Here is a 142,364-nt window from a genome sequence, read left to right on the forward strand (position 1 = left end):
GTGTTGTGAAGGCCAATACTATAATGGGGTTCAAAAGGGAGCTAGATAGATTCATGGAGGATAGATCCATCAATGGCTACTAGCCAGGATGGGCAGGAATGGTGTCCCTAGCCTCTGTTTGCCAGAAGCTGGCATTAGGTGGCAGGGCATGGATCACTTGATTACCTGTTCTATTCATTCCTTCTGGGGCACCTGCCATTGGCCACTGTCGGAAGACAGGATACTGGGCTTGATGGACCTTTGGTCTGACCCAGTATGGCCGTTCTTATGACCAACGTCCACTGTGGAAAGAGTCAAGCTCTTCAGAAGCTCTGGGTGGCTTGAAAGCTTGTCTCTCTCACCAGCAGAAGTTGGTCCAATAACAGATATTCCCTCACCCTCCTTGTGTCTCAAATATCCTGGGATTCTCATGGCTATAACGCTGCAACCGTCTTTAAAATTAGTCATGCATCATCACCAGAGGGCTGTGTAAGGGGGTCTCTCACAGCCCTCCCCTACTATGAGTTAGTCCTCGGAACCAGGGAGCAACACAGTACTGAACAGACGAGAGACACAAGATTTGTGGCCTTCAGCCCCAGCCTGCCTGCTGCCATGCTTAGGGTCTGTCTACAGTGCCATCAGGGGGTGTGATTGCACCTTTAATCCAGCTAGTCAGTGACCGAGAGCATGATGGCTGTGTGGAAGCCCAGCTGGGACCCTGGGTAACTGCTCGGGTGGCCAGCCCATGCTGATGTCCATGTTGCTGCCGCTTTATTGCTCTTGGTACTTGCAAGATGTACTCCTGGATGCATCAGGCATGTGCCGCATCACAGACCCAATTGCAATGTAGACATACCCTAAGATTTAGACTAAGCTGTGCCCTAGCTGACTGCAGCCAGTTTCTTGGCAGCTCACACATTTGACCTAGTGGCACAGACTGGTCCTCTCTCAACCACTCAGTCTCCTCTCCATACTGAACTTGGGTTCTTTCTCTCTGGAAGACTCTTGCACCAAGGAACCACAAATAGCATTCAGTAAGAAGGAGCTTGTCCTCCCAGATCCCTGTCATGCAGAGAGATCACTGTGCTTATAGGAGGCAGTGTGGCCCACTAGATAGAGCACTGGGCTGGAACCCAAGAGACCTGCATCCTAGTCTTGTCTTTCACACTGGCCTGCTGGGTGAGTTTGGGCAAGTCATTTTTCTCTGCGCCTCAGTTTCTCTATCTGTAAAATGGGGAAATGATACTGATTTCCTTTGTAAAATGCTTTGGGATCTACGGATGAAAAGTGCTAGATAAGAACCAGGTATTATTGGCCCCATTGTATAAATAGGAAAGCCGAGAGGGATAGCTCAGTGGTTTGAGCATTGGCCTGCTAAACCCAGGGTTGTGAGTTCAATCCTTGAGGGGGCCATTTAAGGATCTGGGGCAAAAATTGGGGATTGGTCCTGCTTTGAGCAGGGGGTTGGACTAGATGATCTCCTGAGGTCCCTTCCAATCCTGATATTCTATGATTCTATGTGGAATTCTTGTGATATTTGGTGTTCTTCTTACAGCCTTAGCTCCTGGAGTCATGTGATTATGTGAGAATCTCACTTTTTTTCTTTTCTCTTCTTTTCCTTTTCTTTTATGAAAGCTAAGTTTATAGCCCACATGGCAGAGGAGAAAAGCTTGGAAATGTGACCTGGTGGCTCAGAAAGCTGACAGCAACTGAAAAAAGCCTCAGCAGTGGACCAAAAAGAAAAAAAGGAAGTCCCACAGCCAGCCAATAAGAGCCAGCCTCTTTCCCAGCTCCCAGCACAGAGGGCGTGGAGTCAGAGCACTGCTGCGCTGTGGTTATACTCGGCTGCCCACCATCCCGTAGGGGCCTCGGACAGCCTACACACAAAATGAAACACCCTGAGGGTTGCTCTAACTTACATCAGGAGCTGGCTGGGACCTGAGGACCAGGAGGCACAAAGGTATCCTCGCTTTATTTTGCCCCGTATCTCCCTGCCCCTCTGCTGAGGGTGTGTCAGGCCCCCCTTCTGTTGCCAGTCAGCGGCGGCTATAAGTCTGTCACACAGCTAACGAGGGAGTTTTTAGCAGTTTGTGCTCTTAGCGCTGGAGATCCCTAGTTCAGGCCCTGGTGTGTCGGCCAACATGACCGCCATCATGAATGCAACCCGTTGCCAGTGGAGATTCAGGTCCTGAGGGAGGCCTGATTGCCCTGGGTTGGTTACTGCGATGAATGCATGCAGCTTCTGCGGTGTGAGCCGCTCCCCTGGGGGGCTGCTTCCGATCCCCACAGGGCAGCTGACTCTCGGCCCCTGCGCAGAGCTTCCTGGGCAGTTTCTAGACAGCAGAGAGATGTGCTACACACCCAGCCCCCATATTTGAGGTGCAGAGTTTGCCATCTTGGAGTTCTGCTGCCCCCCCCCCCCCCACCGTCTGTTTCATGTCAGACGTTCTCAGTATTTTGGGTGGCTCAGAGCTGTTCCGAAGCCCCTCTTCATGTGTCACCCTGGCCCCTCTGTCATGGTCCTGCTTTGAGCAAGAGGTGGGACTGGATTAGATGGGGTAAGATCCAAGTTACCCGGGAAAGAATTTTCTGTAGTATCTGGCTGATGAATCTTGCCCATATGCTCAGGGTTTAGCTGATCGCCATATTTGGGGTCGGGAAGGAATTTTCCTCCAGGGCAGATTGGAAGGCCCTGGAGGTTTTTCGCCTTCCTCTGTAGCATGGGGCACGGGTCACTTGCTGGAGGATTCTCTGCTCCTTGAGGTCTTCAAACTACAATTTGAGGACTTCAATAGCACAGATATAGGTGTGAGGTCTTTTTTAGGAGTGGTGGGTGAAATTCTGTGGCCTGCATTGTGCAGGAGGTCAGACTAGATGATCATAATGGTCCCTTCTGACCTAATATCTATGAACCTCTTGAGGTCTCTTCCAACCCTGATATTCTATGTGAGAGGTCATGTCTAATGCAGTGTCCATATGACATCCTCACCAGGCATCCCAGGGACCCCCATGTGTCCTTGGAGAGGCTGAGTTCCTCAAAGGTCACACAACCCCCACTCAGTAACCGTGGCATGCACTAGCCTGCCCTAGAGGACCGAAGAATGAAAGCCATGCTGCCAACTTTCATGATTTCATCGTGAGTCCGGTGGGTCTTTAAAGGTTCTCATGAATTTCTGATTTCATCTTCCAGTTTGGTGAAGGTCTGCCCTTATCCAAAATGGCTGCCCTCTCTCATTGCGTTCGAATGCCTGGCAGTGGCTAGGGTGACCAGATGTCCCAATTTTATAGGGACAGTCCCGATTATTTGGGGCTTTGTCTTTATATAGGTGCCTATTACCCCCCCCACCCCATGTCCCAGTTTTTTCACAGTAGCTGTCTGGTCACCCTAGCAGCGGCAGTTCTGGCTTTGGACTTTCTTGAACCGCTCTTGCGATAGAACAGTCCAAAAAGGGTGAACTGACCTGAAAAAATGCAGTCATTTACCTGAGAAAATCCTGACCTTCAATCATACCCTGTGATTTCAGTGTAGACCTACCCAGGGGGATGCTACATCACTGCTTCCTGGTCCCATCACACACGGCTCCCTGTGTCACGCACAGGACATGGACATGTAGCAGACAGCTGCGAGAGCATGATCTGGGGTTCCACCTGGGGTCAGTTTGTCACCTATAAGGCTTGCACAAGGCCTGAGTTCAGGCAGTTTTATCTTTCTCTGGTGGAGGTTTCTTCACGTTCATTCCTAAACAGAGGTTCTCTAAAAGGACATTCCCACTCTAATGTGCGGGCGATGAGGCTGGTGCATTAGCAGATGGCTTCTCCCCAACCTCGTGGGCTGGATTTTCCAAGAGAGCTTAGCACCAACTCGCATTATTCTCAGTGGGGCTCTCAACAGGAGCTGGGCGCTTTGGAAATGCAGCAGGTGCACTCTGGCCCTCGGGGCAAGAAGACACGAACATCAGGGCCCAATTACGCAGCCCTGGAGTCCCACTTTCAACCCCAGATCTTTAATGAGAGGCTTGCGGCCTGTAATCACTGTAAACTTCCTCCCACAGGACAACATGGGGATTTCCTTATTCACTTACTTTCCTCCCTCCCTGCCCACAGCATCCCCATTGTCCTCTGCTGCCAGAGCAGAGTTTCCCTCTGCTTTAGCTGGGGCTAGGAATGTGATAGCAAATGGCTTTTCTGCCATGGCCATGTCAAAATCCAGTCGCTTCTTCCTTCAGGACAGCTGTGAGATCGGCCGGTCCTCTGTCCACATGGGTAAAACTCTCGTCCAGGCCCCTTGTCATCTCACATCTTCACTACTGCGGCCTCACCCCCTTCCCAGCCTGTCTAAATAGCTCCTTGCTGCTGCTTTGGGCTTGCTGCTTTGGCTATATTCCCCCCTCTCTGTGTGTCCCTCTCCCCCCACCCCCTCCGCCACATCAAATGCTAGCTACTCATCTTCGCTTTTAAGGCTCATCATGGCCTATCACCACCCTCCCTGTTATCTCATACACACTACAGAGATGCTCACGCCTGCCGCCGCTCCTCCAGCCCCCATTGCTCAAATTGTCCAGCCAGCACTCCATGCTTCCTCCCCTGGCGCCCCACGGCGGGAGCGCTCCATAAACCTCTGCTAGTCACCTGCCTCTTAACGCTCCCCTCTGCTGGGATGCAGACAAAGAACTCGACGACAGGGTGGCAGCTGGTGTGCGGAGAGCGCGGCTTGTCAGGCCGCGCAGAGTGGCCTCGTTATTACCTTGCGCCTGCCGCCCGTCTGTGTGTTGTAGTCTCTTGTCATGTACCTACGTACATTGTGAGCTCTTCAGAGAAGGGGCCGTCCTTGTTCTGTTTGTACAGCACCTGGCACAATGGTGCCCTGCTCCCTTACACTACCATAATACCAATAATAAATAATACGGCCACACTGGCCTCTCGCATTCCGGAGACAGGCTAGCAGTAGTTTTAATTAAGTCCTATTATTTATCTATCAAAACTATAGGCTCTGACTCCATGGGTGCTCCAGGGCTGGAGCACCCACGGGGAAAGAATGGTGGGTGCTGAGCACCCACTGGCAGCCCCCCATTAGTTCTCCCACCTGCCGGCAGGCCCCATGAATCAGCATCCCCCCTCCCTGCTTGTGCCTCCCACGAGGCAAGGGGGGACAGGGCACGCTCAGGGAGGACTGGGTGGGACTGGGCGGGAAAGGAAGGGGGAGAGCAGAGGCAGGGCAGGGGTGGGGCCTTGGGGGAAGGGGTGGATCGAGGTGGGGCCTGGGGCAGAGCCGGGGGTCAAAGCACCCCCCGGCACTTTGGAAATTCGGCATCTGTGATCAAAACCCCACATTTCATTGTCAAGAGATGGTCCCACTGCTCTGGGCTTCACCTGTCTGTCTCGTTGTCTGTATTTTCCTTGGGACATGATCCCGATGTTCTGGGGTAGATCCAGCCAGCAATGGTAAATGATCATGCTAAGATGGTGGTACCCAAATGTTCTAACGCTGTTCTGTATGGGCTTGTTGGTCCATTCTAACGTTAGTTATACTTTTCCTTCCTCATCCAAGTGTCTGCTCACATCTCTCTGTTCATCCATTTGCCGCTGGATGATAATCAGGGTGCTTTACTATCCTGAGGCATATTTGAAATTCCTCAGACGCAAACGGGGGATCATTATCTGACGTGATCTGGTCAGATGACCTAGAAATGGCAAACATTATGCAATGCGTCACAGGGCCTGGCCAAAGGAGTGTTCTTCGTATGGCCACCTCGTATTAAGCATTAATCACAACTTACTCTTTTCTGCAAAATGAACGTGCAGTCTTTGCCAGAACCCAGTGAAAGCTTTGGCAGACTGGCTAGAAATCCAGAGATATTTTCTCCTTTGATTTGTGCCCTTAGATGGAACTTGGATCTTTCTGCTACAAGGTTAGTTTTGGACATCTCCTGCTTTTTAAGAACCTCTTCCAAGACTTTCTACTGGAAGTCACCTAGTCCCAGTGGAAAACCTAAACGCCGCAAATGCTAGTTGGCCCCACAACATTAGAAAAATGATCTTTTTTTATCAATACCCTTCACAACATTTGCATAAAAATACACTTTGAACCCGCAGACATAAAATCCCCCTTGTTCTTCCTTTTAGTGCAACTGGAAGCAGTCCCATATTTCCATAGTTGGCCTTCTAGCTTTTCTGTTTGTTTTGGGTTTTTTTAACCGGGAGGCAGGTTTCTTGCTCTTTCGCAGTCTTGGAGCTCCTCCCTGGGAGGAAGGCTGGCCTGGGGTTAGTGCGCTAGCCTGGGCCTTTGGAGAGCTGGTTCAATTCCCTGCTCTGCCACAGCTGCCCTGCATGACCTCGGACAAGTCATGGAAGGTACATGCACATGGCAGCTGAGAGGTCTGATTCCCAGAATGGGTAGCACATGGGCTAGCATCTAAAAACCACAGTCTAGTGGCATGGGCTAGCTGCCTGCTGAGTACATTCCCAGGGGTCAGTGCGGACTGAACTTGGGTGGCTAGCCCAAGGTCGCACCACAGCCACGTTGCTATACTTAGGTGCTAGCATATGTGTCTACCTGTGCTGGGAATTACATCTTCCAGCAGCTGTCTACCTTGAGTCCCTCTGAGCTTTAGTTCCTCGTCTGTCCAACTGGGCTAACAGCATTGTCTGCCTAACAGGCGTGTGTGAGGATAAATACATTTAAAACTTTGATACTCTCAGCTATTCTGAGGGCCAGAGAAGTACCAAAAGATTGTTTCCGCCAACCCATCCTTCCTCCTCACAAAGCTTATTGTACTTGCTGTCCACAAAGAGCAAACAGGTCTTCTAAATCAGTGGTTTTCAACCCGGTTTCATCTGCAGACCCCCTAAAAACTTTCACATGGAGATGCAAGTCCCTTTGGAAATCTTAGACATAGTCTGTAGACCCCTAGGGGTGCCTGGACCACCGGTTGAAAAGCACTGTTGTAAATCCAAATGACCTTTCATTTAGGTTTATGAGACCAGCTGAACAAGAAAGAACAAAAGCCAACTCCCCCGAGAGAGCACAGTGGGTATCCCTGCTGAATCCTGGGAACATAATGGTGGCTGAGCTGCGTGAGCTCCACTGTTTAAAGGTTCGGGACACAAAAGTGAAAGGCAGTGCAGTTTCATAGCTACACAGGTCACAGTGGGTGTTTACGCCCTGGTATTTTTGAGACTCTTGCTTGAACTACACCTAATTAATCGAAGACAAATCTAGTTGGGTAAACTTTCTGGTCTCTGCTAATTGTGCATGCTGATTTTAGGACTGTAGGGGCTGGAATTGGTCCAGGCAGGGGCTCACAGTTACTCCACAGCCTTGCAAATGCAGACAGTGCATTGCTATTGGGTAATACAAGGGGGGATGGGGGGGAGAGAGAGACCAGAAAATTCCACGGGTAGCACCGCTAACCAGCTTCTTCTGTGGCATAGGGCACAGGTGTGGCCTTGAATGTTGTTGGCATCTCTTCAAACCCAGCTCTGCCTCCAAACCTAGGCCCTGACCATACTCCCCTAACACGGAATAGTCTCTGAGTCTGTGCCTAGCCCTGCTGATGTCAGAGGAACTCTTAATAGTGCTCCCAAACATAGAACCATAGAGGATCAGGGTTGGAAGGGACCTCAGGAGGTCATCTAGTCCAACCCCCTGCTCAAAGCAGGACCAATCCCCAACTAAATCGTCCCAGCCAGGGCTGAGGTGTTTAAGGATGGAGATTCCACCACCTCCCTAGGGAACCCATTCCAGTGTTTCACCACCCTCCTAGTGAAATAGTGTTTCCTAATATCCAACCTAAACCTCCCCCACTGCAACTTGAGACCATTGCTCCTTGTTCTGTCATCTGCCACGACTGAGACCAGCCGAGCTCCATCCTCTTTGGACCCCCCTTCAGGTAGTTGAAGGCTGCTATCAAATCCCCCCTCACTCTTCTCTACTGCAGACTAAACAATCCCAGTTCCTTCAGCCTCTCCTCCTAAGTCATGTGCCCCAGCCCCCTAATCATTTCCCCGTTGCCCTTGGGTGGACTCTCTCCAGCATGAATAAGGGGGCCCCAATCTGGCTCCGGTGAATTAAACACAAGTGTGCAGGTGAGGCCATGAGCCCCTCTCCTGCATCTCCTCTGTTCGCAGGCACTTCCAGCCAAGCTGCTTGGGGGCCTGATTTGGAAAGGGCCCAGGCGGTGCTGGGGGAAGTCATCCCCAGATCGCAGGCGGTGTTTACAGGCCGCCCTCCTGGGAGTTCTGCCCGGGCGGACGGTCCCACTCTCGGGCTGCGCCGGGTCCCTTGGCAAAGGGGGAGCTGCAGCTACTTTCCCCCGCGGCAAGGACAGAGGGTGATGCCGGCACAGCCCGTGCCTGGCGCTTCAGCCGAGCCCGAGGGCAAGACTCCGCGGTTGGACGCGCTAAATCTCTGCCCCGGCAAAGCCAGCCCCGCAGCGAGGGGTGAGGCCCGGGTGGGGCTGGGGTGCGGCGGGGCTGGAGGGGGGGGGCGAGCCTGCAGCTCGTGCAGGAACCTGGCTGTGGGGCGGGAGGGGGGGGCTGAGGCTGGGGCACACCCCTGCCCTGCAGTCCCTGCTTCCTCTTCGCCCCTCCGGGCGCCGGGGCCGCCGCCCCCCGAGCCCCCGGCCGCCGCCCCCCGAGAGCCCCCTGTCCGGCCGCTGCCCCCCGAGAGCCCCCTGCCCGGCCGCCGCTAGCTCTTTAAAATGTTGCCGGGCGAGAGCGCGGCGCGGGTGGCCATGTGATTGCCGGGGCGGCTGCAGGCGGCGAGCGGAGCCCGGCTGGTGAGCGCCGCGGCTGCGCCCCAGCCCGGGCGGCCGAGGGCAAGGAGCCGGCTGCAGGCGCGGGGTGCCGGGGGGCGGGATGGACGAGACCCCCGTAGCCCCGGCGGCCGCTCGGACGGGCTGAGTCCGCCGCTGCCCCGTCGGGGGCCGGCCGGCTGCACGGTCGGGAGCCGCGGGGCGAGGAGCGCACGGGCGTCCGGGGCGCAGCCACTTCGGAGCCGGGCCGGCGCGGCTGGGAGGCGCCCGCTGCTCCGGGGGGGCAGGGACCTGCCTAGGTGAGGGGGGGGGTCCACAGGTGGGAGTTGGTGGCCGGCGTGGTGGGCAGTTGCGGGAGGGGTGGACAAGTGAGAGGAGGTGGGCTGGGGGGGGTGTACAGGTGGGGAAGGAATGGCCAGAAAGGGGGTGGCCAGGTGATGGGGGGAGTGGGCTGCTGGGGGAGGGGTGGCCAGGTGGGGGAGGGGTGGACAAGTGGGAGGGGGGTGTACAGGTAGGGGAGGGGTGGCCAGGTGACGGGGGGGGAGTGGGCTGCTGAGGAGGGGTGGATAAGTGGGAGAGGGGTGGACAGGTGGGGGAGGTGTGCCCAGGTGAGAGAAGGTAGGCTGGATGGGGGGGGGTGGACAAGTGGGAGAGGGGGTGTACAGGTAGGGGAGGGGTGGCCAGGTGACGGGGGGGGAGTGGGCTGCTGAGGAGGGGTGGATAAGTGGGAGAGGGGTGGACAGGTGGGGGAGGTGTGCCCAGGTGAGAGAAGGTAGGCTGGATGGGGGGGGGTGGACAAGTGGGAGAGGGGGTGGCTGGCTGGAGGGTGGGTGGGTGTACAGGTTGGGGAGGGGTGGTCAGCAAGGAGGTGGCCAGTTGGGGGATGGGCCGGCGAGGGAGGTGGCCAGCAAGGGGGCGGACAGGTGGGGGTTGCTGTCCTCACAGCTGCTCTCCAGTTGGTGGATAGGCATAATGCCAGTGCTGGGGGTAACTGTCTTCCCCATGTGTTTGCAGGTGACCAACGAGCCCTGTCACCAGCGGGGACCAGGGCACTATGGCACAGTCCGTCTCTGCCTTCCAGGCTGCCTACATCACCATCGAAGTGCTGATTGCCTTGGTGTCTGTGCCAGGGAACGTCCTGGTGATCTGGGCTGTCAAGAAGAACCAGGCTCTGCAGGATGCCACCTTCAGCTTCATCGTCTCGCTGGCTGTGGCTGACGTGGCAGTGGGCACCCTGGTCATCCCACTTGCCATCGTTATCAACGTTGGGCCGCGGATGGAGTTCTACACCTGCCTGTCGGTGGCCTGCCCCGTCCTCATCCTCACCGAAAGCTCCATCCTGGCTCTGCTGGCCATCGCGGTGGATCGCTACCTGCGTGTGAAGATCCCCCTAAGGTAGGAAAGCCCCTGGGCACAGGAGAGCCTCTGCTGCCACCTTTCAGAGTCACCTTGGGACACAGCCAGGACGCTGCTGCTAACAGCATGAAGACAGGTCCATCTGTAATCCTGGCTGAGATCAGGCATACCCCAGCTCCCTCTGCAGTAGAAGGGCCACTCTCATGTCTCCAACCCCCTCGTGTCTCCATCCCGCTTAGCAGGCTGGATGGCCAGGGGGGTCTGTCCGTCCATCGTGCGGTACATGCCTGCCACGTTGACAGGCCAGCCCGTAGCGCTCGTGACAGCAGTGAATGTGTCCAGCTCCACAAGGGGGGCTGGTAGTGCCCGGCTGCCCTAGAGAAGAGCCCCAGAAGCTGTACCTGACACAGAGCTGCTTGCCCTACTCTGGCTTGCCCACACACTTAACACTTTGCTTCAACACTTCCTCCTGGGAGGTGTTCCTTTAGAATGTGCCTGCGAAATGCGCTCCTTTGCCATGTGCCTTGCGCCATGTGGCTGTGTAACCCCCCCACACACTCCCAGGCCAGCACAGAACAAGGAAGTTGTTCTTGCCCTGGAGTTGTTCTTGCCCTGGAGTTGAGCACCACTAGAGAGAGGATTAAGGGCAGTGGCGTGCTTCAGACAGCAGGAATGTGAAGACAGCCCTGGTGTGACTCCTGACTCAGAGCGGGGCATGGAAGCCAAGTGTCTGATTATAATGGCTCTGGGGCATTCAAAGCAGGCAGTGGTCTGGTGCCCGTACTATGCGGGGACTCCTGAGGGTCCAGTGCTGGTGCAGCCTTGGGGCAGAGAAAGAGCCAGTGTTCAAATCAGTGCTTGCCACCTGCCCCCCTCTCCGTCCTGGGGCAGAACTACCTGCCCAGAGGAAGGGCTGCCTAGGGAGATGCTCCAGAAGTTAGGAAATTCTGGAATCCTTATCCTCCTTGCTATTATGTTTGTTGACAAAGCCAAGCCCATAGAATGTGAGTCTAATTGCCATCACATTGTGCCCCGGCAGAATGCGGGGTATAAATCAGGGAATGCCCTTTATTTGAACTCTGCAGTGCTGATAGGAAATGTTTAACCCCTTCACTTCTCCGCTGCTGCCCTGGTGCTCCTGGGCTGCCAGGTTCGGTGGCCTTTTCACGGCAGAGACCCTGAAACCCATGGTGGGCCCTGGGTATGCCTGGCGGTGGGGCGGGGGTGGGGGGAAGGGAGCTGCAAGGTTGCTGGATGTGGCAGGGCTGGAGCTGCGTGGCTTCTAGATGCATATGTACTGCAGGGAGCTCTCTGAGGTTCCTGCTTTGGTTGCTTCTGCTCCTACTGGCTGGAGTCCCTGGCTGGCTCCCCTCGGCAGTTTTTTCCCAGGGCTCCATGGCAGAAGGAGAGGGGCGGCACCCCCAGACCATGCTGCACGTAGTGATCGTGGGGGTCCCTGAGGAAGGAATAAAACAAACTAGAGAGCGTCTGTGATGAACTGCTCTGCACAGCTACCCTGGGTTCTCAACCCAGCTTCCAGGGCACATCTCTCAACTCCTAGATTCATCATACTGACCCTCCTGAGGGAGTGTCTCTACATTATAATCTTCCACAAACATCTCTCTGCATCTTCCCTCTTAAAGAGAAACCAGTTAGCTTTTAAATACATACATATATAAATAAACAGCTAACAACCATCTTATAACATGGACGTTAAATACTCAACCCATGTCCAGCACGTTTCCAAACCCAATGTGTCAACTGTCTAGAGAGGAGAGGTTACCAGCACATCTCTCTGGAGTGACTCTTTACCACTCACTTTCCCTTTCCCTTTCTCCAGCCATGGCCAATATTTTCATTCAACCTCAAATCGGCATTTCTGTGAAAGGTACAAAATAGTCATGGCTACATTACAAACAAAATTAATGTCTCCTTTCAAACCAGAGTATTTACAGGAGAACAGGAAATAGCCATTTCAGGGACAGCAGCTGCCTTTACTGGATGCTGGAGCTTTGCAGACAAAGCCCGTGGCACAATTATTGCATCCAGCTGGGCAACAAGGAGCAACAGCCCTTTTTGCAAGAGGTGCACCTGCAATTTTTGGAGCCAGGAGCCACCTGTAGCACAAGGACAGTCCTGGGGATCCATCGCTCGCTGGGTTGCTGTGATAGCTGCTCAGTCACACGGAGGATCCGAGGCTGAGGCGAGGTTTTTCTCCAGGCAGGTTAGCAAGTCCTCTGAGTCTTTCAGGACGTTTTTATCTCCCTCTCTGGATCTGCCTTTCAATAGTTGTTCTCTTGTTCCTTGCCAGTTTCTCCTTTGTCTATTGATGATTAAGGATTAGTCAGTTTAGAAAGGCCAGAGTCCACATCAACTGTCAATGTGTTGGAACTTTCTGGGATTACTCCTAGATCCCTTTGATTAAAATGTGTCCCCCTTGTCTGTCTGGACTACATAAACCCTTGGAGGCAGCTGTTCTTTAATGGTACCCCTTTGGCCCCAAATATGAGACGTGTGATTCCTCAGGCACGCTCTGTCACCTGAGTTAAGAGATGGGGAGATCCCGGCCCTTTTGTCAAAATACTTCTGCTTCCAATTCTGATTTTCTTTCATCTTCTGCACAGTTTCATTGTCCTGAGATTTCAGCACGTTATCTGTGATTGGTACATTAGATCTGATCCTCCTCCCCTTTACCAACTGAGCTGGAGAAAAGCCATTCTCCAGGGGCGTACGTTGGTAAACCACTAACGCTTTATACAAATCACCCCCACTGTCAAAAATCTTTTTTCAAAGGGTCCGTTAGTGTCCGTATTGGCCTTTCCACAAGCCCATTCGATTGGGGGTAATTTGGGCTTGATGTTTTGTGATGAAAATCCCAGTCTATGGCAAATTGCCTAAATCTGCACTGGCAAATTGTGACCCATTAACACTAAAGATTTCATCTGCCATTCCATGCATGGAGAAGATTCCCTTCATGCCGGCTATCACTGATTTGCTATTAGTACTGTGCAGTGTGCAAATTTCTGGATACAGGGAATAAGAAGCTGTAGCTATTAAAGAATCCTTTGATTGCCAGGTAAATAAGTCTGGGCCAATCTTCTCATAAGGCCTTTGTGGAAGCCGGTGAGGTCTCAGCAGCTCTGCCTGTTGGCATGGCTTGAATTTCAAGCATGAAAAGCAGTTTCCTACCACATTAGTAACGTCGTGGTTGATCCGCGGCCAATACAGCACCTCTCGTGCTCGTTGTTTGCACTTTTCAATTCCTAAATGACCCTCGTGGATCTTCTGTGGCATTTCTTTTCGGAGGCTCATTGGAATGACAGCCTTACTGCCCGTGAAAATCGCCCCATCTATCACAGCCAGCTCATGCCTGCAGTTCCAATGGTCTCTTACACTTGGGCAGCAGCTGCTTCTTTCTACAGGCCACCTTTAATGATCACTTCTTTAAGGATCCCCAATGATTCATCTTTCTCTGTTTTTCCTCTTATTAGTTGCGGTTTCCTTCTCATTCGGCACTTGTGACAGCAAGTAATGGTCTTGGGGTTCGTTAACCAACAAAGCGGTGAATGAGGAAGGAATAAAACTTTTAATAAAACAAACCAGAGAGCGTCTGTGGTGAACCGCTCTACTCAGCTCGGCTGGGTTCCTTGCCCCCGCCCCCCCCCCCCCCCAACACACACACACACTCTTGCTGGGCACAGCTCTAAACTCCTAGATTCATCATACTGTCCCTTATAAGGGAGCGTCTCTAAATTATAAACTTCCGCAAACCTATCTCTACCCTGCATGGACCTGCTGTGGCCACAACCCAGCTGAACAGCCAGAGTTTGTTTTGTCGGACTGTCTAGACAGGGTGTCCTGGCAGGGCTACTGTCCTTCCTGCAAGCAATCCACCACCCCCACCCCCCATCTCTTGCGGTGAGCATGATGGCCTGATTAGCCCAGACTGGCCTTCTCCTTTAAGAATATTCTATTTATCTCACAGGGGAAAAAAAATCCGTGCCAGTTTGGCCAGGAGTTAAGAATTTAAACACAGCAGCTGGGGAATGCACAGTTGAAATTCCAGCACCAGGCTTGTCCCTGCAGCCTGCCCATCTCCTATCTACCAACGTAAGGCAGTATGCATGCACCCCTCCCACCTGAGAGCTGTACCACCCCCCCTCCACCAAATGGAGCTCTGACTGCTCTTTTGGATCCATGATGATATGACCATTGCTATTCTGTGTTATTATTCATTTCTATTGTGGTAGCACTTAGGAACCCCAGTCATGAATCAAGAGTCCATTGTGCAAGGCACCGCACAAATACGGAACTAAAAGACCATCTCTCCCAGCCCAGGAGTGCCGGAAGGATAGTTGTTCAGAGCTCTCTAGGCCTTCTCAAGAGGGTGAATTGAGGGGCCGGAGCCTGCAGGAATCTCACAACTGCATGGGCACAGTTAGTGAGACAACAAGGGGGTACGGTTAGCCGGGCTCCGGACTGAGAACTGCCTGGTGGTTCCCTTGTTTTACATACTAAACCTGACATTTTTAACAAGTGTGTTGCTGTGGGAATTTCTTTGCTTTTATGTGTATTTGCCACAGTAAACTAGTAGCAAAGGAGGTTGCATCGCTAGGCAGCTTGCTAATGTAGCAGTTAAGGCTGCAGGGATACAATATCGTAGTTCAAGGCTGGGACAGACAATGTTTGTGAAGGATTTTTCCGAGCTATAACCAGTATAATTTTATACCTGGTTTATCACTGTGTAACCACCACCACCCCCGCCCCCCGGCCCCATGTGTTAAAATTACTCCAAAATTTTAGTTTTAGTTTTTAGTTTCCTGGGTCTGGAGCTTGCAGCTTTAAGCACCGCGTCACTGCACCGTTGATCAGGATGACACTGAGGCCAGGTCGACCCAGCTACGGCGCTCAGAGTGGGGTGTGATAAATCCACACACCTGAGCAACCCCGTGCAGACAGGATGCGGTCGACAGAAGAATTCTGCTGCCTCTCGGGGCGGTGGAAGAACTCTGCTGACGGGAGAGCCCTTCCCGTCGCCGCAGTGAGCGGCTGCGGCTGCCCAGCTTGACAAAGGAGTTGATCACCACACCTGGGTGCTCGACATCGCTGCAGATCAGGCTGCTTGGGAGAAGTATGGTGATAAAGTGCCGGACCGTGTCCCTGCCCTGCGTAGCCTGGCTCAGACAGCATTCCAGGGATGAGCGGGCTATGACTGGCTGATGGGATAAGGCAGAGGAATAGGTGCCTTCTAAAGGGGTGGTGAGTCAGGAAGGGCCGTTTGGAGACATCCAGGGCGTAAGCCCCATGCCTGTGTGCCCCAGCTGGTGTTCTGGGAAACCCCAGGGCGGGCTGCTAGCCCAGGGTCCTGTATCTGGCAGTTCAGGCACCAAGACACGAGGGAGCAGAGAACCAGGCTGTGATAGGATTCTGGAATCTGTCAGCAACCACAACAGGGCTTTACACAGAGAGAGAGCGAGAGAGACACGCTGCCACCCTGTCACACTGCAGAAGGGGCTCAGCTCTGACCTCTGCACCAGCCGCTTCTCGCCTCTTTCACCTCCATCCCATTGCGTTGGGGGGGACTCGGGACTGACCGCTCAGAGGCAGTGCAAGCAGGCGTGGTCTTCCAGGTGGTCTTCCATGGTCTTCCAGGTGGGGTTTATCAGCCCCCTGGTAAGGCTGTCTGCCAGCATGCGCATGGCACAGGGGGCTGATAAACCAGCCCCCACTGGATCATGCTGTTAGCCACAGTCATGCTGTTGGCTGTGCTGGAAGGATGGCCAAGTGGCATGGGAGCTGGTCTGGGAACGTGGGGACCTGGGTTCAATTCTTTGCTATGCCACAGCCTTCCTGGGTGACCTTGGGAAAGTCACTTAGTTTCTCTCTCTGCCTCACTTCCCCATCTCTACAGTGGGGATAATAGCACCTAATATTGTTCCATGCATGTACATGGTACAGACTGGGTGGGGCTCAGATACTACAGTAGTAGGGGGGCATATAAGCAGAGGTGGATTTACAGTAAAACCCATTCTGCCCTGGCACAGGGCCCCCCAATGACAGGGGGCCCCAATGACAGGGGGCCCCAAAGCCGGGCAGCTGCAGGGGCAGAAGCTTGGTCCTGGGGCTGCTGCTGCAGGCTCTGCACCCACCGGCAGCCAAGCTGCCCCTTCCCCATCTTGTCCCCCGAGTGTGCCGTGTTCCCACCCCTCCCAGCAGTTCCCCCGCCACCAAATAGCTGTTTGCCGGTGCTCTGGGAGGGAGTGGAAGAAGCGGGGCCGCAGTGCACTTGCGGGAGGAGGTGGAGAAGAGGCAGGGGTGCGGCCTTGGGGAAGGGGGTGGAATCGGGGCAGGGTGGAGCAAAGGCAGGGCCCCCGCACTCCCCCTACTCAGACAGGGTGCTGGGTTGGGGCAGGGGGCTAGGAGCACCCCTGCAACCCCAGCCCACACCCCCATCCCCTGCCCTGACTCCTGCACCCCCCTCAAACACCCCCTGCCCACCCTGACTCCTGCAACCCCCCCACATCCTCACCTGCACCCCTCGCACCAAATGGGAGCTGCCCCAGGTAAGTGCTCCACACCCCAACCTCCTGCCCCAGCCCTGAGCCCCCTCCCACACCTTAACTCCTGGCCAGATCCTGCACTCCAATGTGTTTTTCATTTTTATTTATTTTTTTTTTTTAACGAAACCCTCTTATCCAAAGCACTTTACAATCATTCGCTAACGGTACAAACCATATTTGGAAAGATCATTAAATGGTCTGCCGAGACCCTCCGATTTTCAAGTGGTCTGTGGACAAATAAGTTAAACTACAAAAACAATCAAGGTACCTCCCTTTATTTTAATTTACTTCCTACTACTTATAGGAGGAGGATGAAGAAAAAAATAATGAAAACAGGGGCTGGGGGAAGATAAGAGCGAATGTTCTTTTTCTTGGCTGGGCCCCGCGGAGGGGCCCCATAAATGAAGCTGAGCACAGGGCCCCACTAACTCTAAATCAGCCGCTGAAGATAAGTTAAGCAGAGTAGCCCTGAGGAAGGGAAGTTCCCGACATGGACCACAGTCACTGACCGCCCAAAGCAGGACAGTCGCATGGTGGACACTGGTGACAAGGTGGGGCTCTGACAAGTAGCTGCCACCTTGTCTGATGAAGGGCAATAAGGCCAGCCCTTTCGGCTGTTCTGTTTGCTCTTAAATTGTCCCAGAGCCCTGTCTCCGATCAGCAGCTCCCACAGCGAGCACTGACTCTGTGTTTGCTGGCAGGGCAGGTGCGCCGGTAGCAGATGGGGGAATGCTTGTCTGATGGCGGAATGCTTGTGGGGGAGGTTTAGATTGGATATTAGGAAAGACTTTTTCACTAAGAGGGTGGTGAAACACTGGAATGCGTTACCTAGGGAGGTGGTAGAATCTCCTTCCTTAGAGGTTTTTAAGGTCAGGCTTGACAAAGCCCTGGCTGGGATGATTTAACTGGGAATTGGTCCTGCTTCGAGCAGGGGGTTGGACTAGATGACCTTCTGGGGTCCCTTCCAACCCTGATATTCTATGATTCTATGATGCTGCGGGCTCCCTGTGAGTGGAGCAGGAGCAATGCGTCCTTGGCCAGCACCTCAGCTCCATCTTTGTGCAAGCGGCCATGCGGGTCTTCAGCCCAAATCAGCATCTGCCTGAGTTCTGGGGCTTCTGTCTCAGGATCCTGCTTGTTTTTCAGACCCCAGAGTGGTGGGGTCACTTGGCTTCAGGAGGGCTCTTCACAGTCAGTCATTTACTGGCCACGGGGAAGTTCTGCTCCAGTAGGGACCACTGGCCAGATGAGAGGACAATGTGAGTGGACTGAATTTGGCCCCACGTTTGAACCGTTTGACTTGACCTCCTCAGGCCTCTGTTATCCGCACCTGCAAAATGGGGCTAACGCCCGGCTAGCTCACAGGGTATGTCACAAAGGCTCCTCCGATGGAAGCCCCACGGCAGGTCAGCATATGATTGCTACCCACGATGACCAATATTGTGTGTTCCGCAGTCTAGTGCTCGCCCACCAGGGCAAGCAGGCTTTGCAGTTACCGCTAGGCAGGCTGGTGCACTAGGAAACGCTTTGTTTTGCATCCTAGCAAGAGACTCCTGATTAAAGCTAAGGCTCCTGCTTCAGCTCTGGGTCCCGTCCCCCCATCCCCACCCCTTCCCCCACAGTGCACTTTCCCAGAAACCTGCATGATCAAATTAAGTCCAGTTGCAGAGCAGCATTCGTGAGGGAACCCAGAGTGCTGAGTGCTTTCCTTGCCTGGCTCCCGTTTTTTTGCTGTGTAAGAAGCCACATGTGAAGTGATCCAAAGCAGCTGAGGCATCTGGTTAACATTTGGAACGTCCTGAGCCTCGTGGCTGCAAGACAAACGGGGGATACTCACGGCACGGACGCGCTCTGGGCTGCTGCCAGAGGTGACCCAAGGAGCTGGGAGGCAGATAGAGCAGCAGCAGCTTGGCTGCCCGGCTTCTGCCTCTGCTTGGCTGGGTGCATATCTCACTCTGAAGTTCGCATTCACAGATCCAAGGCCAAATCAGCGCGGAGAAGAACTCTTTGCTCGGGAATGGAATGCACGGTTCAGAACAAGGGACTAACCTTCCTTTGTGCTTTTTAAGCACTCACCCGACCGTGATTTTCAATACAGCTCAGGGCAAGGTTCCCAAGCATAGCCAGGGTCAGATGTTCCAAAGAACTCAGCACCCAGTGTACACCCAGCATGCTGAGCTCTTGGCAAGCTCGTCCTGCTTGTAGAGGTGTCTGACTGAGAACAGGCCATCTTGGAAAGTGACTGCCAAGCCATGCTAGTGAGTGCCTGGTTTGGGGAGAGCATGGTGACCCTTTGGACGATGCGTTTAGGCTCTAATGCACAGGACGCTGAGATGCCAGCAGGTCCAGGTGACGTTTCACTTTGGTTTTTTTGTGGCAAATAGGAGATTTAGGCTTTTTAGTGACCTTCCTACATTCATCGAGGTTAAGGCCAGAAGGGACCATTATGATAATCCAGCCGCAGCTCCTGTCTAACACCAGCCCTAGGACTCCCCTGAATGAATGTACCTGGTTTTGTCTAAAGCTACATCACCAATTGTTCTGCATCTACCTTCCTAGTGAAAGAGCGGGTAAACTGCTTAAATACCTGACCCTGTCAGTTAATAAATAAATACATGTCAACAGGCAGAAGAAAAGAAAAATAAAACGGACTGTAAGTGGCTTTCTTTGATGTCCATGCAGAGAGACGGTTGTAGGCTCTTTCGGGCAGTGGCTATCATCACAATACAATAAAGTAATAAGAATCTGAGCACAGCTGGACTGGGTTGGGTCGAGCTGCAGCACCCTGTATATCCCTGTTTCTGAGAACAGCGTATGGGGCATCACCACTGAAAACTGATAGGTACCAAGCCAGGCACCTTCCTCCACTGGGTCACCTCAGAAATAAGGGTGGGGCAGCTGCACTGGGCTCTCTCTCTCTCATGTGCGTGTGTACACACACACACACCCTACCTCTGTTCTTGCTGCTCTTTCAGCAGCTTCCCACAACGATCTCGTCTCCGAATCCTTCATTCCTTTTTAAAAAACCTCTGCTTTCAATCCTGACTCTCAGCGTCCCCGCTTGCAGGCCAGATTGAATTAAATCAAGGCCCTTTAAATCAGTGATTTAAATCACGACTTAAATCACCGAGTGGAAAGCCTCAATTTAAATTGTGTGTGTTAATCAACTTCCCCATTTGTACGTCAGTTACATTCTAAGGAACGGTGCCTTTTTATTGCTTGGCGTAACCATTTAAAATGTGTTGATTTACAGCTAAATAAAGCCTTCACACTAGATTTAGTTCATCTTTTTTGCTTCCGAGGAGGGAACGCGGTAACTATATTCATTTATTTAAGCAATTATATAACTTAATATTTTCATATTCTTATTAATTGTACATTTTTAGTATGGCAGAAAATGGCAAATGATACATTGCTTATTTGCTGCTGTTTTGCAATATTTCTAAAGCGTGATCTCAAAAGCTAGATGTTTTGCCTCTGATTCTTTATATAGAAAAGCAGCCTTTAATGCAGAGTTTTTGCTAGAGGCTCACGGATTCAGCATATTCAAAGGAAGTATTTTTTTTTCACACAACGCACAGTGAACCTGTGGATCTCCTTGCCAGAGGATGTTGGAAGGCCAAGACTATGGCAGGGTTCAAAAAAGAACTTGATAAATTCATGGAGGACAGGTCCATCAATGACTATTAGCCAGGATGGGCAGGCATGGTGTCCCTAGCCTCTGTTTGCCAGAAGCTGGAAAAGGGTGACAGGGGATGGATCACTTGATGATGACCTGTTCTGTTCATTCCCTCTGAAGCACCTGGCATTGGCCGTTATCAGAAGACAGGATACTGGACTAGATAGACCATTGGTCTGACCCAGTAGGGCCATTCTTATGTTCTCATATTTATTTTTTTATTTAAATATTGTAATAGATTATAATTAGTTTAGCCCTGTTGTATTAATTCAAATGGAATATATGGGCTAAAAGTGTTAACATAACCCATCCGCTGTCCAACAATAGACAGTGTTAAATAAGGCTTGGCATATGGCGACCTCCACCTGCTCAGTACCATGGCAAACACACCATGAAAACTCCATTTAACCTTCTAATAAAGAGACAGAAAAGGAGGAAAAACAGTTAAAGCCTTTGCAATGTAAATGATTACATCAGGCTTTCATTCTAACAGCATCCCTTGTTTCCTTTTGGGGGAGAGAGTGTTTTGGAAAACGCTTCTCGTCTGACAGTCTTTTAGCTGGAATCCAAGATGATGGTAATTGTCCTTTTGGGGGGAAAAAGGAGACCTTGAGATAGGCTAGAGCAGCTGTTGCTGATGCTGTGGTTAAAATCCGGTCCTGACACCCTAGAAAAGAGCCTTCTATGCAGATGATCTAATATCAGTTTTATCTAACTCAAACATTTTCCTAAAATTAGTTTCTGAAGAAATGAGGACTTTGGGAAAGTGCCTGGATTTATCATAAATGATGCCAAATCTGACATGCTCGCTGTACACTTGCCAGACTCTGAAAAGTCACTCCTCCAGAAAACATTTGAGTACAAACGGGTAACAAATTCTATAAGGTACCTGCAAATTCAAATCTCAAACAACCTAGAAGAGCTCTAAGATGAAATGTCAAACCACTCCATCAGCCAGTGAACCAAGCTCTGCGGGCTGGGGGCAACATGCAATTTCCTGGTTGGGAAGAATAGCCACAGTCAAAATGAATATTCTGCTAAGGATCTCTGTCTTGTTTCCAAATCTTTCTGTGATTATCCCAGATAAAACCCTAGCAGAAATACAGAAGCGCTTGTTTAGAATTTATATGGAATTAAAAAAGACCAAGAGTGAGCGCAGATACTTTGTACAGACCCAGTAAACTGGGTGGACTAACTGCTTCAAATATTCTGTGGTGCTCGCAAGCCAACCCACTCAAAGCAGAAGTGGACTGGGGGCACGGTAACCCAGCCCAACAGTGGGTCCTGTTGAACAAGAAAATTGCTACAGTATAAAACATCACTAGGCTACCATGGATTAATAAAAAAATCACGCCTGCCAGAAATTTACACAAATCCTTTAGCAAAGGCTTCTCTAGGGGTTTGGGATAGAACTAGAGATAAGATCAGTTCTTTCCCCTCACCAGCGACACCCATTGCACATAATCCAGCTCTTAACCCAAATGGCAAACCAGAGAGCTTTAAAGACTGGGACAGCCATGGAATACACACGGTTGTCCAGCTATTCGGTAAAGAAACTTTTCTAACTTTAACTTTAGCTGGCCCGCTGGCACTGGTGTGATCACTGCTGGAGAACTGTATCTAGTTCTGGTGCCCGTAATTCAAGAAGGATGTTGATAAATTGGAGAGGGGTCAGAGAAGAGCCACAAGAATGATTGAAGGATTAGAGTGATAGCCTCAAAGAGCTCAATTTATTCATCTTAACAAAGAAAAGGTTAAAGGGAGTCTTGATCACAGTCTACAAGTGTTTACATGGGGAACAAATTTTATAATGGGCTCTTCAGCCTAGCAGAGGAAGGTCTAACATGATCCAATGGCTGGAAGTTGAAGCTAGACAAATTCAGAGTGGAAATAAGGCGTACATCTTTAACGGTGAGAAAAACCACTGGAACAGTTTATCAAAGTTTGTGGTGGATTCTCCATCACTGATCATTTTTAAATCTAAGATTGGATGTTTTTCTCAAAGCTCTGCTCTAGGAATCATATCGGGGAAGTTTTCTGGCCTGTGCTCAGACTAGATGATCACAATTGTCCCTCCTGATCTTAATATCTATGGATCTATGAACATATGGGCCGAAAGTGTTAGCATAACCAAGTCACTCTCCAACATTAAATAGTGTTAAACAAGGTTTGGGGTTTGGTATACAGAGATGCTCGGTACCATGGCAAACACACCATGAAACGGCCTTTTCACCTTTTATTAAAATCACAGAAAAGAAGGAAAAACAGTTAACGTCTTTGCAATGTAAAGTATTAAATAAAGCTTTCATTCGACCAATGTCCCTTGTTCCCTTTAGCTGGAGAGAGATTTTAGAGGGAAGACCCTCCCTTGTTTGACAGTCTCTTAGCTGGTATCCAAGATGATATAATTGCTGTTTGCGGGCAAAGAGAAGAAGTGAGTTGAGCTGGGCTGGAGCTGTTCTTAAAATCCGATTCCATCTCATCTCAGGTGGTGGTTGGGATCAAGCCGGAGGTGGTAGAGGGGCAGTGTCCTCTGAGTCCCTCTATCTAGCCTGGTTTGTCAGGACATTTCTCAAGATCAGATTAACAAAGGCCTGGGTCTCGGGAAAGAGTGCGGGCAGCAGCGGTGATGGTGAAGTTTTTGTTCTAATAGCCTTCGTCTGTTCCTCCCTCCCGTCCTTCTCTCTGTTCTTCAGTAAAATTCCTTTCTTTAAAGACCCACAAAGGGGAACGGTGGGTGAAATAGCCCATTCTCTTGTTATTTTGTCCACAATTAGGCCTACTGTCTGACACATCAATTTTGATTAATTAACTTCCGGATTCACCGCACCTGATATTTGTTCAGCCCTGGAATTATATCTGGAGGCCTTCTCTTGCTGATGTTCTCTTGCACCTGTCGATAACGTTCTTTATTGAAAATAACGTGACCTACTTTCCACGGTAAATTCCTAAGCAGGCAAAAATTACAGACCGCTTGTCACATCTTTTATACGAATGTCAGATTTCATTAGAACAGATTTACTCATTTAAATAACAATCCAAAATCTGATTTAAATAAAAAAAATCCAATTTAATTTCCTTCTTTTTTTTTTCAAAAAAATCATTGATTTTTATCCTGCCCGCTTGCTTGCCGGTCCTAGCACTGCTGAGTGCAATGGCTCAGCTCCTGCCTCCCACGTCCGCCCAACCTTCTCCTCACAGCAGTGGAATGAGGAGCTCAGCTGGTCTGCACCTGAAAATGGAGCTTCCCTCCCTTGTCTGTGCAAGCTGCACCCAGGAGACGCCAGGTCTGGAAATATCACAGGAAAAGCCTTTTGCAGGCTCCTTGTGCAGGCACCACAAAAGGATTTTAACGAAATGTCTTTGATCTCCGAGCAGGCTCAGCTTGCTGCTGGTTTTAGGGATTTGTGAGGCTTCTTATTTGCTCTGACTTGATACCCACCACCCCTCTCTCTTTCAGAGATTCCTCCCCTATGCACGCTGCCATCTCCACAGCAGGAACCTGCGCGAAACCACCCAATATTGTCTGAAAGTGTGAGGTGTAATTCTGTAAGGGGGAGGTAGGCAGAGTGGCCTGGAGGGTGGAGGCCACGGCTGGAAGCCCCAGACTAGGATTCTGGCCCTGCTTTCGGGCGAGTCACTTCCTCTGTCTGAGTCTTCATTGCCTGTCAAATGGGGTGGTTGATGATGCTCAGTGTGTGTCACGTGTGAGAGGAGGAATGGTCCAGTGGTTGGGTGCCAGCCTAGTTTTTGGGAGAGCTGGGCTTAATTCCCTGCTCTGCCACAGGTGGCTTTATAACCTTGGGCAAGTCCTTTAGTTTCTCTGGGCCTCAGTTCCCCATCTGTACAATGGGGATAATAGCACTGTCCTGCCTTCTGGAGGGTGGGGTGTGAGGGTTAAAATGATAATGACTGAACTGCCCAGATCCTGTTATTATGATAAAGGGGGCCAGAGAGATACCATGTGATGTGAGTTTGCTGGAGGAATCTTGCAGGAAAGTCATGATGTTCCTAAAGGTGGGAGATGGGGGGCGGCGGGTAATGTGTCTCCTTCCGCTCCCACACTGTGCCTCGCGCGCCCCAGCAGCATGGAAGCAAAGGTCACTTCAGGAGCCCCATCTGTACCAAGCAGAACAGAGCAGGGACTTTCCCCTGCCCCAACTGCAATGCATAGGACTGCTGACACGCAGGCCTGGGCTTCCTGTCCTGCAGCCACGCTCTTGAGTCATTGTGCTAACTACTGGGAAGACGGAACAAGTTCAAAGGGGCCGGAAATGAATGAAAGGGAGCATCTGGCAGGAACAGAACCCCGCCGAGGGCCACTTCCACCTATAGGGTCCCATATCCAGGATGCTGGTAGAGATATCAACAGAGAGAATCGGCGGGTGGGACTGGCTCCCTCCTCTGGGTCTTTACCAAAGTCTTAACTTCCCTGCAAGATCCTTGGGGGGAAATCACACAGTGGAGGCAAGCTGTGAAGGCCTGTATGCAGAGAGCCTGCATCTTTGATCTGAGAAACTGCTTCAGGCCGGATGCTTTTATGGCACAACGCCCCAAAGGCAGAGCTCTGAGGCCAGCCAGCTGCCTTAAAGTTGCCCTCCAGGTGAGCACCCAAAGTTGCTGCTGGCCTCTGCCACCTGTTGCACAGTGAGCCTGGATCTGGAGGGGTCAGTGCCCACCAGGGCTGTGACCCATCTGACCCAGCAGGCTGCTGGGGGACGGACTTTCATAAACAACACCAGCAATGGCAATCAGCCTGGGAGGGAGGAGCGGATTAGTGTTGTCTCGCTTGTTGGAAGATGTTAGGGCTCAGTAGAGACCTGGGAAACCGCTGGAGTGCTGGGATGGTATTAGGGAGTAGAGTCACGGGCAGGCATTGTTTCTTCGCTTAATAGAGAAGTGTCATCCCTCCCCCTCCCCTTCAGCCTGTTGGGAATAAATAAGCCTTGCAGCTGCATAAGAAATGTCGTGGTCCGAAAAAATACCCTTTGTGTAAAAAAAGTGTGATCTCCCCCTCCCGTCTTTCCCAGCTACACAAGCGAGCCCTGGGTCATGGCCCCTTCCTCCCGCCCCTGAGAGCCGCTGATTCAGGGAATTTGTAGCGACAAATCACGGGAAAGAAATGTATTTTCAAGGTAAAAATGCCTAACATGCGTAATGCTGTGAACAACAGAAAGGGGTGGGTCTACTAATAGCATGGGTGTTTCTATTACTTAACGGGGGGGTTGCGGGTGTTGTAACAGATTTAGGCATTTACATACTAACTTAAATTTAAAAGGAGCGTGCTGTAATTAATCCAGTGCTTACTGGACAATTGGGTCGAGGGGAACAAGTATCGCAATAAAGAAGCCGGCGCTCAAATCCGCCTCTGGGTCAACCTGCTCCTTTGTCTTCTAACATCACCATTGGGCTCCCCGACCCATCTGTATCGAGCTGTTATCTCTTGTCTGACATTCGGCGCTTAATTCATGCCTGGCTCGCTCGGGCTACGTCCCAGTACCCTGGCTCGGCAGGTCAGAGCCCCGGCCCCTCTGGGCCTGGCAGGTCAGAGCCCCGGCCCCTCTGGGCTTGCAGCATCGGTTATGAATGTAAAAAAATTGCTTGAGCCCCAGCACCTCTTTCATTACAAATTAAGCCCTGCTGATCCTGTATGTTCCTTGGGGTAAAGATCGTCTTTTGGTTCTGTGTTTGTACAGCCCCTAGCACCGTAGGCCCTGGTCCGTGGCTGGGGCTCCTCGGTGAAACTGCAATGCAAATAGTAAATCGTCATCACCAGCTCTAGATTGGCAAAAAGCTTTCTGAACACTGCTGGCGAGCGAATCCCACCCTTCACTCAGCACAGGCCAGTAGAGGTAGTTGAAATGTTTTGGGCGAATAGGAAATTCACCTGGAAATGCAGTTCTGGGGTGACCGAAATTATCTGCAAGCATGGCGGATAGGTTCAGCCCAGTAAAAATGAGGACTTTGAAACAGTTCATTCTGATATTTTTTTAAACAAATCGTTTGGCCTTTTTGGCTTTCAAAAGGTTGTTTCAAAACAAGGTTTGAAAACGCTCTCTTTGACCCAAACAGAAGCTTCTTGATGGTTTGGTTCTGGCACCAAGAAAATGGAAATTGGCGGGATTTTTCAGTATAACCACGGGACCAAAACCTCAGTGAGTCCCTCAACTCCTGTGTCCACAGCAGCCCCGTAGGACCAGCACGTGCCGGCCTTTATTAATGCTGAGTACTATCTTCCCCTGCAAGTGGTCCTATTGGTCTTGCTGGGGCTACTCATGGAGGAAGCTGCTCCCCGGCAGAACCTGGTGAATCCTGAGTGAACAGCAAACAAAGCCGCATAGCCAGCACTGCAGGGTGAAGAACCATTACCCCTCCAGCTCTGGAAAGCCTGAAGGATTTTACTGTTGTCCTACAGGGCCGTCTGTGTATTGGCACTTACAAACCTTGTGCCCCTTTAAATTCTTTCATACCCACTTTACTTTGCTGCTAGCCCCTGTGAGAGACAAGGCCCTGGCCAAAGGGCTCAGGAATCTGGTCTGATCGGGTCTTCCCACCTCCCCCTAAGACTTGCAGTCTGCAGGGATATGCTTGGTGGGGTGGCAGGGTCTGTGAACTACCAGGGACTGGTAACCCTGTTTACAGGGAGAATAAAGCTCCTGCTCTGTGATGAGTGCAAACCTGAGATCTAAATGGTCTGGGTGGGCTTCTGCTAGTAAGACCTGCCATGAGCCCTCTTCTGGATGGCTTCATAGAATCATAGAGTATCAGGGTTGGAAGGGACCTGACGAGGTCATCTAGTCCAACCCCCTGCTCAAAGCAGGACCAATCCCCAACTAAATCATCCCAGGCAGGGCTTTGTCAAGCCAGGCCTTAAAAACCTCTAAGGAAGGAGATTCCACCACCTCCCTAGGGAACCTATTCCCTGTACTTCACCACCCTCCTAGTGAAAAAGTTTTTCCTAATATCCAACCTAAACCTCCCACACTGCAACTTGAGACCATTGCTCCTTGTTCTTTCAAAAGAGAGGAAAGCCAGAGGCAGGGCTTCGCATCCCTCCTTGCTAACATGCAGAATGTCTTTCTGAAAGTTCTGCTTCATCTTAGCCGTGAGCTCTGGGTTGGATGCAAGAATCCCTGTGGATGGTTCTCTGGCCTGTGCTGTGCAGGAGCTCAGACTGGGTGGTCATGTTGATCCCTTTTTGGTCTGAACATCTCTTGAAATGGACAGAAAATTCAAAATGGCTTTAAGGGAACACTTTTTCACATAGTGCATCGTTATCCAGTGGAACTCTCTCCCCCAGGATGTCATGGAGGCTTAGCTTGGTTTAAAAAAGAAATAGACATGTATAGGGGAGGCAGAGTGGCCTAGTAGATAGTGTACTAGAGTGGGACTCAGAAGACCTGAGTTGGATTGCTGGGTCTGCCACTGGCCTGCTGGGTGACTTCAGGCAAGTCACTTATAACTGCCTTGTGCCTCAATTTCCCCCAGCTGTAAAATGGGGATAATGATATGGACGTCCTTTGTAAATCACTTTGAGATCTATGGGGGGGGGGAATTAAAATACTCTATTATTATAATGAGAACATCTCCAATCACACTAGCTAAGGGGAACATAACATATGGGGCGTGAGCCTTATAAACCAATCACTATGTAACAGAAATTGGAGGAACTTTCCCTTGAGGGCAGGTGATTCCATAATCGCCCACTGGGGGCTTTCTTGCGCCTTCCTTTGCAATGTCTAGCACTGGCCATTGTTGGAGATGAGACACTGGACCAGATGGGACTCCCTGCTCTGATGTGACAGGTCAATCTTATAGCATGAGAAAGGGTAACTAGGAGCTCCTGGCTGACTTTTCCCACACCACTCTTTGCATATATTAGTACTTTTATTATTTGTATTCAAGTAGCACTTAGCAGCCCTAGTCCCGGATCAGGACCCCACTGTGCTTGACGCTGTACAAACACAGAACAAAACCAGCCCCTCCTTCTGAGAGGTTACAATCCAAGTATAAAACAAGAGACAACAGGTGGACACGGACGGACGGGGGAGCCCAAGGAAGAAAATGAGAGAATATTGGTCAGCATGACAGGCCATGGTCTCAGCACACCAGCGGGCTTGCCCTTGCCCATAGTTCATGCAGGCTTCATGACCAAGGGGAGTTTTTGGGCAGGAGTCCAAGCAGGATGAGGAGGTTGTTCTGTATATTGAAGCTGCGTGTGGTGAAGGCTAAGGCTATATTTACTCCTGAGCAGAGGCCGTGCAACATGCAGAGTCAGAGGGAGGCCCCCAGGGGATGCTGCATGGAGGGGAAGCCAAGACGCTACAGTGGGTTTTAACGTGGGACAGAGCAGCCCGGGGCCGGTGGTTGAAAAGGCAAAGCGCTGCACATCATTGTTGCTCTGTGAACGTCTCCCCTGGGTGCTTGTTCTCCTAACAGCCAGAGCACGCGGAAGAAGAAAAGACGCATTTGTAGGGAGTCAGACGGGTTCATTCTCCAGAGCCCTGACACACAAACCATTTCCTTCCGGCCTGAAAGTTTGCATCTCACAAGGAGTTTTAGGCTGTGGTTTGGGGCGGGGAGAGAGGGTGAGTGGCAAGGCTTTTGCCATCTAGCCTGTGGTGTAGTGGCGGGGGTGGGGGGGACAGTTCACGGTCGCCTCAAGCGATTTCATGCGATCGCCTCAAGCGAGGCTGAAAATTCGCTTGGAGGTGCGAACTGGACAGCCGCTCCGCGGGGAAGAGAAAGGTGTAAATGCCTGCCCGGCTCAGTGAAGGGAGCATGGGGGGGTTGGTGAGACAGGCGCTACGTGACGGATACAAGGGTGGCTACGGAGGAACAGCTCTATGTATGGTAACGCCAGCACCTTTCAGAGGCGTTAGGCTAAGCCTTCCAAGATAAAACAGCTGAGCTAAACCAGGGGCATAAATCTTCCTGATAAGCCCTGTCACGGGCTACAGGGAGGCTTCTGGCCTCCGAGAGCCAGAAGTAGGGAGAATTCCAGACATCCTTCTGACAAGACACCCATAATAGCTAAGGCGTGGGAAAGATTCTAGCCAACCAGTCTGTGGCTTTGGGCCAGCAGACCCTATTTGCCTTCAAGGGCAATAAAATATGTGGAGTTGCTTCTGAGCAGTAGTTCCCATGGAGCTCAGGTGAATGAAGAGCGGCCCTGCGACCCCCAAAATCCGGGATAGGCAGGAGAGAGCTGCAGGAGCTGGGGTGGGGTTGATGAGGCTGGAGCTCCCCTTCCTCCCCACCCCTTTTGAGGTGTTATCTGAGACAACCAGGGGAGATTCTGTAGCCTGCGACGTGCAGGTCAGACTAGATGATCATGATGGTTCCTTCCAGCCTTCAAGTCTATGAGCCTGTGGCAAACTGAGTAGGGTGTGATCAGAGGGCAACGTTGCCGGGAGATGGAAGCAGCACTGAAAACCTCACGTGTTCAAAAATCATGAGTTAGGATCCCCCAGAATAATGAGATTTAAACAACGAATAATTCTCTGGTTTTCGTTGCTTCCCTTCTGGGTTTTGAAGCTTTAGGAGTCATGTTTTCCAGCTTTTCTCTGCAACTATGAAGGCCAGAAACTGTTGGGGTGTTGTTTTTTCTTTTTTCACATGATAGCTGAGATTCCCCACAATAACATGACTCCAGAAGGTGGGGCTCTAAGAAAAATACCAAATATTGTCAGAGTCGCGATACATTTGCACAAGTTAACAAGGCTGTATCTAGTTTAGCGTGAGAGAAGGGTCAGTCCAGATATGTGAAGAAAACCGTTTCTTCCATGTTTTCTCCCTCTTTTTTAAAGAAATCATTTTTTTTAAAGATGACTACTGTAGTCTGAGGTAATTCTCGCCCCCACAACCATACTCAGAAAACGAGAACCCCTCAGCTCTCCAAACACGTAGAGAAGGTTAAAAACTTTCTGCAGCCTCAACCTTAACTGGGATTTTGGTCAAATGCCCTGGCCTGGGAGGTGTGTCACCCAGGACAATGGTCAGATGCACACAAGATGAGGCCTAAAGACCAAGGAGGAGATGTGTATTGGTGCAGGTGACAGCAGAACAGGCTGGGTGCATGGTTGGTGTGGCCACAATACTGCTGATGCCTGCCCCTTTGGGTTAAGGTGTAACCTCATAGTTGAGGCCAGAAGGGACCATTCTGATCTCCTGTATCACACAAGCCAGAGAAGCTTGCCCAGGGACTCCTGCATCCAGCCCATGGCTTGTGGTTGGGCTACAGCAGAGCACATGGAAAGAGACATCTAATTTAAGACAGCCCTGGGGGCACTTGGCGGGAGGAGTTTCACTGCAAGTCCACTGACGGCAAAGGTGGCTGGTTCTCCCGTAGCTGCTCCAGTACTGCACACTCTGTGAGCACTATGGGACAACCCCAGAACTGTATTTTCACTGAGATGGTAAAGAGGTGCTGAGCCTGGGATTTTTAGCTGAGGCAGGGAAGCCACTGCAGACCCACAGCACAGACTCTATTGGTGTGAACTTGTGTCTTCTCCTCTTGCTACTACGCCATTGTATGGGCACCCAGCCTGGGGAAATCCAGGACAAGAGTGCCTTTTTCTGATTTACCTTAATCCCCTTTGGTCTTAGTCTAGACATGAGAAAGCTGAGGGGCGACATGATAACAGTCTTCGAATATAGAAAGGTTCTTAGAAAGAGGACAGTGATCAGTGGTTCACCATGGCCACCAAGCGTAGACCTGAAGGAATCAGCTTAGTTTATAGAAAGAGAGATTTGGCTGGATTTTTAGGAAAAACTTTCTAACTCTCAGGGTAGTTCAGGGCTGGATCAGGTGACTTAGGGAGGTTGTGGAAACCCCATCACTGGAGGTTTTAAAGAACTGGTTGGACAAACACCTTTCAGGGCTGATCTAGGTTTACTTGGCCCTGGGGGATGGGCTAGATGACCTCTCAAGGGCCCTTCCAGCTCCCCATTTCTTTGATTCTATAAGTGTGTCCACACAGGGACCTATTCCGCAAGAGCTATAGCACTGTAAATCCACAGCCTGCCTTATTCTGGAGTAACTTTCCTGTAAGATAGTCACCATCACATGGTGATTTTCCAACACCCCTCTGCCAGTGATGAGCTTGAAGACCAGTGGCGCTCTCACCCCAATTAGCTGTATGTGCATCGACCAGTCTGAGGCTGTGCAAATGGTGGGCATTGGAATGGGCTGTAGCAGGGGAAGAAACTGCCTTCTGCTTTGCTTGACAATCTGAGTGTTGCTTTATTTGTGTCCTGGCCCGCTAGTGCTTTGCACTATGAGTTCTACTGCAGATATTCCAAGTGGTTCACCAAAGCCTGAGATCCGGGCATCAGACCAGCCACGCCATGAACGGGAAGTGTTCTTACAAGCAGGGTAATGCCGTGCTGAGCCCCCGGGTGGATCATCAGCCTTATGGATTGAACCTGGGACTTCTGGGTCTTCAAGCATGAGCTTCCACTGCTTGCGGTAAAAAGGCCCGGCTCTGTCAACCAAGAATGTATCAGGATCATTGATATCTGTAAGTGGCCCAGCCAGCACTAGAGGGGGACAGAGCATCACACTGATGGGGGTGGGTTACACTGACACCCGATATGTATTGCTCCCTGTGATGACAATGCTAAGTGACATCACATCCTGTTGCCAGTGACCAAAAAGCACCATGAACAAGGTCAAAGCCAGCCTGACGGCAGGTGTCAGGACAGTCATTCTTTAGTAGCACTTCCCTTGTGTAACAGCAATTACTCCTGGTCTTTGTAGGGCTGCCCTAGGGGCATGTGCCATTCTAGCTCCTGTTCCGATACACAGCACAAGCTTCTCCTTAGGTAGAAAGAGGCTTATGAATCCGCCTTGAAAAACCATGGATTCAAATAATGGGGGGGAATTCCCCAGGTGGAACTAGTTCTAGGACTCCTGCAGACCCATAAAGTTCTTTGTGAAGTTTGGGAAAGCACAGACACCCAGAGGCCTGGCCATCCTTGCTAGAGAGGTTTGAGACCTGGGTTTGACATGAGGGACGATTCAACCTGGCAGATGCAAGCGATGGTAACGCACCAGAGGAGGAAGCTGTAATGTCCAAAGAGACTGAGGGCAGAGAGGCCGAAGCCAATTAGACGTGAGTTTGCAACGTGATATGGCAGCAAAAGAGACTTGTGGGTTTTTTGCAACACACGTGCAGAAGGATCACGTCATGGAGCGAGGGATTAGGGGGTGCTAGTCTCCCCATGGCCCTGAGGAGGCCAAGCCTACAATCCTGCAGTCTGTTCGGAGCACCTCTGCACCAGGAAGAGAAAGTTCAAGTGGAAGGAGTTCAGAAAGCAGTGACCAAAATCATTAGTGTCACAATTTCCAGGAGGGCTTGACTCCCAAAGGTAGTGGACAAATTTTCAAAGAGCTGGGCACATAGAATCATAGAAATGTAGGGCAGGAAGGGCCCTCAAGAGATCATCCAGTCCAGCGCCCTGTGCTGAGGCAGGACCAAGTAAACCTAGACCATCCCTGCCAGGTGTTTGTCCAGCCTGGTCTTAAAAACCTCCAGTGCCAGGGGTTCCACAACCTCCCTTGGAAACCTGTTCTACCTCTTAACTATCCTTAGAGTTAGTTTTCCCTAATATCTAACCTAAATCTCCCTGGCTGTAGATTAAACCCATTACTTCTTATCCTACCTCCAGTGGATGTGTTGGGTGCTGAGTGTGTGGAAATCTGTCTGGGCGATCTTTGGCTCCAAGAGAACAAGTGGGTTGAGTTAGGAAGAGAATTAAAATTAGTAAGTGTGGGTGGCTTGGCTGAGGGGCCCCCTCCCATTTTCACGGCGCAGAGAGCGGGTGAGCTGGGCATGGATGCAAGGGGAATTGGAATAACTGTTGTGACAAAAAGAACAGGAGTACTTGTGGCACCTTAGAGATTAACAAATTTATTTGAGCATAAGCTTTTGTGAGCTACAGCTCACTTCATCGGATGCATGCAGTGGAAAATACAGTGGGGAGATTTTATATACACAGAGAGCATGAAACAATGGGTGTTACCATACACGCTGTAATGAGAGTGATCAGGTAAGGTGAAAAGAAAAGGAGTACTTGTGGCACCTTAGAGACTAACCAATTTATTTGAGCATGAGCTTTCGTGAGCTACAGCTCACTTCATCAGATGTTTACCGGTAAGGTGAGCTATAACCAGCAGGAGAGTGTGTGTGTGCAGGGGGATCCTGCGCTTATTGGCAGCTTTGCTCGCTCAGAGGTTCACGGCAGCCCTCAGTTTGGCCACTTTTGATAGTGGCTCAAACCTGCTGTTCACTCAGCTAACCTCATCATGCCAGCATGGGGAAAAGGAAGGAGAACAATCCCCGCAGACTCTGCTGGTCCACCTAGTGGGTTGGGGGAAAGGCCAGGGACCTTCCCCTCTGGTGGAACCCACAGTCCAGGTCAACTCCTCCTGTATCCAACAGGGAGTTGGAGAGACGGGGGGAACCCGGGCCCACCCTCTACTCCGGGTTCCAGCCCAGGGCCCTGTGGATCACAGCGGTCTATAGTGCTTCGTGTAACACCTGTGTGATAGCTACAACTCCCTGGGTTACTTCCCCATGGCCTCCTCCCAACACCTTCTGTATCCTCACCACAGGAGCTTCCTCCTGATGCCAGATAGTGTTTGTACTCCTCAGTCCTCCAGCAGCACACCCTCTCACTCTCAGCTCCTTGCATGCCCCTCCCTGACTGAAGTGAGATCCTTTTTAAACCAGGTGCCCTAATTAGCCTGCCTTAATTGATTCTAGTAGCTTCTTAAGTGTCTCCAGGTGTCCTAATTAGCCTGGCTGCCTTAACTGGTTCCAGCAAGTTCCTAATTGTTCTGGAACTGCCCCTGTTACCTTACCCAGGGAAAAGGGACCTGCTTAACCTGGGGCTAATATATCTGCCTTCTATCACGCTCCTGTACCCTGTTGTTCATTAGTTGTCCCCTGTAATTCTTTGTTTTTTCCAGGTCCTGTGGACCCCCCTCTTAGGCTGGGGGGGATCCTTTAGCAGTGGGCGGGCTTTGCCCACCCACTTTCTGGATCCCAATAAGATCACTCTCCTGTAGCCATCTGGCCCGACCCTTTCACACTGTGTATATCTGAAGGGTGGAACCATCAAGAGAAGTTGGTTAGGGTGGCACAAGGGTTCAGCTAAGAATGAGGGGGCGACATTAAGAAAGGGAACTGTATGTCGAATATGAGGGAAGTCTTCCTTGCAGTGAGCTGTAGCTTGCTGGGAACTCCCCATGGGTACAGCTGGAAGCCTAGACACTGAGGGTATTGACATGTAGTCTGGACAGAGCCCCAGATACCGTGCAAATGCAATTGGGAGCAATTCTGCTCAGCCAATTGAATAAACTACTGAATGGTTCTTTCACTGCTTCTTTCCCATTTTTAGTATATGGGTAAAATTGTCAAGAGTGCCCAATGGCCAGATTTGTAAAGGTTTGAAATCAGGGGGAGTTAGGCACCTAAAAACTTTTTAAAATCTGGCCTTAAGCACCTAAATCTCATTTCCAAAAGTGACTTGGGCATTTAGGGCCTTAATTTCCCTGGAAATCAATGGGACTTAAGATCCTATGTTAATTATGTGCTTTTGAAAAATGTTCCTGATACCATTATTAGACTCTAACACCATTCTTACTGGCATGTGAGCAAAGGCGGGGGAGACTGATTTCCCATGCTGTTTGAAAAGAGGAAAGTGATGAAAACTGGAGGAGTTAGATCCCTCCAGAAATCGCATAGAGCTGTATTTCTCCTGCGGTGCAGAGCAAAACCTGCAAAAAAAGAAAGAAAGAAAGCTGCTATGATGAATCCAATTATAAGCCAGGCTGGTATCTAGTTATAGTTCCTGGAGCTTTAGTTGCATGTGTCTGAAAAGGCTGGCTGTACTTCTAAGGAAGATCTCCTTTTTCCAGAGCTGGGGGGCTCTTGTAGAACCTGCTTGCTCTGTCAGTGGGCCTTCCCCCAGAGTAATTTCAGTCTCTTCTCTTGCTGCCCACTGGTGCAGAATTATATTTTTAGCAACCAAGGGTGCCCGGAGGTCACCTTTATTCCCAGGAAATAGGTAGAATCCATTGAAAACTCCATTGTCACCGAGGACAAAGAATAAAAGATCAGGAGATGGATCAAAGTCCAGTATCTGGTTAAGCTGCAGCCAGAAATTTTTGAGTCCCTCCAGGTCACATTTTTAAATGCTCCAACTCCAGAGTTTTCAGGTTTCAGCATGTTAGGTGCTTAATCCAGCCACACGTGTCACAACTGGAGACGAGCGATTCTCAGACCCTGGCCCTCAGTGTTTCAAAGCCACGGATGGGCCATTCAGGCACCTACCTCCCCAACCCTTTCCATCTTCTGGTGCCCGGGATTTTTAGTCTTCAAGGTGGATAGTGATTTGTGAGCCAGGTGCAGTTTGACGTCAGGGAGACCCGGATATTATTTGTATTGCAGTAATGTCCAGGAGCCAGAGTCCTGGACCGGGACACCGCTAGGCGGGATGCTGCTCAAACAGAACAAAAAGACAGCCCCTGTCCCAACGCACTGACAATTGACGTAAGTACAACCCCTGATGTTTGGGTCCATCCTCAAAGGCTCCAGGTACCAATGTAATTTCTGCAAATCCTGGGAACAAACAAGTTGTGTAGATACCTGGATTGTGAGAGCTCAGTGGGAACTGGGATAATCCACTGTCCCCCGCTAGCCACTGTTGTCAGTTTGCCTGCGTGTGTGTTCTCTCCGTGTGCTGTCTCAGCTCTGAGCAGGAAGCTGGCTCAGCAATCTCGAGGGAACTGCCCAGAAAGACCTGACTTGGTTTGGTGGCAAAGGCACCAGCCCCAGGTTCATCGCCCTCAGCACACAGGGCTAACATCCCATAGACTCTACAGGGCCATGAGTTCGAGTGTGCAGTGCCAAGGACAAGCATAGTTAGCAGCGGGACTTTCTGCTACCCCCTAGGCTGGACAAAGGTGCCCCTCCTAGGATTTCTCCTTTAGACATTGATACATACTGCACTCCTGACATGGGTAGTTACCAACCGCTTGTACCCGCTGGTTCAAACAAAACATCCCCGTTCATCCTGTCCTCCTGTCTTTGTCTTTGCTTGAGGTCGGTACCATTTCCTGGGATTGTGTTTATGCCATATCTCTGTACTGGGGCGTACCTGTACTTGCCTTCTGGGATGTGTTTACATGAATACCCTGTGCCTCATACTTCTTGGGAGGGCCTGTGTTTTAGCAACACCAGCTGTGCTTTTGCAAAATTCATGTACTGGACAGGGAATTTGCAAACAAGTGCCTGCTTTCTGACAGGGCCTGACTTCTGCTCGGAGCATGGCTTTTGCTAACTTTGATTCAGGCCTCAGGCTTGCACCTGGCCCAGTGCTCCAGACTCTCTCTTTCTCTCTATTACAGCCACGTCCTTGTCTCCTAGGGTACGTCAACACTGCAGTGTAAACCAAGGGTTCAAACTCAGGCTCAAGCCTAACCCCTCTTCTGTTTACACACAAATCACGCTAACCCAGGGCTCAGACCAGGGTTCCAAGACCTCACCACGCTGAGGGGTCCAAGCCTGAGTCAAGCCAGACCCAGGGTTCAAGCCCTGTTGCTTTGCAGTGTAGACACAATCCCACTGGACTTGTGCTCCAGGAATCAGACAAAAGTATCCCACAATCCCCCAGGCCCGCTTTCTTCGTCCTCTGAACTGTCATGTTTTCCCACACTGCACCACGAACGAAGGGCGAGAGCAGCCACGTTTTGGGAGGGAGCTAGGAAATCTGGGGTACTCGGAAGTTTGACTCGGACCCACATAATGCAGTATAGATACTGGAGCCCCACGTCGGGACCCAGGGTTCAATGATTTTCAACCTGGGGTTACAAATGCGTGTAGATGCTCTGCTAACTCGAGTTCTACACCCCTGGGCTTACACTGCAGTGTAGACAGACCCTCTGAGCTTCCCCATGTTAGGCTCACTGTGAGCACACTGTGCTCGGTGGGTGGCACCAGGGAAAAGAAGCTGATTGTATCTCAGTTCAGGAGGCAGGGACGGGACTTGAGGATGAGAGGAGACTCCGAAGCAGAGTTGAGTGAATAATGTAATTTTCAGTACAAGAACTGTTTTGATTCAAACTGAAACCTTGTTATTATTATTTTTCATCAAATCAAAGAGATTTTGTTTCAAATTGACCTGAACATTTTGGGTCGGTTAGCAACAAATATTTTTCAGGTTTTCAATTTGTTCAGAATTGACCAAAACATTTTGGTTGGCTCAAAACAATTTTATGGTCAAGATTTTGGTTAAGATTCAGCCATTTTCAGGTGTGTTTCACCCTCCTTTTGTATTTGGTTTTTGAAAACAAAATAGCTGAAACAAAACGTTGAAAATAAAAAAAAAATCCAATTTTTTTTCAGCCAAAATGATATGCCAAATTCTATGTGACTTCACAAGTAATTTTGGAGCCCTGAAAAAATGCATTTTTCTGGAGAAAAATCTATTCACCCAAATAATGCATCCAACTCTGCTCCGGAGAGTTCAGAAGAAAACTTATTTAGACAGTGTCAGGGTTCCTTCCCCACTCTGAACTCTAGGGCACAGATGTGGAGACCCGCATGAAAGACCCCCTAAGCTTATTCTTACCAGCTTAGGCTAAAAACTTCCCCAAGGTACAAACTTTGCCTTGGCCTTGAACCCTATGCTGCCACCACCAAGCGTGTTAAATAAAGAACAGGGAAAGAGCCCACTTGGAGATGTCTTCCCCCAAAATATCTCCCCAAGCCCTACACCCCCTTTCCTGGGGAAGGCTTGATAAGAATCCTCACCAATTTGTACAGGTGAACACAAACCCAAACCCTTGGATCTTAAGAGCAATGTAAAATCAATCAGGTTCTTAAAAGAAGAATTTTAATTAAAGAAAAGGTGAAGGAATCACCTCTGTAAAATCAGGATGGAAAATACTTTACAGGGTATTCAGATTCAAAACACAGAGGATCCCCCTCTGGGCAAAACTTTAAAGTTACAGAAAACGGGAATAAACCTCCCTCTTAGCACAGGGGAAATTCACATAAAACAAAAGATAAACTAATCCACCTTGCCTGGCTTACTGGTTGCAATTTTGGAGACTTGGATTAGGATGGGTTGGAGAAGATGGATTTCTGTCTGGCCTCTCTCAGTCCCAAGAGAGAACAAACATGTAAACAAAGAGCACAAACAAAAGCCTTTCCCCCCACCAAGATTTGAAAGTATCTTGTTCCCTTATTGGTCCTTTGGGTCAGGTTCCAGCCAGGTTAGCTGAGCTTCTTAACGCTTTCCAGGTAACAGGATGTTGCCTCTGGCCAGGAGGGATTTTATAGCACTGTATACAGAAAGGTGGTTATCCTTCCCTTTATTTATGACAGACAGTGTTTGCTCTGAATCAGCATTCAAAGCCCTTTGACAGGACAAGTGTCTTGGGGCCCCAGGTTTGTCTACATGGGTATGGTATTGCCAGTAAATTTCCCTATATAAACAAGCCCTAAGTGTGGCTAGCGCAATCCAGTCAGGCGTTCCCTAGCTCGTGTTCATTAAGCCAGAGATCAAAGCTAGCTCTGGGCAGCAGGGGGCTTCCCTCGGCAGGGCAGGCGGAGATCTGGATTACACGGCACATTCTGCTCTCGGAGGGCGCACAGCTGCCGCTCCGCAGCCATAGGTCGTTGGTTGACAATCACATACACAATCAGGTCACTTCAATAAGCCACAGATCCACCAAGACAGTCAGAAAGGGATTAACCTGGGCTTTAATCAGCGTGTCTGCTGCAGTATCCCTATTGCAAGTGCCTGGATTTCCCATGGCATCAGCAACCCTCCCTGTGATGGAAGCAGGGCGATGGGAGGGGGGGTCCATAAGCCCCCCTCTTCCCCCAGTAGGGCAGGTAACAGGGCACTTCATCCCAGCAATAAGGAGGGGGAAGGGCCCTGAATCTTGCTCATTCGCCAGAGGGGTATAAAGGGGCTTCCTGGCATTTGCGGGAGTGTCGATTCCTGGACTTTTAGGACTAAAATTCCAAGAGGAGACACAGGAGCTGGGCGAGTGAATCGTGCAGCAGGGCACACTGATTGCACATTGGTACACGACTGTCATGGCTCTAGAGCCCTGTGCACGAGGTGCTCACAGTGGCCGCAGCCTGTGTGAAGCATCAACAAGGGTTGCAGGATGACAGCGTAACGCAGACGGTGTGCTCAGACGAGAGAGAGCAGACGGGGTTGTGGAAACGAGGCAATTTGCATCACCAGGCGCAGCTTGCCCCCTTGACCTGAGCCACGTACCCACTGACAGAGCGGCTCAGAGCAGTGACTCACCTTACCCAGACTCCTCTTGCTGACAGTGGCTGATCCCACCAGCTGCAGAGGGCGGCGTCAGAAACTCTGCTGAAGCAATTATGGATAAAGTCCACCTAGGGTCATTCTCCTCCTGAGGCCCGCTAGCGGCAGGGGCAGAGGGGAGGCTTACGCCCTTCTGCACATTCAGGGGCATGTGAGTCATTAACAATCTCTCTTTGCACAGTGCTCTGCTCCCCATTCCCCTCAGGTTGGTCAGTGGGGGAAGATTTGATTGGAAAGATTTTCATTGTTTTTGTGGCAGGTGAAGATGCCATCTGATGTGCTGAGATACCACTGAGCCCACCTGCTCTGCCATTCCAGAAGGGGAGGAGGGGTGTCCAGTACCAGGTGACTTGGACCCGTGTCTTTGCAGGGCTGTGGCAGCCATTGCTCGTCGGCTTGTCTCAAGCATCCACAGGAAGACTAAGCTCTTTTACAGACCATTGTCTCTGCTAATGGCCCATTAGCACTGTGTGGCTTTCTCACTGAGTCAACAGTGTGCCCTTGTTGCCAAGAAGGCTAACAGCATTTTGGGCTGTATAAGTAGGGGCATTGCCAGCAGATTGAGGGATGTGATTGTTCCCCTCTATTCGGCATTGGTGAGGCCTCATCTGGAGTACAGTGTCCAGTTTTGGGCCCCACACTACAAGAAGGATGTGGAAAAATTGGAAAGCGTCCAGCAGAGGGCAACAAAACTGATTAGGGGACTGGAACACATGAGTTATGAGGAGAGGCTGAGGGAACTGGGGTTGTTTAGTCTGCGGAAGAGAAGAATGAGGGGGGATTTGATAGCTGCTTTCAACTACCTGAAAGGGGGTTCCAAAGAGGATGGCTCTAGACTGTTCTCAGTGGTAGCAGATGACAAAATAAGGAGCAATGGTCTCAAGTTGCAGTGGGGGAGGTTTAGGTTGGATATTAAGAAACACTGTTTCACTAGGAGGGTGGTGAAGCACTGGAATGCGTTACCTAGGGAGGTGGTGGAATCTCCATCCTGAGAGGTTTTTAAGGTCAGGCTTGACACAGCCCTGGCTGGGATGATTTAATTGGGGATCGGTCCTGCTTTGAGCAAGGGGTGGGACTAGATGACCTCCTGAGGTCCCTTCCAACCTTGATATTCTATGATTCTAAGATTGTTGTAGCTGAAGGGCTGGTTAAGGGTGACACCCAAAGTAACCCATTTGAAATACAGATATCTGGCCAATATTCCTCACTTCAGATACAGAAGTGATACAGGCATACAAACTGGATAATCGCATTCAGTAAATCAGAACCTGTCCAATGATATCTTACATGAGCCACCTTGCATAAAGTTCATCTCAGTTTTGTCATATCCATATCATAAGCATATTCCCATAAAGAATATGGAGTGTAACATCAGTTGTGTCTGAAATTTCTGCCGGTTTCTAAGGTTGAAAAGTCACCCGCAAACAACCACCCCTAAATCCAGGCGAACAGAGAGAGCCATTCCGAAAGAAAGCTGCTCTCAGCATCGCAGCAGGATGGGAATCTGACCTAAGCAGCCCCGTTATAAGAGAAGCATCTCGCTCTCAGCGAGCCACTTGCATGCACGTATTCAGCTGAAAATGAATGTATGTTGGGAGAGAGCCTGAAATGCCATCATCTCTCCTGGTCCACGCTCCCAGCTCTGTGTGCGTACGTCACGAGGAGTGAGTGAGGCGAGAAGAGGCTTTTCCCTGCTCAGATGGACTCTAGGCCCAATTTCTGGGTGGCGTGAGTGCTCCCCACACGTAGGGGGAAGGGGGTGGGGTATGAGATGGAAACTCCCCCCCCCACCCCCCCACTGTGAAGGCCAGGAAGGAGTTAATAGACAGACCAGTTACCCACCAGCTGTGACTCAGGGGCAAATTAGCAGCAGATGGCATAAAGCAGCTTAGACTGAGATGTGAGGCTGCCAGAGAGGCTGAGCGTGGCCTTGAGGAGGCAGAAGTCCAGTGTGGGAGTAATGGAGGCTACAGCCCTGTGATACGCCACAAACAGGAAGGGTAGGAGCAGCCCAGGGAAGGGGTGAGGGAGTATAAGGCGCAGTCCTTAGCTGCCCAACACAGAGTCCTTGGGCTGGGACCCAGGGGAGAGGGCAGACCTGGGTTCTCCGCATGATGGGAAACACAAGCCTCTCCCCTAAAAGAGGCAGAGACTGGCATGTCTGAGAGGGGGGTCCAATGGCGTGACATAAAGGCCATTAGACTTTGGGTTTTTCTGTTTCCCGGGAAGGGACGGAACTGAAAAGTGACCCGCTGGGACGGGAGGATGCGTCTGACAGCTGGGAGTGGTAGACCAGACGTACCCCTGCAATGCCACATCCTGGCATGTGGGCGCACTCTGGCCATGAGGACAAACCGAAACTCCCATCTGTGTGGGGTTAAGGCCCACTGAATTCAATGGGAGCTGGCTCAGGCCCTTAAAGAGGAGTTGGAGGGGGAGAGTGTTCCTGTTTTTAGTTCGAGCCCCACGGAGACCTCGAAAAGGGAGTTTGCAAAGACAGGATGTCCCTGAGGTGTGTTTGGAAACAGCTGCCACGCTGAGCCCCGGTCCCGATTTCAAAGCTCGAGATGCCGACCCTGCTCGGTAGCGAGGAGGAGCCGAGAGCTAGAGGTGGAATGGAGATTTTCTCAGGAGCACAGGGTCCAGGGTCACCTGTCTGGCAGAGTTCAGAGATGAGAGGTGGATCGGGCATCACTGAATCATTATGCTCCTGATTATGCTGTTTGCAGCAAGAGTCACGTTCTCTGCTTTGACCTGTGAATCCAAATCAGTCCGTCCCAGGGAACAAGCCCTCGTTGTCAGCCTGGTGCGTGATCCGCGAGGACCGAGGGATCATGAAAATTCATTTTTCTGTGCTTATGACAATGCACCGCAAGGTTCGGAGGAAGCTGTAAGACGCCTCAGACAGGAATAGTGTCAGCACCGGAATGGTCGCTCTGGGCCATGGTTTCCAAAGCGCTCAGCAAGTTTGGTGCAGAGCTCACGTGGCAAATCCAGCCCCACACTAAGCGACGGACAGTTGTGAAGCCCTGGTGCTCCTATAAAGAAATGAAGCCACCAAACCCGCAGCCACTGTGTGTGTGACGATTGTTGGGAGGGGAGGTAATGGGCTTTGCAGGGACAAAAGGACAGCGAGGGGGTCACTGTAATTTTGCAGGCGGGAGACACCGGCTCCTAAGAGTTTGTTGAGTAAAACCAGCTGGAAGCTCCTTGGAATTTGGGAAGAGATTGTCCAAGTTCCCACAAGTCTTGTTGTCGGAGTTACTGGGGCGGGGAAAAGGGAAAAGTGATGCAAGAAAACAGGAGGAGTCAGGGACAGCCAAAAGCAGAAAGTCCAAGCCACCAAGCCCCTGTTCAAGGGCCTAGAGTCTGGGGCCAGCTTGCCCTGGTAGTTAATCAGATGCAGAAGGAAACAGGTGTTTCCTACAGAGAGCAGGGCCCTCCTTTGGGAGGGAGAACAGGAAGCAGGAGTAGTCGCGTGGCCCCTGGGATAGGCTGCCAGGGGGGTGGCAGGGGGAACCTGCTGGGGAAAAGGGCCTTCAGAGCTACAGCCGTGGGCTTAGCTAAAAGAGCTGGGAACAGGAAGGGCTCGGCAGAGCCCAGGAGTTGGTGCAAAGGGCATGTAGTAGGGGTGCTCAGAAAGTGGGGTGACTTTCACGTTGTTGTCATGTTTAAGAAGGGCTTGGCGTGCCCAGCGTTGAAGGCCGGCTTGCAAGGAGCCTCGCTGGCAGTGGAAGAGTATCTATGATTTTGCAGCTGTTGAACAGTGTCTATCAGGGAGGGAGAGCAGAACCAGCTCAAACCCTTTACAAGGAGCTGGAGACTCCCAGGAAAGCAGTGTTGTGTTTGCGTCTCGCTGACTCATCTCTTACGTAACACTTGCCGTGGTGTTTGCCCCCAATGGAAGCCGCGGACACCCCACGACTGTGCTTGTGTGACCTCCGTCCTGGGGCACAGACTGTCCAGCTGCAGAGCCCTTAAGTCTGTCCCATTGACTCCTGACAGAGGAGACTCAGGCACAGTGGGACCACTCATACAAGGAACTGCTCCCCGGCGTAAGTCAGAGTGGCCCAGTCAGACCCAGAAAGGGGACAAATCCCAGAGAAACCCAATGTGAGCCGTACTTTGTCAATGAGACTGGGTTATAAATAGCTCATCGGGCATACTGTGAGATGATAATACCTTGCCACAGCGCTTCCCATCCATAGATCTCCCAAGTGCTCTACAAAGGCGGTCAGTATCATTATCCCCGTTTTACAGATTGGGAAACTGAGGCACAGAGATGGGAAGTAACTTGCCCAAGGGCACCCTGCAGGTCAGTGGCAGAGCTGGGACATTTCTGAAAGCATTAGCCTGCTTTTGTTATGTTATTAATAATACACAATATTTTCTGCACCTAAGGAAATCTAGGCAGAAATGTAATTTAACATACTCTGCACTGAACTGGCATTTCTCATTAATTTTAATGTTGAAATCAGCCTGTTTTAATAGGTATTAAACAGCAGCCCCCAGAACACTAACCTGCAGAGAGATTGGGTCATTCATGCCGGCAGAGTCTGAAGCTTTCTCTGTCGAACCGTTCAGGGTTTTGAAGTCCGATGTAGTTTTAGTTAACATGCTACCCTGAAATCGTTGACTACATGAGTCATCGCCTGAACTCCCAGGCAAGGTCCACTTCCAGAGAGTTCATTCTGCACCAAAGCAGAGAGGAAATTTTTCATTGACTAGTAAATTAACTGGAAAATGCATTTTTCGGCACACAGAAACTATTTGTGAACTGGGGTTGAATCTGGCAAATAGTTTCAGCAAAACAAATACATATAAAGTCGAAATGTTTTTTTTCAGTTTTTCATTTAGAACCATTTCGTTTCTGCCACTTCAAACGTTTTGATTTTTTGCTTCAAAACAGCATTTCATTTCAAATTTTCATTTTATTTTATTTTATTTTTATAGAAATACATAGAAACTCACATAGAAAGGTGGAAAAACACCTGGAAAAATGGCCCAAAATAAATCAAAAAATGAAAAGGAGAAAAAAAAATGTTTTGGGTTACACAATATGTTTTGTTTGAGTTGAAATGAAATTTTTCTTCCCCCTCCCCTCTCCCCCGAATTTGGTTATAAAAAATAAACCAGCTTTGGTTTTATTTTCAGAGTTTGTGATTCGGCACTGGAACTGAGAAATCAACGATTCTCTCAGCTCTGTTCTGCACTCCTGACGTCTGTTAACCCTAAGGGGCAGTAAACTTGTAAGCACAAGTGATTCAAAGTAATCAGCCTGTATATACACATACAAAGCAGAGGGCTTGGATCCCTGCTCTGTTCTGGTCGACACCGGTTTTTATGCCTCCCTCATCCCCGCAGCTTCTGAGCATCTTGCCGAGTTTAGGTGCAAAGCGCAGCTCACCCATAACTGTGCAGCCCACAAGAGCTCTTTCCCAGTAACTTTATACTTTATTTTCATACTTTGTTCTATGTGGCATAATAATTTGGCCTGAGCATCCATGAAAGAAGTTTTCAGGGCTCTTTGTTTGAAGGAAGATTGGGAAAGGAGCTGCTGGCAGCTGTTCACGTTGGGCCGTATCCTGGTCCTGAATCCCATTAGGACTGGGTGTGGGCCTGTAGCACAATGGGGGAAAGCAAAGGCCACAGCAGGCCACTGAGGCCTTTGGGACAATCTGTGCTGTGGGGGCACCCCACGGGACAGCGCAATGTGGGTATAAAGTGCTCCACGTCCACAGTTCCCACTCACGGGGGGCAGCATGGGACACGCACTCTGCACATGGCACACCAGCTGAAAGGAAGGTAGCCCAGGGGTTAGGGGGCTAGCCTGGTCTACGGAGACGTGGGTTCAAGTCCCTGCTCTGCCACAGGCTCTCTGTGTGACCTGGGGCAAGTCACTTAGCCTCTCTGGACCTGGATCCCCAGGGACATTGTGTGGGTAAATACATCACATGGAGGTGCCCAGATCCTGTGGTGATAAGTCCCAAGTATAGTGAGCAGGAGAGAATCAGGCCTGTGGTGTTTTCCAAGAGCCCTCCCTTGCTGGGCCAAATTGACCCTTTGGAATCAGTTGGCAGAATGAAACACTCCTGGGTGTGGAGAAGAAACCAGCCACTGTCTCCTCTGAGCAACCCTTGGAGACTGGGGAAAGGCAGGTGATGCCAGAAACCATAGATCAATCTGTGACTTCAGTTCAAGTGAAGTGTTGTTAACCCGAGTGCCCGGAGAGCTTAAATGAGCCTGGACACATGTATAGAGCCCTTTCCATCAGCACAGTGCCACGCATCCATGAATCAGTCCTGCAGCCAAGGCAGCTGGCCAAGAGAGCAGGATCCCCTGGGGTTTTGCCAGCTCCTCCTCTGACGAATTATAGTTTTAAAAGTCTTAATGCAGCTCACCTGTAAAATAAGGGTGAGGTGAAACCACCACCTGCCTGAGCATGTGAGGAACGAACCCATTGCAGTCACTTCTCTTTAGACATTAGATAATGGGAATTCGAGAAGCATCTTGTTTCTTTCAAAAGCGGTTTGACACCTTGTACGGGTCCCCTGCAGCATCACGACTCACCTAGGCTAATGTCAGACAGGGACGGAATCAGTTAAAAGATTAATGCAGCTGTTTAATTATTAAAGGTGTGAAATATGGTAGAACAAAGGCGGTTTCGTGTGGCTGTTAATTACCAGGAGGAACCGACAATGACCCAGGTCATAGAGAGCTGGGAGGGTTCACAACTAGGGCTGGCCGAAGAGCCAAAGTTTTGTTTTGCGACAAATTTTGAAATTTGTTTTGTCCCTTGTCAGAATGCAGAGAGAGACCTCTCCTGCTTGAATATCCATTAGCCCAGTGGGATGGGGGAGACCCGGGTTCCAGTCCCTATTCCACATAACTGAAGCAGGCAGTGTAGGGACTTGAACCTGTGTTCCCTATCCCAGGGGAGTGTTGTGTCCACTGGGATATTCTGGACATCCCGACTTCCTTTTCCCAACAAAATTTCCATCAAAACCAACATGTTCCCGTGAAACAGTTTGGTTTTGATGAAACAGGATTTCCCAACAGGGTAGAAGTTTTGTTGGAAAATTTTAAACTAGCTCTGTTAGCAACTGCTGCAGAAGAGGAAGACTGAGGCAGAAGGAAACTCACTGAGATTAGGATGCTGGTGAGTGATGTTATGCTTATAAGAAGCACATGGGATCATTTTCAGGGGAAAAGGCAACACGCTGCATTTATTGGAGATACAGCAATTAGCATATGCATTCAATCACACACACTGTCCCGCCAGTTGATGTTACAGTTACCAGTCCAGAGTCCAGAGCAATCTATTGCCCAGCTAGGTTGATCACGGGTAGGGAGGAGCCGGGTTCAGTTGGTCATGACATGATGCTCCGGGGAAATCTTGGCAGGACGAACCCAAAGTTTCATGGCAAGGCACCCTGTTTATATAGTGATCTTCCTCCTTTGGGACCAATGAGTTTTGCACCATCATGTTGTAAACAACTGCCGTTTGACGAGTGCTTGTTTTCTTAAATTGTTTTTCTCATCCTTTATTTTGTTCCTTCATCAGTCTCTCGGGGAGTTACCCCATGCTGGTTTTATTCACAGCTATCTTGTCCCAATTGATAGGTGCCTCCCTCATTTTTAGAGTAGCCAATCTACCCTCCTTTGACATCTCAGTGGGGCGTGTTGCAAAATCCTGGCGTCTTTAAGTCGTCTGTCCTTGGTTCCTCCCTAGAACATCTGGTCCGGTGATGGCCTTCACACTTATCTTCTAACATACACATTCCTCATGCACACACAAAACAGGATTGATTTACATAGAACATTTAAACAGGAACATTAAATTGCAATGGAGAAGAAAACAATCCTGGCATTCTTTTACTTATTTCAAAATGCTAATTTTAAACCTACAAGAAAGCGGTGATCCTAAAGGTCTATTACTGCCTTGAAATCAGCTTCAGACACAAGATTCTGGCTGATGCATCTTTACCAATGGCACACGAGGCCATTCCTTTCTGCTTTCAGAAAGGGTGGCTGGCAGAATATGGTCAAATCACTCAATACATTTAATACATGCTACATCATTAGTCTTTATCCTTCATTCTAAAGTCTACAAAACATAGAAAACATAAAATCCTAGTACTACAGTGAGCACTAACAAATGCAAAGTGGCTGAAAGTTAGAAATATAACCGGCTGGCTCAACCACAGCACTGCAGGGATGGCCCTGGCATTATGCCCAGAGCAGCAGGAATGGAGTGTGGGTTATGAGAGCAAAAGCAAAAGGCAAAGGATATTGTCGCACGCTCAATGGACTGACTCCGACAGGGGCCGCTAGAGGAGAAGTGCCCGCTGTGCCAGTCCAGCCACTAGGGGGTGCCCCAGCAGTGAGCACACTCTGTCGATGCGGCTTATGGAATGGAACCGAAACTCTGCCCTGAGACGTGGAGACAGCCAGAGTGGCTGTATGAGGAAATATAAGGGACAAATGGACAGATCTTGCTGTAAGGCAGCGGTTCTCAAACTTCATTGCACGGCCACCCTCTTCTGACAACAAAAATTACTACGGCTCCGGCAGAGGGAGGTGGGGGCGACAGAAGCCTGAGCCCACCTGAGCCCCACCACCCTGGGCAGGGGGGGCCAAAGCCGAAGCCCAAGGACTTCATCCCCGGCCGGGGGGCCTGTAACCTGGGCCCTTCCGCCCCCAGCCAGTTTAACCCCAGCCCTGGTGACCTCACCAGAATGGGGTCGCAACCCACTTTGGGGTTGCGACCCACAGTTTGAGAACTGCTGATCGAAGGTACACGAGTGTGAACCGAGAGCGGTGGAGTTACTCCTGCTTCACACCAGTATAACTTAGGATCATAGGAATTGCCATAACGGATCAGAGCAACGTATACCGCCTCCAGCTGTGGCCAGGGGAAGGTGCAAGATGAGAACCCCCTAGTGGGCAATTATGGAATAACCTGCCCACAGGGGAAGCGTCTGCCTAATGAAACTTTGCTGTCTGCCTAGAAGCTTGAAGGATTATAGCTTTTCCAGGCTTTATTTTTTTTTAATCTGTCTCTTCAATGCCCAAAGAGCAAATCACGTGTCTGTCACTCGAGGTGACCTTTAGTTCAAATTAAGGAAAACCACAGAGAAAGAAAGAACCAGTATAATGTCTTATGGTTGAGAGAGAGGGAGAGAGAGCACAGGGTGATTCACTCTGTAACAATCTGCATCTGAAATGAGCCACAGAATAGCAAAAGAATTTCTCTGCTTTCAAAGGTGCAGTTCACAGGAAGCAGGATGACAGCCACTCTTGTCTGTTGTGTAGATACGTCAGGTAAAAAGACAAATACTGTAACCTTTGAAATCTGATCAGTAAGAAGGAGGAATCCCAGTGGAGAAACATCAAGGCCACTAGACAGGCAGGGAGTGAAAGGCCTGAGCTTTCACCACAGAGGATGCTTGGGGAACCATCGCCCCCAGGGTGACTCATTAGAGGTAGCAAAGAGCAAGCTGTGTTGGAGTGAGAGAGACGATGGGCCAATCTGAGAGATTAAAGAGCACTAAATCCCCAGGAGTGAATGGCATCTCCAGCGGGAATGACAGCCAGCACAGCTGAGCTGCTACCAACAGTAGCAATTTATCCCTGAAAACAGCTGTTGTCTTTCCCCCGGGGTATCCTGTTGGGGTGACATTTCATCGGATAAATTGGAGGGGAGCAAGGTGGAGAGGATGTGGGTGGGGAGGGGTGCACAGTAGTTGAGGAAGGATGATCGGGAGACCCGCCCTGTACACCCAGGCTGGTTTCTAAGGTACATGGGCTTTTAACTGAATTGAAGTCTTCTTATCACCCGGCCCACTCCCCTCTCTGTGCTCAGAGATGAGCATCACTTGGACCGGAGTTCCAAAGAAGGAAGCTAGCTGGTCGGAAACAAGTGTGCTAATTGTGCAGAGCATCCTCGTTGGGTGCTGGCAGGGAGGGTGACTCCCCCGAGCTGTTCCTGGCCAGCCCCGGGCTCTCACACAAGACACCTGATCACAAGAAAGAACGATTGACAAAGTCCAGAACAATCACAAAGAGCCACACAGCACTCGGGGTCCCTTCCTAAACAGCTGTGAGCCAAATGCACCACGCTAGCCAGCCAGCCCGTCCACCCCCCTCCTTAGCCTGCTTGGGGGCACGTAGCCGTGTTCAGATACGAGTGCCAGCTTTGAACTGACAGCATCCTGGTTAAAAACAAAATCATCGGCACTGAGCTGAAATGCACTCGTAGGAGGTGAAAATCTCCCTTGCGCAGAGACGGTCCACGCATCACTTATGTGTGTGGCTACAGTTTTGGCACAGGACAGCACACGGGCAATAATAAATCACAGATTTATTGGGGCCCGAGCCTGAGCCCTGCTGCCCAAGGCTGAGTTATTGGAATTCTCAAGAAGTCACAGAGTTCTTGTAAAATCACAGAATCCGTGACAGGTTCGTTGCCTTACTTATGTGCCATTTTAGTGGAGGGGACCATAGTGGTGGGCTTTGAGTGGCTTTGGGTGCTGGCCATCGGCATGGGAGTGGGTTTCTCCTTAGAGGTGTACGAAATTGCAACATGTAGGGTGAAATCCTGACTCCATTGAAATCAATGGGACTTTTGCCTTTGGGGTCAGGATCCTTAGTAGTGATGCGAGATGCAGACATCTTGCTGCATCTGTCCTGCCTCCCACCAGCTCTTCCTCTTCGCTTTTCTCTCCCTTAGTTTTTGTTTCCCAGGGAGGGCAGGGAGTGAGCTGTGGAACAAGAGCCCCAATTCCCTCTGCTAACAGAACTGGGGCATGCTGCACTGCTGCACCCAGCGCCGGTTTCTTTGTAGCTGGCTGGCACTTTTGATTATTTTAATGAAAATCTTTATGCAAATAGGAGCAGGAGAAGGAGGTGGAAAATTCCCACAGTCCGTGAATCCGTGCTCATTGACATGCCTTGCATTCACCGGTTTGAGAAGCCTCCCTGGCTGCTGCTGCTGTCTATTCTTAGTATAACCAAAGCCATCTTCCCCAACCGCATCTCCTGCTGTCAGGCGAAGTTGACTTCCTAGCTGTAAACTGCAAGGTCCAGACAGACGTGTGCTCAGCTACCAAGGGAAGGAGCCTGGTGTGACACCCTGACTGGAACAGAAAGATACACAGGGCAAATATGTAGCTTGCCTGCACAGTAATGCCACTGTCAGTCTGGAGCAAATGGTGCACCTGACCCCGCTGCTGTCTAAGGTACTCGGCTGTCATTTTGTCCAAGCACCTCACGGTCTTCAATGGATTGACCCTCACCACACCGGCATGAGGCCGGGCAGTGCTGTTATCCCTGACGGACACATGGCAGCCGAGCTTTAGGGAGGCTAAGTGACATGCCCAGGGCCACACAGGAAGTCTGGCAGAGTAGGGACTTGAACACAGGCCTTCCAAATCTTAAGCTAGTGCCCTTGCCGCTGGGCAATCTGGCCCGACTACTGGAGACCTCATCTTATCCGTGATCGAGCAGAAAGAGGAAAGGCCTGAGAAGGGCAGCAAAACTTACTAGTGAATGTGACAGGAGGAGAGATGGAAGAAAGAGAGCGTTTAGTGTGGGTGGAATTCTCTCCATGCAGAGGGCCAGCAAAAGCCCCCCGCAACGCCCTTCACTAATGCGCAGGCCTTGGCTCAGGGGTGAATTTCACCCGTGTGACTCCAAATCTTGTACAAAGAGAGCCTTTCTTTGGCATTACCAGAGCAGATGCGGGCTGTTTTGGCCACGGATTGTGATGGTGGGTTGAGTGGGAGCTTTGAAGTCATCCTGGGTAAATGAGCGTAGCAGCTACAGAGGTGGTGAAGGAAAAGTGTCCTGCAGGGCTCCCAGCTGGATGCAGCTTCGGAGAGGATTCTCACTGTTGTTTGCATTCTTCTTTGGCGCCTGCGCTGGGGAGAGAATATTTGCCCGCGTCAACATCTGCTTTTCCTTCAAGGAGAAACTGTGACTATTTTGTGGGCTGAGCGTTTAAACCAGGAAGATGCTAGTGAGTCACGTAAGACGAATTCTTGTGGTTTGATTCATCTTGATCTGTTGGGTGATCTGGAGCAAAACCTTCCCCAGGCAGAATAGTCCATTGTACCTACCCCTATTGACCCAGCCCTTGCCCTGCCCTGGTGTGACTCACCACCCAAAGCACAGGGCAGAGGAGAAGCGCCTTGTGTCTAAGGCTGGCATGGACCAGAGTGAATGGGGCTTCGAGGGCACTCTTGCCATGCCAGCCCTGCTTCACCAGCCTGAGGAATGTCCTTGTCTGGCCCACATATGGGGGGCTATCACAGTTCTAGTGCTCAGAGACTGGGCATGATGGGCCAGTCCCCATATCCTTTCCCCATGCTGGTTACCTGTGCAGACCCAATCTGCCCCGATGACAGCTCTCTCTGAGCGGACGCCTCGCTGCCAGAGAGCAGTGCCATAGTGAGACGGAGGAGAGCTGTCCTGGCTCTGTGGCGACTCACCTGTGTCCCTGGGAGTCCCAGCCCTGCCCTGTGCGCTCTCCAGAGCGGACACTTCAGAACCATTTGGGCACTGGTTTTATTTCCGTGGTGTTCGTTTTCTGCTCCGATACCAGCCTGACCGGTGCTGGAGGATCTGCCCGAGGACTTGCTCGCTGCCTTCGGTTTGGATCAACATTGCCAGTGAATGAGTGGCAGCGTTCAGAGGCAGGTGCCCAGCTGTGCCAGGGGCCGTCGCCTGCTTTCCTCTCTCCTCGGCATGGTGGCAGCCTTGGGAGTGCTTCCACAGCAGAAGGGGTTGAGAATCGGCAGCCCTATTGTCTCCCACGGCGCCTCTTCTCCGTCACTATCTGGACACCTCCGTGGCCCTCCCCCTCTTCCTGCTGCTTCTCCCCACATGTTCCCTTCCCACTGTCCAGAAGCAGCAGTGGGAGGAGCAGCCCTAGCAGGCTTAGGACTGGTCTACACGGGGAAATGCCCTGGCATTACTCTTGCAGGATAACTAGACAGCTATGGTTATACTTGTATTGCTCCCCCTGGGGTCACTCTTACTCTATAGCTGTATTATTATACCCATGTAGTAATGCTGTGCCATTTCTACCTGTAGACCAGCCCTGCTTCAGGTCTTCTTCTGCCTGCAGCCCTGGCAGCCCTGTGAGCATCACAGGGAAACGTGTGCGACAGCAGTTACATCTCGGAGGAAATCCTTCCCCTGTAGGTCTAGTCCATCCATTGTTCCTTTTGCAGGCCGCAGTGCGTTCATTCAATCGCCCATTGCTCTCACCTTGGGGCCTAAGATTCTGCTCTCCATTATCCAGAGCAATTCCCTTGCAGTCAGTGGGTTTACACTGGGGTAACTCAGAGCACCTGGTCTCACCCCTGGTGTCTAGTATTTCCTGGGCACAGAACTACATTTCCCTTTATTATACAACTGGTTGCTGAAAGTGAGTGGTTGGATTGGCTGATGAGATATGCCCGTGTCATTATCTACCAGCTAATCATTACGTGAGAGATAAGGAGCTCCTATATATTAAGCTATGTCATATTGGCATGACTATTATGATCTGGCTAGCAAAGCCATGTTATTGTGTAATGTGGGTGGCTGATTAGAATGTCATAGATTCATAGATATTTAGGTCAGAAGGGACCATTATGATCATCTAGTCTGACCTCCTGCACAATGCAGGCCACAGAATTTCACCCACCACTCCTAAAAAAGACCTCACACCTATATCTGTGCTATTGAAGTCCTCAAATTGTAGTTTGAAGACCTCAAGGAGCAGAGAATCCTCCAGCAAGTGACCCGTGCCCCATGCTACAGAGGAAGGCGAAAAACCTCCAGGGCCTTCCAATCTGCCCTGGAGGAAAATTCCTTCCCGACCCCAAACATGGCGATCAGCTAAACCCTGAGCATATGGGCAAGATTCATCAGCCAGATACTACAGAAAATTCTTTCCCGGGTAACTTGGATCTTACCCCATCTAAAAACCCATCATGTCCTCTATCAATGTAGGGATTTGACTTTATAGGGAAATAGCAACAGGAAGGCCACACAACCAGTTTAGATAAGGGCACCCCAGCACACACTTGAAAGATAGGTTTCAGAGTAACAGCCGTGTTAGTCTGTATTCGCAAAAAGAAAAGGAGGACTTGTGGCACCTTAGAGACTAACCAATAGTGTATCAAGGAACCTGTATCTTATCTTCAACAAGCTGCATGCTGGGAGCTTGGAGATCAAAAGGGCACCCCAGGGCTAAAACTGTTATCAGGGCTAGAAAGGGGTCAGGGTCAGCTGCTGGCTCGGGAGACAGGCGGACACAGAGGAAGACACTGCAGCAGGAGCGTGTGGGTCTGATCAGTAGTACGTTGCGCGAAGAAGGCTGTTTGGTCCCTGCTAGCCACTGGCACAGCTCCGGGAGAAGGGAACGCAACAGCCCAGGTCAGCCCCGGGGAGGTAATTCGCGTTAGGACCAGGGGACTGCCACCCCAGCCAGTCTGAGAGTGGAAGAATCGTGAGTTCACCCGGAGGCACCTCAGAATGAAGGTGCTCTTGGTGAGAGCAGGCAGGGTCGGCGGGGGAGGTCACCCAGGAACTGTGACAGGAATGTTCAGGTTGGAGTTTACCAGACCCCGCACCAGTGTTAAACCTAGAAAATGCAGCCGTACCATTCGCAAACATTCACAGTCATGAGTCGCCCTCCCAAAAAATGGTAAAATTGACTTATAAGTCATGAGATTATAAAAATAATAAGAGTTGGGTTCTTGTTCTTCATTTTCTGGGCCCTGAATCATTAGGAGTCACATTTTCCAGCTCTTCTCCACAACCAGGGGGGCTGGGAACTTTCTTTCTTTCTTTCTTAAAGGAAAGCTGAGATTATTCTCTAATCGCGTGAAGCCAGGAGATGAGGCTTCAAGAAAAGTGCAGTGTATCACGGGACTCGTGATAAAGCCGTGAGAGCTGGCAACACTGGGATGTTTCTAGTCCCAGATCCTGGTGTCAGGTGGTGGTAATAGAATGTCAGTTTTCGGTTTAAAAATGATGTTTTTAGCCTTCATGGCTGTGACGAAAAGCTTGCCTTGAGTGAGATCATAGGAGAGCCACCTTCCCCAATTCATCCTTAGTACAGATTTTAAAGAAAACATCCCATCTCTGGATTTAATCTAGGAAGGGTGGCTGATCATCGCTATATTGGTCTGTAGTCTCAAAAGTGTAAGTAAAATGTGCTATTCTTTACCAAAACAGCAGATGTTCAGTTGTGAGGATGGAAATGGCTTCTATAAACGTCTCGATATTTTCTTTTGTCTTGTAATGCACAAGGGCTTGGTTAGAAAAATCAGTGTAGCCAATTGCTAGTCTCATGATATTTGGTGTTTTACTTAAAGCTCCAGCTCCTGGGGTCATGTTATTATGTGAGAACCTCAGCTTTCATTTTAAAGAAATCACGTTTCTAATCCTTGTGGTTGCAGAGAATTGCTTGCAAATGTGACTGGGATGGGACCCAAAGTCTCAGAAAACAAACAAACAAAAACCCCAGCTTTTATTTTTCACTGTCTTAAGCTTTTAAGCCAATTGCATTGTTTCATGGCTCAGCTATTAGCTGTGAATGCTCCGGGTTGGCAATATCATGAAATTGTCCCTTGCCAAGATCTCGTGGTCTCGGGGCAGAAGAAGCCAGTGCAGCACCCTGAAACTCCAGGGAACAAATGCTGCAGCGTGGAGTGCTCTGACCCAGGCAGGCATTCACTAATGGGCGGGCTCAGCAGAGAGGCCAAGACTAAAAGGGGCCATAAAGACTGAGCTATCTCTGAGGAATCCCCCAGATCAGGGTTGATGCCTGCTAGCAGGGCCATAGGTGTGGGTAGCTTCCACTACAGCTGCCCTGTAGATAAATGGATAATGTATAACACCAGGGATATCAATCCAAGACCTTTCACCTGCCTTAAATCCGTGACACAGTGTTGTAAGACTAAAGTTTATGGTCAGATGCAAACATGCAGTGTATGCATCTATGCAAATTAGATCACTAAAATATTTGCATAGAACAATCACATGGCAGTGACACTGTGTCCCTAGCTGTTTCCCCAGAGGTCTCTTTGGAAGCCATGCGGAGACATCTGCCCAAGTCTGGACAGAGCCTGACATGACAGATCAAACCCGTGGGTTTAGGGACCTCCCGCTGATGCCAAGCCAGCAGCTGGCTTTGGTAGAAGGGGCCCCTGCTGCCTCCTAGCATGGTTTTGCTTGAGTGGATGGGTTCAACAAAAGCTCTTGGAGCCAGGGACCGTCATTTTGCTGTGTGTTGTACAGCTCCTATCACCCCAGAGTCCCGGTCCATAACGGCGGCTCTTTGGAGCGGTTGGACTAAAACAAGATAATTAGTACTACTAATAATAATCGTGTTGATTGCCAACAGGCTGTTTGAAAAGCACACGGCACTTTCCTGACACCAGCCGTACGTTTCTGGCCTTCGGGGTTTCCCACCGTCCATGTGGTTAAATAAAAACATTATATCTCGCAGATAATGTCCCCATTCTGTTGGGAACCGCATCTCACAGCACCCGAGTGCTGCGGGTCGGCAACAGGAAGCCCAGCCCTCATGAGGTATCATTGCTTGTATCTTGAGAGTTTATTTTAAACCCATTGGGAACAGAGTGAATGCTACAAATCAAAGAGAGTCAGTCAGTGGGTAAAATATTCACAGAGGATGAGGATCAACTTTGTGTACATTAAATCACTGTTTTTACTGCTTGGCTGAAGGACACTTCATGAAATATGTGAGAATGTGAACACACCACACACTCATCACTGATGAGTTCCATTTCTTTGCCTTCTTTGGACAACATCCATTACATCCTGTGCAATGCCGTGTGGTATGAAGGACGCAGAAGGGGTATGAGGTCGCCATGCATGCCACACATCTTACATAGCGATCCCACCTACTCCTTACTTCCCGCAATCCAGCAGTTATTTCCTAAAGGCCTCGCTAATTTGCAGCACTTCTTCTTTATTCTCTGTTTTCGCTGGTTGGTTCCATTCAGTTGTCATAGGGAGTAGGAAGTTGCCTGTCATGCTAATGTTACTTTGCTGTTTTATTGGATGAGGGCAGGGCACCTACCAGGGGATCTGTAGATTCCTGGAAGTCTGTGGCTTGCTTCCGGAGGGTGGAATGTGGACCTTTCTTCATAAATTCCTCGATTAAAGCCAAAAGAGTCCATCAGATCGTCTAGTTTGACTTCCTATATATAGGGACCTGCCAAATTCATGGTCCATTTTGGTCAATTTCACAGTCATAGTATTTTTAAAAGAGCAAATTTCATGATTTCAGCTATTTAAATCTGAAATTTCATGTTATTGTAATTGTAGGGGTCCTGACCCAAAAAGGACTTGGGGGGGGGGGGGGGGTTGCAAGGTTATTGTACGGGGGGTTGTGGGACTGCTTCCCTAATACTTCTGCACAGCTGCTGGTGGTGGGGCTGCCATCGGAGCTGGGCGGCCGGAGCGCGGCGGCTGCTGGCCGGGAGCCCAGCTCTGAAGGCAGAGCCGCCACTGCCAGCAGCTGTGCAGACGTAAGGACGGCCTGGTCTGGTATCGCCACCCTTACTTCTGCGCGGCCGCCTGCAGAGCTGTCAGCAGCCACCGTTCTCCAGCCGCCCAGCTCTGAAGATGGCAGTGCAGAAGTAAGAGTGGTAATACTGTGACTCCCCCGCCCCCTCAAATAACCTTGTGATCCCCCCCCCCCTGCAACTCCCTTTTGGGTCAGGACCCCCAATTTGAGAAACGCTGGCCTCCCCTGTGAAATCTAGATGGTAGAGGGTAAAAGCCCACAAAGGACCAGATTTCACGGGCCGGGACACATTTTTCAAGGCTGTGAATTTGATAGGGCCCTACATATATAACACCGGCCATAGAATTCCACCCAGTTACTTCCCTCCATTGAGCCTTATATCAACTCTCAATTAACACGCCCCAATCAGGGTATCGCTGTGACAATTTCTAAGGTCCTGAGGAACAGCAATGTACAAAGGGAGGGCTCTTCAGTTTAGCAGACAAAAGGTATAACAAGTTCCAATGGCTGGACTGGTTTAGACAAGAAATAAGATGCAGTTTTTAAACTAAGGATAATTAACCATTGGAACAACTTGCCAAGGGCTGAGGTGGATTTGCCGTCGCTGGAAAATTTTAAATCAAGACTGGGTGTTTTTCTAGATCTGCTCTAGTTCCAACAGGAGTTAACTCAGGGCAGGTCTCTGGCCTGCGCTATGCAGGAGGTCAGGCTAGATGATCACACTGGTCCCTTCTGGCATTGGAATCTATGAAGGTTCTGGGCTAAATGTGTCTTCTACGTAATACGCGTTAGAGCTGGCCTGAGCCTACAGTCACAGTGCTTGTGAATGCCTGTTCAGCGTCCAAACAGGTGTGAAGTCTAACTATGCCAGTATTCCTTGTTAGTTCCTATTTGTTGACATCTGAGCTTTTGTTTGCATAGAGTGGTCCCCGATCTGTATTCGCTACTCATTCATTGTCCTAGCGGATCAAACAACTCCAGTTAACCAATCAGGGAGCAGTGTCAACTCTGTATGAGTCCGGTGACTCTGTACACAGGGAGGCCAGGCGTTGTAAAACACCCTCCAGATATCTAGTTGGGCACCTTTCTACCACACAAGTGTCTGCACCCCCAGTCACAGTGTGGAGAGGAAACCAGGCCAAGCCAGGCCATGGCTGTGGCTACTCTGGACTGGCCAGTTAAACCTGGGCCCTGTCACGCTGCAAGTGGAGTGTGCCCAACTGACAACATGACCTGGCCCCAGAATTTTTTCCCAGACAGTTCTGACCCATTTCTCCCCAGTCCCTGCATTGGGGCTGTGTTGGTGGAACTGGAGTCAGAGGGCTCGTGTTCCCTGGAGGGCCTGTTACTGGGGGAGTAGGGACACCAGATGCACAGGGAACCGGGTGAGTTCGACTGGAAGCAGCTCAGCTACACAGACAAAACAGTGCACAGGGTTTCATACAGTCCCACTGGTTCAGTTTCACCTGCGGGCAGCCTTGCTCTTTGCAAATGACACACTCTGTGCTGTGATAACACTGGGAGCCGCGTTCTCATCCCCTTCATCTTCAAGCCTTAGGCAAATTGATGGAGCGAGTGTAGAACAAAGTGAATTCATGCCGATGGTTCCCTGTTTGTTGTCGCTCTCATTTATCTGTCGGGGGAGATCTGTTGGCCTCGAATGATGGGATTCACCTCAATTTGCTTGACCTTGCTCTGCTTGGTCTGGCTTTGAATCAATGCCGTATATCTGTGCGGGCAGCAATGCAAAGACAGCCAAGAGAACTTTCTAAGGTCCGCAGCAAGATCTTCTTTGGCAACAGGCTTGTACAAGGGGCCAGAGTCCCTGCGTTGGTCCCTGTCTCTCTCCGAGCCCAGAGCTGGGCAGCTGTGGGTGTGTAAGGAACAAGGAGAAGGCCTGGCAGGTTCCTCTCCATCCAGGCTATGAGGGCAGTGTGTATGTCCTAATTCCTAGGGCTTCCCACTCTGAGCCGTACAGGGGATGGGGAAATAGGCTTTCTGTATTAAGGACCCTAATACATGGTTCAGTGCTGACTTGAAAGCCTCTGCCTAGAGACTGAAGGTCCTAGAGCAGGTCCAGCTGAGCCTCCCTGGGCAGCTGAGCCTGGGACAACCCTGCCCTGAGCCATATGTCATTGACATCCGTGCAAACGGAATATGAAATGCACCCAAATCAGAACAGAAAGGTTTGCACCAGTGTGGACATGTCTACACTAGGCAGCCTCACACACGTTCCCAGAACACCGGACATTACTTCCGGAAGCAGCGTGGGCCGGCCCTCGCCAGCGTGACCTCTCATGCACAGGGCGTGCGAGGTCATGCCCCCAAAAGGGATGCCATTTTGAGGAGTGTACTGCCTCCCCCCTGCTGGCGTGACTCGCACACACAGTGCGTGTGACAACATGCTGCCGGAGCGGGGCACCATCTTTAAGAGCGCACTGCCCAGCCCCCAGCAGCATGACCTCACACACGATGCTTTCCAGGTCATGCCAGAGGAGAAAGAGTGGCACGCTGTTAAAAATGGTGTCTCCCGTCTAACCCTGGACAAAAGCACTTCTGGTTTTGTCCCAGTACCAGACGGGGGAGAAACTACATCTCCAGCTCGAAGTGTAAACATACCCTGTAAATGACACACAAGGTGCAAAGCTGGTGAAAAATCAGACCCCTGAAGCCTGAAAGCTGGAGCAGTTTGGGCATGTACCTTAAATATTGTAGGAATGGCTTCTTGTATGGAATATGAGTTCGGAAGTATCCTGTTTTCCTGGATTTTGTGCAAATTTTGGTAGAACACTGGACTATTGGGTATAATGGGACATACAGAGCAATCAACACCGAAAAACTCCTGACCTGGTCCCCCTGTGCTGCCTTTGGTGCAGGACCCAACTCCAGTAGGCTTGCTCTGAGCATGACTGCTGGCTTGGGCCCCACAAGCGAGATAGGTGGGGAACACGTAGTTTGAGAATCAGGCCAGGACTACACACAGACATTGTACCAGTGTGTGACTTTTTATCAATATAGTGGCACTGTTACAACCCCTAGTGTTGGCAAGTGTAAATGTGATCGTCCTGTACGGGAATCCTCTACACTGGTGTCAGTTCTTTTATACCCAGATAACTTCATCTGCCCCAGGGAAGCTGTCCAGCTTTTACTGAACAGGTGTAGTTAAAGGGATATAACTTCTGTGTGTAGGCAAGATGCTTTTGAAAATGTTACCCATTATGCCATCCAATTTACCCTCACTGGGCGCTTTCTGCAAAACTATCATTTTCTTGCTCATCTTATGTTGCCTGCTCTCACTACAGTAGGGACAGATTCATGTACAGATTTATTCTTCAGCTGACTTGGCCCATCTGCCTTCAATTGCTCTATAAATTCTCTCCCTCTCACCCCTGCCTTTTTCTCCTCCCCTGGGCATAGTCATTTTCATACAGGTGTCCTGTCATTCTCCTGCTTTAATTGTCAGGCCTAAGCATTTTGCATTCCCCGGACCCAGCTTCTCCCTCTCACTTTGGCAAGGCTGGAAGCACAGAACCCGTCACATTTCTGCTGATTTTTTATTTTTTGCCATCGTTTGTTGTTTATCCAACGTTTAGTGCTTTTCCAACAATGATGCTAGTCAGATCAGACTCCACTCATCGATACACTAAGAAAACACACAATCAGCGAGATGACAAGCGGAAAGGGCACGGTGGACAGGAAAAGTAAGGACTGGTCAATTTCTGCAACCTAGATTTTTTTCCCCCCCCTTGTATTCCTCTTCATCGCTGTCGCTAGGACATTTGCACCAAAACTGGCCATCAGTGACTTCTGGGGCTCCTGAGCACTGCTGCCCGCAAAGCTACCAGTAAAGATCAGAGTGTCTTTGTTAATATAACACGCTGTACTCCTGGCCCTGGACACGCCCCAAACTTGGATTGGCTTTGCTAGAATTGGTTTTTAAACAATTTATTTAAACCAGAGTAAACCCAGCGTGGACACACAAAATCCTGGTTTCCAGTGGCCTTCAATTAGTTCAGCTTGTGTCTGTAAAGCCAGTGCGGCATCAGTGGGCAGTGCAGAACTAGGAAGCAGGATGGTGTCCAGGTTTACACTGCAGTTAAAGGTGTGATAGCAGCAATGTGCAGTTGGTGGCTTGTGTACAGAGGGCAGGTTGCTATCGATTTGCTGTGCTCGCGATTCATATTTAGTAGCAACCACAGGGCATTCTTCTCCACTGACCGCCCCTGCATGGGTAGATGTACTCGAGCTAGCTTTAATCTGGCTAGTTTGTAGGAGCAGGGAAGCTATGCCAGCCTGGACTAGCCCCTTGAGCACATGCCCAGAGATCCTGAAAGACAGAAGCACTGCTCCCTTGTGCGTAGACAGGGCCCGAGAGCTTTTCTCTGTGGGGATCTCAAAGAGCCTTGCACACTCTGTGCAGCAGAGATGGAGTTAAGGTAAGAGAAACCGGTTGAGCCCTTTCCCCCTCGACTGCTCTGGCTTACATCAGGGAGCAAGATGGGCACTGGACAGCCCACAAATCAAGGAGCTGCAAAGGGACTGAAAGCCACCTTTGCTGCAGCCCCCCTGAGCTGCTGGGGTGCTGGCCAGGGTCAGGGCCTGTGATTTCAGGTTGCTTTTGTTAATGTTCGAACGCCTGAATAAAGGGCTGAAAGGATAGCTTTTGTGTTTAAGATTAAACAGCCAGGAACCCCTCCATCTCCAACAGAGTGGGGACGGTCAGGCTGACCCTCCTGGCGCCGCTACGGCCTTGTCTATGCTAGTAAGTTGCACTGTGTTAACTCTCGTGGTATAGTTAAAGTAGTACCACCGCCCACCCCCACATCCTCTTGTGGGCTCACGTATAAAGAAGCTTTATACTGGTATAGCAGTTCTGCAGGGGAAGGGCACGTGTACTAGGATAAGGCCGTAGTGTAACTGCGTCCACAGTGGACTTGGTCCTGGCATGACAAGTCTGGTCAATAAAATCACACGCTAACTGACAGCGTTCTCCCCGCTGCCCTTTCGAGTGTAAGCCAGGCCTAAGGTACAAAAAAGGCAGGAGAAGAAACATTGTATGTGCGTGTGCAGGGTCCTTTCCTAGCCGCGTCACCCACCGCGATGAAACAAACAAGGGCTCAGACCCAAGTGGCATTTGAGTGACTTGCCCACGGTCACGCAAGTCGTCTGAGGCTGACATAGAAGCCTGCTGGGCCAACTCCTGGCCAGGTGCTTTAACCACCAGTCGCCCTTTCCCAGCGCTCTCAGGCATGGCGGAGTTCCAGGCACGACAGTATCTGGAATGGCCCTCTTTGTTCATAGCCCTTCAGACCGGCTATTTAGAGCTGCTGGGAATGGGTCAAATTCAGAGGCAAATGTTTTGCTTTGGAGCAGAGAAGCAGTGGCAGCCAGGGGGCTCCTGCACACGGGTGCATTGGGTGGACCCTGGATAGCACCGAAGGTTCCTGGCAGGTGAAGGCTGACGGGAGACTTTCTGTGGAGAAGAGCAGGTTCCGTGACCGGCTAACCCCATCGCTTTTCTATCACAGGTTGCACTGGGAGGTCAGTGCACATTACTGGCCCAACACAAAGACTCCCGTTACCTTCAATGGGCTTTGGATCAGGCCTTGGAAAAAAAGGCACTGTGGCATTTACACAAAAGAAACGACACCTCTAATTGTATCTGTGGATGTTTCTGCTTTCCCCGTGCCGCTGACCTGACTGCCTGGGAGCTATCCACTTAGTTGTGTTGCTCCCACTGCCAGTCACACCACTGAGCCCTGCTCACCACCCTGGATCTTGTGAATCATAGAATCATAGAATATCAGGTTTGGAAGGGACCTCAGGAGGTCATCTAGTCCAACCCCCTGCTCAAAAGCAGGACCCATCCCCAATTAAATCATCCCAGCCAGGGCTTTGTCAAGCCTGACCTTAAAAACTTCTAAGGAAGGAGATTCCACCACCTCCCTAGGTAACGCATTCCAGTGTTTCACCACACTCCTAGTGAAAAAGTTTTTCCTAATATCCAACCTAAACCTCCCCCACTGCAACTTGAGACCATTACTCCTTGTCCTGTCATCTTCCACCACTGAGAATAGTCTAGAATCATCCTCTCTGGAACTACCTCTCAGGTAGTTGAAAGCAGCTATCAAATCCCCCCTCATTCTTCTCTTCCACAGACTAAACAATCCCAGTTCCCTCAGCCTCTCCTCATAAATCATGTGTTCCAGACCCCTAATCATTTTTGTTGCCCTTCGCTGGACTCTTTCCAATTTATCCACATCCTTCTTGTAGTGTGGGGCCCAAAACTGGACACAGTACTCCAGATGAGGCCTCACCAATGTCGAATAGAGGGGGACGATCACGTCCCTCGATCTGCTCGCTATGCCCCTACTTATACATCCCAAAATGCCATTGGCCTTCTTGGCAACAAGGACACACTGCTGACTCATATCCAGCTTCTCGTCCACTGTCACCCCTTGGTCCTTTTCCGCAGAACTGCTGCCTAGCCATTCGGTCCCTAGTCTGTAGCTGTGCATTGGGTTCTTCCGTCCTAAGTGCAGGACCCTGCACTTATCCTTATTGAACCTCATCAGATTTCTTTTGGCCCAATCCTCCAATTTGTCTAGGTCCCTCTGTATCCTATCCCTGCCCTCCAGCGTATCTACCACTCCTCCCAGTTTAGTATCATCCGCAAATTTGCTGAGAGTGCAATCCACACCATCCTCCAGATCATTTATGAAGATATTGAACAAAACCGGCCCCAGGACCGACCCCTGGGGCACTCCACTTGACACCAGCTGCCAACTAGACATGGAGCCATTGATCACTACCCATTGAGCCCGACAATCTAGCCAACTTTCTACCCACCTTATAGTGCATTCATCCAGCCCATACTTCTTTAACTTGCTGACAAGAATACTGTGGGAGACCGTGTCAAAAGCTTTGCTAAAGTCAAGATACAATACATCCACTGCTTTCCCTTCATCCACAGAACCAGTAATCTCATCATAGAAGGCGATTAGATTAGTCAGGCATGACCTTCCCTTGGTGAATCCATGCTGACTGTTCCTGATCACTTTCCTCTCATGTAAGTGCTTCAGTGTGGACGAGTGTGGATGGACATCCCATGCCTACGGCCAGGAGGAGGCCACCCGCCAGAGCAACAGGTGCTGTCTCAATACCATCCCCTGACCTGAAGCCTGGCAGAGATCCAGGATATTGGCAGTTAGCACTGCAGACTGTTTGCTGGATTTTCAACAAGCTTGCTTAGAAGAGGGAGCCTAGACCCGGGTAGTTTGCAAAGTCTAAGGTGAGGTTTCTGCATGCTGTAGCATAGGTGGTAGATTCCACTCATGGGAGATGTTGACGGTTCTTTAGAGGCAGGGTCCCAGCTGTTCTTTGTTCTCCATACCACGCAGACACGCCTGGGGTCAGCATCACAGCTTGTGGCCTGGGTTGGCATCAGTACATCCAGGACTCATTGCGTGAGCGGCATGAATGCTTCGGAGGAGGGTGCTGTGCATCTGGTCTTGCTCTCGGTGGCCCATGCAGCTGTCCCCGATGTAACAGATCTTCTCTACAAAGTGAGAAGACAGCGGGAGGTGCTGGACTCTGTGGCTGAGTTTATGCAGAGTTCTGTGGGTTGTGTTTTTGCAGCCTGTCTGATGGAGAAGTTGGAACTCTTCCCACCCGTCTTGGCAATGGTGTTGGTTCAGAGACTCTCTGTACCGGACTGTCTTGTCCATCAGTCAAGTTTGAGTTCTTTTCTTTCCTATGTTGTTTGCCATAGGTCTGTAAGGGTGACTCCCTGGTTATAGAGCTCCTTCTGTGTCCGATCTGCAGGGGCTGGGAGTCTGTTACAGTCCCACCTGGTGAGGTAGCCTCTGGAGCTCAAGTTGTAGCAGCTCGTGCTTTTAGCTCTGGCAGTCCCCGGCTGCTAGCCGTGATGAGCGTTCTCATGTAGGGGGTTTCAGCCGGGATCTGAATGGTTACTGCTCTCAGACATTTGAAATGAACGACCTGGACCCAGAGGAAGTATTGAACTCTCTGGTGGTGTGTGCTGTGTACTCCTCTGTGCCTGACCCAGAGGGTGCGAGTCTGTTACAGCTTTAAGCTAGAGAGCTGGCTCATCAGCTGTGAAGATCCCTGAGTCGATCCCTGGGTCTGGCCAAGATGGCAGCCATCACACGAGCTCTCTAGAGCAGGGGCTGTGGTTTCTGGAGTTACAGAGTTTAAGGCCAGAAGGAACCAGCAGATCATCCAGCATGTCCTCCCGTGCATCACAGGACACCAACCCCACCCAGCACCCACACACTAAACCACACAACTGAAATGAGACCGAAGTCTTACAGCCCACAGGAGACTAGACTATTGTGGGCCACAGGCAGAGGACAGGAGGGTCTGAGGTGCACCAGTGCCCGAAGCCCCCGCAATGGTAGAGAGTAGGGTTGCCAACTTTCTAATCACACAAAACCGAACACCTTTGCCCTGCTCCCTCCCTGCCCCTTCTCCGAGGCCCCGCCTCCACTCACTCCATCCCGCTTCCCTCCGTTGCTTGCTCTCCCCCACCTTCACTCACTTTCACTGGGCTGGGGCAGGGGGTGAGAGAGACCCATATAATCCTGGCAAGATAGGGTTGCCAGGCATCCGGTTTTTGACTAGAAGTCCAGTCGGCGGCGCAGTGGGGCTAAGGCAGGCTCCCTGCCCGGTTCCACACGGCTCCCGGAAGTGGCCGGCATGTCCCTGCGGCCTCTTGGCACAGGGGCAATCAGGGAAGCTCTATGCACTGCCCCTGCCCCGAGTGCTGGCTCCGCAGCTCCCATTGGCCAGGAACCATGGCCAATGGGAGCTGCGGGGACGCCGCCTGCGGGTATGGGCAGTGCGCACTTAACAGAGCCACCTGCCTGTCCCCGCACCGCCGACCGGGAGCCACCTGAGGTAAGTGCCGCCCAGCCAGAGCCTGCACCCCGTCCCACACTCCAAGCCCACCTGAGCTCCCACCCACACCCAAACTTCCTCCCAGAGCCCGCACCCCAACCCCCTGCCCCAGCCCTGAGCCCCCTCGCAGAGCCCGCACCCCAACCCCCTGCCCCAGCCCTGAGCCCCCTCGCAGAGCCCGCACCCCAACCCCCTGCCTCAGCCCTGAGCCCCCTCGCAGAGCCCGCACCCCAACCTCCTGCCTCAGCCCTGAGCCCCCTCCCAGAGCCCGCACCCCAACCTCCTGCCCCAGCCCTGAGCCCCCTCCCAGAGCCCGCACCCCAACCTCCTGCCCCAGCCCTGAGCCCCCTCGCAGAGCCCGCACCCCAACCCCCTGCCCCAGCCCTGAGCCCCCTCGCAGAGCCCGCACCCCAACCCCCTGCCCCAGCCCTGAGCCCCCTCCCAGAGCCCGCACCCCAACCTCCTGCCCCAGCCCTGAGCCCCCTCCCAGAGCCCGCACCCCAACCTCCTGCCCCAGCCCTGAGCCCCCTCCCAGAGCCCGCACCCCAACCTCCTGCCCCAGCCCTGAGCCCCCTCGCAGAGCCCGCACCCCAACCTCCTGCCCCAGCCCTGAGCCCCCTCGCAGAGCCCGCACCCCAACCTCCTGCCCCAGCCCTGAGCCCCCTCCCAGAGCCCGCACCCCAACCCCCTGCCCCAGCCCTGAGCCCCCTCCCAGAGCCCGCACCCCAACCCCCTGCCCCAGCCCTGAGCCCCCTCGCAGAGCCCGCACCCCAACCTCCTGCCCCAGCCCTGAGCCCCCTCCCAGAGCCCGCACCCCAACCCCCTGCCCCAGCCCTGAGCCCCCTCCCAGAGCCCGCACCCCAACCCCCTGCCCCAGCCCTGAGCCCCCTCCCAGAGCCCGCACCCCAACCCCCTGCCCCAGCCCTGAGCCCCCTCGCAGAGCCCGCACCCCAACCTCCTGCCCCAGCCCTGAGCCCCCTCGCAGAGCCCGCACCCCAACCTCCTGCCCCAGCCCTGAGCCCCCTCCCAGAGCCCGCACCCCAACCCCCTGCCCCAGCCCTGAGCCCCCTCCCAGAGCCCGCACCCCAACCCCCTGCCTCAGCCCTGAGCCCCCTCCCAGAGCCCGCACCCCAACCCCCTGCCCCAGCCCTGAGCCCCCTCGCAGAGCCCGCACCCCAACCTCCTGCCCCAGCCCTGAGCCCCCTCGCAGAGCCCGCACCCCAACCTCCTGCCCCAGCCCTGAGCCCCCTCCCAGAGCCCGCACCCCAACCCCCTGCCCCAGCCCAGTGAAAGTGAGTGAAGGTGGGGGAGAGCAAGCAACGGAGGGAAGCGGGATGGAGTGAGTGGAGGCGGGGCCTCGGAGAAGGGGCAGGGAGGGAGCAGGGCAAAGGTGTTCGGTTTTGTGTGATTAGAAATTTGGCAACCCTAGCTGTGGAGGATGGCAAAATACCCCAGGGTCCTGGCCAATCTGACCGGGGGGCGGGGGGGGGGGGATTTCTTGCCAACGCCACATACGGCGATCAGTTAGACCCGGAGCATGTGAGCAAAAAACAGCCAGCCAAGCACCTCAGAGAGCAACCGCTCAGTGCCACCACAGAGCCCTGGCACGCCTGGTCCTACGTCCCATCTCCAGCTGGGGCCATCCCGGATGCTTCAGAGGAAGGAGATTGAAAAAACCAAAACCAGAACACATTGCGGGGGTGGGGGGGGCATCGCTTTCTGACCCCAGCAAGTGGATGGTTGAAACCTTGAAGCATGAGCTTGTAGGAACATGAGACACAGCCCTGGGCACGGGGCTCACTTCCAGTGTATGTGGCCTGCACTCAGTAACCTTTTTGGGGGGCCGCCACCATAGAAATAAAGAACAGTGATAAATTAACAACTTTCCATTATGACTCCCTCTGGTGATAAGTGATTATTTTCAGTCAGTGAGCAGGCAGCTGGGAATAAGTACCCAGCTTCAGCCTCATAAAAGTTTATCTTTTTTACAACGTGTCCTTTAAACACTTCCTGGAGAAATAGCTATTCTTTACAATTCTTCATAGCACTCATTGTCCATGTCTCTGTGCAGCGGCCTTCAGGAGTCTGCAAGATCTGAAGCAAAGATAGACAAGGGAAAAAGGAACAGAAACCTAAACTACCAGAGATCAAAGCTTTTTTGTCAGGGGGATTTCCGTGAGATCAGCAGCCATTCTGGCTTTTATTTCTGTGTAATCATAACTCAGATAAGCTGCATTTCAGTTGTACTTTCTCTTCCCCATGCACTTTGTCCAGCTTCATGTGATTAGCTGAGCCCTGTCTTCATTAGAGAACTTTTTACTGATTTATTTTCCTGGGGATCTTACTGGAATAAGATGTACCATTGTAAGAATTACTTTATTTGAGTCCAGCGCACCTGCTTGGGCTACTTGGAAAATTATAGCTATTTTCTACACACAAAAAATCCAAAGAAACCAAGAACATTTGTTTCGTGTGAAAATTTTCTCCAAAATTTTTAATTTTTTGTCAAAACAAAAGGGAAACATTTCATTTTGATTTGAATCTGAATGAATAATTGGGAGGGGCAGTTTTGAGGGTATTTCCCCCCCCCCATCTCTCCCTCCCCCTCCTTTTTCCACTGGAAAAGGAGGGGGAGGGGCCCAAAATCTGAAAATATTTTGTTTCAAATTAAACCCAAATGAAATTGAAAAATTTCAGATGACCCGGCCGTTTTCTGTAAAAACGTTTGTTTTTGCTGCTCGAAAAACATTTTTTGTAAAAAGAAAAAACCCTTTTGGATGAAAATTACATGTCTTCCGGTGCCATTTGTGGTTTGCCCTGCAGAATGGAATCATTATAGATAATACATGAGTACAGATTTCTCTAATGTGAACAGGGCCACACTCAGCCACCAACTCCGACTTACAATAATAAGAGGCTGCTGCTGGAAATGGAATCAGGCTAAGCTTTAAAGCAGACGTTGTTTTGAAAAAATACTGTAATTGTAACCTGAGTGTTGTGCTGTTCAGTGTGAATCTTCGCTGTCATGGTGATAGGTGGAGCTGAAAACCAAGAAAGAAGAAAAATCCATTAGCACAATGATGAGATACTGAAGGGGGATGTAATAAAAGTGTAAATTCATAGAGTTGGAGGCCAGAAGGGACCATTACATCAGCTAGTCTTGCTTCCTGCATAACACAGGCCATTAAATTTCACCCAGTTATCTCTGCATTGAGTCCAATAAAGTGTGTCTAGCTAAAGTCTCTCTTCTAGAAAGGCTCCAGTCTGGATCTGAAGACATCAAGAGATGGAGAATCTGCCACTTCCCTGGGGAGTTTGTTCCAAGGGTCAGTCATCCTCACAGTTAAACATTTGGCCCTGATTTCTAATTTGAATCAGTCTGGTTTTATCTCCCAGCCATCTCTCCTTGTTCTGCCTTTCTCCACTTCTAACCATGAGGCATAACAATAATGAATGTATTTGCTATTAATGTGATTTTTTTGAGCACCTGAACAAGTGCTGGGTACCACATAAACCCACAGTCCTGCCCTGAGGAAGACTAATTTCAGCATGACATAAATGAAGGTAAAAACAGTCCTGGAGATGGATGGAGGACAGAGGAGGATGAGGGTCCATTCACACCCCGATGGTCCCTCACTTCTCATGGGCTCCGTGGCTGGAGTTGAGTGTTGGGTGGGATTTCAGTGAGGTGAGGGAGTGGCGTGGAGATGGAAGAAGCATGAGGAAGAAGACGAAAGGGGTACCCAGGGGGCATTGGCAGAGCAGAGAGGGCTTGAGGGGATGACATAAAAGGGGATGACATCTATGTAGCGGTCAGAGTTTTATGCTGCTGCCCATCACCATAGGATCTGGGCACCTTTCCATGTAAAATAGCCAAGTCTCTAGTGGACTTTCTGGAATCTCTGAAGCTTCTCTGTTTTCAGGGTCAATCCTTGGGGTAGGATGTTTGGTTTTGATTTGGTTAGGTGTTATTAATTCCACTATTTAACTTTGTTTATTTATCCGGATAAGTCAGGGGTTCAGTAGAAGGGGGTACCTGGGTGGGGTGTGTCGTTCTTATGGTGCAAAAAACCTGTACTGCCCCCAATTTCACATATTAGTGTCTCCCATGTGACCTCACACTAGTGCTGTTCTAAGCCCTTCTCGCAGTGTCGCTGACTCCTCCTGCCTCTTCTCGCATGCTCTTCGGGAGGCATGCTCACCATTATCCGTGCTGTAACGTGGCATTCTCGGGCACAAAGCAATAATGGTAACAAAGGGCAGGGAAGCGTGTACAAACACCTATGCACAGGCATGTGCATACCTACACACGTGTGCACACAGAAACATGTACATTCTGATCCCACCTCTGACATAGACCACGGCTGACAGTTTTGTATTCCCACCCAATAAGCACTGGACATGGCTGTGGAGAGGAGCTGTCTGAGGGTCCCTGAGCCAGGGGTCTGTTCTCCCCCAGTGCAATTTAGGAAGGGGGGGTGCTATATGGCTTGTGAAACCATAGAGTACTGGGAACTGAATTGTGTGCGAGTACAGAGACAGAGGAGCAGGCAGGATGGTGGGTGACATGCAGATGCGTGGCCGTTACAAATGCCCGAGACGGATCGGACGGGTTATGTGGAGAGCTGATGGGGGCTTTAGGGCATGTCAAGGTTCCTCCCCCACTCTGAACTCTAGGGTACAGATGTGGTGACCTGCATGAAAAACCTCCTAAGCTTATCTTTACCAGCTTAGGTCAAAACTTCCCCAAGGTACAAAATATTCCACCCGTTGTCCTTGGACTGGCCGCTACCACCACCAAACTAATACTGGTTACTGGGGAAGAGCTGTTTGGACGCGTCCTTCCCCCCAAAATACTTCCCAAAACCTTGCACCCCACTTCCTGGACAAGGTTTGGTAAAAAGCATCACCAATTTGCCTAGGTGACTACAGACCCAGACCCTTGGATCTTAAGAACAATGAACAATCCTCCCAACACTTGCACCCCCCCTTTCCTGGGAAATGTTGGATAAAAAGCCTCACCAATTTGCATAGGTGACCACCGACCCAAACCCTTGGATCTGAGAACAATGAAAAAGCATTCAGTTTTTTACAAGAAGATTTTTAATAAAAAATAGAAGTAAATAGAAATAAAGAAATCCCCCCTGTAAAATCAGGATGGTAGATACCTTACAGGGTAATTAGATTCAAAAACATAGAGAACCCCTCTAGGCAAAACCTTAAGTTACAAAAAAGATACACAGACAGAAATAGTTATTCTATTCAGCACAATTCTTTTCTCAGCCATTTAAAGAAATCATAATCTAACACATACCTAGCTAGATTACTTACTAAAAGTTCTAAGACTCCATTCCTGGTCTATCCCCGGCAAAGACCCAGCATACAGACAGACACAGACCCTTTGTTTCTCTCCCTCCTCCCAGCTTTTGAAAGTATCTTGTCTCCTCATTGGTCATTTTGGTCAGGTGCCAGCGAGGTTACCTGTAGCTTCTTAACCCTTTACAGGTGAGAGGAGCTTTCCCCTGGCCAGGAGGGATTTCAAAGGGGTTTACCCTTCCCTTTATATTTATGACAGGGCAGGATGTATGTGGGGTGGGGGGGGGTTGAAGGTAGGATTCTGGGAGGGTTGGATGGGGGTAATGATGGGACAATGGGTACACTCTGTGTGTGTGGTCAGGGGAGATGGTGTGCAAGGACTATAAGAGCCCTGTGTGAGTGTGGGGGGTGCAGGCAGGAGAAGGTGTATGGTCGGGCGTCTCCCTGGGGCATAGGTGGTATGTGTGGCGGGGTCTTTGTGTTGGTGGGGGTGGAGAGGCCGTGTGTGATCTATGTGTGTCACCAGGTAGGGAGGGCGCTGAGGGTGTTGCCCATGGGATGTGGGATGTGGAGGGGGTTGGTGTAGCAAGCTGGGCATGATGTGGCTGGGCCGTGTGGGGAAGAGGGGCAGGGCGGGCACTGGGAGGGTGTAGTGGAGTACAGGGGGGACCATGGGGCTGTGGTGGGTGTTATTTGCATTACCATAGCCCATAGGAACGCCCTGTCATGGCTCCATCCCTGTTGTGCCAGGCGCTGTCTAAACACAGAACAAAACAAAAGCCCCTGTCACAAGGAGCTTCCAGTCTAAGTAGAAGACAAGACACCAGGTGGATACAGACATACTGGGGAGCACAAGGAATGGGGTTTGGTGGCGTTGGGGTGAGAAGGGGTGGATGTCTGTGCATGCAGCCAGGGTGCGTGCTGTGCATACCATTACACAGGGGAGTCTAAGGGGGTGGAGGCCCATCACTTCTGGGCAGCGCTGGCTTGCACACACCCTGGAGCTTGGCAGGGTGATTATCATTTCCAGCAAGCTGAAGTGCCCTGGTGCAGGGTGGGGAAGGCAGGTTTCCTGTGGCCCCCCCAACACCCTCCCTCTTCTGGGATACCATGCCTGCCAGATGGCCACTGGTTAGTGGAAAGAGGGTGTGACACAGCCAGAGCTCCCTTCTGCAGACATGCTCTCTGCTGGGATTCAAATGCACAAGCTGTAAATATCTAGGATCTCAACAGGAGAGGGCAGAGATGCTGTCTGAGCAGCTCGAGCCCAGAAAGGGCTCTTCACCAGGGGCCTCTGGGCACTGGAGACAGATTCCTCAGACCGAGACAGCACCAATCCCTGCTGTAAAATGCAGTACGCGGAGGCGATCGATGCATTGCGCCCTCTGCCCACCCCACCCCCTGGCTCTCCGCACTGGCCCGGCTCCCCAACTACCTCCAGCCCCCCAACGCCCACAGCAGATTCAAGCAGCCCCATTCTCTGAGCTATGAGATACAGCCCCTCCCCACCATTCCCTCCCCGCAAAGTGATGCTGCTCTGAGGGGCCTGGACCAGGGACTGGTACGAAGCCTGCTCTGCTCCCACTCAACTCACCGGGAGCCTGCGCACCCCACGTCCAGCAAATCCACTAACACTCAGAAATGGGAGCTGCAGCCCGTTGGACCGGGGGTTCCCGGTGGCTCGCTCCTAGCTCTGCGGGGGCTGGAGAAAATAGGCTGCCGATGGGCATGGCTTTAGGTAAGTCTTTGTGAGTGGAGTTGAAACCGCTCAGTTATCATTCCCCTTTCCCCTGAGCTTGGCACCACTGGACTCAGGGTGGCGAAGGCACTGGCCTTCACAGGCGGAGGGGTACAAGAAATATTGTACTGCCCAATGGCAGTATTTAAACATCAGTAAAATATGTGGCATATACAGGGCATGTCCCACCCCGCTCCCCCTGAGGGGCTCTCCCTCCCAGCCCCCTCTCTATCCCAGCTTTGCTGCCCCTCCAGTCCACTGCCTTTCCAGGGGCTCCCCATCCTCCAGAGTTCTCTCTAGCCCTGGAGGTTCCTGCCTCCCATCGCTCCGAGTGAGGCATATCCCCCTTTTCCCTGCTCTGTCCAAATTCACAGGACCACCCCGAGTAGAGAGCGATGCCGCCTAAGCTCCCCTGTGCTTGCCACCAGCCAGCCCTTCCTTGCCTCCTCTACTCCCGGTGCCCCTGCCTCGCCGTTCATGCCACATGGCGCCTTTCTCCTGAGTCACCCGCTGCTGCCCAGAGTCTGCTCCCTTTCCGGAGTATAAATCACCAACTCAGAACACGGGCTCTGCTTGCAAAGGGAAGAGCGAGCAATTCTCAGGCCAGCCGTCCTTCCCGTGGGAGCCAGCCTACCCCTCCGGTTGATGGGAATCATTTCCCAGACGAGAGGTGGTTAGCAGGGGAAATAAAGGGGGACTGACTGCAGCAAACCCTTCTCCGATGGTAGATACACCAGAACACGCTTATGGTTACTGAATAATTTATGCTCAGTGCTCTAATGAGCTTAGCAGCCTTTCCTTCCGCACCTCCCCTCCTCACGCTGCTCTGGGGGGCCATGACACACTCCAGTGGGCTCACTCCACCCTCTGACATCCTGCGTATTAGGACAGCAAAAGCCCAGACAGCTGTCATTCAAGGTGACCTGCAATGGGTTTGAGCCCTTACTTTGCTTACTCATGTATAAAACCCCATGAAGTGATTCATAGATTCATAGATATTTAGGTCAGAAGGGACCATTATGATCATCTAGTCTGACCTCCTGCACAACACAGGCCACAGAATTTCACACACCACTCCTACAAAAAAACCTCATACCTATATCTGTGCTATTGAAGTCCTCAAATCGTAGTTTAAAGACTTCAAGGAGCAGAGAATCCTCCAGCCAGTGACCCGTGCCCCATGCTACAGAGGAAGGCAAAAAACCTCCAGGGCCTCTTCCAATCTGCCCTGGAGGAAAATTCCTTCCCGACCCCAAATATGGCGATCAGCTAAACCCTGAGCATATGGGGGTGGTACCGTTTCTTTCGGTTTGGTTTTTGCATCAGAGCTACTGAGCTTGTCTCCCCATTTTTTCTTGGGAGACTCGCTGGAGACCTGGCAGGGTTATAATACGACCAGCACCACAGAAGTGAACCCTGAGCAATAGGTGAGGGAGGGAGGTTTAGTCTGACTGCTACATTCCAATTTGTTGGTGTTCACACCTATCTAATTGAAATGCCCAACAAACAGTTGGTAGAACGGCGTTCCTGGTTAAAGTTTCAACACCTCCATCCCTTCAGTTAAGCGTTAATAAAACTTTTGCTCCTCACCCTCTACACCCTCCCTAGAGATTTTTTGCAAAAGCAGGGAAGGCAAGACCTGCTGTTCTGATGGTAAAACTTTTGTTGGGGGGTGTGAAATAAAACCTTCCAGGCTTTATTGATTGGTCTTGACGATATTTTTCAAAGGGGAACAACCCCAGAATGTTTGCCTGTGGCAGGTGGGTGCGTTGGAAGGTTGAGCAGTACAGAGCACCACCTAAGACTAGACAATGCTCTGTCTCTCCTGACCCTCAGCCCAGGGCTCAGAGAAGGTAGGCCTGGTCCTCAGGAACTGACACATTAGGAAATGAAAAAGTTCTTGTCCAGAAGCTTCTCTTACTGGCAGCGGTGGAGCAGGGAATCGATTTCTCCTCCAGCCACCAGCTGGTACGGGAGGAACCTTTTTGCTGATTGCTGCCTCTGTGTCAGGACTCTTTTCTGTGGGGCTTCCCAGGCCACTCCACTCCAGCTGAATACAGCCGTACGGAGCTGGAGAGCGCCCTTGGGCAAAGCCCCAGAAAGCCAGAAAGTCATTCTGCTGGGACACCCTGACTTTGCCATGTCAGTGTCCCCCGCTATTTATGCCACACGGCGATGCAAAATAACATCAGGCCGTCGTGCTGTGGTGACAGTCCTGGCCCTTTAAAATCCCTCCTGACCGACAGGAAGGGGATAACTTTGTCACAGGATCTCAAGGCCCGGCCCTGCACCTTGTGTGTCATTTGCACGTGTGCAAAGTGAGTGTGAAATGCTCCCACTGGTGGGAGTGGAGTGTTCTGCTTCCAGCCACTGCTAACTTGGCTGGACTGTGAACAGGTAACCTAGAAGTGAATGGGCCATGGCAATTCTCTGACCCCCACCCTCTTTGGGCTTAAAACTGTCTCTGGCCTCTGAGGTCAACGTAAAACTGCTGTAAGACCAGATTCAGTCCCCATCCCTCTCTCTGCCCCCACAAAGTCTCACCCCCTTAGTGCAGGAGCTTTCTCCTCTCCAGCCTCTGACCAGCCTGCCTGTGCCTCTCTGCCTCTCCATTCATCTCAGCTTCTTGATCCGGGCACCCCTCCTGGTGCACCCCCACCACCCTCCTCAGGCATTCACTCTATGGGTGATGCTGAGGCCAGATTTTCCAAAGAGCTCAGTATCCCACATGCGCCCATCATGGGCTCTTCTGCAGATTGGGCCACTTGTTTGGGTGACTCCGTGGGAGCTGATCTCTCAAAAATCCCCTTTTGCTGCAGGGCATGGAGCTAAGAAGTGACCCAAGCTGCGATTTCACCTGTATCTAACGCCATGTGGTGTTTTCTGTCTCCTCCATAGGTACAAGAGTGTAGTGACACCCAAACGAGCAGCTGTGGCCATTGCTTGCTGCTGGATCGTTTCCCTGCTCGTGGGGCTGACCCCCATGTTTGGCTGGAACAACCTGAACAAGATAAGGAGGACTCAGGAGGTGAACGCCAGCCACACAGCGTTCGTCATCAGGTGCCAGTTCGAGAACGTCATCAGCATGGAGTACATGGTCTATTTCAATTTCTTTGTCTGGGTGCTGCCCCCCTTGCTGCTGATGCTCATCATCTACCTGGAGGTCTTCAACCTGATCCGCAAGCAGCTCGACAAGAAGGTCTCGTCCAACTCATCGGATCCTCAGAAATATTACGGGAAGGAGCTGAAGATCGCCAAGTCCTTGGCACTGGTCCTCTTCCTGTTTGCACTGAGCTGGATCCCGCTGCACACGCTCAACTGCATCACCTTGTTTTGCTCGTCCTGCCAGACTCCCAGCATCCTGACATACATCGCTATTTTCCTGACTCACGGCAACTCGGCCATGAACCCCATCGTCTACGCCTTCCGGATCAAAAAATTCAGGACCACGTTCCTGCAAATCTGGCACCAGTACATCTGCTGTGAAACCGACAAGAACGCTAACAACCTGGACAACAACGAGCTGGGCACCTGGCCGCTACAGAGAGCAGGGACCATCCCAGATATGCCGTTCATTGATTTAAAAAGTCCTTTTCATGTCCAAAGAGCAAACTTGGCTTCACCCCTTCCACACGCACACAATTGTAAATGACTGGTAGGGAAGGGGGAAGCAACGACCCAGGAGACCTGAGATGGTCAGACCAAGCCGATGTTTACCTGAGCTAGCATAGGGCATTATTTATTCACAGCCATTGTACTGTTCTGATATTGTAGCCTGCACTGTTCTTATCTTTTATTTTTAGGGTGAAGTGTATCTAGGTATTCAAAGGGGAATTGTCCAGTCAAGGATGTGATTTATCTTTAACTCAAATAAAAAAGAAAGACAGCAGCTCTGCAGCATTATGGATGGGTTCTCACTCCCGGGGTCTCACTGCGGAGCTCGCTCTTAGAACTGGGACAGCCAGAGGCTGCTCAAATCTAAAAGCGGTATGAGACAGGAGAGGGGCACAGAGTGGGACAATGGGGAAGTGGCTTGAGGTTGTAAATGTCCCCATGTCCTCTCTCCTACATCTCCCATAAGGATTCCTGTGATGCAGCCCCTCCCCTCACCGAGGGGGGAGAGTCGTGCATCATGGGAGATGTAGTCTGACCAGGGAGTCCAGCCTGTTATGGAGAATGGGAGCATAAGGCACCCAAACTATTACTCCCATGAGGCACCGTGGCAGCATGTTAAATAGAAACATTTCAAAATCTGACCAAATTATTTTGCTGAAAAGTTAATTTTCTGAGGGAAAAAACCCTTATTTTCCAACCAGATTTAGGTTGACGACATGAGGGCTAAGCTGCCCAAGTCTAGCAGGTCGGGCATCTGGATTTTAGCCAGAAAGTCCTATTTTTGAAAGGTTTGTCCCTCTCCAGTACTGGTCATGACTCTGCCCCCGGCAGAATGACCTCATATGCATGGTGCATGCAAGGTCACAATGGCTCATGTCAGGTCATGGCGGTAGGGTATGCCCAGCATTCTGGGGATGTGTCAGAGGCCACCCTGTCGTGCCCGCACTATAGCTTCCACCGGTGGAGTTGGGACACCTGAAACTCCCAGTGCAGATGCTCAGCCGGGGACTCTGGGGATGAGCCCTCGGGGACTACAAATAGGTGGTCTCTCTGTCTACACTGAACCCACAACTTGCTTCCAGACAGGCCTCTGATGTGGAGCCTAGCCCAGACCTTAACTGTGCTTCATAACCAGGCTAAGACAGGGCCTGACGGGACACAGGGCTACTTTTAGCTGCAGCTTCTCTCGCTCGTGCCTTGGCCTGCTTGCGGAGCTGAAGGCCTTCCCATGGTAAGCAAGGTTGGCTTCCTCAGGTTCATTAGCCTGAGTTGGTTGCTCTGGAAGCTCTGGAGCCAGATGGCGCCTGTATGTAGATGTCACAATGGTGAAAATACACAGACAGCCTTAACCAGCGCTGCCAGGTCAACGACATGGCAGGCCATGATCTGTGGACTGGCAGATATTCAGGCTGCCCTTTAGAGACATTGGCCAGAGCAAAAGCCATCTGCCCCCAGACTCCATTGTGGTAGAAGCTTGTATCATGGGGGCTGCAGCCTCTTTGTTCACATGCTCTGAGTTGTGAGTCACTGATCTGCACTCTGAGCTCCCCTAGAAAGTCTTCCACCTGAGGGAGAGCGCGCGCCCCGGAGCTGCAACCTCCCCAGCCGCAGGAAGGCGGGCGACATGGCCCCAGCTCCCTGGAGCCCAGCAGCCCCGAGGAAGCAGAGCTCTAGGGGGTGGAGTGTGGGCTGGGCCACACCTCGCTGTTTGGGAAGGCTGGGGGAAGTCACTTCCTCCCGGGCTCTGCATCCCCCTAGGGACGGCCCTGTTACCTTACGCTCTGTACTCACCCAAGTTGGGCCTCCCCATCACACTGCTGTTTTTACCAGTGTAGCGTCCTTATCAGCCTTGCCCCGCCACAGGAAACGATTCACCAGCTTAGCCCGTTCCCGCTGCCTCCCCTCTGCCAGAGCCTTTCACCGGCATGTAGCTACCCACCGCAGCACGGACACAGCTTGCTTGTCACTGGGACGTGCAGCCACATGCACGCTACAGCCGGTGGTGTGTAATGTAGACATGGCCATTGTTGCGTGCGCCCAGCTTACCAGAGGGTCCAGATTGTGCCGTTTGAGTGACATGTCCTTTATCACTTTATCTTGTGCAAATTTTATCACTCATTATATTAAGTTTTCTTCCAGGTCATTGGTAAAGATGTTAAATAGTGTAGGGTCAAGAACCGATCCCTGTGGGACCCCCGCTGGAAACAGACCCGCTCAGTGTCTCAGTTACATTTTGAGAGCTAGCTGTAAGTCAGTTTTTAATCCATTTAATATGTGCCATGTTGATTTTGTATCATTCTAGTTTCTTAATTGAAATTGCAATCAGTACCAAGTCAAATGCCTTACAGAAGTCTAACTATATTACATTAACACTATTACCTTTATCAGCAAACTTGTAATCTTCTCAGAAAAAAAGATATGCAATTACTTTGACAGGCTCTGTTTTCCGTAAGCCCGTGGTGATTGGTACTAACTATATTCCCCTCCTTTGGTTCTTTATTAATTGACTCCTGTATCAGCCACCCCATTATCTTCCCCGGGATCAATGTCAGACTGACAGGCCTATAATTACGCAGGTTGTCCCATTTATACTTTTTCAACATTGGCACAGCGCTCGCTTTCTTCTACTCCTCCAGAACTTCCCCAGAGTTCCAAGACAAGTTGAAAAAAATCAACATTAACACTACAGCAAAGTCTTCAAACAAGTCTTAAAAGTCTTGGCTGCAACCCTCCAAGCAGTTACAGGCTTTGCCTGGCCTAATGGAAGCTGCATTCGCCACTGGCATAGATGCCAGGAGTGATCATTTCCACAAGCACAGTATTTGACAGAGACTTCAAATATGGTGCTATTTCCCGGTGCTCTCACTTGCTTTAAAATCTCCAGTGATCTGGAGAACATTCAATGTCCATGAAGCCTCTATAACCAAGCAAACAAATACACAGACCTAAAAAAAGTCTTTGTTAATTAACCTTAACTCTGCCCCCATAATCCTGCACACTGTCTGTCTAATTGGTGGGGGAGGGTTCACTGGCATAAATCACTGCAGCTTTAGAAATATTTGAAATGGCTGACTTTCAATGATAACCTTACACAAACTACAAACATGCTCTCCTTCAGGATAAGTGGGCAAAGTGAGAATTAGAGTTAAACTTGAGGTTGGTTTTACAATCGCTTCATTTTCACGTCTCTTTGTTTGTAAAACACCATGCTGATAATGTTGTTTCAACTCAAGCACTCTTTATTCACTTCTATAACTCTGTCTTCCAAGACTTTAATTTGGCAAAAATGTGGCACGAATGACCTGCTCTGGGTGACGTATTCCCATCAGGCAGCCTCTAGGATGTTTGTAGTTTATTGCTGATGTCATTGTAAATTATGGGGCCTCGTTCCCACGTTGAATCATATTCAGCCAAGCGGCCAGGTTCCTGGAATCGACAAGTTTAGCTGGGACTTGCAAAGGTGCCCAGAGGCCCTGGGGTGGGAGGCTCATAAATTAAAAGCCACTCTGATGATTGTTCTCAGCAGAGGTCTGCAAAAAAATTTCCACTCTGTGACCTGTGGAGAGAACTCTGTATTTGAGGAAGCAGGTCAGTGCCCTTACCCATGGCTTCACATTGCAGCGAACTCATTTAGTACCAGTTACCCTTCAGAGTCATAGATTCCAAGGCCATAAAGCACCACTCTGATTGTCGTCTGACCTCCTCCATAACATAGGCCCGAGAACTTCCCAATAATCATACCTAGAGCAGATCTTTGAGAAAAACAGCTAGTCTTGATTTAAAAATAGTCACTGATGGAGAATCCACCTCAAACCTTAGTAAATTGTTCCAATGGTTAATTACCCTCCCTGTTAACCATTTACACCTTGTTTCTCTTCTGAACTTGTCTGACTTCAACTTCCAGCCATTGGGTCGTGTTAGACCTTTCTCTGCTAGTCTAAAGAGCCCATTATTAAATATTTGTTCTCCATGTAGGTGCTTATAGACAGTGATCAAGATACCCCTTTACCTTCTCTTTTTTAAACTGAATAGATTGAGCTCCTGGAGTCTATCATGCTGAGGCATGATTTCTAATCCTTTAATCATTCTCCTGGCTTGTCTCTGAACCCTCTCCAATTGATCAACATCCATCTTGAATTGTGGACACCAGAACCGGACATAGGATTCCAGCAGCGGTGGCATGTATTTGAGAGTCTCCCATCATTACCATCAACTTCTCCTTTCTTCCATTTGTACATATTATTTTTTATAACTGTCTTCACTTCCCCTCTAAACCAGGTCATCTTTTTTAAGCCAGTACAACCTTCTTCCTTGATTGTGGGATTGGGGCTTTGGGGGCATCTAGTAAAGTGATCTTAAACAATTTCTAATTATCCTTCATATTTTTCTTATTACATTCCCTCCCCCCCAGATGATTTGGTTCATAAATATTTTCTACTTTCTGCAACTGTCCCTTTAAAATCACTAAATATATATATATATATATTACTGGTTTGGCCTTTATTCTGTTTGCACATAAATATGAGCAAGTCCTGATCACTCGTACCTAAACTACCACTGATTTTTGGTTCTGTGATCAATTCCTCTTTACTTGTCAAGAGAAGGTCTAATATAAAACCCCCTGGATTGGCTGCAACACTGTGTGAGTTAGAAATTTGTCATCTATAATTTTTAGAAATTCCAAGGCTGTTTGAATACTGATAGCATGTGACCTCCAGCAGATGTCCCTCAAATTGAGGTCCCCCATGAAGTCCCCTTTTTTCCCTACACGTTATAGATAGGTGCTTAAGGAGCCAGTTATCCTGATCCCTACTGTGATTTGATGGTCATGTACTGACATCGACCTATATCCCATCTTGTGCTTTAGGACATTGATCCATAAGCGTTCAGGATAATCTTTTTCTGAGCTATCAGTGACTCGGAAACAGATAATGCCATTTTTGGCATCCCGTGCCACTTTTGCCTGCTCAATCCTTCCTAAATAGGTTACAATCATTGATTTTAAGATACCCGTCATAGGAATCATCCCATCAGGTTTCAATCCTAGCAACTAGATCAAATTTATGCTCGTAAAACGTGGTATTGGTCTTTAAAGCAGAATCAGGAAGCAGGGTGGTGCAGTGGATACAGCAGTGAAGTGGGACTCGGGAGTCCTTGATTCTACCCCTGGCTCTGCTGCTGGGTGACCCTGGGCGCATCACTGCCTTCCTCTGTGCCTCAGTTTTCCCATCTGTAAAATGGGGATAATGATACTGCCCTCTTTGGTAAAGTGCTTCGAGAGATACTGATGAAAGGTCCTGTATAAAAGCTAGGGATCATAATGTTCAAAAATCATGAATCAGCCCCTCCCTCCTCAAAAGCACCAGATTGGTTAAAAAAAAATCATGGTATATTAAACACAGTAACAATCGGGGGTTCTTCTTTTGCCTTTCGGGATCACATTTGCCAGCTTTTCTGCCCCCCACCCCCCACTCCCCCTCCAGGCACAAGGGTTAGAAATGTTTTACAACTGAAATCTGAGCCTCCCATGTAATCCCTGACTCCAGGAATGGGGCTTTAATGTCAGGAGACTTGTGCTAAAATCAGTGTGAGAGCCAGCAACATTACCATGACGGGACACAAAATACGCTGTCACCCAGCTCCTGAACACCTGAGGATGGTGAGGGGGCTTTGGCAGTGGGTGTGATGACGACTAGGGTGACCAGATGTCCCCATTTTATAGGGACAGTCCCGATATTTGGAGCTTTTTTTATATGGGCTTCTATTACCCCCTGGCCCGATTTTTCTCACTCACTCTCTGGTGACCCTACACACACAGCCCCGTACACTCAGCACCATATGCCTCTTTTTTGTGTGAGTGGCAATCCGTGGACACAGCTGTGCCATGGGAAATACTGACCTGCAGCAAAAGTAGTGTAAAGACCTTGGTATAATTACTGGGGTGATTTTACACTGTAAAAACATTGTGTTTAGAACTAGGGGGGGGGCTGGTTTTACTGTTGAATTTCCTGTGCTTGTCTGTGCTGAACAGAAGCCACCCCACTAACAACAAGAGGCCGCAGCCGGAGATGGGGAGCAGCCCGTGGGCAGTGGAGAAGAGAGACCTGGCCCAGGCGAGCTCTAAAAGGGCAGGACATGAGTTAATCATCTTGCTTTTCCCCGAAAGGAGCTGCGTTCCCGAAGGTGCAACACGGGCACCAGGAGTGGGGCTGGATACGCAGGGCCTTGCTAGTGAGTGGTAGAGCCTTTCCCCTGCAGGGCGCCAGTCTGAATCCAGCACCCCCGTTCCCCTCCGTCCCCCCAGCTCTCAATTGCACCATCGGGAATTATCTCATCGAAGAGCTAGTTGGTGGCTCCTATACAAAGTGCTTTGCAGCATCAGGACCTAGCTAAAGATGGATGTGGGTGGCGCTCGGTCTGCAAGGAGGCCATCCCCTGAGGATTGCCGGCAGGATGAGCAGGTGAGTTTGGTGGCTCCCAGTTCACATTGCAAACCCACCTCCAGGCTTTGCGCTAGATTTAGGTGACGTCTGTACTGCAGCAAACGTAGCTAGCTGCAATCTAGCTAGCTGGGGTGCTGAGAGGCCATGGCAGTCCAGGCTAATCAGGTGTCTACAGCCTAGGCTGGAGCAGCTTCCCTGCTATCGGTACCCAAGCGTAGCGAGATTAAAGCTGGCTCGGGGATGTCCACACGGCCTGCTGTCACGCCCCTTGATTGCACTGTGGTATGACCCTGACTGAAGATGGGTCATTTCATGAGTGCTCCTGCAGTGGGGGGCCGAAATCACCTGGCTCGCTCTACCTGGTGAGAGCTGGTGACACTGTGCTTGGCGGGTGCACACCGTGGGCGAGGGTTCGGGCGACCAGAGGGCAAGTGTGAAAAATTGGGAGGGGGGAGGGGTAGGGGGTAATAGATGCCTATATAAGACAAAGCCCCCAAAATTGGGACTGTCCCTATAAAGTCGGGACATCTGCTCACCCTAGGGAGGGTGAAGGCGGATAAAACACAAACTAACCAGGAGTTCGTTTAAAAACAAAACAGCTCGTGATTTTTTCTGCCAGTCCCAGGCTATTTGGGGGCCTGATGTTTTGACCTTGCCGGGTTGGTGCCGCTGAACCCGATGGCCATGGCGTGTGGCCGACAAGTGCGGATGGCTACCAAGCCCCTCGCTGTCCTGCCCTGCCCACCTTGGGGACATGGGCTGTGGGGCACATCTCCCAGAACTGTGTGCCGATGGGCTGGGGAGATTCTCCCCGGCCTGGCTCCCCTGTTCAGCATGGGAGGCCGAGCACAAAGGGCCAAGGGAGAGGAGCGCGCTCCATGCCCTTTGGCACTGGGTCCCCGAACGTGCTGCCCTGGTGGCTGCAGCCCCCGGCTCCCCTGGCATGGCTCGCTGGCAGAGTCATCCCCGCTGTTTAATGCACCTGCCTGCAGAGATGGGGGCAGGGAAATTGGTGCAATGGCGCCCTCTGGTGGTGGAAGTAGCGTGAGGGCGCTGCCCGGTGAAAGCTGCTGGGGCGTGCAGGGTGGGGCTGGTGAGGGTGATGGGTGCTCGGGCTGGAGGCTGCCTCTGCTAGTGCCCAGCTCCCAGGGTGCCTGTGGACATGGGGAATGGGGCAGCGGGGAGGGAGCAGGAGGCAGGGGCAGCAAAGGTGGGGTCCCCTATATCGGGGGTGTGCTGCAGGGACGATGGGATGGACCACAGGGGTGGGGAGGGATGTCTTGAACTCTGCCTGGCTGGGGTCCCACGGCGAGCCCTTCCCAGGGCAACAGGGCTATAGGAGTGGAATAGGATTCCCCCTTAGCTGTAAGGTGTGACCCTGTCCTGGCGTGTATCCCAGGGATGCAGCTGGGGCTGGGGAGGCTACGCTCCAGTGGCAGGCCGGGGCAGAGCAGCAGGGTCAGGGCTAGCTGTCCAGCCCAGCAGCCTGGCACCCGAGTGCACTTGCCCCTGGGGAAGGCCCTTGTTCAGACACGTCCTCCAGCTCTTCAAGCTGAGCCTTTCAGCCGTTCCCGCACACCCAGGATTAGAAAGAGCCTGCAGCCCAGTTCCCCAGTGCGCCCGCCGATGCGGGAATTCATCACTGCCACATGGCCCCTTCATGGCAGCTATGCCAGCACCAAGCAGCCCCAAAACAGCTGTCCAGCTGTCCCTGCCCCGGGCGATTCCCCACATGCATGGACTCTCTGCCAGGGTCAGAGCTGATGCCACCTGTCCCTCACATCCCCTGCAGGAGGTGTGCTGGGGACCGGGCGGGGACATGCCTAAATCCCAGCTCCTCTGCAGTGCTGCAGCCTGTAGGGACCACGGCAGCAAGCCTGTAAAGCTGACCTAGCCCGTACAGGGGCAATGTGCCTTGAACGGGTATAAAACTGACCAAGATGGGCGCCGGCCGGGGGGGGTGGGGGGGGAGCTGCTTTGTGATTTGTCCCCAGCCTCAGACAGACAGTCTCTACACAGGTGATCTTTGATCTGTTGTCGGCACCATTGCACAAACCTGCTACCAAGACAATCTTTTGGCTGGCAGAAGGAAAACGAATACCCAGCTTGTCTGATGCATGGTGGGGCTTCGGTATGCCAGAACATGTGTAGTGTTCTATAAATGCTGAGCATGACTCCTCTGCTTTGCCACATTATTACCTAATACCCAAGGTTTGCCACAAATTCTGTGTGAACTATCTGAGCCCGTTTGGCCAGCTGACGCTGCTGATTTACACTGAGCAGCCCTGTTCAGGGACCAGGACCCAGGGAACTAGGGGCAATGCGAGCGGATTCCCTCCCTGAGCCTTTAGTTATCCTGAGACGGCTGAAGGGCCATTGTTTCTGTCTGCTCGCATGTAGTGACTCTCCTGTAAGCAAGATTTCAGAGTAGCAGCCATGTCAGTCTGGAGCCACAAAAAGAACAGGAGGACTTGTGGCACCTTCGAGACCAACAAATTTATTAGAGCATAAGCTTTTGTGAGCTACAGCTCACTTCATCGGAATTCATACTTCGCTGTCTGGGGGATTTGTGTCTGGCACAAGCCATTGTTAACCGGGACTTGACATACAGCCTGCAGGGCTGTGACCACTGTCTTGGCTTGGTTGCTGAGTGACTGACTGGGAACAGAGGCTACTGCATAAAGCGATTAAAGCCCTTTCCCTGCCATCCGGTTACCAGTTGTTTCTTTTTAACCTGATGGATCAGTCTAGGGTTTATGATAATAAACAGCCTCTGACCTGAGTAGTCTCCACTCTGTAAGTAACGAAGCTGCCTCACTGTTATTGACTTATTGTTAGTTAAAGGGTTTTATTCCATCTCCCTGTAACGTATTGATGCATTGTCTCATGCCCACATCTTGCGACTGAGAATAGTATGGTAACACCCATTGTTACATGTTCTCTATGTATATAAATCCCCCCACTCTATTTTCCACTGAATGCATCCGATGAAGTGAGCTGTAGCTCATGAAAGCTCATGCTCAAATAAATTTGTTAGTCTTTAAGGTGTCACAAGTCCTCCTGTTCTTTTTGCAGATACAGACCGACACAGCTGCTCCTCTGAAGCCTGAGAGTAGATGGGGCTCGTTAACTCACCAAGGGGCTATGGGCCGCCAGCTGTTGTGTAGAAGGGATATTATTTTTCTTTTATATTGCGTGACTCGCCCTTTTCATCACCGGCTTATTGGATGCTCAGCTGGGGATTTTGTGGTGTCCAAGGTACAGTACATTTGGGCCACTGCTGTGCGTTATTCTAGCCGGGTTCAGGGATTAGCCCAATGGTCTACCACGCAGGCTGCAAGAGCTAACAACTGAGGTGCTTGCAAATATCCTTTTAATACTAGGGAATGCGCAGTGCTCAGATTTCTAGGAGGCAGGACACGTGGCAGGGAAATTCTCTGGGTTCAGGATGAACTTTGCAATGATTTGGGGTGAGTTCCTGGCCCCAGTGATGCTAAAGGCTGAATCCCAGTTAGCTTCTGCAGGGGCACCCTTTGTGGTTCATTCTGCTGGGAATTTTAAAACTAGAAGGAAGCAATTGCAGTTGGTCTGATGAATGTGTCAAGGAGCTAAGGTCTGCTTCGATTGCTTTGGAAAGTCAGCCTGGATCACGTTCAATAGCTTATGTTGCTGAGATCTTTATGAACTAACCCCCCACCACCCCACCTTGCAGCATATTGTGAACCCTGTGCTATTGGGCTACATGGTGCCCTCAAGATCCCGACGTGGAGGAGACCCCACCATCACCACCGATTGACCCCCCCTGCATGGAAAGAGGGCTCAGGTAAAGTCTGTGGCCGCATTCTCCCTTCCAAGTTTCCTGATGTCCAGCCCTACGGTCGCTCCATAGGTGTCGCTGTCTGTGCTGGCTTTCCTTTGCCCTGGGGGCCTGTCTGCTCTAGGGTGCCATAAAGCAGCCGCCTAGAAATGCTGCTTATCGTATATGAAACTCTAGACCCCAGGGGACAACAGCTCTTCAAGGGAGCAATGCCTCTGCGATGCATGGGGTACTTGGGTATCCTTCCTCGAGACCCTGGGGGAGCAGCAGCACCTGCTGCCAGGTTCTGGGAGGGAGTGATCATCGTGACCCATCGCGAAGGGGGGGTCAGAGGCAGGAGGCCCTGCAGATCAGTGGAGGTATGGGGGGAAGCTGGCAGAAGGAAGGAGCCTGTGTGAGACCAAGCCCTGAGTTACCCAGCTGATATGTCTCGGCTTCCCACGCTTTGTGCCTTTCACGGGTGGGTTGCAGACGTTGGGTGAGTCTCCGAGTCCCCAGAGATGGGTTAGGGGTGTAGAGAGCAGTGTTCAGAATGCCACACTGAGGGCTGGGCTGGGTGCGAGACCCCAGCCAGCGACAGCAAGGCAATGCACCCCTCCAGGGTAAGAGGCAGCTGCTGGTTTAAATGCCCAGCAAGGCTATGCCGCAGTGCAGGGTAGGACGTGACGACTAACGCTGCAGGCAGTTGGGGTGGGGGGCAGAGCAGGTCGGGGCAGAGGGTGGAGAGGCAGCTGGGCTCTGCAGTGAGACTGCAGGGCTGAGGCAGGGAAAGGGAATTCTCTCTGCAGCAAGGGCGGAGGCGGAAGGGGCGGTTTGGAGGGGAAGGTGGCAATGTCACCAGCCAACAGCCCTGCTCCTGCCAAACAATCCATTTGCAGCAGGCCAAGGCCAGCTTTTCACCAGAGCTCAGTGCAAAGGGTGCCGACTGGGCGCTGAGTTCTTTGGAAAATCGGGCCCCGGAGGTGGGCCCTGAGTGCCTGAAAACGCGGCCTGAAAGGCTCAGGCCCTCGGCTTCCCAGCTCTGCAGAAGGAAAGCAGCAGCGTGGCCCCGCCCCGGCCCCAGCACGCTGCTGGGGTGTTCGCTTAGTTAAGGAAGAGAGACATCAGCTGAGCCAGCCATGCTGCTTCCTGTGGCACAAGGGGGCCGGATCCCCTACTGTCTTGCAGCCAGGGCTAAGTGGGTGTAAAACGCTGCATTGTACGCTGAGATCTTTAGCAAATCTGCTCCCATGTGCCTATCATAGAAGATCAAGGTTGGAAGAGACCTCAGGAGGTCATCTAGTCCCACCCCCTGGTTAAAGCAGGACCAACCCCTAATTTTTGCCCCAGATCCCTAAATGGCCCCCTCAAGGATTGAACTCACAAACCACTGAGCTATCCCTCCCCCCAGCTATCCCTCCCCGCAGGGGTCAGCAATGTGTCCGTACAAGGACATGAGTGTCTGTGGTAAACATGTCGAGGTCCGCAGTAATGAATGACACAACTCTCCCGCTGTCCGTCACTACGTCCGGAAATTCTGTCAAGCGTCCGTCGCACAACATGGCAGTGCCGACCCCTGGTTCTCCCCACCGCTTTGACTGTCCCCTGTCCACGCCCCATCATCCTCACGGATCCCATTTCACCCTCTGCCCCGTGGCTTTGCTTACGCCGGCGCTCCCCACCCTGGCCGCCTGCTCGTGCCGCTCCTTGCACGGGGACACAGCCGCAGCTTCTCCCAGGGGAGCGTGACAGCCCTTCCGGGGGCCCACAGGCAGTCTGAGCCCTGCCTGGCCCTACGGGCAGGGGTGCCCAGTTCCAGTCGCTAAGGCAGAGCCCCTGCTGCTCAGAAGCGCTGCACCCCCCCTCACACAGCTCCTGCCCCCAAACTGCCCCCTTGCAGCTCCAGATGCTCCAGCAGCCATGCATGGGGAAAAGACTCTCATCTCCCCCCTGCACACACACACGCTGCCAGCTTGTGAGGCTGGTCCAAAATCCAAACCTGATCCTCAGGCTCAGCCCAGTGCTAACCCCTCCCTGACCAGTAGGGACCCCTCCTTCCTGAGTGCAGAGCTCCCTTGGGCTCCTGCCCTCTGAGCACCTAAAGGAGCAAGGCCCCAGAAAGCAGCCCAGCCCCTGCCCCAGAGCCTTGCTCTGGCTCAGCCCCCACCCTGCCTCGCCCGCAGAGACCACGCAGCAGTGCCTCGCACGCTCACTGGGAAGCTTTTTATTGTCACAGCTAAAGGCACGTTGGGGGACTGGAGCACCGGAGCAGGGCTGCCGCCACAGGACGCTGCTTCAGCGCGGGACGGAGCTGAAGACGAACACAGATCTGGGGACAGGGCCAAAGCCGGCAGGCTCCAGGGTCCACTGCATTTCTGCTGCCCATGCTACCAAGTGGAAACTTCACTCCAAGCTGCAGCTTCCGTCTACGGAGCAAAGAGACCAGGCCTGAGCCAGCGGGACAGTGCCGTGCTGAGACCGGAGCCTCTGGGGCTGGGGGGCAAGGAGAGGCTGTGCAGCCCGTCTGTCCAGCTTCAGAGGGGAAAGCCTGGCCCAGAGCTGCTTCCCGACGCCCACACAGCGTCCTCCCATGCTCTGGCCTAGCTCTCTTCCTACAGACGTGTCCTGCCCCTTGCCCCTCCCACCGTATGACCAGGCTCCAGCTCCACTCATCTGTCTCCCCACTGGCCCCGTCCCACTCCCCCTACATGGGCACCAAAGGCCCAGGCTTGGACCCCCATATACAGATGCTCCCAACCCAGAATCCGACCGATGCTTTGCTCTCCCTGTACATGCCCACCCCCTACCCTCCATGCGTCCAGCTACACTCGTTTCCCTGTTTGTGACCACTGATGTCTCCCAAAGACTCTGTGCTCCCCGACACACCAGAGCTCCCCTCACCCACATGCCCACTAATGACACAGGGCTCTCCACACACCACCACCGTCACCACCCCTCCTCCCAGGCTCATGCCCAGCACGGCCCCAGGATTGGGAACGGCTTGTCTCGCAGGGCTTGGCTTGTCACCAGACTCACGCAGTGACAGCAAGGCCCGGGTCTCTGCTCCCCATCCCCACCACGCTGCGCTGGCCAGAATACGCCCTACCGTGCAAACAGCCCTTTCTCCACCAGCAGGCAGCCCACAGAGGGCAAGCGGGGATGGTACTGATCACACGACCTAAAATGTAGCAACCGTGTTTGGGTCCTTGGGGCCGGATGCCCCTGCCCCAACTGGCCTGATTATAGCCCCATCTAGACGCCAACCTACCTTGTCCTTCCTCAGACCCGCCACACGGCCCTCACTGGGGTACTGTAAAAAACAATCCCATAGCAGAGTCAGGAAACCACCCCTTGGGCCTTTGCCACTCGTGCTGCAGGACAACGCTGTCCCTCATTCCCACCACCGTCTTCTCTGCCCTGCCCCTCAAGCTCTGCCCTCATGGGGGGGGGCCCCAAACCCCGCTCTCAGGGAATCCAGTACCCAGACCCACTAGTCTGATGTAGGAATGTTTCCCTGTCCACTCCGCCTTGGCTTCAAGCCACCACCTGTTGTCCTGCCACATTCGGGTCCCTTGCCATCTTCCCAGGCTGGGCGCGCTCCTCCCCTTCCTCCCCTTCCCCTAAAGGTATTAGTGGCTGCACTCATGGCCACTCCGCTTTGCTGGCCTGCACGCACAGCTCCCATGGCTCCTAGCCATGAACCCAGGTGTCGTCTCCTTGCCTGTTTTTGTGGTGCTCTAGCTTTTCCAGCCTGGGCCAGGGCTCTGGAGGGTGCCATTGTCCCCACCTGAGGGCTTGGCGCCCCTAGGGTCCGTGTGACTCCCCCAGCCTGCAGCGTGCCTATATCGGCCACTAGCCCTAGCTTCTACAGCCACATCACACTGCAGAAGCGGGTCCGCACCGGCTCAGCCCGCTGGGGTCCTGTCGCTGCGGGACATTTACGTACCCTTAGCCCAGCCAGGATGCAGCCACAGTGATGCTGAGCCACTACTGTAGATGGGGACTGAGGGGGCGTGAACCGTCCCTCAGCTGTGAGGCCTGCCAGGGCTGGGCCTGTTTGGTATCTCCGCTGAGTCCTCTCAGGGGGGAGCCAGTGAACTACTGGGCATTCGCATCCCTACGCCAGCTGGCAACGGATGGGGACGGGCTCTGTTGTCGTCTCATTGACTGTGGGTGCTGGTGCTGGGCGGGGGGTGGCACATGTTTTGAGGTCACCCCAGAGCAGGCAGCAGGGCAAGCTCCAGGGGGCGCTGATGGGCCGTGCCAGCTCGTTCCAGGGAGGGGATATGCCCCCCATGGTGGTTCTCCAGCGGAGCCATTTGCAGGCGATAGCAAAGGTGCCTTCTACCATCTTCAGCTGGGCCGGGCGCTGTGTCCCTTTTCCCCGCTGACCCCTGCACTGCTGGGTCCTAGGCCCAGCCCCTCCGTGCAGGAGGGTTATGTCGAGCACGTCACTTGGCGCTACCCTGCCGGGCTAGTCAAAAGCTGCAGCTTGCCCGAGGTCGGCAGGGCAAGCCAATGTGAACGCCTAACAGCTGTGCCCAAGCCCCGCCCAGGCTTCACTCTCGGGTGGGATTCAAGCTGTTAATACTAGAGCCCCTCAGACAGTCTCAGGACGACCTGTCCTCATCGCCTCTCCATTATGAGCAGCTGCAATGTTCTTGCTCACCTCCCGGGAGCACTGGTGAGGTAGCAGGCGCTCAGCCCCGGAACCGCTCCCGCTCGTGGCCCGGCAGAGGCCAAGTTTGGTGACTCCTAGGCTGCAAAGCCAGGCGTGTCTGTCCAGGCTAGCTGCTTAGGGGCCTACTTGTGCAGGGGGCAAGGGGTGTGGCCAGCAGCTGGGCTGCTAGTTTATACGGTGGGGAGAGGGGTGCCTAGAGCGGCGATCTGGCTAACTGGCTAGCAGCTTCCTACTTTCAGCCTTCCCAATGGAGGTGCCCTTGCATGCCACTGTCATTGCCTGGTCACCAGACAGCGCTCCTGGTTCCCGGTACACTGTGGGCAGCTCAGCAGATGGGCTCTGGCTGGCTGCACCCCACACTGGCCTGAAGCCCTAGCGCAGCTGTTACAAAGCCCACTATAGCCGGTGGCTCTTTGCCACCCCTGGAGCCTAATATCCCAGCCGCAGAGCTCGGCTTAAAGAGATCGCAGTAGGGCAATACGGTGACGCTGCGGCGCTCCAGAGGGAGGGAACACAGGTCACCGCGGGACAGTTCCTCATTCCAGCCAGGGGCGTCTGGGGGAGCCAGGCCCAAATCTGGCTCATCTAGCCGCAGCCATGGGGCTGTAGCATCTGGGCGCCGGGCCTTGTGCACAGAGGCGACGTGAGATGGAAAAGGGACGTTCTACTGGAAACCCTGAGGCCTTCCAGCCTGAGCACACCCCTCTTACCCGCCCCGGGGAGCGAGCTGGGAAGGCTCGGAGAATGGCAATGAGGTCGTGGCCCGGAGAGCCACGACTGGAGAGCCACGACTAGCTGGCAGCTGCTCAGTGAGGGACCTAGGCCCCGCTTTGGTGGACAGCTTTCCGCATCACAACGGTTCTGGCCACATGTTCATGGGGGGTGCTGAGCGCTTGGGAAAACCGGGGCACAGCTGAGGATGCTGAGCCCTTGGGAATGGGGCTCTCGCTGGCTCTCCTATTAGCAGTCTCCACCCAGCAGTCTCCACCCGATGGGCTATGGAGGATGCATGCCCCACCCAACCCATCAAGGTGCTTATATGGCCCTCCTCACTCCCAAGTACTAATGAAGGGCCGGCCTGGGGCCCCTTCCCTGTGGGCATGGGGTGCTCATCCACCCCCTGTGCTGCACCAAGGGTAGCATCTGTCTCTAGGGCTGTAGAAGGTGCTGGGAATGTCCTAACTAGAGCCTGCTGCCTATCACCCTAAATCTGAGGCAGATACAGCCCTTCCCCCATGACACATTCATGACACCCACTGAGGAGTGGGTGTTACAGGTCCCCCGCTGGGCCAGACTGTTAGAGGGGCAGGGAGGGAGGTTTGACTCTTTAGCTCAAACTGGCACCATTCATGCTTTTCGCTCTGGAGGGCCCCGGTTCAATCCCTGCTGTCCCCCAGAATGGCAGCCATCAGAGCCTCCTACATACAGTGAGGCAGGAGGAGATTCCAATGCAGTGCCGTGGGCTTCAGTAAAACATGCAGGGTTGAGATTTAAAGAAGCCTAATGCCCCAGATCTCAGTAAGACCCAGGCACCGAAGGCTCCTGGACATCTCAGGCTGTGAATTTCAAAGACAAGCAATCCCAGCACTGGGACGAGGAACAGATCCACAAGAGCCGCCAGCCTTACCTTTCACATCAAGCCTACAGTCCACCGAGGCTTCCCCGAGGGGATTGACCGCTTTGCAGGTATAGACGCCTCCATCAAATGGGCTGGGTTTCCGGATTTCCAGCGAGCAAACCCCCTCATTGATCACTGCGATGTACTTGGGGTCTTCCCGAATCTCCATCTGGTTTTTCAGCCAGATGATTTTGGGCTGAAAGACAGCGGGTTTCGTTCGCCGTAGAAATGAGCTTGTTTCCCGAACAGCTGCTCGCGGCAGCTGGAGGCACCTCACTAGCCCAAAGCTTCTTCCTGTAGCCAGTGCTCTGCCTCTGGTCGTCTTCACGGCTTTTCTGCACTGGTCCTGGCAGTGAGACCTTTGAAGAGCCCCTTTGCCGTGGTGAATTAGAAGCCACCCAGCTGGTGTGATCTGTCAGTTTCTGGACAGGACCCTCAGGGCATGCAGCAGGGCCTTTGGGGGAACAGCTGTCCAGGGCCCCATGCCCATCGCTGACGGGGCAATGGGGTAGCTCCCCGTGTGTGCGTGTAATGGGGCTTTGGTGCAGCAGAGGAGTGGGTTAACCACACAGGTGGCACTGTTCCCTCGGCGGCGGTAAAACACCCTGATGCCACAGAGAGGGGCACCTTAGATATTAACACACTTGCTCTCCGCAGCCCCGCGGGGAAACAGGCAAGTATAACTAGCCTCCTTTTAGAGATGGAAAAATTAAGGGTGAGGTGAGGTGACTTGCCTGAGGCTGTAAATAAGCAGCGCCAGCAGGATTAGAACCCAGGTCCCCCAGCTGCTGGCTCTGCATTCCAGCCACTGCCTCTTCCAGGCCATAGGAAAGTCCATGAGAGGAGGGCGGTGCATGTGGCTGGGGAGCCCGGGCAGAATTTCTGCACCCCCACCCCCCAGGGTTGGCGCACTCCCCTGACCTGCCAAAACGGGGTGCTGCATTCCCAGTGCTCTCAGATAACTCCTCCGGCCCCTTCAGACACCGACCCCACTCATGGAGCAGCCTCTGAGCCCGCTCCTTCCTGCCGGTCGCCTGGTGCCACCCAAGCACCCAGCACAGTCACGCTGCAGGCTCTGGCGGCCGCTCAGGCACCCACCCCGTGACAAGACGTGCGAGGGAGGGCGGAGGAAAGGCGGGGTGAGGAGGGGGCGGAGTCTCACCTTGGGGAAGGCCCGGACGCAGCAGAAGAGCTGGGTGTTGTAGCCTCTGGTGGTGGACCTGTCCGCCAAGGGCTGGGTGAATTTGGGAGCTTCGGAGAAGTCCCGGCCCAAGTATTTCTCGGGCTGGTAAACAATTTCTAGGAAACAAACAGCAGGTCACTGCAGCGGCCGCCTGTGCCCCGGTGCTCGTGCCAGGCGGCGGTGGGGCTCGGGGCACCCTCAGCAGAGAAGCACGGACTCCTCCAGAACACCCTCCTCCCAGGAACAGAATCAAACCCTGCCAAGAGTGGGTCACTGGAACGTGTCCTCGCCCCGTGCTCTGTACCAGCCCAGGAGAACCCCTACCCCCACTCCGCAACACACTGATGTCCCCTGAGATCCCACCGCAGCCACCCAGCTTGTCTCGGAGGGCCAACATCTCATGCTGGGAGAGCAGCTCTGAGGCCGTGCCACCCCATGCTACCTGGCAGGAGATCACAGGAGAGAAAGCAACGGGTTGGGGGGAAATTACCAGGGAGACCACTCCTCCTGGAAAAAAAAGCTATTTTAGGAAGGTTTAAGAGAGTATTTATTGGGACTATTTTTCATATCCTTCCGCCTTTGGAGCTAGGGGCTGAATCCCATGTTAGGGATCCCAAAGAGGTCCACAGAGCCTCCCCAAAGTGCTCTAAGCTAGCTGTGTGCCTTTCACACCGTACCGTCCACTACCGCAGGCTCTTGGGTGGGGTCAGGAACAAGGTCTGCTCTAGGACTCCCCCTGTTCTAACGGGAGAGCGCTCCCATTTCGAGCCGGGCAGGGCCCGAGCCGTTGGAGCTGAACGCTGCAACCTTTCGACGTCTAGAAAACCCTGGGCCTCCTCCTTTCACTCACATCAGCATTGCTGAGCTGCGGCCGGCTGCAGCTTCCCCCAGCCAAGCTGTCTGGCCCCCCCGGGATCTGGCTGGAGATCTCCTGCTTCTGCCATTGGCCACCTCTTAGGGAGAGCACCTCCTCCCCGCCCGGCCGCTGCTCTTTGTTGGGCGCCCCCAGCACCCACCTGGTTTCGGGATGTGGGCCAGCTCCGTGGTGACGGCCGCCACGGCGCTGTGCCCACAGGCGTTCTCCGAGAACACCCGGAAGGAGTAGCTGTTGCCGATGATGAGGTCCGAGACGGTGCAGCTGAGCCGGGGGCAGTGCTCCACCACGGTGAACCATTGCTGGAAGCCAAGGGAAGCCAGGCTGTTAGTGCGGGGACTGGCGGACGCCACCCAGTCCCCGGGGCTCTTCCCGCTGCAAGCCCCAGTGCTGGGAGAGTGGGGTCAACCCCCCCCGCCGTGGTTACAGCACAGGTTGGCAGGCAGCCCCTCAGCCCAGACCCTGGGGGGAGCCCGGGGCCCTGGCGCTCCAGCTATGGGCCCGGGCTCCACCCAGGCACCGAGTCGGTCTTTCCGTGCCTGCATCCCCGCTGCAGCCCCTCTGCCTTGAGCAGCCGAACCCAGCTTGGCCGAGGCCTCCACCCTCCCGTGAGGCGCCGGGCAGGAGCTGAGATTCCCTAGATGGACGCGCCGCTCGAGCCAGCATGGCAGCCAGCTTCGGCCCCTCCGCCCTCCCCCATCTTTTCTCTCCTTCTCATTAACGGCTCTCTTCCCTGCTCCACGGCACTCCCGGCCATCGCCCCACTCCACCTTCACCCTCTCCTCCAACCCACTCGCACCCACCCCCCACTCAGTGTGAGCCCCCTCCCCTGCCCTCCATCCCACCCTCAGCGAATCCTGCTCGCCCCAGGGCCTGGTGGTGGCCTGGCCCTTCTGCTCTCCTCAGACCTCTGCTGGCCCCTTGACCTCAGCCCCTCCTGACCTGCCCAACACCCTCCATCGGCCCGTCGCTCTCCGCGGGCTCTTCTCTCCCGGATTTTACCATCTCCCCTCTCATAATCCCTCCCTTGAGCCTCCCCGCCTGCCCCTCACAGCCAAGATCCTCAGACACGCAGCCTTGGCAGTCCGGCTTTAACATCTCACCCCAGGCACCCTTCTCCAGCCTCACCTCCCTGGACCTTCCCACTGTCTCTGATCCTGTTGATTGCACCACCCGTCTCAGCTGCCTCTCCCCGGGCATGGCTGGTTCTCCCCCTGCCTCTCGGGCCACTCCCTCCGTGTCTCCTGTGGTGTCTCCCCCCACCTCCATTCATGGGTGTCCCTTAGGGGCTTCTCCTTGGGGACCCTCCTCTTCCCCCTTTGCCTGGGTGACCTTATGTGCTCTGATGGCTTCAGCTGCCATCTCCCAGACCTTCCTCAAAGCCCCCGCAGCCATCCGCTCAGTCTCATGTCTGTCCCTGGCTCCAGCACCTCAGCTGGAGGGCGGCATGGCAAAGACCGAGCTCATCGACTTAAAGGCCAGAAGGGTCCATCCTCTCATCTGACCTCCTGCACATCACAGGCCGCAGCCCCTCACCCGCCCACCCCTGCAGTAGTCCCACGACTTCTGGCTGCGTTACGGATGCCCTCAAATCGTGACTAAAGACCTCAAGTTACAAAGAATCCACCACTGACACTAGTTTAAACCTGCAAGTGACCCGTGTCCTGTGCTGCAGAGGAAGGCGAAAACCCCCCACGGTCTCTGCCGATCTGACCCAGGGGGGCGGAATTCCTTGCCGACTCCAAACATGGTGTCATAAATAAAGGGAAGGGTAACCACCTTGCTGTATACAGTGCTATAAAATCCCTCCTGGCCAGACGCAACATCCTGCTACCTGGAAAGGGTTAAGAAGCTCAGCTAACCTGGCTGGCACCTGACCCAAAGGACCAATAAGGGAACAAGATACTTTCAAATCTTGGGGGGGGAAAGGCTTTTGTTTGTGCTCTTTGTTTACGTGTTTGTTCTCTCTTGGGACTGAGAGAGGCCAGACAGAAATCCATCTTCTCCAACCCATCCTAATTCAAGTCTCCAAAATTACAACCAGTAGAGATAAGCCAGGCAAGGTGGATTAGTTTATCTTTTGTTTTATGTGAATTTTCCCTGTGTTAAGAGGGAGGTTTATTCCTGTTTTCTGTAACTTTAAGGTTTTGCCCAGAGGGGGGATCCTCTGTGTTTTGAATCTGAATACCCTGTAAAGTATTTTCCATCCTGATCTTACAGAGGTGAATCTTTTACCTTTTCTTTAATTAAAATTCTTCTTTTAAGAACCTGATTGATTTTTCATTGTTCTTAAGATCCAGTGGTTTGGGTCTGTGTTCACCTGTACAAATTGGTGAGGATTCTTCTCAAGCCTTCCCCAGGAAAGGGGGTGTAGGACTTGGGGGGGATATTTTGGGGGAAGACGTCTCCAGGTGGGCTCTTTCCCGGTTCTTTGTTTAACACGCTTGGTGGTGGCAGCGTACAGTTCAAGGCCAAGGCAAAGTTTGTACCTTGGGGAAGTTTTTAACCTAAGCTGGTAAGAATAAGCTTAGGGGGTCTTTCATACGGGTCCCCACATCTGTACCCTAGAGTTCAGAGTGGGGAAGGAACCCTCACACATGGTGAGAAGTTAGACCCTGAACATGTGGGCAAGACCCACCAGCCAGACACCTGGGAAGAAATTCTCTGTAGTAACTCAGAGCCTTTCCCATCTGGTGGCCCATCTCCGACCATTGGAGATATTGGCTGCTAGCAGTCGCAGATCAGCTCCGTGCCAGTGTAGCCAGACTCCTCACACCATTCCTGCCAGAAACTTATCAAGTTCAGTCTTGAATCCAGTTAGGGTTTTTTGCCCCCACTGTGCCCCTTGGGAGGCTGCTCCAGAACTTCACTCCTCTGATGGTTAGAAACCTTCGCCTAATTTCAAGCCTAAACTTGTTGATGGCCAGTTTATATCGCCCAGTAGAGAATCCAGGGCCTGTCCCATTACTCAGGCCTTGGGGCCACCCTTACAGCCAAAAATAAGCCATGTAGCCGCACCAGGGAGGGGCTAGCTGCAATGTAGACACCCCCTAAGAACGGAAAGAGATTCCTCATCTGGGCAACTCTGAAGTGGGTGGACTCTGATACCTTCCCCCTCAACTGTCATTTTAGCCTATTAATTACCCGTAGGGCAGGTGAGAAACAAAAACCAACACAGCCCACAACTCTGATTTCCTCCAGGAGGAGACATGTGGTTGTCTTCTTTGTGCAAACCTCTGATACTCCGATTTGCCTCCCCTTGGGATACCCTCGAGAACGACTTGGGGCCGTTTTGCTGGGCGAGCTGCAGAAAAAGGCACTGACAGTTCTCGATAGCTCAGATCGTTACTGAGATACCAGCCTAATGACTTGCTCTTTGACGTCCTTCTGGTGGAGAATCTTCCCTCAGCTGCGAAAAGTACGAGCCACTGAATGCCCCGAGCAAGACAGACAAGGCATGGCAGCCAGCCCTCAGCCAGGGTGAGCCTTTAATGCGCAGGGTAAGCAATTTGCTCGTGGGGAGGCTGCAGTTGCTGACACAACAGAGAACAGTTGCCCTTGAGCCTGGCTCAGCGGGTCCTGCCTGCATGACATTCTCCCTTTCGCCTGCACCCAAGCATCATTCAGCAGCGACTGGTCTCTCAACAGGTGCCGGTGGGGGTTGGGCAAGGGGGATCTCACTACTTTAAAGGCTGAAAAGCAAGAGGTGCTGAAACTGGCAGGCCTCCTCTCCTCCCCAGCCCACCCCACCTCTCCGCCTTCCTCTTCCGTATCCCCAGATGCTTCCTCGGGCCAGTCCCTCCCGTGACCGCCTCCAGTAGCAGCAGTGGGGGGGTGGGGGGAGCTGCCATGACCCCTACATCTGCCCACTCCCCCGCCCGACAATTAATTCCACCCTCCAACTCCCAGATCAATCCTGTCCCCCCATCAACTCTGCCCCTGCATCTGTTCTGTCACATCTCTCCTCCTGCAGCTCCTGGGGTTCTTCACCTCCTTCTCCCAGGCCTCGGGAGGGGCTGCAGCGGGGTCCCCTCTCCAGGCAGGATGTTGCATGCAGGGAGGGGAGGGGCAGAGCAGACTCCGTTGCTCACAAGGGGAAGGACGGGGAGGAAGTGGAGCTGCTGGGGTCTCTCTGCTCTCCCCCCGTCCCCCGCTTGACAAGGTGTCACGTCATTGGGGGGGGGGGGGGAACAGAACCCTGTCTACCTCCTGCACAGATCTGATTGGCTGCTCTTCCCCAGGAGGTGGGTAAGTGGGGAAAGCAGCCAATCGGGGGTGGTCCCCGAGTGGTACTAACTATGCGCCCCACTGAGACAGTTTATGGCCTGGGTCTGCGCCCCATTGCACCATGAGGCTTGAGCACTGGGTAGCGAGGGGCCTGGCATTGACTCTCCGCTCACATTAGAAGGGCACCTGCCTCTTGCTCAGCCCTGGGCCCAGGGCTACTCACTGCTCTCCAGCCTTCAGGGCTCTGCCTCCCGAGGGCAGCAGCCAGCCACCCCATAGGCAGCAGCAGCTGGAAACGAGGTGCCCCGGCTAGAGGCACGGCACCTCAGAGTGCTTCCCCGGGAAAACTCCACTTGACGGACCATCTCCATGGCAGGTGGTTCTGATCACGTCCGTCCCTCGAGCCCTACACCCCACCGCCAGCTCCTCCTCCATGTCATCACACACAAGCTTCTGCGCCTTTCTTTTCAGGTCCTACACAGCTTAGTGCCTCCCTGCTTATCCACACCACACGGCCCTGACTTCCCCCACTCTGCTGCCCCTACAGCGCCAACCTCCACGCCCAAAGCCACCGATGCATCTTCTTCGGAGCACCCCCTGGGGTGGGCAGCGTCCTCCTGGAGCGGCCTCTGCCCTCGCCTCCTTCAAGCCCCTCTCGGAGGCTCACTTCACTGGGTCACCTATGGGCGACTCCCAGCTGAGAACGTCGGGACTGTAGGGACCTTGGACAGACACCTGATTTCTCACTCGCTTTGTTATTTTTTGGAAATAGCTGATTTCAAACCACCTCACTGTGAACAGAGCTGGCCTGGGTAAAGGCATGGGCCACCCTCCACCCCATTCTTTCCAGCTGCCTGTTACAGCCTCTTGCTTTGTCTTGCCTTCGCCTGCGAGCCCTGGCCGTGCAGCACCCGGCCCAACGGGATCCGGATCCCAACTGGGGCTGTTGTGCAAATAACCGAACCCATGCAGAGCTGGGAACCAAACCCTTTCAGAGGCACCCAAGAACGCCCCGTGCAAACCACTCCTGCGCCGCGACGTGAGGACTCTCTCCTACACTGCGCAAACAGACCTCAGGAGGGGGCTCCATCTCCACAGCACTGCCTGCTGGGGGAGGTTAGGAGGCTATCGACACCAACCCCCCTGCTGCCATGTCCGCAGCGTCTGACTCAGGCCATACACCCTCCCCAGGTCCTGCTGCTCAGAGGGATATGCCAGGCAGACGCCGCAGACTCACCCCACTCTTCCTGTCCGATTTCTGGACCGTGTACCCTTTGAGGGCTGCGTTCCCGTTGTCCTTTGGTGGGCTCCACTCCAGCGCCACGTTAAACCCCCACACGTCAACCAGCTTCAGGTTCTCTGGAGGGCCCGGCTGCTCTGCAATGACAACCAGAGGCTCATACCAGCCCCTGAGGCCATCCCCTGGCAGGTACGGGGTGGGCACGGCAGCTCACAGCAGTAGCCAGAGAGCTCACACAGCCACCTGCCTGCAGAGACGGCAGCTGCTTTGCTGAGTCCATGGGTTGTGGCTCTGTGGATCCGTATGGGGTGGGAGTAACTTGGGGAACCCTGGCTGGTCCCTCACCCAGAATCTGCCCCATCTCTTACGAATCTGTAGTGCCCATCACCATGGTGTCAGAGCAGGGAGAGACCTGCATGTGTGTCTGTCTGATTTCATGGGTTATTCATGTGTGCAGGAGCCTACAGCAGCATCCAGGAGTCTAGCAAGAATATGCACCCTGTCCCCCAGCCCATAATGACCCTCTCTCCGTCCCTACCTTCTAGCCATTTTGTACCCTCTTATTCATCCCTTTAGGGCATCCTAGCCTTATGCCCAGAAGCAAGCCCCAAACCCTGCAGTGTTTCTCATGCAGACCTTTCCTCCTGACCACACATCGGGCAGCGGGCAGCGGGCAGAGCACCCTATTCGGGGAGGTGCTGCAGGAGCTTCCAGCATCTCACACAGAAGGACAACACACCCACCCTCTGCCCTGGACTCTCTCCCCCCATTGCTGGGTGCTGGCCAGCAGGGCGTTTTGCGGGCAACGCCATCCCCAGCCACACCAGGGCTTGGCTAGCCCAGCTGGAGCTGCCATGTGGCAGAAGTGAATTCTAGGGACCCCGTGCTGCAGGGAATCTTGCTTGATGGCTGCAGGCCCATGAGAGCTGGCAGAGGCCGCAAAACTCCATCCAGGCACCGCCCCCGCCCAGTGCTTGCTCCGTTCTTACCGATGACGCGGATGTCAATGGTAGCTTTGTCCTCCAGCCTGTCTATCTTGACGCTCAGCTGGTACTGGCCAGAGTCACTGCGCTCTGCCTTGCGAATGAAGAAAATGGTGTCCCTGTCGCCGTTGCGCACCGTCACCCTCTTGGGATCCAGAGGCTGGCCGTCTTTGCTCCAGCTCACCTGGGGCCTCGGCTGTCCCTAGGACAAAGGCGGAGGAGAAAGCTCACGAGAGCAGTTCAGCTCCAGTCCACCAGCCGGGCACCGCCCAGCCAGCTCTCTGCCAGTGATCCCTGTGTGGTCTTCGCTGGCGATGCACAGGATAGGGCAGAGACGTGCCTTCTGAGAGCACCTTTGAGACGTCAGTTTTTTAGGGGGCAGGTGGCTTGGCCTAGTGGGTCAATCTGTGGCTTGGCTGCGATGCCATTTCCAACGCCCGTCTTCTGATCTCCCCTGCAGCTGTGGTATCTGGGAGCAGTCGCTGCTAGTCAACCGCCTCAAGAGGACAATGCCAGCTGGGCCCACGCATGCTAAGACTACGGCTAACGTGTCAGCTGTGACACGAAAATACAGCATCCGTCCGAAAGCGGATAGCCTGTGGTCCTGATCCTCCAGTGGGAGCCACAGAGGATCATCTCCATGGCCCCCGCCCCGCTCCGGCCACCCACTCTTACAATCTAGTCTAATTAGCTGCAGCAGTGTCAAATCCTCGTTTTGTCTTGCCTTTGCTAGAGAGACCAGAATGTGCAGACAGCGGGGGCGGGGGGGTTGCTGCTCTGGAGCGCTTAGCGTTTGCATTGAGTGTCACCTACTGAAGGGCACTGACAGTTAATTACGGCCGTGCTTTAATTGGCACGATGCCCAGATCACAGCACCAGGCACCTGGCTGGAGAATGCACGGCACTTTGCAGGCACCTACTCGCCCGCACGAGCCAGAGCAGGAGGATCGCAGGGTATGCAGAATAGACCTTTGCAGCTGCTTGGTTAGGTAATCAGACAGGGCGGACCTGGGGCTGGACAGAACACGCAGCCCCCGTTGGGGCCCCTAGGCTGTTCACATGGCGTTGGGGCCAACCTCTACCATTGGGGCCAAAGAGAGTTGGAGGATGCCCTGTCCTAGCCAGTCACTGGTGCACGTGGCGTGCAAGGTGAGCGAGGGAAACACAGCCCCAAGCCCCCAAGTCACGCTCCTGGGAGCAGGCAGGAACCCCCTCCTCCACTCTGCAGGGGTCCCACCAACCCCTCTCTGCGCGTTGGGGCAGGGCATGGAGGACAGCCCTGGGGATGCAGCAGCCTTCCTACTCCTGCCGGGTGTGAAGACCCTGATGGTATGGCTCTAGCCCCTCCCACCCAGTCAGTGGGGCAGTAAATATATTCCCAGTGCCCCCCATGTGGTTGGGGGGTAAAATCCCACTGGGGCCTGCCCCCAAGACCTGGTGCCGAGGAGCTGGGGGAGGGGTGAATGGCTTTGACTGAGGGGCGAAAGGGCATTTCCCCATGCCCTGTAATTGGCGGAGCTCCTTTCTCCCTCCAGCCTGTCCCGTATCTCAGCCCAGCTCTCCGCCATCTCCCGGGTAACATGGGCCCAGCTGACCTCCCAAGGCCACCATCTGGGCTCTCACCCAGGCCTCCTCATCAACCCTCCAGAGCCAGGCAGCATCCCATTCTCATCTCTTCTTCCTCCGACATGTGGCCTTCCCGTTCTGTCCCGGGGGCCTAAACTCCCCACCAGGTCTCCTCTGCCTAGACCCCCTCGAGCCATGCCAAGTGCAGCTGCTGACACCTCTCTATGGTGCTTTCCTGGTTCTCCTCACCTCACGCCTCTGAGCACCTGCCAATCTTTACCATACTTACCCTCACACAGGCCTGAGAGGCAGGTCACTGCTAGTCCCCATTGGCCAGCTGGGGAACTGAGGCACAGAGAGACTAAGGGACGTGCCCAAGGTCGCACAGGGACTCTGTGGCAGAGCCAGGCATTGAACCAGCGGCTCTTGAGTCGCAGCCTAACCACTCTTTTCCCTTTGCTCTCCACATGCCCCTTGGATCCCTCCACTAGCTCCCCGTTTCACCCCACCAAGTTCAAACTTCCTCTCCCCTCCCCACGTGTCCGCTCCTGTCTGTTCTGCTGGTCTCCCTTGAGCCACCTGCTGCAAGGAAGGAGCCCCCCAGCAGCTCCGCACATGGGAGGGGGTTTGCTGTGTAGACAGAGGCCAAGGCCAAGAGCCATTCACTGGAAACATCAATCACCTACCTGGAAAGGGATTAGCAGGTTCACCGCCTCCCCCACGGGCCGGATGTACGTCTGCCGCAGGTGGCGTGGCACTCGGATCTTCGGGTGCTCTAGACAAAGCAGACGTCACACACGCCCGTCGTTTTCATGCGAGCTTCGGGAAATCACAGCCCCGCGCTCTCAGCGGGAGTTCCTACAGCAGGATCTCGGGCCCCCAGAGCACTTCTTGTCCCAGGTATCCCCAGCCGCTCCCCGCCTGGGCAGCACAGGATTGGCTGACTTGGCACTACAATGCAGCCACCTCTTGGCTGGAGCGTGGCTGCCAGCTCACACCAGCAACACAACACAAGGGGATTACAGAGCAAGTGGGGAATTACTTCTCCAGCAGAACCTGGGCAGGCTGCTGTTGGGGCAGAACATCCCGACTCTAATGAACAGGGGCTGCGGAGCTGTTACGGTGGTCACGGGGTTGGTATTTTATTGCATCTTCATGGCTCTGCCTCCTGCAGCGTAGCACTAAATAACGCCGTTGCTGGGCCTGGAACTCGCTCCAGAGAGAGCGCCCCCTGCTGAGCCACCCGTGCCGCTCCCTGCAGCACAGCGCCCCCTAGCACCACACCGGGTCATTGGGGTCAGTGCTCACCCACTGGAGAGAGCGCCCCCTACAGAGTCATCCAGCAGCCCTCCCTGTAGCACAGCGCCTCCTAGTGGGGAAATTGGTTCTCTACGGACTCAGGAGACAGAGCACTTCTAAAAGTCATGCAGCACCATTTCCTGCAGCAGCTGGGGTTCCCTGCTTGACTGGGAGCTGAGAGAAGAGTGAAGGCCGGACGGTGTGGGGTACTAACTGGGACCTCTGGTGCTAACACCATGTGCTGGAAACTTACTTCTGTGTCCCCTGGGGAACGTAACAGAGGGAAGCAGAAAACGTTTGCGCGTGTATACGGACTTTCTGTCTCCTTTACCAGAGTCAAAATAGCAGCAGGGTAACTATCATGGCTGCATTTGCTGGCAGTTCCTTTGGGGGCAAAGGGTTTATGTTAATACATAATAAAAGACACGTATGCCTCTCCCAGGATTAAACGTGCAGGGGCTTACCTCTAGGAGGGATATTGTATGGTGGGGGTGTCTAGAATTAAATCTGAGTTGAATGATGCCTAAACAGCTGTGAGAGTAAAACACAGGCAGTGCGGTGCGGGTAGCGAAGGAATGCCTTACATTCCCAGATGGCCTGCCCAACAGCTGAGCTAGCATCCCCTCCTCGCATGCTTCTATTTGGTCCTGGAATTTCTTCCTGATGCCCACGCTTGCCCTTATCAGTCTCGGTGGAACAAAGAAATCTCACATCCCCCAAGAAAAAATGTTAATTCATGTGTATCCGTCTCAGAGCCTATACACACACATCGTCAGGTGTACCTTACCCTGGCAGAGACCTCATGATAATTGTTTCCCCAGGTGTGAAACACTTCTTCCTGCCCTAGTTACATGTGAAATGTGCATTGTGTTGACTGTCCAACAGATACATCACAATACCCCATTCCTGCTTTTAACTGTCTGTCTAGGGATCTGCTGCTATTTAAAATCTCTTCTGAGCACTCCACATGATTTGTTGAAACAAGTGAACTGCATCAATAAATAAGTGAAAATGGAAGATAACAGATGGAGCAGAGTGACGTACACACAGTAGGGTTTAGCAGAACAAACATACAACATTAATAAGCCATGCACAGTGTTTGTTCCCAGCACAGTGAGGAAAGCAGTGACAGGTACACATTGAGAATGAAATGCAAAAATTAGATTAATGCCACTTTCTGGCTGAGATTTTAGCTTAACAGAAACCAGGAAACTCAAAACTGTAACTTGGCCCCAGGGCATAAGCATGAAGGCATCAAACTGGCCAACGAACCATAGATACAGAAAAGTGTGGGGACCATGATTCTTTAGCCAGTTCGAGGTGAGTCACGTTCCCATGTTGCACACAGACAGTGCGTAACTCTTCCGAGCAAAATAAACCGGCAGCATTCTAGCACACAGACAGTTGCATACATGTGTGTGAATGTGCAACAACACATGAGTGTGCAAAGGACAAGTGAGCCCCAGATGCTATGAGTGTATAAATAGAGGCGTGTAAGTGCACACACTGAAATAACACAGAAAATGTTTATTTCAATTATTAGAACGTTCAAATGAATGCCTTTTGCTGGCGGTCTGACAATACATGGGCATTCCATGAGCTATCTAGTGGTCTGTCAGGAAGTGTCTAGACACAGGTCAGGGACGTCCAAACGGAGTGCCCTGAAATCAATGGAAGTTGCACCCATTTACATCCAGGCTGAATTTGACCCAGTAACTATTATTTGAGAAATAGCAGTTGATCACAATCGAAAGCCATACTGTAATGCATCAGTGGGCAGAGTTAAGGGTTTGTGAGAGTTCAACCTTAGCTGAGCACATACTGACTTGTGTGCGTCTTTGTGCGACCATAACGATGCACCAGTGTCGCCTGTGTATAGGCTGCATGGAGTGAGGACAATACCGTACCGAGTATCTCTCTGATGACGACAGGCTGTTCCAGGACAGCTGGAACACTCATGCCCCCAGCATTCACTGCCTTCACGCGAATCTGAAGTCTGTCTCCGGGTGTCAGGTTGCGGATCGTGTACCGGACAGAAAGAAAGAGTTCTTTGTTAGCAGCTTCCCAGTCTTCAGCTGGAGCAAACAAACAAAAGATCTTCCTTAATAAGACAGCAGGTGACAAGCGGAAAAAACCTAACCGCCAAATAAAGTAAATGACGGAAGTTAAACGGATTCTGACAACGTTCATAGGCCCAACGTGGGACCAGTTTTGTGGTAGTCCAATGCACCTGTCTACAAAATCTAATTCTCTCCATACGGGAGTTTCCCAAAACCACTTCAGTTCACCTGTGCCACCGTTCAAATCCCTAGCTAGCAAGTTGTCAATTTCATTCCCCGCAGAATGCAACCCAAAACACCTCTGTGCAGCCTCCTCCATCCCCAGCAGAGCTGGCTAAAGAGTGAGTAATGCTGGTTTGGTGAGTTTTGATCAGACTTTCAGTGGGACTCCTCTGCTCACTTACTCTTTCCCTCACTTTTCCTGAGCATTCGTGACTGGGTTAATGTTCCCAGAGAGCAGCTTTCTCAGAGCTAGCGTAAGCGGGGGAATAGTCCCGCTCTTGTGGGGAACTCTCCTGGCTTCTGCACTACCCCAGTGAAGTGGGCTAGCGAAAGAATCTGAGTCCTCGCTCCCACTTCCTTTACCCAGAGGCCTCCCTGCCCTTGAGGACTCCCCTTCCACTCTCCTGCCTGGCAGAGTCCTCGTAACCCCAACAAGGCTGGACCCAGGATTCCTGGGGGGCTCGCCCCCCAACCCTGCTGTGCTCACCTAGGACAGGGGCTAGGGTGTCCCCACTCCGGGGTACTCTCTCTTCACTGGGCACTTCTCTGACCCACTGACCATTACATACAATTTAAAGCAAATGCAAGTTATTTAATCAACAATTAATTTTAAAAAGAATAAGGAAAAATGGGAAAGGTGAAAGGAAACACATCACCCCGCTCTGTGGCAGCGAACATCACAAACACCGTCTCTGGAACGTCAGGGCAGTTCACAGTCTGTTCCTTGTAAGTCCCAGGCCCCCTGCTCCGGCCCTGGCTGTGCTGCAGGGATGCTGGGGGTCGGACACTCGCTCTGGTGGTGGCCACACGCTCTCAGGCTCTAAGTGGTGGGACCCTTCTTCCCAGTGTCACCCCCGCCCTGTCGGGGTTACGATCCAAGCCTGGCCTGCAGAGCCTCTTGGCTGAGGCGTCTCCCTGTGCTGGGCCCGCTGCCCAGGGTCCCCCTCGCTCTCCCCAGCTGCTCACCGCACCCAGCTCCGGACGGCTCCAGCCCCGGCTCCACCACTCGGTCTCTACACTGCCGCTGCTGCTCTGCCTCCAGCTCCCTGGGCTGCTTCTCTGGCCCCTCTGGCTCTGGCTGCTGCGGCTCTGCTCCCAGGACAGGTCTGCTCTGCAGGCTGCTTCTGTGACTCTGCTCCCAGCGCTGACCTGCTCCCTGGGCTGCTTCTCTGGCCCCTCTGGCTCTGGTTGCTGCAGCTCTGCTCCCAGGGCAAGTCTGCTCTCTCTGGGCTGTGCCTCTGGCTTTGGGGCTGCAGCTCTGCTCCCAGGACAGGGTCTGCGCTCTCTGGGCTGCTTTTCTGGTCCCTCTGGATCTGGCCCAGCTCTGCTCCCCAGCTCAGCTTGGGCCCCTGCTTTCTCCTCAGCTCGGCCCCACTCTGTCTGACCCAGGCAATTCCAGCTCACACGGAGGATGGGACCTCCCTGGCCTCCTGACTCCCTGATAGCCTGCCGGCCCTGTCATTGAGGCTGACCTAGAGCATTGGCCTCTCCCCATTGTTCCTGGGGACTGTCAGTCTCAGGGTCCTGATTTGCCATAGACCCTTCCCCCTTTTAGTACTGGGAGCTAGCAACCAAAACACCCCCACTGAATGTTAGTAAGGGGCCAACAGTCCCTTTACACTAGGCTCAGAGCCAAATGCCACTGCATTGCAACACCGGCTTTGATTCAGACAAAGACAGCAGAAAGTTATAAAGGTCAGGTTATCCAGGCAGGGAACAGAAACAATGCCATGCGGCTAGAGGTGACTTTGCACAGTGTGACTGTGGAACGGTGAATATCAGATACTCTAAGGAGTGCTCATGCAGGCTGAAATTTACTCACACAAAATATCCATCGAACAATCCGGAATAGCAGACACCTTTCAAACAGGAAAAAGGGGCGAAACTCACTGAATAAATTGCTCGTTCTGAACTGTTCACCCAGCGCTCAGCCCCAGCCAACCGACACTCACCAGCCCCCTCGGATCCACCAACCAACCAGAGCTCGTTAGCCATCCCCACCAGCCAGCTCATTCGTACTTATCAACCTCTCAGAGAGAAAACTGGCGTGCCATCCGGCATCCCAGTGGGGAAGAGCCTGCAGAAGGGGAATGGCCCACAAGTGGGGAACTTTGCACTTTCAGGAGCTGCACAGAAGCTAGTGCACGGCTGCTTCCCCCTCGGGACCGTACAGCTGCGAGCCTCAGGCTCCATCCTGCTCCGCTTTGTGCATTCCCACTGCGCCTCTGGTGAGTCAGTAGCGTAGCAGGCAACACCACGAGTTGCTGGTGAGTTGACAGCCACATAGCAGGGCTTGTCAGCCACCCTAACAAACCAATCTACATGCCCTGGCCTCCCCAAGCCAACTCACTGGGGCTCCCTGACCAGGGCTTGGCAGCTGCACCAAAACAAGCAAGAGGCAGGACTCCTCTACCATCCGCTAAACACTAACTAGGGCTTGCTAGCCAACCTCAGCCAGAGCTAATCAGCTGCCTTCAACCAGCCACAGCTTGGGAGCACAATGCCTCTAACGTGCTAGACAGCCAAGGCTTGGGAGCCTCCAAAAGTCAATCAAAGTAAGGATTGCCAGCCATGCCATCCAACCAGAAACATCCATGCCCTGGAAGAAGTCCTCAAGACCCCCCAGTCCGTCCCCCGCAGAGCAGTCCCCCAGAGCTAGCTTGCCTCAGCACCCAAACAAGCGAGGGTCACAAGCCCTCCCTTCCACCCCTAACCACCAGCAAGGTCTGTGCATCAGCCAAAACTTTCCAACCAGCCAAAACTCTCATTCCGGCCCCAACCAACCAACAGCCCAGATCCAACTAGCTAGCCAGGGCACAAGAGCTACCCACTGCCAGATGGCCAGGGCTCCCTCACCAACTAACCCGGCCCTATACAATCAAGGATCATAACAGATTGGATAGTAGCCCAGCTCTATCCAAACAGGTGCTTGGTTTAGCACCAGACTTGGGAGTGCCAGGTTGGGAAGCACTTTTTCCTTCTTCACTACACAGTTCAGTGTTAGGGGCTGGTGGCGATGTCACCTCCAGTAAGGCAGCTTCCCATCTTACCAAGGCTCATGGGCTACCCCAAGCCAGCCAGTGCCTGTAAACCTCTCTGTATCAGCCAGCTACGGCCAACACTCTGCCCCAAACCCACCAACCAGGCTCTGCTGCAACCAGACATCAGAGACGCCCACTATCCAACTGAACACCCAAAGGTTCACACAGCATCCCGTTCCTGAGCCTGGCAGGGCTGCGTGAGTCGCCCCACACATCCAGCTCTCACCAACAAACCCAGCCCCAGCTCCCCAGCATCCTGCAAAACTCAAGCCACCAACAAATGCAAATGGGGAATCCCCAACCATCCCCCAACCACCAGTCTGAAAAACACGATGGAGCAAATCCTGCCACCAGCCAGGGATCAGCCCCAAAGAATCAGCCAGCCGACGCCTGCCAGTGGCCCCAATGAGAACTTGCCAAATGCCACCAGTCGATAAGGTCTCCCTCCCTAGCCTGCCCTATTCCATCAACCAGCAAAGCAACCAGTGGGCTAATCAGAGACCATCAACCTGCCAACCAGAGCCTGCCAGCTGCCACCAGCCCGCCAAGTTTCACTAGCCTCGTCCAATCCAGTTTGCCACCATCCAGCTCACCACCAGTCCTCTACCCAGGAACCAACACCTACAGCTTCAGCCAAGTATGACTTGCCAACTCTCCCCAACCCTCTCTTCCTAATCCTTACATTTCCTTTCAGATCCATGAGGATTAAATATTTCCCCTCTCCCTGCCCATCTCCACCCCCTCACCAATCATCCTGAGTCTGAAGCCAAAATATATTGCACCTGCTGATCAAACATAACGCCAACATGTTCTAAATTCGGAGCCTCAAATTAGGGATCTATGTCTATATATAGGCACCTAAATATATGAACTGCTTTTCAGAGGCACTGAACAGCCACAATACCTGCTGATTTCAATAGACCACTGAAAATCAAGTCATTTATTTAGGAGACAAAATAGAGACACAGACCTATATCCTCAAAAGGATTTAGGCACCTAATGTCCATTGAAATCAATGGGAATCAGGTGCCTAAATACTTTTGAGGATCTGGGCCACAGGGCCCTGAAGTGAAGTACACAAGTTTGAAAATATGGGACTGACCTTCTTAGTGCCCCTCCGTTTGGCCCTAGCCCCCCACCCGTTCCTGTTCCTCTGCAAACTTTTTCCTCCTCCTGATGTTTTTACGGCTTTCTGGCATCCAGATCTACATTCATATGTAGTGATTCAGATGTTCAGAGACCCCAACATAGGACAAGGAACCACCCTGCTGTTCCCACCGCAGTCTCCTGACTCCAGTATGCAGCTCAGGAAGAGAGACTTGGGTTCATAGATTCACAGATTCCAAGGCCAGAAGGGACTGCTGTGATCATCCAGTCTGACCTCTGGGTATAATACAGGCCAGAGATCTGCCCCAGTATAATTCCTAGAGCCGAACTTTTAGAAAGACATCCTATCGTGATTTTAAAATGGTCAGCCATGCAGAATCCACCACGACCCACAGTAAATTGTCCCAATGGTTAATTACCCTTGCCATTAAAACTAAACACCTAATTTCCAGATTGACTTTGTCTAACTTCAACCTCCAGCCATTGGATCATGTTAGACCTTTCTCTGCTAGACTGAAGAGCCCAGTATTAAAAATATGTTCCCCGTGTAGCTGCTTATCGACATAATCAAGTCCTTTTATCCCATGGGACCAACGCTTCCACTACAGGTTGTCACTGGACATTAAACTTGTGGCCTTCAGCACCAAAAGCATGGCCCTCTTCCCGTGGAGTTATTGGCGTCAACCCACTATCTGGCAGCAATAGGAAGCTCCTATCCTCTATAGAGAGCTGGCCAACTTTTACTTATTTGGAACTTTCAAAGCAAAAAGAAATTTTACACAAAAATGTTTTGCTGGTTTTCAACCAGCTCCTCCCCTGTGTGGCCTGTCCATGAGTCAGGGACATGACACACTCAGCCAGTGTGTCACACCATCTTCTCCATTAACACACAGCTCTTCATGCTTATAAAGGAGTAAAGCTCAAGCCTACTTCCATCTCTGCAGCACTCTACCAGGTATCCATCCAGGCCAGTGGAGCCCGCCTGCTCTGGGGCCTTCCATGTCAGGGACACCGAGTTATCATTCACGTCCTCCACTGCCAGGTGCAATGGGCAGCTGGGCGGCTCTGTAACAAACACAGGCATGTTAGAAAGACACAGAACCCCCACTGACACGACCCCTCTGGCTAGGCCTGTTCGCCATACACAGCCTCTCAATGCATTCCCCAAGGGCCTAACATGCTCCCACCCCAGCCTCCCACCACCACCCCGGAACTCCCCCGCCCCAGCCTCCCCCGCCCACCCCAGCCACCCAGAGATACCCACCCCAGCCACCCACCCCAGCCTCCCCTGGCCCCCCATCCACCCATCGACACCCACCTCAGCCTCCCTCACCCACCCCCCACAAGACACTGAGACACCCACCCCAGCCTCCCCTGGCCCCCCATCCACCCATGGACATCCACCTCAGCCTTCCCCACCCAACCCCCACAAGACACCCACCCTAGCCTCCCCTGCCCATCCCCTGAGAAATCACCCCAGCCTCCCTCGCCCACCCCGCACAAGACCCTCATCCCAGCCTCCCTCGCCCATCCCCATCCACCCAAATACACCCACCCCAGTTTCCTCTGCCCAACCCATTCCCTCCTAAATGCACCCACCAGCTTCCCCATGACCCAAAACACACTCAGCCCAGCCCCACACACTCACCCCATTCCCCTCTGCCCCCCCAACCCCCAATACACCTATCTCAGCCCCCTTGCCTACACCCATGCACCCAGACACACACATCCCAGCCTCCCCTGCCCATCCCAGCCTCCCAATACACCCCCAGCCTCTCCACCCATCCGATCCCCCAATTCATACTCCCCAGCCTACACTGCCTACCCCCCTACTCCCAGATACCTATCAATGTAAGAGGGGCCATACCAGGTCAGACCAATGGTCCGTCTAGCCCAGTATCCTGTCTCTGACAGACAGGGCCAGGTACTTCAAAGGGAATGAGCAGAACAGGGCAATTAATGAGTGACCCATCCCCTGCTGTCCAGTTGGAGGTTTTGGGACACCCAGAGCATGGAGTGTGTCCCTGACAATCTTGGCTAATAGTCATTGAGGGACCTGTCCTCCATGGACTTATCTAATGCCTTTGGAACCCTGTCATACTTTGGACACCTCAGCCTCCCGCTGCATATCCCATCCCCTAAATACATCCCCTCCCCCTGCCAGCCTAACCTCCTCCCCTCTTTGTACCCCCAGCCTCCCCCTGCCCACCCCATCCCCTAAATACACGCCTCCCCCACCCGCCAGACTAACCCTCTCCCCTCCTTATGCCCCCCAGCCTCCCTCTACCCACCCCATCCTCTAAATACACCCCTCCCCCTGCCAGCCTAACCTCCTCCCCTCTTTGCACCCTCAGCCTCCCCCTGCCCACCCCATCCCCTAAATACACCCCTCCCCCACCCTCTAGACTAACCCTCTCCCCTCCTTATGCCCCCCAGTCTCCCTCTATCCACCCTATCCCCCTAAATACACCCCTCCCCTACCCACCAGACTAACCCTCTCCCCTCCTTATGCCCCCCAGTCTCCCTCTGCCCACCCCATCCCCCTAAATACACCCCTCCCCACCCGCCAGACTAACCCTCTCCCCTCCTTATGCCCCCCAGTCTCCCTCTGCCCACCCCATCCCCCTAAATACACCCCTCCCCCACCCGCCAAACTAACCCTCTCCCCTCCTTATGCCCCCCAGCCTCCCTCTGCCCACCCCATCCCCTAAATACACCCCTCCCCCTGCCAGCCTAACCTCCTCCCCTCTTTGCACCCCCAGCCTCCCCCTGCCCACCCTATCCCCCTAAATACACCCCTCCCCCACCCGCCAGACTAACCCTCTCCCCTCCTTATGCCCCCCAGTCTCCCTCTACCCACCCCATCCCCTAAATACACCCCTCCCCCCACCAGCCTAACCTCCTCCCCTCTTTGCACCCCAGCCTCCCCCTGCCCACCCCGACCCCCGAGGATGGGCTCCCAGGTCCGCCTGGCTCCCCCTGCACAGACGCTCCTCTCTGATCAGATCCCTGTTCCCACCCCCCCACACACACCCCTTCACCTGGTTTAGGCTCCCCGCGCTCCGGAGCAGCGGCCGGGGGCTGGGGCTCAGGCGGCAGGGCGCCCCCTGCTGGCGAGGCGGGAGCCGCTACTGCTGCCGGGGTTTCGGCCGGTTCGGCCGCTGGGGTTGCCTGGGCCAGCTCTGGGTCTGGTTCTTTGCTGGGCATGACCGTAGGGTCTGGGGGCTCCGCTCTAGGGGGGAAGAGGGCTCTGCTCCGGATGGGACCGGGTGTCTGCTCCGGATCCGGGGGCACCGCTCCGGCTGGGACCGGGTCTCTGCTCCGGATCTGGGGGGTCCGCTCCGGATGGGACCCGGTGTCTGCTCCGGATCCGGGGGCACCGCACCGCCTGGGACCGGGTCTCTGCTCCGGATCTGGGGGGTCCGCTCCGGCTGGGACCGGGTTTCTGCTCCGGATCCGGGGGCACCGCACCGCCTGGGACTGGGTCTCTGCTCCGGATCCGGGGGCACCGCTCCGGCTGGGACCGGGTCTCTGCTCCGGATCTGGGGGGTCCGCTCCGGCTGGGACCGGGTCTCTGCTCCGGATCTGGGGGGTCCGCTCCGGCTGGGACCGGGTCTCTGCTCCGGATCTGGGGGGTCCGCTCCGGCTGGGACCGGGTCTCTGCTCCGGATCTGGGGGGTCCGCTCCGGCTGGGACCGGGTCTCTGCTCCGGATCTGGGGGGCTCCGCGCGAGGAGACCGGCTCTGTGAGTCGCTGGAGGCTCGGGAATTTTTATAGGCTCCGGCTGCCACCTGTCACCTCCCCGCAGCCCCCCGCCGCGGGTGGGGGCCGCCGCCAGGAATAGCCGCCCGGGAGCTGCGCGTCCCCGACTCTTCCCACCCGGCCACCCCGGCCCGGCCCGGAGCTGCGGGGCTCCTCACTCCGCCCGCCCGGGACCGGCCCAGTGCGCCGCCGCCCCGCAGCGCACCCCCAGGGCAAGGGACCCGGGGCAGAGCCGGGCGCTCCCCAAACCCCTTGGCCACAGAGTCTCCTAAAGTGAGCAGGCTGTGGGTACCGCTCCCCTGACCCCCATTCCCAGTCACCCCCCTGACCCCCACTCCCTGAGTCACCCCCCATGCCCTGACCCCCCTGACCTCCCCTGACCCCCACTCCCTGAGTCATCCCCCTGATCTACCCTGACCTCCACTCCCTGAGTCACTCCCCTGACCTACCCTGTTAAGTATCCTCACACCTTCTTGTCAACTGTCTAAATGGGCCATCTTGATAATCACTACAAAAGTTTTTTCTCCTGCTGATAATAGCTCATCTTAATTAATTAGCCTCTTACAGTTTGTATGGCAACTTCCACCTTCTCTGTATGTGTATATATATCTTCTTACTATGTGTTCCATTCTATGCATCCGATGAAGTGGGCTGGGGCCCACGAAAGCTTATGCTCAAATAAATGGGTTAGTCTCTAAGATGCCACAAGTCCTCCTGTTCTTTTTGTGAATACAGACTAACACGGCTGCTACTCTGAAACCTGAATTCCATGAGTGACTCATCCGCTCCCGCCTGGCACTTCCTGAGTCCCTGGCATCCATATTAGCCGTCTTGGGTTGCAAACAAAGTGAGCAGGTGCCCCCTCCTTCCCAACAGGGTCTAGTGGACATGGGAGCAGGGGTTACTCTGTCCAGCTGCCTGTGGGCCAAGAGGGGAGGAGGCTTTGTTCTTTTAACAGAAATAAAGTCCACTCAAGTTATATCAAATTCACCCACAAAGCAAGAATAGCACTGAAGGATTAAGCACTCTTTGTTCTCTCTTTCTCTCTCTCTCCATTTTTATCACACTCCTCTCTGCATGCCAGTGCCTAACAGAAGTGTCATCACCACTGAATAAAGGCCCCATGTGGTCTCTTTTCCTCCCTACCTTTCCCTGAGGCAGCCAGAAAGTTTTCTCCTCTTTCTCCACATTTGTAGTTGTCTATGTTATGGCCGGGGAAAAGTTTTACGGTGTCTGTTTCCACCCTTCTGGGCCAGCTGCAGAGAAAGCTCTGTCCGCTGCCCTGATGGGCTTTGCCCTGGGGGCGCACGATTTCATAGTCCCTGAGAAACTTGCCTGCCTAGGGAGATCATGGCTGCAGAGAGGCAGGCTTGGGCCAGTTATCTGGAGGGTATTAAAGCCTGAATCTAAGCCACTCTGGGGTATAGGGAGACCCCTGCAGTGAGCAGTGCACCAGGGTGATGTTCTCGCAGCAGCCCATCTGGCTGAGGAGATGGGCTGCTGCACACTGGACTAATTAAAGCATTTTTAACGTTGGGGGGGCTCATTCCTAGGTGGAGTGAGTTGCAGTAATCCAAGAGGGAGGGCATGAAAGCGTAGAACACTGCGGCCCAGTCAGCGTCTGCAAGGAGAGCGACAAGCTCTGGGCAGCTGCGCCTTGGAGGAGACATTTTTAGCCACTGTAGTCATCTGAGTATCCAACATCAGCAGCGCAAGGTCCAGAAGGCCCCAGGCTGCACACTGCTCTGACCATCTGAAAGCAGACTCAAGAGAGGGCAAAGTTATAGCGGTGGCCAGATCTTCCGAATGTTTCCCTCTTCAGTCACCAGGTTTAGTTTCAGCCAACCGCCAACCATCCAGGTGCCAATATCAGCCAGGCACTGGGCCTGCTGAGAGACAGGAACATTCACAGTGGCAGACGTAAATGATATGTTAAACCACGTGTAATCTGCATGTTGCTGGCACTTGAGACTCAGTCCTTGAGTCCTGCCAAAACCCTCCAGGACGTCGTTCCGATACTTTTATGGGGAGCTAGAACAGCATCTGCTGGCACTTCCAGTATTTCCAGTATTTGCATTCTCCAGCACAGCGCTCACCTGCCGATGTGTCCATGATATCTCGTGATCCCGCCGTGGACTCGTGGAGATGTTAAATAGGATGAGGAAAAGAACAGAACCAGGTGGAACTCCACAAGGTATTCACTGTTTTCTAGGAACTGCAAAAAAAAAGGGTTGGGACCATCTGGGCGCTTTTCTGTTAACTCCTGCTTTAGCTTCACTCCAGGAGAGTAATTATCATAGAATCATAGAATCATAGAATATCAGGGTTGGAAGGGACCCCAGAAGGTCATCTAGTCCATCCCCCTGCTCGAAGCAGGACCAATCCCCAACTAAATCATCCCAGCCAGGGCTTTGTCAAGCCTGACCTTAAAAACCTCTAAGGAAGGAGATTCTACCACCTCCCTAGGTAACGCATTCCAGTGTTTCACCACCCTCTTAGTGAAAAAGTTTTTCCTAATATCCAATCTAAACCTCCCCCACTGCAACTTGAGACCATTACTCCTCGTTCTGTCATCTGCTACCATTGAGAACAGTCTAGAGCCATCCTCTTTGGAACCCCCTTTCAGGTAGTTGAAAGCAGCTATCAAATCCCCCCTCATTCTTCTCTTCTGCAGGCTAAACAATCCCAGCTCCCTCAGCCTCTCCTCATAACTCATGTGTTCCAGGCCCCTAATCAGTTTTGTTGCCCTTCGCTGGACTCTCTCCAATTTATCCACATCCTTCTTGAAGTGTGGGGCCCAAAACTGGACACAGTACTCCAGATGAGGCCTCACCAATGTCGAATAGTTGATCATGATCATTAGCATCCAAAACCACCGAGAGATCCACTAATACGGATATGGACATTCTGACCACAGTCCAGGGTCATTCGCCCTCTGTCCATTCAGCAGCGTGGCCAGCATTATTGTCACTCCACATCCCAGCCCGGAGGGATCTAGAACACCGGTGTAGTTGTAAATGGCTCTTTGCTGGTTTTTCAATTACTATATTCAAAAGTAAGAAGGATACCAAGCAGTAGCAGGTAATGTCTGTTAAATCAAGAGACGGCTTCTTGGGTACCAGTTGGATACCACATGCGCAGACCCGTCTGAAAAGGGGTATTGACAATATCTATTAGTAATAGTCCTAGCTGTTGTCAAGTCACTTTCACAAGCTAGGAAGGAAGTGGGTCTGAGGCCCAGATAGATCCTCAAGGGTATTTAGGCTCATAATGTCCATTGAGGCTCTCAAATTTCCTTCAGCATTTCTGCTATTTTTTCCTGTGTTAGATGCAGGCGTGGGTTTAGCCTGGGTTCCTTTCCACCCCCAGAAATCATGAAACCAAGGGTGCCAAACTTGAGTGGCGCTGTGACCCCATGCACCAGGTCAGGACGCCGGGTGCAGGGAGCTAAGCCTAGACCCAATGGACAGGAGCTGCTGCTGTGAGGGGAGTGAGGAGTGGGCTAGCTCTCCAGACCACCACTACCACCCAGGGCCTCCCCTCTCACCAGGCTGGGATTAGGGTTGCGGGGCTGGGACAGAAGGTGCTGTTGAGGGTGGTTAGTGCCCCTCCCTTGACTACAACTCAAAATCACGTCCAAGAAGAGTGCACCCATGTTTATTATGGAACACTAGTAATGCACAAGTTAAAAATAAATGTCTTTGCAAAAACTGCAAAAGCACCTAAAACATGTCTAGTTATGCTAAAGAATTGAAAAATCAGAATAAAAAGCAAAAATGTATTTTATCAAAGGGGGGAATAAAGAGTGAAAAAACAGGTCATTTTTCTCTCATATGCTGTACCAAAGCACAGCTTGTGTTATAAATGACTTGAGCCGTATTATATTGTAAATAAACTAAATTAATCTGTGTATACACTCGGGTTACTAAAAACAAGGGAAATGTAACACCAGACAAACAAACAAACAAACAATATATCCTGTTAACCAACTTAAGCTATTTAAGGGTGCATCCCACAGACCACAAACACCAGGAAATATCAGTACACAGTGGAAAAAACCTGCCCTGTTGAAAATATTTTTTTAAGTGTGTTATAAATAACAGACTGGTCCACTACACTTCTGCTTACTATACATGGACAAACGAGGATGCAATCAACTATAGAAACATTATAAAAACCAATAACCGGGCCAGGTCAAACTGTTATTTAAACTGTATATTATTAAGCAAAGTAAGTTCACGGATATACCTGTGGTTTTAAATCTTTCTCACTAAAATATGGCGAAATTTGGTTACTGCGTAAAAACAAATGTATCATTACTGCATATTTCTTGATTAATTAATATGATAGCGTCTTATCAGAAATGAGCACAAAACTCAAGGGCTGGTCAAAAAACTATTTCACAGTCTGGTATCTTTCAAAATACTGTAGAACACTCCAAAATTCTTGGCTACATTTCAAGATGATCTAACTCTAAATATCTTCTTGAAACAGGGGTGATAGATAGATAGATAGATAGATAGATAGATAGATAGATAGATAGATAGATAGATAGATAGATAGATAGATAGATATAAATCATGAACTATTTTGACCACCAGGCAGTGGAAACCATTGTGTGGTACTGACGGCCTGGCCACTAAGAAATGGTACACCATTTACAATATGCAATATGCTAAACTGTAAAAACACAAGTACAAATTAATACATTATTTACAGTAAACAACCTAAAGGCAAGGGGAAATCATGGTAGGGAAATTATATGTACCACTTACTGTGTAACTCCCATAACCAGCTCGTTAGAAAACACTGAAAAAGGAAAATTGCCCAACCTTATTAACGATAAACAGTTAGCTAATTGATAAAAACTCTAGCTAACTGACAGTATGTTAAAGCATGTAACCAAATTCCCTTTAAGAACCATCTGAGGTCAGTAACACAACATCCTAATTAAGGCACATGTTATTCAAAACAATCTGGCTCTAGACTGTTCTCAATGGTAGCAGATGACAGAAGGAGGAGTAATGGACTCAAGTTGCAGTGGGGGAGGTTTAGATTGGATATTAGGAAAAACTTTTTCACTAAGAGGGTGGTGAAACACTGGAATGCGTTACCTAGGGAGGTGGTAGAATCTCCTTCCTTAGAGGTTTTTAAGGTCAGGCTTGATAAAGCCCTGGCTGGGATGATTTAACTGGGAATTGGTCCTGCTTCGAGCAGGGGGTTGGACTAGATGACCTCCTGAGGTCCCTTCCAACCCTGATATTCTATGATTCTATGCTTAGTATCTGGTTCCATGTACACTTCTCTTACGGAATCACTGCCGATATTGGATCCTGGCACCGCAATATTGAATAAATTGGGTACTGTCCATTCAGCAGTATCTACACTGAACTGGAAGGCATTATCTACAAAAACAGCTGAATCTACGTCAACTACTGGTGTATCATGCACCAATGCACACCTGATAAGCACCCCACACAGCTTCTTATGCCAGGGATGTTTTTAACATCACAACTCCAGAAAGGCTCAGCCCAGCATCGGAGACAGAGAAGCTCGACGCTCCTATCTCCTGCCCAGTAAAGCTTACCAAATGGTAAACGTCAGCGGGAAGGGTGACCTATAACATGAATGGACAGTACTGTGTAGTAACTAATGACAAGAAATGTCACTTGTAATGTCACTCCTCCAGATTTCTGTTTTGCTCCTCATGTACGAGCCTGTGGAAGACACTCATAACGCCTTTCCCAGTTTTTCAAAACAAATCTGTTATCCGAAGTAAGCTCAATACCAAAACGAAGTTAACATTTACCTACCAGTTTTAATGTGTGTATTCATCACTTTAAAACATGACTAGCCAAAAAAGCCACACACATTATTCACATTAGCAATAACATGCACAAGGCAAAACAGGCCTCGAGTAACTTGGTCCATAGTGGGGATCTCGACATGCTGATTTCCTGCACTTGGATGAAGTTGTGTTTAAGGCTTTGCTTGTGTTACAAGGTGGATTCATAGATTCATAGATATTTAGGTCAGAAGGGACCATTATGATCATCTAGTCTGACCTCCTGCACAATGCAGGCCACAGAATTTCACCCACCACTCCTAAAAAAGACCTCACACCTATATCTGTGCTATTGAAGTCCTCAAATTGTAGTTTGAAGACCTCAAGGAGCAGAGAATCCTCCAGCAAGTGACCCGTGCCCCATGCTACAGAGGAAGGCGAAAAACCTCCAGGGCCTTCCAATCTGCCCTGGAGGAAAATTCCTTCCCGACCCCAAATATGGCGATCAGCTAAACCCTGAGCATATGGGCAAGATTCATCAGCCAGATACTACAGAAAATTCTTTCCCGGGTAACTTGGATCTTACCCCATCTAAAAACCCATCACAGGCCATTGGGCCTATTTACCATGAATATTTAATTACCAAAACCATGTTATCCCATCATACCATCTCCTCCATAAACTTATCGAGTTTAATCTTAAAGCAAGATAGATCTTTTGCCCCCACTACTTCCCTCGGAAGGCTATTCCAAAACTTCACTCCTCTGATGGTTAGAAACCTTCGTCTAATTTCTAATCTAAATTTCCTAGTGGCCAGTTTATATCCATTTGTTCTTGTGTCCACATTGGTATTGAGTTTAAATAATTCCTCTCCCTCTCTGGTATTTATCCCTCTGATATATTTATAGAGAGCAATCATATCTCCCCTCAACCTTCTTTTAGTTAGGCTAAACAAGCCAAGCTCCCTGAGTCTCCTTTCATAAGACAAGTTTTCCATTCCTCGGATCATCCTAGTAGCCCTTCTCTGATTCGTTTTAGCTGTGGTAATTATGTATTGCCGCTTACACCGTTTGTTAAAAACTTTAAATTACATATGAAGGATTCTCACTATTAATTCATATATTAAATTGGCAAAAGTATCACCTTGACTACAACAAACAAGACAACAAGCAGGGGCCTTGTTGACTATATATGCTGGCTAACATAAATATATATCAATAATACATATTATCTGCACCATATATATACATATTAGTAATGTATACTAATATACATTAAGCACCAACATTAATCACAAATATTATAACAGTGATATAGCATAAACAGGCCTGTATCAAAATCCCGTTCACTTATGCTAAGTATCCAATAACACTTTAGATTTGCTGAAGCATTTCACTTAAGCAGATAGGAAACTTGTCAAAATCAAGATACATTTGTTCTATGTCTTAGAACAAACTAGAGAAGGATCTTCATGGATCAATACCAAAACAAAGATCCAAAACAAAGAGAAGGAAAGATCAGAACAAGTTAGGGAACTGGGACAAGCTGATGGATTGAATTTTAGTGATGTGTAAAGAAATGTGTAACTTGTAAAATCATATATATAATACCAGCTAAAATGTGTAACTTGGGGGAGCACACCTTCTGCACAAGGTAAGTGTAACATCCCTGCACAAAACTGCTCTTCGGAGACTGGTATCATATAAACCCATTTTCCTGCACCATATTCATAAACATGACTAACGCTGGTTCTTTCTCTTAAGTGTATTTCATAACAAACCAAAGTAGGGTCAAGCAATACAAATCTTCACTGAAAACCGAAACATTTTGAAATACTTCAGCTTTCAGGCATTCAGTTTTTTGATGAAAAATTGTAATTTTCTGTGTCTTGTGGACATTTTCCACGAAAACGGTTTAGGAAGAGACTTTTCAGCCAGGCCTAAGAACAATATATACCTGTCTCCCAGAGAGGTTGTGAGGCTTCATTAATTATTGCTTGGACATTGCTTTGAAAGTCTCAGATGAAAGGTGCCACCTAACTGATAAAGTATCACTCTAATTCCCAGCACCCTCCGGTAGAATCTCTGGAATACATCTTGGAAATGACCTACCAACTCTGGCTTCCCTATCATTCAAGAGGGTGGCAAGAGTGGACTAGAGCAGAACGGGGAAAAATTGTTTCCTGTGGTTCAGTTTTTCCCAAGGTGCTTAGGCCCAGATCCTCAAAGGTATTTAGGTGCCTAACTCCCATTGAAACCAATGAGAGTCAGGTGCCTAAATACCTCTGAAGACCTGGATCTAGTATTGTGACATTTGTGTTACCTCTCAATCCATATACAGGTTCGCTTATCACCAGAGCATCTGGATGCCAGATACATGATCAAGGAGAGCACCAATCCTTTCTTAATGGGCCAGGGTCCTCGCTTCTCACTCATCGTAGGCCCTTCAAATTTGTCTTCAGAAGCAGTGTATTGAGAGGAGGCTCGCGTGAACAGATGAGTCTTACCGCACCCTATAAGTGGTCAGGCTCATCCAGATTTTTAGCGATAGGAAATGACACAGCCAAGAATCTTCCCCCAGATCTGGCCTGGGCCCCCAGCACTTTCGCTCTGAGGACCATCAGGCACTTAGATCTCTGTTAACCAGGGCTGTTGCCTTGGTGCATGGAGTTAGAAGCTATCTCTGAGACAGCTGGGCTGTAGCCTGAGGCTCCTGAGATTAAGACCAGCACCTTGACATGGATCCAGAATTAGACAACCAGTCATGATGACATTATGTAAATGCAGAAAGACTTTGTGTCCTCATGTCATGGAGCAAAGTGGTGACACCAAAGGCCCAAAATAAATTCAGGACTCTTTTCTTGTCCTTGTGGGAGAGGCTTGTGAAAGCAGGGTTGTTCTGAGGGATTAGTAGTAGTTAAACATTGACACTGTAAAGTGCACAGAAGACACAGTCCTGCTCTGACGAGTTTAGCTTCAGTCTGCAACACAGAGAAGTCATCCGCAACTTGCACCCGGCGTCTAAATCCGGTGTTCACAATCTCATTAAGTGCAATGGTAGGTGTAACACCTAAGCACGCTTCTGTAGAAATCTGATATTCCCAGATAACTGATGGGAAGGTTCAGAGGATATTTACAGCTTGATATCTTCAGTCTGCACACCTTCAAAGTCACCTCACTCTGATCGCTTATTCCCAACTCTGGCTCGTGTTTTCTTATAATCAGTGATCAAGTCAGAGCTATACCCATGTAAGCAGGGTCTCAATGAATGATCGTCTGACAGCTAGCTGGCAGGGGGAGAGACTTTAGGTGTGTTTATGTAAATACAGTTTGCTCCTGCTCTGCTTAGATATTCAGCAGATAGAGTGGTGTCAAAGTGATCAACATTGGCTGGTGTTGGGTTACAAATCACTTTAGTACTGAATGGGGGTAATGAAATATGGTTACCAATGTTGTAATTATTGTAGGAATACAGGGAAGCAGGACTGTGCTTAATCTGTCCCAAATGAGGGGGTCATCCTCCGTTGAAAGACCCTTATTAAGTCAGGGGCTTGAATGCCATAGTCCTGTGAAAATAAGATGGGTGAGAATAAGAGTTCTGTTTAAAGCTGGTTTCAGAGTAGCAGCCATGTTAGTCTGTATCCGCAAAAAGAACGAGAGGACTTGTGGCACCTCAGAGACTACACATTTATTTGAGCATAAGCTTTCGTGGGCTACAGCTCACTTTGTTGGATGCATGACCTTTCCCCAACTGTTCTTCTGGGACTGGTTTAACATGTTTCCTACTTCTCTTTTTTCCCCCCGCCCCTTCTTCAGAGAAAGCGCTAAACAGGCTTTATTAGGAGTCTCTTTTTATTTTTTTATTTTAAATGCTCAATCAGCACTAAAACCAGGTGTGGTGGGACTGTGTTTCTGCCATGGTAAGAGCTAAAAATCACTGAGAGCTGAAATCACTCAAGATGGGGCAGGGTTTCTGCCCAGCCTGCAAAGAGCTGAAAATCACGAAGGGGCTACAGCTGGGAACTTTAACACTCTGTCCCGGGAGCGCTTTGAAGTGCAAGCATGGTCGCTGGGAGAGCTCTCCCCACGCCCCTGGTAATCCACCTCCACGAGGGGATTAGCTCTGAGCGCCCAGCGCTTGGAGCCTTGTCCACACTGGCGCTTGAAAGCGCTCCGACTTGCTGCACTCAGGGGTGGGGGGGGGGTGATTTTTCACAGCCCTGAGCCAGCAAGCTAGAGCGCTATAAAATGCAAGCGTAGCCGGGCTCTGAGAGACGGACGTCCAGAGGCCACAGCAAAGAGGCATAGCAGCAGAAGGTGGCTGACAATCGGCTGGCGAATGAGTGGCTGGTGAGGTGGCACAGTGAGCGGTTGGCGGGGTGGCCAGGTGGTGCAGAGAGTGGCCGCAAGGCCCAGTGAGTAGCCAGCAGGGCAGCTGGGGGAGCGGCGAGCGAGTGCCTGAGCAGTGGAGCAAGTAAGGTGCCTCCTTACCTTCACCCAGGGTGGGAGGTGAACTCTGCAGATGCATCTCTGAACTCTGGGGCTGCACTGGCCAAGGACAGCAACTGTGAGTGGGGTGCAGAGAAGGGACGGGCACATTAAGGGGACTTTTGGGTTGCAGGGCTCAAGAACCTGAGGGGAAAAGGACACTGCCCAACTTACTTGGGGCTGGGTCTGTTGCTCATGGTTTCTGTTTATGAACCCTGTCTGCAGTGTTTCCCCAAATTAACACTGAGTTACTTCCCGCCTTTTATTAAAAGTTTACTTTCTCCACTCAGCCTCTGTGCTTGTGAGGGGGGGAAGTATGGCCTCTCAGAGGTGCCCAGGGGTGGTGTGTAATTTTCCCAGGTTACTGGGTGGGTGCTCAAGCCAGCTCTGTGTTGTATCAATGGAAAAGAACCCTGAGATATTGAACCCGGCCCTGGTTGCTGCTGGCTCCGTCTGGCAGAAGGGTTACACGCTTCTGGAGAGATCGTGGGGAAAGAGAAGGCTCACAGATCCTGGCAGCAAATGTCACTCCAGAGAAACCCCTTAAAGGCAAACAAAGTGCCTGTCATTTCATGTTTCCCTGGGCTCTCAGAAGAGGCATTTCCCAGCTTAGCATCATCAGGATATTCACAGCAGGCTGAGTCAAATCCCTTGGATACACAGCAGGTGGACTTGGACACAGAGAAGCTTCCCATTTTGTGTGTCACACACGGACATTTACCTCACTCGTAAGCAATGATGGCAGGTGTGCCCTCTTGAGAGTGGGCAATGAATCAGGGTTCCGCCTGACATGTGTCCCTCTCTGTTGTACCCTATTCTTCAGCCCCTCAGTAGTGCAGTGCACCCGGGTCCACTCTCAGCATTCGTTCATCTGAGACAGTCTTTGGTTTCGTTTAGTTCTATAATTTTAATAATATTTCCTTTATTTCTGAACAGTGCATCCAGTCAAAAATAAGGACACATGTCACATGCTCAGCGTGGGATCTCCAAGCTCCTTTGTACACTGGCTCCGACAGATGCTATGAGTCCTTCTGCCAGCAGATGGATACTAAGGGGGGAAAAGTCCTACATTTTCAAAAGTGACTTATCAGTTTGGATTCCCAATTTAAGGGACCTGAAAGGACCCTGATTTTCAGAGGGAGAAAGAGAGGGTGCTCGGTACTTTCTGATCATCGGAATTAGGGGCCTTGAGTGAGGTACCCAAAATCACCAATCACTTTTGCAGAGCTGTTTGAGGTGAGCCCTGGATAAAGCTCGCAATCTGAGGTTTCCAGAGCCCTAAAAACAAAACACATCTTTTCATTTCTGGAATTGGCAACTTCAGGTAGAAATGGCCCCAAGATCCACCCACACAACAGAACAACTCACACCTGGGCTGGCATGTTAAGAGAATTAGAGAAACCAGTTCAGTGGACTTTTCTTCCCAGCATCCCAGTGTGATGAATGCCAATTTAGCTGACACCAGGGGGACATATTATACACACTGCCCAGCTGGTTACACCGGCACAGACTGTGATGCCTTCAAAAATCAGATCAGCTCCCAAGCTGGAGCAGGTCGGGAACTTTCTGACAAAACAATTTAGCTGGAAAATGCCGATTTGTCAAACCCAAAATGTTTTGTGGAAATATCTTGAGGGCAAACCCTGCCTGGTTTCCAGGGTAGCCTGGCCTTCCAGGGTCCATAGCTCAGGGGCAGCCCATCTGGTGGATTCCCCAAGGATTCCCCAAGGATGCGGGGAATCCCCAGGTTTCCAGGTTCCCTGCTACAGAGCCAGGAAACCCTAAGAATCCTGGCCATTCAGTGTCTGGCAGCGGTGACAACTGACAACGTCTCGATTTCATTCCGAAACTGTCAGGCTCTGCATTTTTTGTTTCGGAAACACCAGGGGTCGGTGTTTCCCAAATGAAAACTTGTCAGCATTTCCGGTTCACAGGAAATTTAAAGAATGTTGGTTTCAGTCCAAACTGGAATGAACCCAAATTTCAAAATGTTAAGATTTCCCACAAATTGGAAATTCCAAGTTTCCGCCAGCTCTATCCAAACAGATATAGGGAGGGGACTGTAACATCCTGGGAATATCCACTCTCAAATCCTGGCCTGGCCTTTGCACAAATGAAGAAGAGATGCCCACTGATGAGTCTAGCCGAGGTTTACAGTGGAGGTTGGGGAGTTTTAGTGAGTGCTGGGCAGATGCACATGTATTTATGATGATATTTATTGATAAATCAAAGCAAATGTTTATTAATGTCGCATCCTTGCCTTAGGCCACACCGCATACAAAATAAAGACATGCTTTAGAATCAGCTCAGTAAAATGGATACGCAGGTTTTGAAAGACAAAACTTAAGAACACAGGATTAATCCTTCTCCCAAAATCAGTTACACCTTCACAGTCGCCCTCCCTGATGATACACAGTGTGAAAGAGGCACGTGATGAGCTATGAAGAAATAATGAGAAAGACACGTTCGGTAAGGAAATATCTTTTATTGGGCCAACTTCTGTTGGTGGAAGGGACAAGCTTTTGAGCTTCACAGAGCTCTTCTTCAGGTGACATAATGTAATTTTAACTCTGGTTATTTAGTTTTGTATATTTACTGATAAAGGAATTGACTACGTAGTTCCTCCAGCACTGAATTTTAGTGCACTAGGGAGGGTTTTTCAAAAAGTTCCTAACGGAGTGTAGTATCCTGCTCTCCTTGAAAGTGAGTGAGAATTGAGCTCCTGCCACCCTAACTCCAAAGCCTTCCCGTAAGGTCCTTCCTAGTGAAAGTGACATCTTCATACACTGCCTGTATGTAGAACCCGAGGTACTGTAAACTGTAGTGTTTGGGTCCTATGCCAGTTCCTCTCAGTCTCTGGCCTGCCCTCCTGATATAGGCGACGCTTTCAAGCCTGAAATAGCAGCTGGGGACTCGAATAGCTGCTTGCTGGGCCAGTTTCTCTGCTGTACTATATCAGCAGAGAATTTGGCCCCTTGTTCTCAGAGCAGTTCCTGTTTGGCTGCTGAGATGGGTCAGTGTTGGCTGCTCCAGGTGGTTTTCACTGTCAGTGACCGTGTGTGCATGTGCGTATGTTCATTTGACCTCCTGCATAACACTGCCCAGAGGACCTCATCCAGGCATTTCAGCATCCAGCCCATAACTCATGGCTGAGCTAGAGCAGAGCTTTTAGACAACTATCTTGGCCTGGATTTTTAAAGTATTTAGGCCCGTAATTCCAATTTAAATCATGGGAGTTAGGAGTCTAAGTACCTTTGAAAGTCTGGCTCTAGTCTTGATTTAGACTCCAAGCAATGGAGAATCCATCACACCCCTTGGTTGTTCCCTTGGTTAATTACTCACTGTTACAAATTTGCACTTTATTTCTGGTAGGAATTTGTCTCACTTCAGCTTCCAGCCATTGGATCCCATTAACGATATTTCTGTCTACACAGGAACACTGTCAGTGACACATCTGGATGTCTTCAAGACATAGCGAGCTTCCTTGGTTTTGTTCCTCCTGGGGACTGAGCCTGCTGGGTAGTCCCAACAGATGATGTTGGTGTGGATGGGTCAGCTGTTAGCGCAGCAGGTGGCCAGCCTCTAGCTCTTTGAACTCTGCACTTAAAGTGACAAGTACATTTCCGGTGGTGTTACAAGAAGAAGGAGGAGGAGCAGATGAGTCCTTCAGATGAGGACCCTGAAGACAGAGAGAACCTATCATTTCCCCTTAAGGAGCTGAGCTGTTCCCTAGTGCCCAAGGCCAGATCTGAAGAAGCAGACACAGCAAGAAGCAGACACACTGGTCCAGTCCTGGCTGGAAGGATCAATGCAACAGTATCAGTGACCACAGCATCCAAGAGCTGCAGAGCCCGTAGCCATTGCCCTCAAGTCTAAACACTTACTTGGCAATGACCCATCCTCATATCCATGGTGCTTCTTTGCAAGCTGTTCCGAGCAATAAGTCCAAGGGGAAAGGAAGGTACAAGGATACTTACTAGACACTGGAGTTCTCCTTTCACGGGTCATGTGCTTTTGAGTCTCTTGAGCCATTTGAAAAATCCCAGCCTGGATATTATTGCTTCTGCAAAGCAATTTGCAATGGCTGTTGGATCTCAGCACAATCCCCAAGCTGTACAACCGTCGTGGGGCTTGTCCTGTGAACTGCCGACCAACCACGGCTGTGCAGGGGGCCAGACACAAAGCCCCTCTCTGCTGCCCTCCCCTTTTAACTATTAAAACACTCCGAAGAAGCAGAGAGGGCTACAGAAACAAGGAGAAGCCCAGATAGAGTAAATCACCCTCTCTTCTCCACCAGGAAATCTCCACTGCAGGGCCTTGTGGTAGGGGATTTGTAAACAGCAGACTATCCCGGAGAAAGGCTGAGGACGGCTAATTAGAAACCTCTTGAACTGGGGCAAGGATATCTGGAATGCTCAGGGTCAATCAACCAGAGACTGGTTCCTGGTGGATCTCCAGGCACCTCATCCTGTTTTGGAAGGGAAGTGGGGATGGAGAACTCTTCCTCCAGGAGGGGGCGGGATGCTCAGGAATTGGGTGATTTGGGCACTTGATTGGACTGTATACCCTGGGGTGTTACTAATCTGCATCTCCTCTTCAACCCTCATGCTCGCTCTCTCTCTCTCTCTCTTTTGGAAATCTACTCAGTAACCCACTTCATGGGCAGTGCATAGGATTCACGGGGTGTAATTATCTTACACTGGGAACGGAGGAGTTGCCAGATTGGGAGTATATCTAGCACAGCCTCCTGTCTCTGACAGCAGCCAGCACCAGCTGCTTCAGGGGAAGCTGCAAGAAACCCCCTATTGCAGAACAATGGACTAAGCCCCTAAGGGGAGCTCCTTCCTTTCAGTCAGTGCTTGACTCACGCTGCAAAAGGAATTCACCTCCAAACAGGAGCAAGGGATGTGACCCAGGATGGAGAAGGATAAACCAAAACCTTCACTGAGATACAAGGCCTGATTTTTAGCAACTGCATGAGCAACCTGTTACACACAGGTCTAGGCCGAGCTGGGCTTGGCGTGGGCCCAAGGGAAGCAAAGGTAGCTTTAAGACTCCTTTGGCCGCAGAAGAATGGTGCCCATGGCTCCAAGGGGTCTCAGCCAGATGTTGCCATGTCCCAGCCATGCCCTCTTTGCCTGGATGCACGGGGCAGGGGCTGTAGGAGCAACTCTCGTGCCTCTGCGCTGCCAGAAGATTCACTTGCCACGGAGGAGTCCTTTGCTCCCTCTGTCTCCTGGCTCTACAGATCTACTCAGAATTTGCCTGTTCAATTAGGGCAGTTCAGCTGGGGATGAACTGAGGATGAGCAGATGGGGATAGTGTCTCCCAAACGATCACTGCTGGGGATGAGCACTGACAGTTTGGGAGATGTGGGTAAAAGCAGAGAGCAACACCGCTCCTGTCTGATGTGAAACCAGACACAGCAGGCCACATTCTGCTCTGGGAGAAAGGCTGATTCACACCACTGGAGGGAAGAAGAACTGGTCCAATCTGAGGGCAGCCTCATTAACCAGAGGGACTTTGGACCAGGCACAGAACTACTGAACCACTGGATTCAGCTACGAGTGATTAGATCCCGGCTGCTTTGACCGGTGTCGGGGCAAAACGTGGGGAGAACTGCCTTTTCTTTCCTGGTTTTCAGTGCATCTGGGGAGTTGTCACCAATGGCCTATCAAATGGACTGTCCTTCATGCCGCTGAAAGCAAATGGAGAGATTTGGGGGTGGATATTTCTGATGATTGGTTAATGCCTTCTTTGGGAGAACAGGGACAGCAAGTGTGGATTAAACCCTGGCTCAATATACAGATCTGGCGGTGAACAGACTCTGCCCGCATCACCTTGGGCAGAACGTCCCTGTCTAGGGAAGATTGCTGGGAAGTGGAGATCCAGCTACACTTAGAGATCCCAGATTTATTGTGGTCCATCTTCCCCTGAAGCCCTACAGAGAAACAGCAGTGGGAGAGGAAGTAGGGGGCGGCCATGTCCAACTGTCTTTTACCCTTCTGTACGCTGCCACCTCTGTTACACACACATGTACACACAGTGCGCGGGCAGGTGTCTTTTTGCATACAGTTATTTAGAGGGACCCGAACAGTCAAAGTAGCTACGTGATCTTAGGGTGGCAGTCCATGTCCACACACACCCGCCCCAGCCCTGCCCCATTGGCTGAAGGTAGCACCCAGGTCTGTGGGCCTGTACCTCAGACTGACAAGGTGGGTGAGGGAATATCTTTTATTGGACCAGCTTCTGTCGGTGAGAGACACAAGCTTTTCAGCTTACATAGAGCTCTTCTTTGGGTCTGTGTAAGCTGGAAAGCTCGTCTCTCTCACCAGCAGAAGTTGGTCCCCTAAAAGATCTCACCTCACCCACCTCGTCTCTCTGATCTCCTGGGACCGACACAGCGACTGCGACCCTGCATCCAACCATGTAGTTCAGACTGTGAGCTCTGCCTGGCTCTGAGCACACTTCTGGGGGCTCGGTGAACAGGTGTCTCTGTCAGCTGGGGAGGAAGCAGAGGCTGTGTGGATACGGATGACCCATGATCTCTTTCTAGAGATGGATAAGAGCGAGGTGGCCGCACTGACACGGCAGGGTCTGTCATGGCTTTTGATACAACTGACCCTGCTGTGCCACTCCCTGACCTGGGGGCTGGAGGAATGGATCTATAGGAGGTTTGCGCCTCCTTGTTTGTGAAATTCCAGCTTCCCCCTCAAGAGTCCTGCAGGCCTCCAGGTTGTACCCCCTCCCAGTCAATGTGGGCGAAGGCTTCCGCAAGGAGCTGAGGATACTCTGCTGTCACCGGACCCAGAGACCCCAGGGACTACGTCTGTCTGAGCCAGGGATCTATAGACTCTTAAACTGGCACTGACTTCACCCCTACGAGCCGGACGTGGAACTTGACAGATGCAGCTATTATCCAGACTACAAAGCTCACTGGGGAGCAGGGTGCCAGAGGCAGGAAGAGATCTGCCGAATTAGGCAGCCTGAGGGACCCTGTTGGTGAGAGAAGCTCAGTGGAAACGGGAGGGAGCTGGGTTACTCCCCAGCCTACGGACGCTGCAGGATCCAGGAGGTGAGAGGGGCCACAGAACGTGAGAAGCCGGGTTCATTCCCCAGCCCAGCCAGCCCGTCAGGATCCCATGGGGCCACAGCTGCTGTGGAATGGGAGGGGCTGGTTCATTTTCTGGGCCAGGTTCTGTGACTCGCAGAGGGTGGTGAAGGCCACATGCTGCGTTAATATTTTCCTGAACGGCTGTTAATGATTTATGAATAAAACTGAAACCCACCCCCCCACACACACACACACGCTATTGCGTGACATGGCTTTCACTCTCCCCTCTTTCCCGAGCGCTGCTGGCTGGAGCTCAGGGCTGCTTCCTCACTCCCTGTTTCTGGGAAGCTGTGTTGTTTTAGAGTAACAGCCGTGTTAGTCTGTATTCGCAAAAAGAACAGGAGGACTTGTGGCACCTTAGAGACTAACCAATTTATTTGAGCATAAGCTTTCGTGAGCTACAGCTCGCTTCATCGGATGCATACTGTGGAAAATACAGTAGGTGTTTTTATACACACAGACCATGAAAAAAATGGGTGTTTATCACTACAAAAGGTTTTCTCTCCCCCCACCCCACTCTCCTGCTGGTAATAGCTTATCTAAAGTGATCACTCTCCTTACAATGTGTATGATAACCTGGATTAGTGCTGGAAGTGGCCCACCTTGATTATCATACACATTGTAAGGAGAGTGATCACTTTAGATAAGCTATTACCAGCAGGAGAGTGGGGTGGGGGGAGAGAAAACCTTTTGTAGTGATAAACACCCATTTTTTTCATGGTCTGTGTGTATAAAAACATCTGCTGTATTTTCCACGGTATGCATCCGATGAAGCGAGCTGTAGCTCACGAAAGCTTATGCTCAAATAAATTGGTTAGTCTCTAAGGTGCCGCAAGTCCTCCTGTTCTTTTTGTGTTGTTTTGAGGCTCAGGTGGAGTGAGTGCAGCCAGATATCTGAGCCTGTCCCAGCTCCAGGGTAAACTTAGCCTGGCCTTTCGCAAAGTACTTGCTGTGGCAAAATGCACAGTAAATCAGTGCTGCGAATGCCAACAAATACTTAGGGATTAGCAAAATGTATGGAATGGCTCAGCAGAAAGCGTGGAGCTGATTCAGCCTCCCAGAGGCAGAGGACTACCCAGCTGCCTCACCAGCCTGATCCCTTCACCTCTGCCCAGGGCACCACGGGGAACAGCCACGAAGACGGGCACTTATTGTAACTGCTCTTTATTCCTTCAGGCTTGAAGGTAACTGGGGGAGATGGTGGGCCCCAGAATGTCCAACTTAACCCCATAGATACAGGCTAACAGTAGAGCAGAACATGCCAGGCACCAGAGGCACCATGGGCCCATGGTGGAGCAGGAATGCTGCTTTATTCTCCGTTGCTTCCTCCGTATTTTTTCCTTCATATTTCCACGGGAATTCCGTGCCAGTGAAAGGGGAGAAGGGGACGGCTGGGCAGAAGCACACAATCCCCATCACGCCACTCCCATGATGCCTCCTTTTCCTCTGGCATTCGCCACTTGACGCAGATCGGCCCCGGCTTGCCTCACGGTCTCTCTCAAGGATCAAGGGTTGACACAAACGCTGCCCCGTGCCCACCCATTTTCCCACTCGAATTATTGGGTGATATAAGATTTCCGCAATTGTAGAGGAAAAGTAGCACCTGTGACCAAATGCACCCTGGTGTTTACACCCTGTATGCCGTTGTAATCATCTTGGTACAAAATATGCCTCAGGAGGTATCATTTGAAAACTAATAACTCCCTGGTCAATAACATCATGGTAGAATGTGGGTAGCAACATTCTACGTAAAGTGACGAATTCCCACTGAATGATGTTGGAGACACATGTTCAAGCCCCCATAGCCCCTCTTAAGCAGGACTGGTCAAGCAGGGTCTAAACAAAGGAATGTGTGTTTACCTCACTTTACATTTAAATTGTAAACAGGATCCCCAGACAGCGAGAGGTGGGGGAGGAGACAGGAGACAAGAGACAAGGAAAATCTGCATTCCAGAAAATAGATGAAAGAAGAAACAGCATACACCCTATTGCACCACCAGGTCGCCTTCTTTGCTGTGTGAATGAACTTCAACTAGGGTTTGCCCTCAAGAAAATGCATTTCAAAAGATAATTGAACTATAAAAGCAAAGAGCAAAAAGCCCCCAAGTCATCGCTCCCCCTTCATCTCTCTTTCACCTAAAACGACAAAGAAAGAGTCGATCCTGGCCTGAGAGTTTGGCCAGCAAGGTGCTGAAAACACACAGTAAGGGACTTCACCTTGAACCAAGTCTAGTTTGTTACATTTTGAAAGCATTTTATCTTTATTTGTCTTGTAACCATTTCAGACTTTAATGCCTCATTAGTTGTACTCACTGAAAATCTCTTTGTAGTTCAGTAAACTTGCTTTATTCTGTAATTCAAACTAATCCAGTGTTATGAACTGTTTGGGGAACTCCATTTAAGGCAGCAGACTGTTGTATGTTGATCCCCTTAGAAGAGCAACAGACCTAATATACCTGGACTGTTGAGGAGAAGGCTGGACAGAGCAGAACACACGATTCTGGGCGGGGAAAGCCGAGCATGGGAGCGTGTTGGGATCATCCTACAGGTAGTAACCCAGGCTGGTGGGAGCCAAAGCGTGGCTGGTATTTGCTGACAGCTGCTGGACCAGAGCTGTGGTTACACAGACACTCAGGCTGGGACCCGCATGCTGTCTGTGAGGAGCCCTGGTTGGGCGCTGCAGCAGCAATGCATTGGGAGGCACCCCAGGTTACAGAGCAAGCGGGGGGCACAGCCCCTCACTGGTCTGGCTTGCACCCTGCAATGTCAGAAGGCCCTGAGTCATTGACTAGAATAAGAGGAGAAAATATTGGTACTAAAAAGCTTTGTAATCCAGTGGAGAAAGGCAGACGAAGAACCAAGGGCTGGACGTTCAAGGCAAAGACATTCTCATTTGAAATGAGGCACACAGGTAAACAGTGAGGGTGAGTAACCATTGGAGCAAACTGGAGATTCTCCATCTCTTGATATTTTCCAGTCAAGGCTGGGTGCCTTTCTGGAAGATGAGTCGGTCAAACAAGTTACTGGGCTTCATGCTGGGGTAAGGTGGATGAAATTCTCGGGCCTGGGTTATGCAGGAGGGCAGATTAGAGGATCTAATGGTACCTTCTAACCTTGAACTCTGTGAGCCTCTGATCAGCATGCAGCTGGAAGAGAGTCCAGCCCCCATTCATGGTCTCTCTGCTCAGACTGCTGGCGCCGTCTGCTAACAGCCTTCGCTCAAGACAGCTCAATGCTAGGTCTGAACCTGTGATGGGGCAGCAAAGAGGCCTTACGGCCCAGCACCAATCAATCATAGAATCAGAGAAGATTAGGGTTGGAAGAGACTGCAGGAGGTCATCTAGTCCAATCCCCTGCTCAAAGCACGGCCAACCCCAACTAAATCATCCCAGCCAGGGCTTTATCAAGCCTGACCTTAAAAACCTCTAAGGCTGGAGATTCCACCACCTCCCTAGGGAACCCATTCCAGTGCTTCTCCGCCCTCCCAGTGAAATAGTGTTTCCTAATATCCAACCTAGACCCCTCCACTGCAACTTGAGACCATGGCTCCTTGTTCTGTCATCTGCCACCACTGAGACCAGCCGAGCTCCATCCCCTTTGGACCCCCCTTCAGGTAGTTGAAGGCCACTATCAAATCCCCCCGTGCTCAGTGTATTAAAATCTCAGTGAGCGGCAGCATACAGAGTCTACAACACAGCAATCTGGGCTCACACACAGAAGCAGGGGGCAGGCTAAGTTTACTGCAAATGGAACAAAAAAAAAATCTTAGGTTTCAGTGTAACTGAATGAAGTAATAACAATATTTTTTTGGCGTGCGGGGGAGGGACAGCTCAATGGTTTGAGCATTGGCCTGCTAAACCCAGGGTTGTGAGTTCAATCCTTGAGGGGGCCATTTAGGGATCTGGGGCAAAAATTGGGGATTGGTCCTGCTTTGAGCAGGGGTTTGGACTAGATGACCTCCTGAGGTCCCTTCCAACCCTGATATTCTATGATTCTCTTCTGCAGACTAAACAAGCCCAGCTCCCTCCGCCTCTCCTTGTAAGTCATGCATCCCAGCTCCCTGATCATTTTCATTGCCCTCCGCTGGACTCTCTCCAGTTTGTCCACATCCCTTCTGTAGTGGGGGGCCTAAACTGGACACAATACTCCAGATGTGGCCTCATCAGTGCCGAATAGAGGAGAATAATCACTTCCCTTGATCTGCTAGCAATGCTCCAACTAATGCCGCCCAGTATGCCGTTGGCCTTCTAGGCAACAAGGGCACACTGCTGACTCATATCCAACTTCTCATCCACTGTAACCCCTAGGTCCTTTTCTGCAGAACTGCTGCCTAGCCAGTCGGTCCATAGTCTGTAGCAGTGCATGGGATTCTTCCGTCCTAAGTGCAGGACTCTGCACTTGTCCTTGTTGAACCTCATCAGATTTCTTTTGGCTCAATCCTCCAATTTGTCTAAGTTACTCTGGACCCTATCTTCCTCTCCCCCCAGCTTAGTGTCATCCACAAACTTGCTGAGGATGCAATCTATCCCATCCTCCAGATCATTAATGAAGATGTTGAACAATGCCTGGGTCTAGCCTAGTGTGGGCAAGGCACGTGTTCAAACGCCATGAGTGAGGCGGCCCAAAATCCTAAGCTCGGCTTAAAACTCATGTGGGCTTTTCTAACTGCTGGGATCTTTTTCTTTCCTTTCTGGGTTCTGAGCCTTTACGGTCACACCCAGGGGGGCACATTGTCAAGCTGTCCTCCACAACCACGACAGCTAGAAATTTACTTTAAAAAAAAATAAAGCTCAGATTATCACACTGTCTTCTGACTCCAACCAACAAGGCTTTACGCAAAGTAGCAGGAGACCTGGCAGCCCTGCCATCCAGGCTCCATTCCCTGACTCACCAGCTTCTAAATGTGTATTTGCTAGAGCAGGGGGAATGCTTGGTGATGAATGATACAGTCAACACACGGAGCCAGCTTTTCTGTTCGTGACCAAACTCTTTTTTTCTAATGTTACCTGCACAAAATTCTCTGTTACTCTCACATTCTAGGGAAACCCACCCTTACCCTGTTCCTAGGGCTCAGGTGTAACCCTGCAGGTTTGTAGGACCTTTTACTAGTGAAAGAACCTTACACAGCAATATCCATATCCTCTATTTATTAACAATCACCAAAAATAGAATGCACATGCTACCCATATATTGCTCACCACTCACAATAAGACAGATGAACTTTCCTTGATGGCCAGTCAGGATCAGGTCATCCGGGGGACTCCAGTTTCTGCACGGTGTCATTGGGCAGAGTTTTGAGGTCTGGCAGCTCTGATCTTTGGTGTGTCCGGGAGTTGGTTCCCAAGGAACTTCCTTTTGGACCCCAGTTTATATAGTGACATTTGAGTCCTGTTTAGCTATACCTTAAACAATCATTATATTAAAGTTTTACTAACCAATCCTAACAGTGTAACAAAATTCTCTAACCAATCCTACCCCACCACCTTAATTCATTTACACATAGCAAAATGAATTATGTAAGAGACAGGAACTCTCAAAGAACCAGACAGAGATCATACAGATAAACGATAGGGAAGTGGGGACCATAATGACAAAACAATAAAGAAATGAGGATGTCAGAACCACAACTATTGATAAGTGATTTCTTGACAGACAGGATCTGTTCCTTTATCTGGTGACAGTGGGGGCCATTAGGATGGGGTCTCCCTCTTAATAGCTTGATATTACATTGTTTTAGTGTAATTTAGATGGAATGTGAGGATACGACTTCCTGCTTCTCAGCTAATGGCTCGGCTGCTCTTTTAATCTGGCTGCAGACGAAGGCCTTAGGCCTTGCAATATGGCTGCAGACAAAGGCTTGATCCTTACACTAACTTGTTCAGTCTGATCATTGTTTTACCATTTATTTAGGTGTGTGGATTTAAAACAACAAGACGCGTACCAAGGGCTCTACATCCTCTAGCCAGTTGTTAACAGTACAATCAATGCAATGAAATCCAAAACACCCTTAAAGTGAAGGCATATAGCTCAGTGATCCAGCATTTGACAACAGCTGAAGAGACTCCCTGGTTCAAATCCAGGTGCTTGCTCATTACAGGAGCTCAGACTAGGTGATCACTCATCTTATACTCTGTGAATCTTTCCAGCCAAAACTCAGCTAACCAGTAGGGTGACCAGATGTCCCGATTTTATAGGGATAGTCCCAATATTTGGGGCTTTTTCTTATATAGGCGGCTATTACCCCCCCCCCACACACACACACACCCCTCCGTCCTGATTTGTCACACTTGCTATTTGACCACCCTACTAACCAGACACCAACGGAGCTGGCTTTTCACCCCTTCACCACTTGGTGAAACAGACCCTCATTCCTCTCCAACAACTGCACCAAACGTTTTTATATGAACAAATTTTAGCCTATGGGCCACTTGTACTTACTGAGTTCTTAGTTACATGGTGTCACAGAGCATTGCTCCCGCTTACTGACTATAGGTTTCAGAGTAACAGCCGTGTTAGTCTGTATTCGCAAAAAGAAAAGGAGGACTTGTGGCACCTTAGAGACGAACCAATTTATACAATATTTTCCACTTTATGCATCCGATGAAGTGAGCTGTAGCTCACGAAAGCTCATGCTCAAATAAATTGGTTAGTCTCTAAGGTGCCACAAGTCCTCCTGTTCTTTTTACTGATTATAGTTTCACTCACCCAATTAGCAAGGGCAGAGTGTGGCCAGTTAAGGGGGGGAGGGGGTCTTAGCAGGAGCAGTCTGTGGCGTTAGAAGGTTCTAGGCCACCAGGATGAAGGAATTTTTAGGACGTGATACACCTTTTCCTCCCCGGGATGCTGTTGCTGTCACTGTCATAGTTCTGTTGTTTAACAGATGGGCCTTAATTGAAATGGCTGCTAAATCACTGCTCTTTCCACCCCTAGTGAATTTTGTTTAATCACAACATCAGCTGAGAAATTTGGGCCATGGTCTGTCTCTTTGTCCTGTGTCTGCCCAGCACAGTGGAGTCCTGCCCACGGCTGGGGCTCCTATGCGCTAGGGTAGTGCAAATGAGAACCAATCATTCGTTTTCCCACAAACATTCTGCGAGCGAAACACCACTTCCAATATTCTGAGTTCTTGGTAAACAGTCCGGCCACACCATTCGCCACCTGAGCCAAACTTATTCAATACCTGCCCGTAAGCCAGGCCGGTCACCCAGTAGCGTCCCTACCGAGCAAGGACTCAGCCAAGTACCAGCAGCTCTCATACTTGACCCAAATGGCAGACTCCCTCAAACCCAGCCACGTTTATCCAGGAGGTGGCTGTTGCTCTCACAGCACCTGCTGGCTCTTAAAGCCATGGGCCTTTCACCCTCTGAGGACACCCTCAGCACCCAAATAGTGGCGTCTCCTCTCAGCTGGCGAATATGTATATCAGCTCTCCATGGCAGCCAGCATCCCATGTTCCAGCATGAGATGGTCCAAGAGGCAGTAACACTGCATGCAACAGGAAAAGAAGAAGCAGGCTGCAGAAGAGAATCAGGACAGAGGACTTTCCTGCAGGGACTGAGGGTGTCTAGCAAGGGAGTGACAGTGTATTTAAAAATAACTGTGCAAAGCAAACCATTAGACCTCAGCTCCGTCCTCACATCTTCCAGCCGCATTGTGCTTTGATTCATACGCAGCCAGGCCGTCTCTGGCAGAAATCCCTCGCTGGAGCAGGGCAGTGTTGCCGGCACCCAGTGCCGAGAGGCTGAACAACAGCTTGAGTTGGTTCGTTACCTGGTGTGCTACAACCAATAATCACAACGGGGTGGAGAAGCAGAAAAGTTTATTTGCAGCTGCAAAAAGGTACAGGGAGAATAAAATCTCAAATCCTGCACACAGAGCAGGAAGTTACACAGGTTTTTATACATCCTTTATCCACTGCTGCGAGTGCCTCCAGGCAGGAGGGGGGGCCAAGGACACCTGGGCCTAGTGCGAGGGGGCTTCATCGACACTCATGGTATTCCATCCCCTCGAGTTACCTAGTGGCCATGCCCCAGTGTCCCCAACAACTCCCCCCTTTGAGAACACTCAACAGCCTTGGCTCTGAGTTTTCTCACTTGGGCTACTTATTTTTTACTATATGACTTTGCATAAGCACTTTGTGATAGCCCTGAAGAGAAGGACTTATTAACTTTTGCAAAAGGGCCCTGACACATGATACTGCACAGCATAATACCAGTAATACAAGCAATACAGGAAAGAGAATTTTCAATAGCAGGCTAAATAAACCACCAAGCCAAGACGACAAACCCCAGCCTGAAAACAAGGTTTGCAACCAATTGTTCTCTGGGGCAGTATAGGCAACCTGTGCTCCGGCTCGGGCATGGGCCTCAGCCTGTACCACCTTTTTATAGATTTCATAACTGCTATCATTTACATACACACAACATCGGGGCCCGACGAGGGCACAAACCCCTGCTTGGGATGCCAAGAGATAGTCCAAAGCCAGCCTGTTTTGGAGGGAAAACGTCCTGAGCTGCTGTACCTTTTTATTTAAAGTTTTTACTGCTGACCCTAAATTACTAACCGAGTCCTCTAACTCTAAGGCCACTTTCTCAAATACCATCTGCAGCCTTACAGTATAGCGGCCTATGCCTGCCATGGCTAGCCCGGAAACCAGTGGCGCTATTCCCAGTACAGAGCACCCTACAAGCTTCTCGGTTGTGAGGGGATTCTTCATATTGCCCTCCAATGCCTTAGTCAGTCGCCGCAGGGTCTTTTCTCGTGACTCAACAGAGGTGTCTCGGGCATTTTTAATCTTTCCTTTGGGCAGTGTGGCAGTTATGGAAAGATGAGGAACTCCATGAGCTATATAACAGCTACCTGTCCAGTTGGCTGGCAGCACCTTGTAAGCCTTTCGGCCACATACAAAATAGTGACCCTGTAGGGCCCAGTAAGGACTGTTTCTTAAGGGGATTCCTGGGATATTTAAGACTGCTTTTCCAAACAGTTCATATGCCCCTAGGGGGGCATCCCATCCTCCTGACTGGGTACAAGTGGGGGCATTTCTAATTGTACCATTCAAATTACACTCGCCATAGGGACCACTACAAACCCACCATTGGCTTGCTACATTGGAGATATTAACTGGACGGCAAGTTACATTTCCAAACCCCTTTTTTGTGGTAAGATTATTTGTAAGTGTTTCCCTAAAAGGGGAGGAACCATTACACCCACACTGTTGGCCTCCCCTGTTGGTCTTTATTTAATACCCATCAGCCCACTGTGTAATAACACAGGAGCTCTTTCCCACAGGATGCCCATAGTGATCAGATTGGTTTCGGGTAAAACATAATACTTCCTCAGTGCGTACGGCAACTGAATACTCCTGGTCCTGACAGGTGGCCTGCTGTAAAGAGGTCTTATTCCAGAACGGCGAGTCCGTTCTTTCCTGCTCTTTGGTGGTGGCTAATTCTGCTAGGGTCAAGGGCAGCATGTCAAGGGGCATTCCCGTTTTGGGGGACAGTGGAGCCGGAGCACACACCCAGCAATCAGTCTGGTTTGTTAAATTAGCAACATGGTGCGCAAGCAAAACAAAGGAGTTATGCTCCCGATATGCACAGTTTGGAAATACCAATACAGAGAATAACTATATTACCCAATTAATTATGACCAGCGTCTTCCCAACCCAGGGTCTTCAGTACCTGGGTGGGCCCATTTTAGCATTAAAGTGCCCGTTATTTGTGTCTTTTAAACAGTAGTTTTAGCCTGAGATCGTCACTAGATGAGGAGTCAGCAGGTTGGACGGTCCACTGTCCTGCTGACGAGGGGGCGGTTACTGCCTTCAGACGAGAGTGATGGATCCAGTTCTTGTGTCCCTCGATCTTTGCCGCTGTATGGGAGATCAGCAGGACGCTATAGGGTCCTTTCCACTTTTCCTGGAGAGGCTCGTCTTTCCAGGTGCGAACAAGTACAGAGTCACTGGGCTGTAAGGAGTGGACGGGAGTGTCCAAGGGGAGAGGCTGGGAATCCTTGGTATACCTGTGAAGAGACAAGAGAACAGCAGACA

General features: G+C 51.5%; 2 protein-coding genes across 4 annotated transcripts; one reads left to right on the forward strand and one right to left on the reverse strand.

Annotated features, from left to right (window-relative positions):
- Positions 1-8,198: 8,198 nt before the first annotated feature.
- On the forward strand, positions 8,199-79,218 carry ADORA1 (adenosine A1 receptor). 2 transcript variants are annotated; one of them, XM_073319939.1, is made up of 3 exons: positions 8,199-8,418; positions 9,747-10,127; positions 76,115-79,218. In XM_073319939.1, the coding sequence occupies exons 2-3, from the start codon at positions 9,787-9,789 to the stop codon at positions 76,866-76,868; spliced, it is 1,095 nt and encodes a 364-aa protein (XP_073176040.1). In that variant the 5' UTR covers positions 8,199-8,418; positions 9,747-9,786; the 3' UTR covers positions 76,869-79,218. The 2 variants fall into 2 exon arrangements, with proteins under 2 accessions (XP_073176040.1, XP_073176039.1); XM_073319938.1 differs by lacking the exon at positions 8,199-8,418 and adding an exon at positions 8,756-9,031.
- A 10,061-nt stretch (positions 79,219-89,279) lies between these two features.
- Positions 89,280-115,024, reverse strand: MYBPH (myosin binding protein H). 2 transcript variants are annotated; one of them, XM_073319769.1, is made up of 11 exons: positions 114,213-115,024; positions 112,102-112,236; positions 106,649-106,816; positions 104,129-104,217; positions 101,883-102,078; positions 100,891-101,030; positions 95,569-95,728; positions 94,532-94,668; positions 93,379-93,565; positions 90,339-90,380; positions 89,280-89,496 (listed from the first exon to the last, which is right to left on the reverse strand). In XM_073319769.1, exons 1-10 carry the CDS (start codon positions 114,376-114,378, stop codon positions 90,370-90,372), a joined length of 1,389 nt encoding a protein of 462 aa, XP_073175870.1. In that variant the 5' UTR covers positions 114,379-115,024; the 3' UTR covers positions 89,280-89,496; positions 90,339-90,369. The 2 variants fall into 2 exon arrangements, with proteins under 2 accessions (XP_073175870.1, XP_073175869.1); XM_073319768.1 differs by lacking the exons at positions 112,102-112,236; positions 114,213-115,024 and having other exon boundaries at positions 106,649-112,095.
- Between the last annotated feature and the right edge of the window lie 27,340 nt (positions 115,025-142,364).

This window comes from Lepidochelys kempii, chromosome 21 (genome assembly GCF_965140265.1).
Source record: "Lepidochelys kempii isolate rLepKem1 chromosome 21, rLepKem1.hap2, whole genome shotgun sequence".
NCBI lineage: Eukaryota > Metazoa > Chordata > Testudines > Cheloniidae > Lepidochelys > Lepidochelys kempii.

What these genes read in the sequence shown, in the direction of transcription:
- ADORA1 (XM_073319939.1), top strand. Translation starts at nt 9,787, where the DNA reads ATGGCACAGTCCGTCTCTGCCTTCCAGGCTGCCTACATCACCATCGAA. An exon ending in CGTGTGAAGATCCCCCTAAG is followed by an intron (nt 10,128 to 76,114) that starts GTAGGAAAGCCC and finishes TCTCCTCCATAG; the next exon opens with GTACAAGAGTGTAGTGACAC.
- MYBPH (XM_073319768.1), bottom strand. Translation starts at nt 107,120, where the DNA reads ATGGAGGAGGCTGCACAGAGGTGTTTTGGGTTGCATTCTGCGGGGAAT. An exon ending in ACCTGCTAATCCCTTTCCAG is followed by an intron (nt 102,079 to 104,128) that starts GTAGGTGATTGA and finishes CCTTTGTCCTAG; the next exon opens with GGACAGCCGAGGCCCCAGGT. An exon ending in AATCGGACAGGAAGAGTGGG is followed by an intron (nt 95,729 to 100,890) that starts GTGAGTCTGCGG and finishes CTTGGCTTCCAG; the next exon opens with CAATGGTTCACCGTGGTGGA.